General features: G+C 38.8%; 6 protein-coding genes across 10 annotated transcripts; 4 read left to right on the top strand and 2 right to left on the bottom strand.

Annotated features, from left to right (window-relative positions):
• Nucleotides 1–12,439: 12,439 nt before the first annotated feature.
• Nucleotides 12,440–14,122, bottom strand: LOC149816158 (uncharacterized). The gene has a single exon (XM_089987812.1). It carries the CDS (start codon nucleotides 14,025–14,027, stop codon nucleotides 12,762–12,764), a length of 1,266 nt encoding a protein of 421 aa, XP_089843938.1. The 5' UTR covers nucleotides 14,028–14,122; the 3' UTR covers nucleotides 12,440–12,761.
• A 4,844-nt stretch (nucleotides 14,123–18,966) lies between these two features.
• Nucleotides 18,967–26,856, bottom strand: LOC149816157 (protein DCL, chloroplastic-like). Of its 3 annotated transcripts, XM_089987358.1 has the most exons (5): nucleotides 26,789–26,856; nucleotides 26,277–26,717; nucleotides 20,836–20,950; nucleotides 19,601–19,777; nucleotides 18,967–19,326 (listed from the first exon to the last, which is right to left on the bottom strand). In XM_089987358.1, the coding sequence occupies exons 2-4, from the start codon at nucleotides 26,687–26,689 to the stop codon at nucleotides 19,601–19,603; spliced, it is 705 nt and encodes a 234-aa protein (XP_089843484.1). In that variant the 5' UTR covers nucleotides 26,690–26,717; nucleotides 26,789–26,856; the 3' UTR covers nucleotides 18,967–19,326. The 3 variants fall into 3 exon arrangements, with proteins under 3 accessions (XP_089843484.1, XP_089843485.1, XP_089843486.1); XM_089987359.1 differs by lacking the exon at nucleotides 18,967–19,326 and having other exon boundaries at nucleotides 19,597–19,731; XM_089987360.1 differs by lacking the exons at nucleotides 18,967–19,326; nucleotides 19,601–19,777 and adding an exon at nucleotides 20,399–20,643.
• An 18,037-nt stretch (nucleotides 26,857–44,893) lies between these two features.
• LOC149816156 (uncharacterized) lies at nucleotides 44,894–47,858 on the top strand. Its single transcript, XM_089986810.1, has 2 exons — nucleotides 44,894–45,700; nucleotides 47,328–47,858. The coding sequence occupies exons 1-2, from the start codon at nucleotides 45,088–45,090 to the stop codon at nucleotides 47,405–47,407; spliced, it is 693 nt and encodes a 230-aa protein (XP_089842936.1). The 5' UTR covers nucleotides 44,894–45,087; the 3' UTR covers nucleotides 47,408–47,858.
• Nucleotides 47,859–62,995: 15,137 nt separating this feature from the next.
• Nucleotides 62,996–67,751, top strand: LOC149816155 (cold-regulated protein 27-like). Of its 3 annotated transcripts, XM_089986709.1 has the most exons (6): nucleotides 62,996–63,245; nucleotides 64,266–64,466; nucleotides 64,544–64,853; nucleotides 65,711–65,737; nucleotides 66,700–66,812; nucleotides 67,343–67,751. In XM_089986709.1, exons 1-6 carry the CDS (start codon nucleotides 63,024–63,026, stop codon nucleotides 67,451–67,453), a joined length of 984 nt encoding a protein of 327 aa, XP_089842835.1. In that variant the 5' UTR covers nucleotides 62,996–63,023; the 3' UTR covers nucleotides 67,454–67,751. The 3 variants fall into 3 exon arrangements, with proteins under 3 accessions (XP_089842835.1, XP_089842836.1, XP_089842837.1); XM_089986710.1 differs by lacking the exon at nucleotides 65,711–65,737; XM_089986711.1 differs by lacking the exon at nucleotides 65,711–65,737 and having other exon boundaries at nucleotides 67,333–67,751.
• A 990-nt stretch (nucleotides 67,752–68,741) lies between these two features.
• On the top strand, nucleotides 68,742–126,984 carry LOC149816154 (uncharacterized). The gene is made up of 3 exons (XM_089988057.1): nucleotides 68,742–69,002; nucleotides 70,049–70,128; nucleotides 126,048–126,984. Exons 1-3 carry the CDS (start codon nucleotides 68,742–68,744, stop codon nucleotides 126,691–126,693), a joined length of 987 nt encoding a protein of 328 aa, XP_089844183.1. The 3' UTR covers nucleotides 126,694–126,984.
• Nucleotides 126,985–140,188: 13,204 nt separating this feature from the next.
• LOC149816153 (heat shock factor protein HSF24-like) lies at nucleotides 140,189–142,664 on the top strand. Its single transcript, XM_089987508.1, has 2 exons — nucleotides 140,189–141,308; nucleotides 141,716–142,664. The coding sequence occupies exons 1-2, from the start codon at nucleotides 141,087–141,089 to the stop codon at nucleotides 142,355–142,357; spliced, it is 864 nt and encodes a 287-aa protein (XP_089843634.1). The 5' UTR covers nucleotides 140,189–141,086; the 3' UTR covers nucleotides 142,358–142,664.
• The last annotated feature ends 1,515 nt before the right edge of the window (nucleotides 142,665–144,179 follow it).

The raw sequence follows: 144,179 nt of genomic DNA, 5'->3' as shown, positions 1-144,179 counted from the left end.
ATTAAATATGAGAGAGAGAGAGTGTGTGTGTGTGTGTGATGCTAATCATTAGTTAGAAAAGCTTACATATGCCCACAAGGGCTCTACTCATTTGGAAGGGGTGACTTGTGATGCCATCAAGTCATGAGTTCAAACCCCACAAGGGGTGTTCTTTGCCGCAAGGTGGAAACTGTCTACTGGTAGGCAGGGGGACCACAAAGGGTGTTACCAACTAAGGGTGTCAACGGGTAGAGTTTACCCGGATCTGACCTTGATTAAACCCTATAGGGTCCTCGTATGGTGATAAATAAGAAGACCCGATTAAGACCCAGGTTCAGACATTAAGGTCTGATTAATACATGAATCTGGCTATAGTTTGTGAAATTTTATACCAAACCTGAGCCCGACCCAAGTTTCTATTAAGACCTGCAATTTTTAATATAAAAATGATAAAAAATATTATTTTACCAGGTCTGGTTCATGTAGTTTTTATCGGGTCTGGTATGGTTTCTCTTTTAATGGACCCGATTAGACTTGGATCCATACCTGAAAATTAAGTCCAATTCTGGTTTCACTTGGGTCCAAACCAAACCCGACCCATTGACAATCCCTATTAAAATGGTCAGAGGTATGACTCTCAGAAAAGAAAAAAAAGTCTCTTTGGCAGGGGGTCCAGGATTAGGGATGGCAGTGGGGCGGGGCGGGGCGGGGCAGGGGACAAGGTCTCCATCCCCGCCCCGCCTCAAGATTAGAACCTCCATCCCCGCCTTCATCCCCGTTTCATGTCCTCCACCCCTGCCTTCATCCCCGGTTCAAACAGGGATGAGGTGGGGCGGGGCGGGGATGAGGCGGGGAAAAGTGGCAGGGACGGGATGAGGCAGGGAACGGGGCGGGGAGGGGAAAAAGGTACATCCATCCCCGCCTCCATCCCCGAACGGGGATGGATTTTAACCTTCGTCCCCGCCTCCATCCCCGTTACATACCCTTCATCCCCGGTCCAAACGGGGCGAGACGGGGCGGGCCTCGCTTTCCCCCAGTCCACTGTCATCCCTATCCAGGATTCATCTTTTTCATTTACTTGAGAAAATACGGTGCAAAATTTATCATTGTCTTATTAATCAATATCTTTAATTTATCCGTATGCCAAACCAGGCTCCCTCACTACATCAATTCACACTGTTTTTTTTATTACAAAACCATAAGTGCAAGCATTATCTACCCCATAGGCGTGTTAAAAAAGAAGAAGAAAAAGAAAACATTTTGAAGAATGTCTATTTAGGCATCATAATTACATGGAATTACTAAATAAGCTAAGCAAAGGTATTTGCTTAATTTAATCTGACATATGCGTTCTTTACTTAGTAAAAAACATGCTTTTAGATGAGCTAATTTTCATGTTTACATTTTTTGGAACAGTAAAAAATTAATGGCTCATGATGCACTAAAATTTGATGATGAAAAATCAAATTTTCTGATTAATTGATCCGCAGCATGGTTTCTAGTAAATAAACAATGGTAAACATATCTTTAGGTTTAAATTAAAGCAAAAAAAGCATGTAACTATGTTTTTAGAATTATTTGGGTTTAGCCTATGTAGCATGGCTAGCATCTAATATATATATATATAGAGAGAGAGAGAGAGAGTCTGCTGCCTACACTGATTGTGCCTATGGCAGTCTACAGGGCTTTTTTAAAGGTCTTTAATTTCCATGTTTTTTAACAAATCTGACCATACAAATGTATTCTACATATCTTGCATCGTCTGATTCCGATGCACGAGTAGGTTTTTATGAGGTTTGAAAATCAACCGTATAAATTTTTATAAATATCCAAGACTTCAAAAATCATATTTTTTATCGAAAAAACATAATCAAAGTATTGTTTCCTAGCAAATCGACCATGTTGAACGCATTTGCAGGGTCAGATTTGTGAAAAACAGGCAGCCCATAACCTCTCTCTCTCTCTCTCTCTCTCTCTCTCTATATATATATATATATATATATATATATATATATATAAAGGGTTAAGATTTTCTAAAGTCGATTGTACTGCAATCAACATAGCAAATGAGGTGGAACCCCCTTGTTTTTTTTTACATCTAACACCATAGATGTGATATACATGTTTTGCTTAGTGGGAACGAGCTTTTGGATTGTCGGAATCCAATCCAACCTCTATATAGGTTTTTCTGTGATCCAAAAATCAAAGGCTATAAAATCATCAATTTTTCTTGACTCATAAAAACATGTTTTTCATAAAAAAAAATGATTCAAAAGTCAATTCCTACTAATTCAAGCACGCTGAAGAGATCTATGAAGTTAGATTGCGTCAAAACAACTCACATCATAAGATTCAAACTAAATTTTTGGTACAATCCATTGTAACAAATATAAACTCTAGTATATGTAAGGTAACATTTGGTAACGGTGGCATAAGGTACAAATGCCTCACTTTTTTTTGTTTTTCATGAAACTTACCTTACAAATAGACAGGTTTTTATAAGGCTTCAAAAATATATGGCCTACAATGTCTTATATCATACTGGGTTTTCAAATCGTGTTTTTTTAATTGAAAAAACATGATGTAAAATTAAGCCGGTCCCCCACTATTTTGAGCATACTGAATCCATCCATAAGGTTCGATTGGATCCAAACAACCTGTGCCAGAGATTCAGAGGCGTTTGTACCTAATGGAACCATTGAAAAATGTTAGCCTCTCTCTCTCTCTCTCTCTCTCTACAATAAAAGTGTATTCTAACTAACTGTAACAAAAAAAAATCAAAATGAGCAACAATTTACGAAAAAACGGAAAGTGTGCGTTTGGTATCCACATTTCACCTTTGCAGAGATGACAAGAAACTAGAAACCTACACAGTAATATCTTCAGCTTTCGAACATACACAGCTCATCCTACTTAGATTTTGTTTGGAACCCAAAACGTTATCTTTGTCTTCAGCCATTGAAAATGATGGTGACCCTTGGGCTGCCAACGGTTTGGGTTCGCGGACCCAGGTATAACCAGACTTGGACCAGATTTTCAGGTATGGTATCAGGTTTGAGCTCGGATCTAATCGGGTCTAGTATAAGAGAAACTATACCCGGACCCGATAAGAACTACATAAACCATCACTACAAAGAAATAGGTCATTACCGACGATATTTATCCTCGGTTATATATGATTTACGATCGACAATAATATAAAGGATGATAAATATCGTCGCTAAATGTGTGGGCCTTTTACAGTAGTTTATATTACTATTTTTTATGACAATTATATATCATTATTTTTATAAAAAATAAATTCGATGATGGATATAGTTGGTATAAAACAATCCGTTCAAGGATGTCGTCAGTAATATTACCCTTAAAGTGAGGATAATTAAATTTGATGATAAATATCATCGACTCAATTTAACATCAATGATGATATTTATCGTTGGTTTTTTATTAAAGGCGATGATAATTATTATGGTATTGATATTGAAAAATCATATATGTTAGTTTAAAATAGCAGATGATAAATATCATCAATTATGTTAGTTTAAACCAATGACAAATATCTTAAATTATGTTGGTTTAAACCGATGACAAATATCGCCGGCTATATATGTTAGTTCAAATGACGATAAATATTGTTGGCTATATTATTTTAAGTCGACGATAAATATCATCAGTTTTTAATTAAAGGCAATGATCATTATCGTCATATTGATATATATTGAAAAATCACATATGTTCAAATAGCTAACGATAAATATTGTCGGTTATGTTAGTAATCAATGTCAAATATCATCGGTTATATTAGTTTAAATCGACATCAAATATCGTCGACTATATTAGTTTAAACCGATGATGAATATCGTCGGTTATATATTAAAGTTGACAATAATTATCTCTCACGATGATATCTTTTGGGAGGTGAGCACGTTATTTGAGGAGGGAATGTGAATGACAGACGGATTTTTCCAAGACCCTTCACTAAGCGGTGAGGCGGAGCCCTTTGGAGGTTCCGAGAGGGACGGCTTTAGCAACTCACTCGATTATTCTGTCGTTGCTCTTGCTTTTGCCTCTCGTGCGCTCTTCGTTGGGTTTATCTAAAAAATCATAAAAGTTCAAATAGCTGCCAATAAATATCGTCAGTTATATTAAAAAATCGATGATATATATCGTCGAGATTGACCATAATTTTTTTTTTACAAATACAAACTCTGGAGTTTTTTTTTTAAGAGTAATAATACAAACAAATAACACAAATCATCTTAGGAGTAAAAAACAAAAAATGACCAGAAATCACATATATGCATTTCTTCATGGTGGTATAATTAAAGAAATACTCACAGGTCTGTCAAAGGCCTGCAATTCCATCAAGCAGCAAAAAAGTGACAAACACAATAGGTAACCTCCAGGTGAAAATTGTCATCATCAGACCATTAACAAAACAGCTTAGTAGAGATTATTAGCAGTTCATCATTACAATAAATGTCTAACAAATTTACAATCTTGCCAATGAAGTTTACAGTGAAAATACAACCATGCATTCATTACAATCTTGGCAATTTCACAAATACAAGCAAAACTTGGCACATGGGTGATAAATGAACATCTAAATCAGCCATGATATGGTTTTGCTAACCTATTTTTCGTCCAAAAAAGTTAGGAGGGAATAGAGTGAGAGGAACTTGGATTGATCCATATTGTCAAATGAGTTTTCTCTTCATCAACTTCAAACATGGGGAAGTATTTCATCCAAATGTACCCCCTCTCTCTATATATATATATAGGAAAATGAAAACCTACCCAATAAGAAACATTTATCTGATTTTTGATATTTTTCAAAATTCTGACAGATGTGTTCAGTATGATTGACTTACTAGAAATAAATACTTGGATCATGCATTTTGAATGAAAAAAAATGGTATTTGAAGCCTCAAAAATTTATGAAATTATAGGCCATTGATTTTTGAAATCTTATAAAAACCATGCACCGGAATCAAATGCTCCAAGAACTAATTCCTATAAAAACAAGTGCATAGATCACATCTGTAAGGTCAGAATTTTGAAAAAACACCAAAAATTTGATAAATGTTTCCTATTGGGTAGGTTTTTATTCTCATATATATATATATATATATATATATATATATATATATATATATATGTGTGTGTGTGTGTGTGTGTGTGTGTGTGTGTCATGCATTTTGAATGAAAAAAATGGTATTTGAAGCTTAAAAAATTTATGAAATTGTAGGCGGTTGATTTTTGAAACCTTATAAAAACATATCCATGCACCAAAATCAAATGCTCCAAGAACTGATTCCTATAAAAACAAGTGCATAGATCACATCTGTAAGGTCAGAATTTCGAAAAACACCAAAAAATTGATAAATGTTTCCTATTGGGTAGGTGTTTATTCTCATACAATCGATTGTACCAACAATCTAGTTTGAATCTCATGATACCAGTTGTTTTGACACAATCTAACTTCAACAAAATTAGGTAATATTCCCTTTATCTATATCCTTTTAGACTCAACAAAGCTAGTATTCCCCTCGTAACATTGTTCCCCTCCTCTATTACTCTGCCTTGGAACCATATACATGAACAGGCTATAAAAACTATGGAAACTATAGGATTTCAAATTTACTAGAATGAATCACACAAGTTGAAATAATCGTTCCTCATATGTACCAAATAAAAAGTACATTAATCGCCCATAAATCTAAGATTTTTTACAATATGATGCCTGAATGGAATACATGGCAGCCACTTGTTTTAGATCTCGAAAGATTTTCAAATTGGAATATCCAACACAAAAAATTGCAATGATATATACATACTTTTTAAGTGTTGGAATAATTGCACCTTCTTGATCATGCTAGTCGAATCATGCCTTGTCTTGGCAGTTCCTGAGTTGGCTACATCACGATTGGGATCACACATTACACGCCCTAACCACTAAAAGACCAAGACTAAGCAAAATAAAACCCAGCAATACCGATATTGTCGACCACGAGACATATATGATTAAGATCATACAGTGCATGCTTTAAGCATTTATGGATCAGCCAAACAAAGAGAGACCAAACCCTACCTGTCTAAATTCGATCCGTCGTTCTCGGCAATGCATTTGCGGTCGCCATTGGGCCCGATCCGAACAGTGCTAACACACAAATGGATCCTCGAGCTGTATGGCACACGCTTGGTGGGTCCAGTCTTGTCGGAGATGCCCAATTAGGTATATTCACTATTTAGGTATGGTCACTATCCATACAAGGCCAGTAGTGGAGTGCCAACAAGCACATTGATTGTACATGTTGAAGGTGTCCATGGATAAGAGAACAAACAAGCACCCAATGCTCTAATAAGTGGGATGGTCCCTTCAGGATCCGCGTATTGGCTTGTATAGGCTTGATGCGTATACGCTTCACCCCTGAATTGGCTATTTTTAATAAATGTAAAAAAAAAACTTATAATTATTTTTTAATATTATTTTAATAGCTTTAATATGTGTCACATTCTGATTGATATATAATTTTTTTAAATTATTTTTGGGCCGATTCAGAACGATTCACTTGAGTACCGGTATCGATCGATTGATCACGGGACTGATTGACACATAATATTTTCTAATTATTTTTTGGCCAGATTCAGAATGATTCACTTGAGTATCCGTATCGGCGTATTCACCTTAATCATTGGCCAAACCGTAGAGGGTAGATACCGATACTGACAACAATCTAGATGTAGATGTGTTGCATGTCTCATGGTTTTATCATGATAAACATAAATATCATGAAAATAGTGCTACTGATTTTTTATTTTTTATTAGCAATTTCATCAAAAAGACTTTGATTTTGATTCTTTTGTTTAATTTGTAAATTTAATAATTTTTTATTGTTTAAGTTTTAATTTGGCAAATTTTTCTTGACAAATACAATAGCGAGAAGCAATAAGGCGACATTATTGGATGGAAATAATATAATTTTGAGTAATTTATAAAAGCCACTCAACTATCAACTATTTACAAGAAAACGACCTAACTTTCTGCTATTGCATTTAGCAGCCCGATTCCGTACGTGAGCTTTCCACGTGCGAGGGGGCGGCAGCCACGTCGGATCGTGCACCGCGCCCCGCAGCCGCTCCTCTCAAGAAAGGAAGGGAACGGAACGGAACGGAACGGCGGCACACGTGCGAGGGTTTTATAGGCAGGGATTTGGGGCACGTGCTGGAGGCGACATGTCAGACCGTTTAAGTCCCGGATCGCGTCGCTGGAGATGTTGCCACGTGTATTTATAGATGCATGCCAGCAATGCGTCGTGTTTGGGTCGGTGGATCGGATCGATGTGGAAAATCTCGTTTTATCATTTCTTGACCTCTCTCTCTCTCTTGACCGTTGACATGGACACGTGGCAACACGAGATCGACCTTCAGGACCCCGAGATGCTCGTGCGTTTTGGCAGGAATCACGTGGATCTGGACAGAGCGGTGTGGTGTACGATGGGGTCGCATCTGGTTCGGGTCAATGGTTATATTGATCCAGCTTCATTGGGGTCGTGGACTTGTATTCAATTTCCAATGGCATCGAACTTTAGAGATAAGTATTTCCTGCGGTCGACTGTACGTACTACTTCTATACATGCTGCCTGGTAGAAGCAACCTTTTTCTTTTCTTTTCTTTTCTTTTCCAACGATTTTAAAATTAAATTTTATAGATATGATCCAAGTAGTTTGCTTTTAGATCATGTAGTTGTAAGGTGTAAATAAGTTTTTTTTAGAACTTAAAAAAGAAATCCAACGGCCCACAAGATACCAAAATTTTACTATAAAATAAATCTTGCTTTTAAATCATGTTCAAATGCATTTTTCGCTCTTACATTATATGATTGAACGCATTTTTCTTAACAAACGACCATGCTGAATATGCTTATATGTTTAAATTGAGTAGTTAAAGCTTGTACCAATGATTTCCTACTAGATAGTATGGCACAGCCGATTGTATTCTGATTTAGATCCTTTCATGTTCTAATATGGGTTGGACTTTTATCTAGCTTCACACTTGGATGTGGATTTGGAGTTAAGGACCTATATGAGAGGCCCATTGATTGATCAAATTTGGTACTAATCAAATCTGACTAAATGGGCTTGTGCCCGTTGGACATCTAATCCTGCTCAGTGTGTCTTGGACCCGGTTGGCACGAATCAGACCATTTCTTACTACTATACCAATTAATGGGTGATCCGTGAGCCTTTTGGTGTTATAAAGCCCAGTTGTGGCACTATGACCCATATCCAAAGGTTATAGCCGTTTGAGTTGCAACTAGGGTTGTCAACGGGTCGGGTTTGGTTCGGACCCAGGTGGAACTAGACCTGGCCCTGTTTTTCAGGAATGGTATCGGGTCTGGACCCAAATCTAATCGGACCCACCATAATAGAAACCACACCCGGACCCACTAAGAACTGCATGAACCAGACCCAGACCATACCCAGTAAAATAAATTTTTTTTTATCATTTTACATTGAAAAATTGCCCATCTTAATTGGAACTCGGGTCGGGCCCGGATCTGGTATAAAATTTCACAAACTGCACCTGTCTCCATGTATAAATCGGACCTTCCGGTCTGGACCTGGCCTTAATTGGGTCTTCTTATTTATCACCATACCTGGACACTATAGGGTTTGGTACAGGTCTGGTCCAGGTAAACTCGACCCGTTGACACCCCCAGTTGCAACACCTGACTATGTCTGTCAGTGGGTGATACAAGTACCCATCCCAACCTGAACACAGTATTCGGATATTAGTAGAAATGCTGACCCAATGTCTTTCAGGTCCACCGGAACCAGACCTGAGTAACATGTGGATCAGGTTTGGACTATAAATTTTGTGGAATATACGACCTGACAAGATTGATTTCTTATATGTTTTTTTCCTAACTACCCTCTAAATAATGCGGGTCAGGTTTGGGTTTCTATTTTCTCAACCTACCATAACTTGAACCTAAACCCAACTGTTTGTTATTTGGGCTGGTTTGGACGCACCCTGATGGATTAACAAGTTGACAGCCCTACACCTGGCTTTGGAAATCTTTCCACAAATGCTGTTTACAATTCTCAGAATTCTCTGATCTTGGTGGTGAAAAAAAAAAAAAAAAACTTTTGGAATTGAAACGCCAAACCCACCACCTTTGCTTCCCAACATATCCAAACACAACTCTGATGAAACTGTTGATCCATCTTTAAGTTACAAATGAAAATAAGCGTGAAATATGTAGTTCTTCTTGTCAGACAAGGGATTGATTCCATAGGAAAAAAAAGGGATTGATTCCACAGGAATGACTGAGTCTGAGAATGACATTTATGGAATCTTCCAATTGATTAATAACTTTTGGATCTTCGTTAGGCTATAAATATAGCCTACGCAAATTCAGTAGGCAACATTAGTAGGTTCATAGGCCAATTGCTGATCCCTTTAACAGCGGCCATTCATGAAGGTGCCATTAAATGTTATTTACAGCTTTTCAAAGTAAGAGAAAAGGACACGTACCAATTATGAAGATGCCATGCTCCATAGCTTTTTTTTTACTAATACTAAAAGCCAAAGTCAGTATCTTCCTGTGAAATACGTTCTGCATTGTTTGTATATATTGTAAAGCCAAGTAAATCAGGCAAGCAGAAAAAGCAAAGTAATCCTTGAGCATCATGTGAAAGATGACCAAGTGGGCATGGCTTAGGTTTGTAAGCAAGGCATCAGGGAGAATTGGGGGCGTGCATTTCTGTTTGGGAAGAGGCGGATGGGGGAAAATTGGATTTGGAGCATTGAGAAATCTCTACCTAGTCTTGATCTATGTTATGGTGCTCATTGGTTGTTAACAGTGGAATCCTCTCTCAAGAAGAAGCATAATTAGCATTCCCCACAAAAAGAGAGACAAGTTGGTGTGGAGTTGTCAATTCAATCTCCTCTACAATGCCATGCCCAATACAAGATGGGATACAAAATAACAGTAGAAGGAGAGTGGTGGAAAATCGATGTAACTTTTTACTGTTTTAACGGGCAAAGTATGAAAGGGGACATGGTAAAAGGCAGGATCCTAGTTGCCTACCCTACAGGGGCTTTCTTGTCAGCCTTCCACACATTCTAGCTTCCTCAACTTTTTCACAAAAGGCCATCAATCCAGGACACTTCTGCACAATAAAACCTTTTTCCCTAGTTTAAACCTATATAGTGATTCTCTACGTATCTTCCATAGTTCCATTGCTACACATAAGGCACCAGAGTCTGGCCCACCAGGATGGTTCCCTCCTCACGGTGTCTGCCCCTCAACAGCAATGGCAAATTTTATTGGTTAGTAGTAGCATCTTATGCCCAATAATGTTATTAGTCATAAGTAGAAAGCAGCGCACGTGTGTGCGCGGTGTGGCAGGGCCTATGATGACATACACGTTGCTAACTGAAAAGCCAATTTCTTCGCTATGACATGTGGTGGTGGAGGCATGAGGCAACACAACATTGCTCGCAAGCAGCTAAGCAAACAAGCTTTAATATGTGCATCTTTTCTCAAGTACATCTCATGCTATAGGCCATGTGGGTCTTTCAAGCCACCCGCGTTCATGTGTCATGCTTTGCGAGTACTACACCTCTCGTGACTCTTCTCAACTTCAAGCACGCAAACGAGTGACATTCATATGAAATTCATATGTCACAGTCGAGTATATATTTTGCCGCACAATCATATGTGGAGAACACATTTATAAAAGAAGAACACTGAAATGAGCTACTTCATCCGAAGATGTCATGTCAATGCCTACGCAGGTCTACTCAAACTTTGAAACTACGTATCTCTATGCGCATTGAGAATTATCGAGTAAAGATCAAAATCTCATCGACACATTCATATGTGGAAAAGACTTTGGTACAAGCATTTTGGCAAAACATGAAGTCTACGATTGAAAACTCCATTAAAAATAAAATCAACTTGTTTTCAAGAGATATTAGGGTTCCTCCTATTGGTAGGGTCGGCACCCATAATACCTATATAAGAGACCTTCTTCTTGACTTGCATTGGTGCACTATCATGCGGTCTGAAGTGGATAACTCATATATCTCATGAGTAGCACATCAGAGTGCACGAAGCTGCTCACGAGTATGTCAATTTTTTATGGACATCTCAAACATGCATGGGGCCCACTCTTGTCGCCTACCTTGCCACCCAAGCTCTCATCCTTGCTAGGAGCTCGATGAGTGTATGTCGAGCGACGATGATTTCTCTTGGTTAAGAAGTTTCACTATGTCATACTAGCAACTGATTTAGGTTGAGGGTTGAAAGTTTTTTTTTCACCCATAGGTGCCGAAATACAGTATGCTCCTCGTTTGGTGTGTGTCGAGAACTCAATGTTTATTCTTATGTTTATGATGCTTATTCAAAATGTGTAGTTGACTCTACACGACCCTCGATTGCTCGTGCGATTGTCATAGGAAGGCGACGCATCCATCCCTTGTTTACTTGAATGCCCGGACGCCAAAGACTGACATCACCCTGTTCTATCTACTCATTCGACTATGTCACTTCAGATATTCTATTATGCTAAGCATGCATGAGATAGGTACCGCCTTGAATCCATTTTCATCGGGCTTGCATAGCTAAGCGCCTAAGGCAAGTCAAAAAGCCTATCAATCCCTCTCTATCTCTCTCTCTCCATGCAAGACGCAGAAAAAAAAAAGACTAACAATCTGCCATTTGTGCATTACCCGAGTAATATGGCTTAATAAGCTCATGTTTCAACTCAATGCTGATAAGGAATTAAGGGATCACCTCCACCCAATAAAATCCTGCAGACTTGACCAGTTTTTTATAATCAATCTCTTTAAAACATGTCAAGGATCCATAGTGCATGTTTCTTAATTCCAAGAGAACCTCTCTCTCTCTCTCTCTCTCTCTCTCTATATATATATATATATATATATATATATATATATATATATATAAAGAGAAATTTTTTTATTTGTTTGTTTCTTCTTGACCTTTAGCACCGGTTAGTTAATAGCCATGTGAAGTTGCAAATAGAGTCAATAGTCTATCTTTGGAACGAAGAAACAAAGATCTCCTTGTTTTTAAAGGATCCTATGCCTATCTCTTCTTCACTGAACCATGTGAAGAAATCCCTATACTCATTCTTGTCTAAATTGCTCCTCTTCAAACCCTCCAATGCAAATCTTCTACCACCATCCAAATCTATCACCACCCCCAAATAAATTCCGGATTCAATGGCGTGGAAAACGATAAAAGAAAAAAAACAATCCAATAAAAGGTGCACTTGGAATCTTTACGGCCAATGCCTTGTATTCTTGGAAGAAGGGGTGTGGGGGAGAGGTTTTCAAAAGATAACGACTCTCCTCCCATCATATCAAAATCAACCCCACCATAGGACAAGGACACCGGAACAAATAAAAACGAAAACAGAGTCAGTTTTAAGGAATACCTTTTTATATATAAAAATTCAAAACTATACTTTCACAATTTTATATACAGCTTTCCCCTGTCTTTCTTTTTCAGTTCTTACATTATTTTATTATTTTTCTTTGTTTTTGCGTTCCGACCTACAACACTTCAGTAGAACGTGCATGGAGAGCTCCCCAAGGGACGGACGCGAACACCCACCAACGCGCACGGTTCCGAGACGACGAGGGACAAAGAGTTACTTTTCCATCTCTTCACCAGTGCCTCGATCGCCGACTTGCGCCGAAGAATCCGATTCACCGCCGTCTCCCCGATACGGTTTCTCCCCCTCTCACGACATTGCGACGGACTCGGCCAAAGTCCCGATCCTCTTGATGAACTCCGGAGGGAGGTTCTTCGCCGGTTTTCTCGGTTTTGAGGTCCGGAAGTCGAAGCCCAACGCGTCGGAAACCTCCTGAGAGCTCCACCCGGCCCGCCTTAACGAGTTGGAGAGGTAATCCGCCTTCAGAAGGAGCCCCTCCAGAACCGCCTGGCTGTCGAAGAACACCTCCTCCGCCGGACCGAACCCCGCCACCCCCGGAGACGACGCCTCCTGGAACACCTCGTCGATGTCCATTTCCCCCCACCCGCCCTCCCGCAGAACCCCGGACAGCTCCTTCAGATATCCTCGGACCCACCCGGCCAGCGGCCGATACCCCGGCCGTCGGGCGATCTCCCCGTCCACCTTGGACGACGAGAACAGCCGGTCCGGCGAACCGAGTGCGGAGTTCCGCCGGGGATCCACCAGATCGCTCCAGAACTCAATCCACCTGGGCGCCCTCCCCTGGCCGGAATCCGGCAGGTTCCACGACGACCTCCGCCTCGAGTACCGCGCATCGAGGCTCCGACGGGACAATGCCCCGCCGCCGGAGCGACTCTCCTCCTCCGGCGACGCTCCTCCGCCAGCAGACTTCTGCCGCCGGAGGAGATCTTCGGGGCAGCTATAGATGGCCTCGCGGTCGAAGAAATCGGCAAGATCGACGCCGCAGTAGGAGACGGCGGCCTGGTCGACGAAGAAGACAGGGTTTCCGGCGAGGCAAGGGGCGGAGGGAATGTAGCAGTGGCCGAAGAGCGGTATCAAGATCGGCGCCTTCTTGAGGGCGAGCCGAGCCGTACGGACGGAGAGCTCGGGGTCCGCCGGCCGCGGCCCCCACGACTTGAGCCAGAACGCGCCGGCGGCGACCTGGTAGGAGATCCCGGCTACCGGAAGGCTGAGGGCCATCCGAAGCTGGCCGGCCCCCCCACCGGAGCGCCAGTCGGGGAAGCCCGGGCCCAGCGGGAGGCCACACTGCAGCACGGCGCGGAGGTCCGGAGGGAACGTGAACCCGAACTCGGCCTCGATCCGGGCGAACTCGTCGCCGGAGAGCCCCCGCTGCAGCGGCACGCAGGAACCCCGCAGGTGCCCGATCACCTTCGTAGCGAGCTCCGCGAACGACACGAGCCCCGTCCGGCCGGGCGTCGACGGGCCCGCTCCGGCGTTGTTGGCCCGGGCGGAGAGCCGCCGCAGCCCCGCCACGTGGGAGTGGGAGAGGGCCATCCTCCTGTCCACGTCAACCATCGCCGGAAAAGGATCTCCGGAGATAGTCCTCTAGGAGCTTTGGATTTAGAGTAAGCGTCTGTAATCAGGGTTAGCTTTAGGATTCTTCCTTCTTCCTTCTTCGGAAAGAGAGAGAGGGAGCGGCTTGTGAGAGAAGGTAGGAAGAGGGTGGGAGGTATTTATAGGGTAGCGGGTACCTTTGGGGTCGGTTGTGTGTTTCGGTGGGACCGCGTTGAGATTTTGCTCGGTAGCTATCGATTGGTTGATTACGAAAACACCCTCTATCTTCTTGAAAATTGACGGGGATAGAGCTCGCCCTTTGGGTTCGTTTTCCGTCAACGTCTCAACGGGGTAAGTGGGTGGGGAAGTTACCGAACTAGCCCTCGGCGCTGCTTGGGTTTTGGGTCTGGTCAGTGATCGGTTTGATCTCGAGTTCTCGACCTACGACTGTATGGTTTTGTATTTGGGCAAGTCCAGTACAGAGACACTGCAGGTCTGCTTTGGCAGGCTGGTCCGAGTCATGCGTTGAAGCTGAGTTCGAGCCGAGTTGGACTTGGCCTAGCCTAGTAGCGAGCGACTTTGGGTGGAAGCTCGAATTGTTTAGTGTGGGCTGAAGTGGTGGGACTTAATTTGACTAGGCTTGCAAGGAGACCAAGGGGGGTTGGCCTAGTAGGGTGGGGTCTTGGCTTTTTGGCGAGGAGTCAAGGTTCGATTCTTATGGGTGTTGCCCTCTCTGTGCATGCCATTGCACAACATGGAGTCAGAGGGCAGGGGTACTGTCCTAGCCTCAAAGTTTTATGCTGTTAGCAGAATGACCGTAGTAGGTACTGGGCCAACGTGCCCGAACTTTGTACTGGGTACAGTTTCTTCGGGTTATAAATCCAAAAAAATAAGTGACTTGCAGTGGAGCCTTCTGGTCTGGGTCCTGCCACACATTTTTTTAAAAATTGGGAGAGAAATAAGGGTTGGTTGGGTCCACGACCCAAGTGTCAACGTTGTGCCCTGATCCAATATCCACAATAGTTGGCAGGTGAAAAAAATGAAGTGGGGCCCCATGAACACCAACTCTCACACTAGAATGGGAACCCCGGTCCCCGTCCCACTCCAAAATTTAAGTAAATGCATGCATGGTGGTTTGTCACTTTTGGAGATACTAGAAAGTTGAAACCCACCCGGGTCTAATTGAACCACTATAAGAGAAACCATACCCAGATCAAGGATTTCATGAACCATACCCAGTAAAATAATATTTTTATCATCCTATAAGGAACTCAAGTCCCGAGTCTGGTATGAAATTTCACAAACCATACCCGACTCCATATATTAATCAGACTGTTCAGGTCCAACCCGGATTCCAATCGGACCTTCTTATTTATCACCAAACCCTGACCCTATAAAGCTTGACTGGGTCAAACCCAACCCATTGACACCCCTATTTAAAGGCTTTTATTTCAGTTTTGATACAAACTTTCAATTTACAGTTTCTTTTTCAAATGTGGATATTCACCCTTATCTAGTGTGTTATTCATTTATTTAGTAGGATTGTGTCAGTTTTGGTACAATCTACAAATTCACACCATTTTATTCAAACATTTGGTCTTACTCTTAACCCTTAGCCGTCGAGAAATTCTAACATGTCAGATGTTGAGTAAGCTTCATAGTGATTTACTACACCTTACACCATCGGATCCTGTTTACCCGGACCAAACCCTATAGGGTCCGGGGATGGTGACAAATAAGAAGACCCTATTAAGACCCGGGTCCAGATCCCAAGGTCCAATTAATATATTGACCCGGGTATAGTTTGTGAAATTTCATATTAGACCTGGGCCTGACCCAAGTTCCTATTAAGACCTGCATTTTTTCAATATAAAAATGATAAAAATTATTATTTTACAGGGTATGGTCCGGATCTGGTTCATGTAGTTCTTATCAGGTCCGGGTATAGTTTCTTATATAGTAGACTCGATTATACCCAGGTCCGGACCCGATACCATACCCGAAAATCTGGTTCAAGTATAATTCTATCTGGGTCCGAACCAAATCCAACTCGTTGACACCCCTATTTACACCTAATTTTAACATCAAGATATCAATTTCAAAGATGTAGAAAACTTTAGGGTGCGCATACCAATGTCACAGCTCTAGTTCCACCGGAAAAATTCAGTGAGGAAGATCTCATAACAAATTAAAAATTTTGTTTTGTGGAAAATGTTGGGAAAAATTACAAAATATCTTCTTATGCAAAAATTTATAAAATATAATGTAATATAAGTCATTGTAAAGAAAAATAAAAATAAAAATGTTCATAAGGGCGCAGCTCAATTAATAGGAGCAACCTATGAACATCACTAAATTGACAGGACATCACAAGTTCAAAACCGAGAGAGAGTGTTCCTGACTATCTTCATATGCAAAAATTTATAAAATATAATGTAATATAAGTCATTGTAAAGAAAAATAAAAATAAAAATGTTCATAAGGGCGCAGCTCAATTAATAGGAGCAACTTATGAACATCACTAAATTGACAGGACATCACAAGTTCAAAACCGAGAGAGAGAGTGTTCCTGACCACAAGGTCAAAGCTGGGTGAATACATTGGAAGGTAAGGCAAGGAGGATCTCAAGGGTTTTATCAACCAGAGGCCAGCCATTGTGTAGTCGATGATCGAGGTTTTCCCTTGGCCTAACCAAATATATATATATATATATATATATATATATATATATATATATATATATATATATATATATATATATATATATATATATAAAGTGTTTTTCTGTGGTAAAATCAAAATGCAATAATGTCATAGAATATACAGCATTTTTTTGAGGATTATTAGCTTTTGAAAATAGTGCAATAAATTCACTATTTTATAAATATTGCTTTAGGTGCATGCTCACGTCAAGAACATGTTTTTTTACACTTTTCGCAGCCCTTCTGAATCTGCTGATTATTTCTCATTTTTGTCTGAACATGAAAGATTGATTGTTCCTTTGAATTGAAACATGGACCTACTAGATCGTAGCCTACCTGGTGCTATCGGGTCTTTATCCTCAGCCCCACCAAGAAGGGCTAGTTTGGCATATCCATAAAACTCAGCAATAAACTTATGGTTATCATGATAATTTGATGGCTTCCTTGGTTTTAGACTAGGAAGTTGATAAGATTATGTACTTCCATAGGCACTTGATACTAAGGGCCTTGAGGCTTGAAAGATAATCTGCCGGGTTAGATCCAACAGCAGGGGAAGGGACATGGACATCATGAGAGAATGATAAATGGATGGGCTGTTACCAGAGGGGACCAAAAATCATCAACTTTTAGGTGTGCTGTCACATGTTACGTACTACGTACACACAGGTCTCGCTAGAACTAATGGGACAGAACACGTTAAATCAAAAGGAAACGGTGATAGAATGGTTCATGTGAACACGTTAAATCAAAAGGAAACGGTGACAGAATGGTTCATGTTACTCTCTCTCTCTCTCTCTCTCTCTCTCTCTCTCTCTCTCTCTCTCTCTGTTCGGCTCAGCTCGTGAAAAGCTCAGCATGGCTAGTAAAAATTGGACTCGGTGAGCTGAGTATAAGCCAGCTTGTTTAGGTATACAAGCCAAGTACGAACTGGCAAAGCTCGGCTTGGCTCATCCCATATGCGCTTGTTTTATATATCATATATAAAAATATTTTACATATTATATAGGTTTTATACATATGAAAACTCTTAAAAACATATTTTTTAAAATGAACCAGCTCTTAATGAACTCCAGCTTGGCTAAGTTAGTGACAAGCTCACCAGCCGAGCCTAAGCAGTGGTGTACCCTTAATGAGCTGAGCTCCACTTGTTTACCAGCCCTAATCTCTCTATATATATACGTATATACACACATGCACAAAGACACACTAGTGTATGAAGTGGTACCTGGCTATGATACATTAGTTTAAGGTTGTCAACTGGTCGAGTTTACCCAGACCCAACCTGTACCAAACCCTATAGGGTTCGGGTATGGTGATAAATAAAAAGATCCAATTAAGACTCGGGTCCAGACCCGAAGGTCTGATTAATACATGGACCCAGGTATAGATTATAAAATTTTTTACTAGACCCGGGCCCGACCCGAGTTCCGATTAAGACCCACAATTTTTCAATGTAAAAATGATAAAAAAATACTGTTTTACTGGGTATGGGTCTGGTTCATGTAGTTCTTATCGGGTCCTCCCAGTATGGTTTTTTTTATGAGGTTTCCAATATGACTTATAGATAGGGATACAAAGGAGTCAAAATGAAGTATCTATGTGATATAGGTCCTAGGATTAAGAAAAGCATTTGCTTACAAGTTACGAACTTACAACCACATTATTAAAATGAATTCTACTCTGCCATTTGTAGACAGATTTTTCCGTCAGAACCATAAAACTATACCAGTCCCAAGTACTGGAGAAACAACCAACCACATGAACGATGGATGAATACAACAAAAGGGTAAAGTACAAATCTAATTAGCTTGCACCTAGTATCTGGAACAAAAGGATGCACAAAATGGAAGTTTCATGTTCATTCTATTCCACAACAAAAGGGAAAATGAAATTCCGGGGACTCAAATGAAAAACATTACTTTAATTCACATTTTTATTTTTTATATATTTTTAAATTTCCTATATTTGTCATATTTGCTGAGAATTCTTATATTAAAGAAGCCAAAAACATTACAAAATTTATTTCACAAAAAAACCACAGCTGTATAATTGGTTACCATGTATGGCTCAAGCAACTTGGCTTATGTACTAGGGTTTCTAATATATTATGTGAATATACTGGCTTCCTGTCCTGAGGCCCTAGCCTACCTGCATCCTAGAATATAACATAGGCCCATTTTAGGTTTGCCAAGTTGCCGTAAGTGCCTTGGTTTCTCGTAGAGGCTTTAAAGTGCGAATCCTGACACATAACAGTGCGTCAATCTTAAAGAGTTACAGTCAATAATCAGACCAAACACACATGTCCCAGCAGGGGTTCAATCTCTACAAGACTGGAGACCAAATCAATAAACTATGGTAAGACAGTAGATTTGCTTGGAATACAACAGTTTTGGTCATGTCTCCCGCCCCCAAAGCCATTGGTCTGATAGGCTCCATAACTAGTTCATGCCTAACAAGTGCATCAATCTTACAAGGAATGGATGGTAATGAGAACACCCGGTTCATGGTTGTTTGCAGACGCAGTTCAGTCAGCCCACAAACACCGCCGTGAACCAAAGAACACGAGCGCCTGTTGGGTGCACCCGGACATTTAAGGACGCAATGACAACCACATCCAACTGCCATGAACACAGAGTATCAAACTGTGAGGTTTGGTTGTATACAGTTCCATGCTTTTGGAAAAGGGGTAGATTCAGTGCTCAATTGTAAAAGACTAATGTACTTTTTTCACAAAAAAGGTTGATGTGTGAATTGCTTTGGTGAATTCTGTATGGTACTATTGAACAACAATGGACTCTTCTCCTTTCTCTAACAATGTTGTGGCACGTAAGAAAAAAATTTAGGGTTTCATGGAAGTGATTTTACAAAACCTGAATAAAATTACACTGGTACCTAGTCGTTCCGTCTACGCCATCGGAAGTGTCTGATTATGAAGCTATCAGCATACAGCGGGTATTTCTTCATGATAAATCCTTTTACGCATTTCCAAAATGAAAAATCCACTGCCACACCATCCTTCCGCACTATGAACAAGCAACGGGAGTTCTCAAAGTCAGGATGATAGCCAATCTGTGAATCAAAATATCGTCATGAACTTGTCAAAGGTGCAGAGCTATATTCAGGAATAAGCATATGAAGTTATGAACACATTTTTAGGTCAATGTAGTAGTAAGGTTTTTTGTTTTTTTGTTTCATGTCTGAATTGCTATCGGCACCACATTTTTCACCATGAAAAGAGACGACATCTAAGGGGGAATAATTACTTTCACAATGAGGATTAGGGCAGAAGGGGTATAGTACACAAGCCCAAGGATAGAGACCATCTGCGGTTTCCAAGAGAGTACTGATTCGAGTCGTTTCTCCTCTTGCTCCTTCAAGCATCGGCTCGTAGAGAACCCACCAGACATCTATTTCGATCTGATCTCAAATTATTCATATGACCTTGCACATTTTGCTCCATAGGCTATGAAGAGTGGGGCAGGTTAGAGGACTGAACTCAAGGAGAACCAATGCCTCTAGGACAAAGCCCAGAATGTTTCTAATTGTACCAAAAGCGTGCCCATATGGACCAAAAAGAAAGTCACGAGAAAAAGAGTTGTATTTCATAATCAATAAGATAATAAACTTTACATGGCAGCTGTCACATAGGTAATATGAAGAATATGACAAAATTTTAAAAAGATGGGTACATGGGTCTGGATATATATGCATACACAAACATGCACATTAAAAAATGAACAAAGATATTATATTTTACAAAATACTCTATGCATGAAGCTAGACTGTTGAATACAAATTAAAAGTCTAAACCATATCAAAGGTAATATAGTTACAAATAATGAAAATAAAATTTACAATTAACAGTAAACACTTTTGATGTCGAGTGTAGACTATACACTGATTGGATCATAAGATTAAGTTCAAACTCAGTTAACCTGTAATCAGGAGTACCTAGTATCAGTATGGGTGTGACACAGACATGACACCGGCACTGGGCTTGGAAGAAATACCCATGTTACATAGCATGACAGTTACACATGTCAGCTTTCTGGGTTAATTGTTGTCAAAATGAGATCACTGAACAAAGTAACTGAAGGGCAAAGAAACCAAGATAACTTTATACATACTGTTATGAAATCAATTCCACAACCAATCTTTTTCTCAAGCTCTGGGTGGTTCGGAAGCAACTTTTCGATAATTTTTTTCTCATGATCTGGGCATAATCTGTCACCACTCTCATACCTGCAAGGAACATATTATTATTCACAAATGACAATCACGGTGAGTTGAAGCCAATAGCACTATTATTCACACAAAGAAACAAAATCTCAAACTAAGTACAGCAATACAAATAATGCCAGCTCAAATTGCACGCAAGAGGCATTCACTATAGTAGATCTGAAAGTATTTACTCTTAAAACGATTTGGAATCTACTGATGCGATAGAGGTGCAACAGCATCCACTTGGAAAAATATTGGTTTTTTAACATAAAGAAAACATACATCATATACTTGATCTTGATTAATTTGCTGCCAATTATCACAACGCAATTGTAATGCCCTAGATTTGGTGAAGTTGACCAGATAGCTTGGGTCCAAAAAACAGGGAAAATTTTCTAAAAATTCACAGATTACCAGAATCACAAAAGTTGCCTCAAGCATCAATCCACAGAATGGTCCCACCAGGATGGAAGGAGAACAAATCCTAAACCAGATGAGTTTCTGAAGATTTCTCTGCATCTGACAGCTGGAATAACTCTAGTGAATATCGTATAAATGAAAGGATACATCAAATGGTACTGAGTCATCATCCTTGATAATGAAGATATCATACACATCTTTCTGCATCCAAACCTACTTCACCAAACGGGTTACGATGCAATGTACCAGGAGGAGAGACTTTGACTATCAAGAACATACATGAGTTTGGTGCTTTAACATACCATTCAACATTAAACGTTTTTTCCCTTTTTTGAACAATTTAAATACCTATCCAGGTCAGACATTATACATTAAGGTTCAGATACACAAGCCATGAATACCATAATGACCAACCTCATCAACCGGACCAATAAAATAGAAGCGTGAAGGGATAGTCTTGAAGAGATGTCTTCTTGGTAGGTGCCTAGAGCATAGAGAAGTTGCTAGCATAAGAGCAAGTTAGGGTGCTTGCTCCATTTTTTGCTTGAATAATGTTAAGCAGCTAGAACCAAGTTAGCAGCGTGAGATATGGAACAATTTAGGGTCACGACTTTATGGTATTTGAATTGTAATGTAACAAGGTTTGAAAACTGGAACATTTTGCTATTATATAGGCGCATTTAAAAGGGAAATCAATTCATCATAGAGAAGTTCAAGTATGACATTGGACACATGAAGGTGGAAGCTTGGGTCACATAACATAGAATGAGGTAGCAAAGGCTGATCCACAGTTACCATGCATGGTATAATCACTGAGTCCTATGACCTTGAAAGGGTTGAGCAATGTCATTGGCTTATCTGGTAGTATGACAGTTTACCAACAACCACATTTGGAATTACAATCATTGATCCTATTCTCAAGAATACCTGCAAATGGGAAAATTGGTTTGCCATCTTTCACTGACATTTTCTGAAAATATATGATCCAGTAGATGTAGGAGTAGGTCTGCTAGTATAAGGATTAAAATGACCGATTCACTAGCTTCTGTACCTTTAAGATATAGTTGATTTGAAGTGGTCATTTTCCATGAAAATGACTGTTGGTACTGCTCATGATAATGTATCAAGTTATCAACGAAACCCAGTGGATTGATTTGATCGAGACCAATCTGCTCTGAGCCAAGACAAATCAATGTAAATCGATGATCGACTATGCTTTTAGAGATAGCAGGGAAGGACATTCAGGCTCAAGCAGGAATCTAGGAATCTGGATAAATTAAATGAAAAGGATAACTTAGTTTTTATATGAAGTCCAATATTGTCTATCTCATCAATCATGTTACAATGAGTTGTGGCAAGCTCCTTAATCACAGCCTTAGCCATCATCACAAACCTCACCTTCAAGCGCAAACTTAGTAATCTTAATCAATGTTGTAAGTATTGTACTGTATCGTACGTATCGTTACAATTTACTCTAACGGTACGCTACACACTTGTATCGTGATATGAGTGTGTAACTGTGTATCGTATCCGTATCGGATACAATTTAAAAGGGCTGAAACTTTTTTTTACTTTGGGTTTTAAAGACCTTCCTAGGGCCGATTTCTCTATTTGTGTAGAGGCCATTAGAGGAAAACCCACACACCCATAGGAGACTTGAGAGCGTTTTGGGGTTTGATTCTTGAACAAGAGGCATTTATGGTTTTCTCGCGTAAGAGTGTATTTTAACTCAAGGAAGTGAGAAAGTAAAAAATATTTGTTCTTTGCTTCATTGGTATATGATTGAAGTTGAATGAGGGTAAACTCCTTTTTTTATGTTTTTAGAAGATATCACTTTACTTTAGGTTTTTATCTTTAATCACATTTTTGTACCCTTAGAACTCAAAATTTGTCCCTAAGTGTTATTGAGCATTGTTTTACATCTTTGTGGTGATTAGATTTAGTAATTTGTGCTCTAGGAGGTCGATGGAAGTTGAAGGTTTTGAAAGATGCCTCTCAAAGGATCCTGCATTGAAATATTGTACACTAGACTTGGATATGTGTTTAAAAGGAATATTGAAGTGTAACTTTTGTGGTTTTGTAATACATGAAGGATTGTATAGATTTAATTGTTATGTTGTGGGGCATAGCAACTCCACTGTAAAGTTATGTATACATCACAATCCTTCTAATATTCATGTTGAGCATCTTACTAGTCTTATAGAAGATGCTAAAAGAAAAGCACGATTACGTACAACATTTGTGAGAGAGAAATTGCCAAAGGTAGTCCCTGATTCAGAAGATCACCCATCATCATCATCTCAAGCTACTGAACAATGCAATAAACAAAGAAACTCATTGAGCTAAAGTTTGATACTAAAAATGACTTTTATATATAGACATATGTTTCTAAACTCTATGTTTAGTTAAGTTAATAGTTAGTTAAGAGTGAACCTTCTTTGTTGCTAATGCAACATAATTCATGATATTGTTAATGAGTTTACCCACACTATATTTTGTTAAAAATTACAAATCATTTAGAGATTGACCATTTATTCCTTAAATACACTTTAGTTAAAGCATCAAACTCAAGCTCTGATATGTTATAAATTACCTGAGATGTTGCATCAAATTCCGAATTGGAAAATACAGCTCTCTCGGTTAAATAGGTTACACAGTAGGCTGAAACAGTTGCACTCGTCAAGTTGTTTAGTAGCAAGCTATGTCACAGGGACTCGCCCAACTAGGTGCCGCACCCCCGTCGATGCGATGCGACGTGGGTGCGCGTGCGGGTGCGGCACTCGGTGCGGTCAACCTGACCCTGGGTGCGTTGACCGCACCCAGGGTCATTTATGTCCAACTTTTGGACTTTAACTTTATATATGTCACAGGGACTCTTCAACTGGGTGCCGCACCCGTGTCGCATCCGCACCCAATGCGGTCAACCTGACCCTGGGTGCAGTCAATACATGCAAGGTCATTTATGTCCAACTTTTGAACTTTATATATATATATATATATATATGTATATATATATATATATAATTTTTTATATTTTTGCCGCACCCCCGCACCCGCACCCATGTGACATAGGTAGCAAAGGAATGTCTAGGCCAGTCACATTCAGCAAAGAAGCAAGAACCTCTTGAGTTGTTTCTGTTTCTGATGTAATATTTTGTTCTCTTTGCAAAATCAAACCTTTGTATATCATGAGGCATGCAAATACATGACCAACAGTTTTATATGGCTTATATAATTGTCTGTCTTAGAATAACTTGAGACTCTAAACTTTAAAATCAACTAAACTACATCAGGAATGAACCTTGCTCAGGTAATAAACTGGTGCAAGGTCATTGAGAAGTTGATGGATCTAGAACAAAAATAACAATTTTCTCACATATGATGTCAAAATATGATAGAAAAACATGGCAAGGGATGAGTGCAAAAAATATCATTTGTAGTGACGAATCGTTAAGGGTAATCATGGCTCTGGTTTTCATGATATGAAATGTATTATAAAAACCATCCGATAGAAGGATAAAGATAATGTCTCTTCTACTAATAAAAAATCAATCTGAAAAATCTCTTGAAGCCCATATCCACTTTACACAGCAAATTATAACCCAAAAGAACTAAAGGAACCACACTCCATGAGAGGATAAATACAAAGTTTTCATCTACTAATTAAAATCAATATGAAAAAGCTTCAAGTCCATTTCCCTTTTGCAAATAGGTAAATATAACCAAAAAAGGACAAAAGAAACCAACTCTAAAAATAACAAAGTGATAACCAGATTCCTTAATAACCAGCAAAACCATCCAAAATTAACCCCATATTTGCGTTGAACTTTAAAGTCACCTATTCTACTTAATGTAGTGTCAGCTTATAATGTGTCCCAATCAGTGGAACAGACTAAGTTTCTTGAATTATCTCAATACCATGTCCAGCAGATGCAGAAATAGACTAAAATCAAATACATCAGATGCCTCCTTAGCCAGTTTCAGCATTACAATGCTCGTTACTCCTGGACTATGCCAGAAGTATATGGCTAAAAGGACTTGGAACATGCCATTTTTTGTAAATTTCCATTAAAAATAATATGCAAGGAGACACAACACAGGGGTATGTTGGAGCATCCGTGTGGCATAGCTCCTTGGACTTCCCAACCGACCATCAAGACTATACGCTCAAACTTAGAACTAGTCAAGGATGTAGGTAGTAACATATTCCCAGTGAATTTACATGTATTCCGATTTACTACGGAATCAAGATTTAGAATGGCACAGCTCGTGAATGCACATATGTGATAAAACTCAGAACTTGTGGATTTGAAGAGATCTTCAAGAACTATAAGCTAAAAAGTTACACATTAACAAGCAATCTCGGTATAGGGAGTTACTACCTGTGGAAGTTTGTTTTAATCCGCGAGTTACCAGTGAGTTAAGTCATGATCCCGGCTAGTTGCAGGCATATCTCTGAGTTCATGTACCATCCACCGGCATAAGTCCACACACGTTTTCTAATTTAGTAAGGACTGTTTCAGTTCTGGCTGCATCACTACCCTATCTCAAGCAGAGCAATGTTTTCTCATCATTGCTTTTCGATCCCTACTATGTATTACTATTCAGCATAAGTTCATCGGTTAGTTCGCCTGTTTGGTTTGTGGAATCAAAAATTTATTTTGAGCCAACTGAACCAAATTCAGATTAATGTTTCCGCTTTTGTTTTTTCTCTTCTCATTGACCATGGTATCCGTGTTTCGTGCAATTTAGAGAACAATTTTCAATTCCCTCAACCGAACAAAGTATTTGGTACCACTCACTAGCTCACCAATGTCCCTAAAACTAATCCTCATCAAACAATCCCCAAAAAAGACACCGAAAATAAGAACGAGCAAAGTTTGAGAAGGAATGGAAGATGGGAGGAAAGATGTAGAACGGAACTCACTTGCCAGAGTGAAGAATCATCCTAACGAACCCGACGAGCGGCACGGTGTCCTCCAGAATCCGGTCCTCCCAATCCACCCACCTCGAATCTATGCCCCTCCGACTCTCCGGACCCTCGATCCCTTCGTCTCCGTAATCCGCAAGCCCCGAGAACCCTCCCTTGCTAACGAGCCTCTCGGCGGCGTCCGTAGAGGCGATGGAGGGCTTGCGCAGCAGCGCTGGGTCGTTGGTCTCGTCGCTGGTCTTTAGGGCGCGGAGTTGGGTCGTCCTCAGCGGCAAGATGGGGAAATTCGAAGATGGTGTTAGGAAGAAACGGGGAATCCGCAGAGAGGAGGGAGAAGAAGGCTTGGGGTTAGAAGATGAAGGAAGCATGAGGCTGTGGAACGGAGGGGCAGAGCTACAGAACGAAGCCATTCTCTCTCCTTTTTCTACACTTCGAGTCCTTCAATTTCCGAGTTGCAGAAACATCTTAGAGAGAGAGAGAGAGAGAGAGAGAGAGAGAGAGTTTATTACCTGAGCAGTTTGCAGTTTGCAGAAAACTCTCTCTCTCTCTTTGGTTGCTCGTCCTCTTCGGCTCTTTCTTTCTGATATCCAAATGCAGTTTGCAGTGGCACGTGTACTTGGATACTGTAGGGGTGTTAACGGGTCGGGTTAGTATGACCCGATGTCCATTCATACCGGATTTGATACCTTCCGGGTTTAGTAATAAACAACGATTACCAATTAAGAATTTGGGTTAGACCCATAGAGTCCATTTAATATATAGAACCGTGTATGGTTTATAAAATTTCATATGCACCATACTCGAGTCTGACCTGAGTTTTAATTAACATGGGCAACTTTTTAATATAAAACCCATAAAAATCAATATGTTACTTGTATTACCCAAAGATGTTACATTATATTCAAAAGATTGCCTGTTTTGAGGATATTACATTTTTTATGGTGATATTAATGAAGCGAGGACAGTTTCATATAGTATTTTATATGAAAATACTAAAACCAAATCTAAATCCAAGTCTAGTTCAACGTTTGTTTGACTTCGAGTCAAATTCAGATTAGCATGTGAAAATGCTATAACAGAATCCAAGTCTGATTAGTAGTCAACTAAACGGACTCGCAATCCAGGATAACCGGCATAAACCCGAAGCATTTCTTGAGAGCAAAACTAGGGCTGCACAACGAGCCGAGCAAGCTCGGGCTGGGCTCTAACTCGTCTGAGAAAATTAAATTAGTCAAGCTTGAGTATGGGTCCAGGCTCGGACAAGCAATCGAGCTTAATCAAGCTATCGTAAGCTCGATAAGTCTGATTAAGTTTGGATGAAAGAGTTATATAAATATACAATCTTCATATATATACATATATATATATAACAAAATAAAAATAAATAAAACGAAAGGTAAGGGTAAGACGTTGGCCTCTTGCACAGGAGGTGGCCAGTTCAAATCCCTTTACTTCTTTGTTGATTTCATTTTCAGTAGCCTTTTACACTGATTCGAAAAACTTTTTATCCTAACTGATGTATCCTTCTAATTTAGCATCATAATGATTTCAAAAAAAAAAAACATAGGTGCACATATTTTTTGCATAATCTCAACTTATAAGAGCATCTACCATTTCTTGTTTACCAAAAAGCATGTTTCAAATTGAATTAATTTAACAAAAAACTTTGTTGTCATAAAGTTTCACATCTAACATAAAAATATATATCTAATCTAATATATGATTCCTACTAAGGCCCTGTGTGGATGACGGGCAAATCCTGGTTTTTGAAAAACTAGGTTTTGCCTTAAAACACCAGCTTTTTTAATGCTGTTTGGGTGGCCAAAAACCTGGTTTACAGTTTTTTTATCACCAAAAAATAAAAATAAAAATTAAGCCAGCCATTTTTTGGCCAGTCGCCAGCTGGGTAATGGCTAGTTTTTTTTTTAAGAAGAACAAAATTCAGTGGCTGGCCGAAAAATGGCCAGCCATCCCAAAAACTAAAAAAAAAAATTGTTCAGAAAAATGTTAAAAAATAAAAGAAATAGAGACAGCCCACCTGCCAGAATATTGCCAACCAACCCAAAAACTAAAAATAAATAAATATGGCCAGCCATTTTCCGGCCACCTACCAACCAAAAAAGTGGTTGGTATGGATATCACCCTTGGTGGGCAAAACCATCCTGGTCATTTTCCAGCCAACGGATAGCCGAAAATGGCCAACCATCAAGAAAAAACAAAAAAGGCTTGAATTCGGTCGTTCAATGGTCGAAATAGCATTGTTCGATTACGACAATATCAGCTCGACCAGCGTCCGATTGGGTATTGGTCAGAAATAGCCTAGGGTGGTAAAACTCAGTTGAAACCCTATTTTTACCAAACCAGGTTATTTGAGTAAAACTTGGTTTGGGTGTAATCCAAAAGGTACCTAATTGGATGTAGAGGATTCATTTCTTGCTTGAAAAAAGGTTGCAGATGATAATGAATGAAATGCATATCATATTATCATAAAAGCATGCATTTATATGTGCTTTTATAGCTTAAGCACATGTTTTTATGTTGTTTTAGGTGTGAAGGAACTTTAGTTCGAATTTTATCTGAATCTGAGTTAAAACGAGAAAATTAGAGCATTTTCTAGAAAATCGGATCTGTACCGATGCGAATTGGATCCAGATCCGATCCAAAACTCTTCTCAATAGACTTTAGATCTTATCCGTATTCCATCTGAACCAAAGTCTATATATCTAATTAGAAAAATATCAGAAAAGTCCTCTTAAAAGTGCCTTGGTGTGTTTTTTAGTAAATTTAGAAAGTTTAGGTAGTATTTTGAAAATAGTTTTAATCAGGCTTATTTTGTAATTTTTATAAAATATCTTTATAAATAAAGGACGTCTAGCCTTGTTTCAGTTGCTTTGCCTAGGGTTTCATGCCACCCTCTCCAAACCCTTGCTTTCCTTTTCTTTCTATATTTCTTATTCTTCTCTCTTTTTTCTTTCTCGTCTATGATTTTTAGATTTCTTCTTTTTCATCGTATTTTGTATTTTTTTTCATTGTTTGGATTCATATTCGCTGCAAGTACCCATGGCTGGAAACTTCAACTTCGGATTTGGTGTGAATCACCATCCACCACCACATTCAATGACCAAGAAATCTCCACGTACAACCAACCGATCTGTTTCTTCCAAAATTTTGCCTTCGACAACTTGATTTTTAGGCGTGTTACAGCAGAAACGGATTACAGTAGCAAAAAGTCATTTGTGGTGTGATATTTGAGGTAATAGTTCTCTCTTTTCTATCCCTAAACTCATCGGCTTGCCCTTGAGGTGCGCCTTCCTCCCCCTCTCTACTTTTTGGTCTTTATTTTCATATTTTTTTAAGAAATCGAGTCTTGACCATTTTTCTTTCAAGTTTAGATTTGTGTTTCGGATATTTTATAGTATTTTATGTCTAGAATTAGATTCTAGGGTCTGATCATTTTCTTGATGGTGTTTTGTTCGAGTCTTGAATCATTTTGGTCAAAACCCTAGCCGAATAGGCTAATTGACTAGAGGTATTTTAAGTAAGTTGTGTTCGTGTCTTGGTCAGTTTGTTATTGTTATTTTTTTTATTGGTTAGTTTAGTTTATTGAGTCTCAGATATGATTAGTTTTAGTTTTTTGTGTTTTTAGAATCATATTTTTAAAAAATAAAAACAAATTAAATTAACCATCATCGATTTTCTTGATTTTTGTGCATAATATTCTTGATCTAGTTAAATCGGTGTATATAGTTAGATTAAATTCTCTTATTTGCGATATTTTTAATTCAATTAGGTTCAGATTAGTTAGATTAATTTAAATTAGTTCTTTGAATATTCAGTATTTGTCTAGATTTAATTAATTAAATTTCTTTATCTTAGTTGATTAGGTTTTTGTAATCTTTTTAATTCTTTTTAATTTTTGGTAGTTGGATCTGATTCTTCCTTGTTTATTTTCATTAATAAGTTAGCTTATTTCATGTTAAATCAAGTTATTATTTATGTCCAGCACATTAGTTACCATTTTTATTAACTCTATTTAGTTTTTATTCAATTAATAGTTTAGGTTAGCCTAATAGATAGAATAAATGATTAGTTATTTTAATAATTTTTAGTTCAAATGAATAAAATACTTTTGTTTGTTGTTCTTATCTAATTAGTTAATTGTTAGTTTTAATTTTAGAAGTTAATTTTAGAATTTAAATCAGAAAATAATAGTGTTAATCATTAATTATCATTTTTAATTAGATTTTTGTTTTCAGCTGAATTAGATGGTTGCGATTTTTGTTTTAATTAGTTAGTTTCTAGTCACGTCAATTCTTGTTTTTAGGTTAATTGGATCAATAGTTAGTTTACTTTCATTAGATCAATTAGATTAGTTTGTTTAAATTAGATTAGATTAAATTTGTTTTAGCCAAATTTCCTTCTTTTGCTTGATTTATTTGTTTTTAGAATAGTTAATAATTACTTTCCTTTCTTCAGAAGAATCATAATTTTTTGTATTTATTTCCAGTTTAACTCAGTTAATTAGACTTAGATTTAATTTAGTCACGTTAATTTTAGTCAATCTTAGTTTAAATCTTGTAATTAAGGTAGAATAGTTTATTAATTAAACTAGCTGATTCTTTATTCCTTTATTTGCATCAATAATTAGCTAGCTTAGATATTTTAATTCAGTTCTTTATTATTTTCATAATTCATTAGTTAGTTTAGATTTACTTTAATTCGTTAGTTTAGTTTAGCTTTAATTTTTATCTTGAAAATCAAATAGATTAGTTAAATAAGGAATAATTGATTCTTTTTTTTATTCATCAATAAATAGTTCAGATCAGATATTTTATTTAGTTAGTTATTGTTTTAGATTCGTTATAGTTAGAATTACTTTCATACAACACATTTTATTATTTGTTAGTTTAATTGCTTTCTTTATTTAATTAGTTAGCATAGTAGTAATTCAATTCTTGATTTCTTGAATTCTTGCATGTTCGGTTAGATTTTTTTATTATTTAGTTTCTTGATTAGTTTTTAAGTTAGTTAGTTCCTTTCTTTGTTCATTAAATTCACGTTAGATTAGTTATTTTAATTATTAATCATTAATTACATTAGTTAATTTTAATAGTTTAGTTATTTTTTCTCTCAGCCGAAAGATAGTTAGTTTAGATCAATTAGATAATTACATTCTTGTATTGTCGTTAATTTCAGTTATTTATTTTGATTGATTAGATTAATTAATTAATTTAATTGATATTCATTTACTTAACTGTTTAGAATAGGGTAGTTGTTTTCTTTATTTCTATTTTACAGGTCCCTATATCTGCATTAGAATAATGAGGGTGGGTTGAGGTAGTCAGAATATTCCCTTAAAGCTCTTTGGATTTTGTTCGAAGGATCCCTGAGTTTAGTTTAGGATATTTCCTTTTATTGTTTTTGTTTCATTTATTTTAATTGGCATTGTAATTAAGGAATATTGTAATTATTCTTTTCTTTTTCAGTTATTAATAAAGTAAGTTCTTTTGTGAATTGTGTTGCCTAAGTTTTGTCCTTTAGGACACGATCCGACTTACTACTCTGCAACTAGTACAAGAACTAATTTTAAAATTATTATTTGGTGTGTAGTTCTTAATTTAAAAATATTGTTTTCAAAATTGACACCATCAGACATATGACTATTAAAATTATTAGAATATCTGCGAGAGTGGTGGCAATTGCATAGTTTATCTATTAAACCTTATATATATATATATATATCAAGATCTATTAAACCTTTTAATATTGTTTACTTTTAACTGCACGGTATTTTCCAATAAAAATTAGTCATCTTTACATTAAGTGACTGTAGTTTAGTGGTTGGAATTCCATGTTATGGTCGTGGAGACCTGGGCTTGAATCCCAGCAACCACAGTTTCTTCATTTTTTTCTTCTAAGAAAAGGAAATTAGTCATTTATTCTCACATCTTTGATTTTTTGTAATCAAGCCCTACTAATATGATTTATATTGTTTGTTTAGTTGAAAACAAGTTTTAAATGCTCTTTTTGTATTATATGAGCAGATTTTTCAAGAGCTACAAAAATTAATGGTACATAATGTACCAAAGAATAATTGTATGATTTAAGTAATAAATTAATGTCACTTTAGTATTTTTAGTTTTGAAAATGAACTTGATTTTTTTACCTCAAAAAGTAACTGTATTTTTTCAAGATGGCTACCCGTTTTTAGCTATTGTGTGGTCTTTGCAACCATGAATATAAAGAGTTTAAACTTAGTTTAACAAAATATGTGTATGTGTGCATTTATGCTTCAGAGAGAAAGCCACAAATTAACATTTAGTTTTCGAATTTTAATAGTCTATTAAATGCTATTGACAAATCTTGCACATGCAACAAAATAGTTGGATTTTCACCCCATGCTTTGTGCCTTTGCGGTATTTATGTTGCATATTTTGTACTTTTTTTCGCTTTTCTTTTATGATTTTTATGTAAATAAAGATTTGCTTTTGTTTCAAATGCATGCCACTTGTGTGTTTGGGTTCAGGGAATTTGGTGGAATTGAAACTCATTTCCACTAGCCCTCTGTTTGGGAACTCGTGTTGGAGGGGTTGCAAGGGGACCGGGATAGTAGAACTACTAGAATTCACGGGAAATGGATTCAGGAGGAGTTGTAGACTCCTTTTGTTTGGAAGCATAAACAACTCCTTCAAGGATTCGAGCTTGTAACTGCTTCTGATTTCTCACTATATTTGGGAAACTGTAGCATGGTATGTGGGCTGGGCTAGGATTATAAAATAGGCCTTAGCTCAGCTTGTGTGTATATATATATATATATATATATATATATATATATATATATATATATATATATATATATATATATATATATATATATATATATATATATATATATATATATATATATATATATATATATATATATATGCATTATGTATATATATATTAAAAATGCATATATATATATATATAATATGTATGCATATATATTATGTATATTTATATATATTATATATAAATTATGTATGCATATATTATGTATATATATATTATATGTATATATATAATGTACATATAACATACAAATTTAGGATTTACTGAGGTGAAATTCTACTGTTTATTGAGGTAAAATAGGTAAGTATAAGATTTACTGAAGTAAATGGGATAAAAATTTTGAATCATGGAAAATTTAGGACGCAACAAAATCCTTGTGATTCAAGGAGTTGTAAATACCTCCATTTTTTAAGAGGAGTTCAAATGAGAGTCTATTGATTCCTACCCTAAAATGTTGACTCCCTCCAACTCCTTCTCCCAAATGGCAGTCAAATCCGTTAGATGAGTGCCACATCAGATAACCGTCTCTGATTACACTACAAATACTCTGGGAACATTCTCCCAAACAGAGCCCAAATTCTTTTTCTATTTTTTAGCCACAAAGCAGAATTTCAAGGGAATATATTTCTAATTCCACAGAATTTCCTGCAACCAATCACAACAAAGGGGTCACACGAGACATCTGGTGGAAAAGTAGGTTTATACTCACTGGTGGAGTGGGTGTGGTGGTGGCAGGGGTGTCAACGGGTCAGGTTTGATTCGGACCCAAGTTGTACCACACTTGGACCTGGTTTTCGGCTATGGTATCGTGTCTGGACTAGAGTCTAATTGGGTCCATTATAAGAAAAAGCATACTCGGACCCAATAAGAACTGCATGAAACAGACCCCGACCATACCCAATAAACCATTTTTTTTTACCATTTTTACATTGAAAAATTGTGGGTCATAATGAGTTTTATACCACAATCACATAACAGGGCCATGGTCAACACCAAGACATATTGATGAAAATTGAGGGGGCTCGATTTATGAAGTTTCTCAATATGATCAACAAAACCAGAAATAAACTTAATTGAATCAAAGAATTAACGTAAGGTGCAGGGAATTAACAATGAGAAATTAAAATAGCAAAAGGAATAGAAAATGGTTCTTTCTCTCTCTCTAAAATAATATATTTATAAGAAACCTTAGCTTTGATGGATCTTGATCTGGATCCGAGGTGGGTCTCCATGTGAAACTGCTGAATTAGTTTGATTGACCCCAAGAGACATAAACCAGGGTGACGGGCTGTGGGCGAGCCTTCGTTGTTCTCTCATACTCTGTACAGACCTTCAAAGAGTACCACCCTTTCGACCAGACTCTCAATTCGCAACCGGGTCCACTTGAGAGTTGGACCTATCATCCTCCAACTGAGTTAGTTCAAGTGTACCTGGATTTGGGTCTCTTGGGCAAAATTCTGGACCCGCTCTTCACCTGTATCATTCTCCCTTAGTTGAAAAAAATTCAACTCCCACAAATTAGATTGCTCATGATAGAGAAATAGATCAGCAATATTAAAGATAGGCGAGATTTTGCCAATCTTCAGGCAACTCAATGACATAAGCACATTATTCCCTATACACTTTAACACATGAAACAAACCACATTTTTGTGGGCTCAAACTTACCATAAATACCTGTAGAGGAACACTCAAGATGCAAGTAAAACATAACCAAATCAACCTCTACAAAACTAACATCACGATGATCTTTGTCGATTTAAGACTTATAAATGGCATAATTCTCCTTGAGGGTCTTTTTAACATGGGAATGAACTCCCTACATATAATCACCTATATCTTGAGCCTCGGGCGCGGGCTCTCCAACACGAGAAATCGATGTCAAATAAACAACCATAAACGATTTAGAAGGGAGACCTTGTAGTAAACTGGTTCACTATGTTGTTGTATGTGAACTCAGACTAGGGTAGTAAGACCAAATCCCACATTTTGATGTTGTCTCCAACCAAACTCCCCAATAAATTATCTAATGTATGATTGACAACCTCTGTTTACCATCAATTTGGGGGTGATACACACTGCTAAATTGGAGTTTGGTTTTTAACAAAGACCAAAGAGACCCGCAAAAATGATCAAGAAAACCAGTATTTCGGGCAGATGTAATAAAACGAAAAAGCCCATGAAATCGCACTACGTCTCTAAAGTAATAGGATGCAACAAGAGAAGCACCAGTAGTGCGCCTACATGGGATGGATATAGTCATCTTAGAGAATCGATCAACAACAACCAAAATAGAGTCAAAACCACGAGTTGTACGTGGTAAACCTAACACAAAATCTATAGAGACATGCTCTCATGGACAGTTTGAGATGAAAAGAGGAGTATAAAGACCTGTATTTTGCTTGTGCACCCTTCGAGACTTGACACACACGACAACCGTGAACAAACTTATCAACATCATGCTTCATCCTAGGCCAAAAATAACGTTCACTAACAAGAGCATATGTCTTATCTTGTCCTAGGTGACTTGCAAGACTCAGGGATGTCCAACCTGGTCCCATAAGTGTCCACACACTCGGTCTCACGTTCCTGACGATGCACAATCGGTCTTGGCAGCTGATCATGCTAAAACTCATCATCGTCCTCAACTTCCCAAAACGGATCTGCGTCATGCCTTTGACCTCGATATGTACATGCTGGAATATGAGCACATTGGTCCAGACGACCCCCCTCGAGGAACGGGTTGCTTAGCTACGCCACAAAATGGACCTGGGTTCTGGTTGGGTCCAAATGGGGGTTGTGGGTTAATTGGGTTAGGCCTAGGTAGGAGATTCAGGGGACAATTGGGTGGGTCCCTGTCGAATAGCTTCGTCCAACGAAAACCCGAAGAGTTGCCGGTGGGTGGCCCACTTTCATTGTTCTCTCGTACTTCTTTCAGACCTTCGAAGAGTACCACCATCTCGACCAGACTCTCGATCCACAACCGGGTCCACCTGATAGTTCGACTTACTATCCTCCAACGGAGTTGGTTCAAGTGTACTTGGATCTGGGTCTCTTGGGCGGTTCTAAAACCGCTCTGCACCTGTATCACATATGAACAATAATAGTGATTTCTCCTTGTTATTAAAAAAACATACTTTAACCAACGCGGGACTCCGCTTGTTTGGTAGGACCAGTTAGTGCACGTCACGTCACCTAACTTTCTCTATCGAAAAAAAACAAAACAAAAACAATAGGGAAGGTTAAGAGAGCACTTTTTGAGCGTCAATGATATACGTCTCCAGAATAATTTGGGGGCCCTAACCACATAGAAAAACAATCAAAGTTAAGATTTGCCTGCATGACAACATAATTCTATTTAACTTGTTGAAATTCTCATCTTGCCAACATGCCGTGTGTTGATCCTAAATGCCGTTTGTCAAACTTTTATCCTTAGGGATTCTCAGACTCATCATTGTCCTACGTTTGCTTTATTAGGCAAATGAGAGTATATCATTTTCCTGTTATAAGAACTTATAAATAACTTTATTTTGGTCAATGTTTGAGTTTTCTTATACGTGAAGCCTTTGAGAGGATAAACCACCAATAATTGTAACTCATTATTCTTAAGAAGCCACGACTACCACCCCAAGAGAAGTTGAGGCCCTTTCATTGGAGCCTCCATTGGAGTCCCTCAGCATCTGTCATGTTTCATTGGATGTGAAATATAAGTATTATATATATATATATATATATATATATATTCTTTTGAGGCCTTAGGGCGGTGGCCTCAAGTTTTAAAGAGACCAGCCGGCCCTGCTGCCCCCTTTCTCTCTATATATATATATATAATTATTTTTTTTCTTTTGCAAGCTGGGGTTAGCTAGACCTCCACATGGGATTCGAACTTGCAACGTCCCTTGTGACGTTCACTGACAGCTATACTCATTATTCTCAAGAAGTCACGTACGACTACCACCTTTCTTTATAAGAAATCACGACTGTCATTTGAAACAGGATGGGTTCCATCATACGTTCAATCCTAACCATCTAGCTGTTGATTGGATGGTTAGGATTGAATGTATGAATCCTAACATTTCTTCTCTCTCTGTTTTATCGAGTCATTTTTTAGGTCTTTAGAAACGTATATGTGATGTGTTGGGCAAAGAAATATTATAAAGCAGGTCAAATTAAGATGATAATTGACAGTCAAACTTTTGCTTTCACTTGCTTGTGCCATTTGTTCAATTTCAAACTCAAGAAGCCATCAATTTTCCATCACAAATATCGCCTATAATTACGTTTTTTTTTTTCTTACGTAGCATTTTGGTGCTATCTAAACGTTGAGCTAAGACGTCACGCCAAGTCCAAGGACTCCCCCCCTTTGATGCCCAAACCAAAATGTCATTTTGAATCAAATAATTTTTTATAATCAAGGTATCCCTTTACACTCCACAGTCAAGAAATGTTGATTTCAGTTTATGGTGGCCCAGCTTAGCTTGTCAAAGGTCTTGAGTCTCAAGCCAGGTCCAGCTCAAAGTAGGCTTTGGAGTAGGGATTGTCAATGCGTCGGGTATGACCCAATCCCAACACGTACCCGATTTGATAAGATCTGGGCTTGATAATAATGAAAGAGGTCTGATTAACTATTCGGGTTGGACCCATAGGTCCAATTAGCACATGAGATTGGGTATGGTTCTCAAAATTACATGCCATGATTTGGGTATGATCTAGATCCGAATAAGATCCATGAACCTTTTTGTTTTTTTCAAGATTATCTAAAAGACTGATGATGGGCAGTGCCTGATCAAAAGCGTGTTATAACTTTTCCTTGGTGACTTGAGCTGTGTCGCAGGTGTGGGTCTTTTTCAAATTTGTTCAAAAATTTATTATGTTAAGAAAAAAATAAGCCTCGTATCCCTCACACCTCCTTCATTAATTACCTCAAAACGGCTAGCTTAATCCTATTTTGCTAAGTCTAATGAGTTATGAAATCCCTGATTTTGAGGGATTAAAGATGGAGGGGAGGGTATTTCTTTTTTTTATAGTTTTCTTACCTAAATTAATCCGGTGCAAAAGTGTGAACTCTTTTTTGCTTTTGATAGTTTCTAGTTAAATTCAACCATCTAAAATATTTACTTTTTAATGTAAAAAACATTAAAAAATATTTTTTTTAATGATGATGAACTCTCTTTGAAACCAGGAACCTGACAGGGGTGGCAAAACCTGACAGGACCCGCCAACCCGCCTCTTAGGCGGGTTCGGGTTGGGCTTAAACTAACCCATTTAATAAACAGGTTGACCCGCCTAACCCGTTTATTAAACCGGTCGGTTCCTGTTAGGGGTATGCCAACCCGCCAACCCGGCTGACCCGTTTAATAAACGGGTTAGGCGGGTGGGTCAACCCGCAAACTCGACCCGCCAACCCGTTTACCCGACCCAACCCGTTTATTAAACGGGCTGGTGGGTCGTGTCGGGTTACCCGTTTAATAAATGAGTCGGGTTCGTGTTTGCCACAGCCAACCCGTTTAATAAATGGGTCGGGTTCGGGTTGAGGTATGCTGACCCACCAACCTGCCGGGTTGACCCGCCAACCCGACCCGATTGCCACCCCTAGCACTAGCACCTCAAAGTTGAATTCGGGTCCAGATTACATTGATCCAGTGAAGGTTTCAACTCTTTGACACCATATAATATATATTGCTATTCAGCTCATTGCAAGCCACGACCTACACCTACCTTGTCAAAGGGGTACTCAATGTTCTCTCTCTCTCTCTCTCTCTCTCTCATAGGAAACAGGGTGTTCACAACTTATTGTTTGGAGGACACGTCAAGGGACCGTTTTATATTCCCACTTGTGTGAAATTATGTTGAGATTGCACCCTATATTATTATTCATACATCATCATACAGTCACTAGAATATAAGAACTAGACTTTTTTTGCAAATCCAACCATCTGGATGTGCCTGGCACCGTGAATTTGGTAGGAATCAGCCATTAGATCATGTGTTTTTGATGAAAAAAATATGAATTTTGAATGCTTGAATATTTATAAAGATGATGAGCCATTGATTTTAAAATCTTAAAAAAATCTCGTTTATGCATCAAAATGAGATGATTCAAGAGCGAGTTCTTGTAAAACCAAGCATGTAGATCACATCCATAAGGTTAGATTCAAGAGAAATGAACAAAACATCCATAAAAATCACGGTTCACACATTAGTTCTCATATTTAGTTGTATCTCAACTCTCAAGTACAGATCGAGTGGAAGAACGCGTTTAAAATAAAAGTCCTTAATTTGGTTGAATGTGAATGTTGTCAAAATCGGTCTGAATCGGCAATGGGCCGATTCAGATCCCTCTCCGTCCAAAATCAGCCGAAACAAAATTGACCAATTTTGGCCGGAAATAGTCTGAATCGGTGGATTTTTCTTTGAATCAGTTCTGATTAAAAATTAATGTAAATATATGTAAAGTGTAGCATGCATTTTATTTAATGGGTTGTGATGCTACTGTATGAACATTCCTTTAAGATATCTTTTTTATGTTGTTTGTATTGGCATCTATTACGTTGTTAATTTTCATGTATTTTTTTATTTTTTGTATTTTCTGAAGTTTTGAATAAAAAAATTAATGTTTCGATTAAAAAAACAATTTGATTCTTTTGTTTTCTTAAGAAACCGATTCACCTATGAACTGGTAGGGGTCTGCTTAGATGGCAGTGGACCGGGGAAAATGCCCCCCCCCCTCCGTTGGACCGGGGATGGAGGACATAAAACGGGGATGGACTTACGCTTTTCCACACCTCGCCCCATCCCTGACTCCAATGCCCGCCTTGCCCCGCCCCACCCCGTCCTCAATGTTTCTTTACGAATGGCAGTGAACTGTGGGGAAACGGAGCCCCGCCTCACCTTGTTTTGACCAGGGATGGAGGACATGAAACGAGGATGAAGGCGGGGATGGAGGTTAAAATCAAAACCTGTGTGGGGATGGAGGACATGAAACGAGGATGAAGGCGGGGATGGAGGTTAAAATCAAAACCTGTGTGGGGATGGAGGGCATGATTTTAAGACGGGGGTGGGTGAAGACCTTGTCCCCTGCCCCCGTCCACTGCCATCCCTAGGTCTGCCTAACCCCAGCTTACCTATCAAAAAAAAAAACACTGATTCACCTAAACCGATTTAACAACAATGGTTGAATAATGAAAAAGGTTCCGAGAGCATCCTTTACTTCCCCACCTCTACATTTTGGTAGGCGTAAACTGTTGTTGACAATTGTGTCCCTTATTCAATTTCAACAATGATTATAATGGATGGTTTAGTTGGTGAGTTCCTGTAGTTAATTTATTAGGCATGATGCTTTCATCATAACTACAAAAAAATCTTAATATAATTGTATAAGTTCTTTTAAAACATGGATATAACTTCCTTATATTATTGGGGTTGGTGAACAATAATAATATACATCTTGTTGAAGGACATTGCTATAATTGGTTGTCATTGAGCAAATGACATGGATTATTTTGCTGTTGATATTAAGATAATACAAGTTTTTCTTTAAATTAGCAAAAGCAATGTATCCTTGCATGATATGGATTCCAAACATTCATGATCAACGAGTCAAATTACATATAGAGAAAGATTGGGCATGGAGAGAGTATCCTTGACCCAAGTCCACATCTAAATTCAAGATGGCAAGATCCAATTACGTTGGACTTAATTATACCTAGATTTGAACCAAAACCTTACCAATTTAGATCCCTAATCTCTATCTTATACCTTGAGAGGCTTAAATTCGTTTAAGAAAATGCTATAGTAAACTCTCAAAACTCACTAACTTATTTCAAATAACAAGGGCCTATGGTCGCTCACCTGGTAGGAGTGACTCATGAACATCAAGTTCACTGGATGACACGAGTTCAAAATCCACATATGCACACCCCTTACCACAAGGAAAGACTGGATGTACTCATTGGTAGGCAAGGGGCACAGCTTTTACTCTAATGAACTCAATGGGAGAAGCATATTTTTTCTAATTATTCTAAAAAAACACAAGGGCATGTGGTCATTATACCTAAACATTAGGTGCGTCATATTGTTTAAGCTCAACATCCCAAAAGGAGAGGCATTGCCTCACCACATCTAGGGGTGCCCTAGACCTTTAGGGTGTGTTTGATGGTGCGTTCAAGAAGATTGGACGGATCAGAACACATGTTTTGTCTGTTCCGTAATAATTGTACTACGTTCAATGTTTGTTTGAATTGAACAAAAAGTTGTGTTCTTTATACCTAATATTTGTCGGATAACTTCATTTTAAATCGTACTACTCGATCCGCCCAACCATATGACTGTTATAACATATTTATTATAAATTTTAGCTCTGGATATGGATCTCGGATCAGATATTAAAAAATAAAAAAAAATGTATACAATTTGGGTAATTTAAGAAAAATTAAGAATTAATATATTTTTTATATAAATGCTTTAATCAATGTCATATTGTATCTAATTATGAAATTTCATCAAAAAAATTATGAATTTTAGCTTCAAATATATATCTCAAATTGGATCCAAGTACAAAAAAATATTTAAATTTTGGGTAATTTAAGAAAAAAATAAGAATTCATATTTTTATATACAAATGTAAAAACTATAAATAAATCATAAAACCCTAAAGTACATGAAAATAAATCATAAACTACAAGAAAATTAAACCATAAAATCAAAGAAAGCATATATAAACCATAAAATTAAATATAAAAAGTCATAATTCAAACTCAAATCAAAGAAGATCAAAGAAAAACAACCCTAATCAAATACAAGAAAAGCCTTAATCAAATTAAGTATAAAAAACCTTAATTAAAGAAATCTGATTCAAAACCATACTCAAAGAAAATCATAGAAAAAATACCTAATCAAATTAAATATGAAAAGCCCTAATTAAACAATTTGATTCAAAACCCTAATCGAAAAAAGTCAAAGAAAAAAAACGCTAATCAAATTAAATATCAAAAACCTTAATTAAAGATATTTGATTCAAAACCCTAATCAAATCAAATCAAAGGAAAAGGTCCTAATCAAATCAAAGAAAAGCTCTAATAAAATTAAATAAAAAAAACCTTAATTAAAGATATTTGATTCAAATTCCTAATCAATGAAAATCAAAGAAAAAACCTTAATCAATGAAAAAAACCTAACAAAAAAAATATCAAAGTAAAAAAAAAACTTGAATCAAAGAAAAAGAAGAAGAAGAAGGAAGAAGGAAGAAGAAGGGAGAGAGAGAGAGGGCATAATGAGGGATGGTCGAGGTTAGACCCTCTCCGAGTTTGATCGCCACAACATCCCTCATGACGAATGAAACACACGATGAAAAATGGTAGAAAATATGGTAGCTTTTCCAACCGTTACAAATGAGAGAAAAAAAAGGGTTTTTTAAGTAGTTTGATTTTTGGTAAGAAAAATTTCTCAAGGGGGTAAAAGAATTTTTTCAATAAAAAATTCTTTTGAAATTAGGGCATCCGTTCACCCACAACACACTTTATTTCATGTGGTTGTCACAAGAAGAGCTTCCTCCATCATTATCTTCCTTATGTCTACCACCATTTTCAGCTTTCTCTCTCTCTCTCTCTCTCTCTCTCTCTCTCTTGAGCATAGTCAACCACCTTTCTCCCTTTCTATATAGTCGATCCACCTTTCTCTATGAACCACCCACCATCGTTTTCAGATCTCTCACTTGGGTGGGGGTGGCTTGTCCATCTGCCTCTCTAAGAACTGCACCATTTTCCTCTCTCTCTCTTGGGTGGAGATCGATCCTCTTTTTATCTCTCACATTTTCACGCATTGTTTTTCTCATGCTACACAAACAAGCGAAAACAAAATTTTCCATGAATTTTTTTTCGCTTTCAAACGAAGTAGTTTTTTCAAGGTTTAAAAATATAAAAGAAATAGCTGGAGGGGGTCCCACCAACAGACTGAGCTGGAGGTGATGTCACCGACCGACTTAGCCGACGCGTAGATGTAACGCTTTGTTAAACTACTCACGTTGACCCATGTGAAATTGACGCCCTCCCTTTTTTTGGTCTTTTTCATATATATTTTTTTAATTTCCATATTTTCATGAAGAACGTTACAAACCAACCTCTCTTTCTGCTAACCATAACACCGAAGAGTTGGTCACCACAAAGAAATTAACAAAAAACCAGAAAAAAAAAATCAGCAGAAGTTTCCATCGACATCCCATCCTTGTGAAAGAATTTTTCAAATGCCCCTTGAGCTTGAAGAATAAAAAATACCACCTATTATTATTGTTTTTTCTTTATTACTTGAATAGAAAATCTTGGCCCGCCGCCTAAATGTTAATGGTATGGACTCCGGCCGACGCCCGCGTACGGTCAACTTTCTACTGCGTTAATTGAATTGAACTTGTTGTACCACTAAATATATATATTTTGATGTGATAAAGATTTTCAAATCTAAATCTGATAAATTAGTTGGGTCTAGTTGGGGGCCCTGTTTTAGCCGACCATCTCTAAACAAAATGTAAATTAAAAAATTTAAGTCCCAATCATATAGGTATGGTTTGGCAAAAAGGCTTCTAAGCATCCTCAATTAATTTCAACTATTCGATTACCTAACTAGACTAAGTTTTGTCAAGCTTAAATTTGAACCGAACCTCATTAGGGTGATCAATTTGCATCTTGGCTAGCATTACTAGGAACATGGGGGCTGTTGTTTTATCACGGTTGGGGCACGTAAGGCTAGGTGATCATGTCCTTAACTCGGAGTTTTACCTCGCAGAGAGGTGGGCTCATTAAGTGACTCTATTCAAGACGAGGTTTCTCCATCGTCTAAATAAAAATGGATCAATTGTAGCTTGGTTCCAAGACATAGAATCCATGTCGAAGAACCACTTAACAGGGTTACTAGCATTTGAATCTCATCTTTAAAGGTTAACCATTTATGAAAGTTGAGGAGGATCCTTAAAAAAGTACCACTTTGTCATGAGTTTATATTAAATCAAATCATGAGTTTTTTTTATAGGCAAGCTAGGGTTAGGCCGAGCCCTACCCGTTATACATGGATACTATTAGGATTTGAATTTGCAACCTCCCAACACAAGATGACGTGCACTAGCTGCTCCTACCGGACAAGTCAAAGAGTAACCAGAATAAAAAAAGAAAAAAATTATATCAAATTCAAATTGGACAATTTCAAACTCACTCTTTCCCTTGCCCGGTCTCAAAATTCTATCCTCCATCCCTGCACTAGTTATTTTATTAATGGAAATCAAGGATGGGGCGGGACAAGAGAAAGTGTAAACCAATCCCCGCTTTCATCCTGCATGGTTTTTGATTGGGCAAGGGAGGGTGGAGCCCCATTTTCTCCTGATCCACTGCCATCCTTAGTTTTTGGTCTTAGGGAGGTAGGCACATTAAGTGATCCAGTTCTCAGTGAGGGTTTTCCTTCATAAAAAAATCATATCTCAAATTGTAATTTATGTATCTGTCAATGATAAGGGTGTCAACAAGTGATACCTGCATCTCCAATGATCGATTTTCAAATTTAAATTTGAGATCCAAACAACCAAACACATTTAAAATAAAAAAATAAAAAGAGAGAGAAGAGGTGTGAACTTAACAACGAAGGCACGTAGAATTTCTTGACCTAGAACAAGGGGCTTTTAAAAAATTATCTAAAAAAGCACGGCAAAGTGAAATTTTTCATAGAATTGTGAGGGAAAATACCAAATTGTAGAGAGAGAGAGAGAGGCGCCTTCACCATTTAAGGCTTCACCCTCTCAAAATGGGAAGAGGGTGCCGTAGCGAGAGAAATTTCTGTGCTCCCGGACAAGCCCCACCGGGGGCCTGGGGCTTCCTTTCTTCCTTTCTTCTTCTTCCCTTCCTACTATTCATTCTCATTCCTTCCTCACCAACAAAACCCACCCAAAAAAAAAGACCAATCTCAATCGAAAGGGGAAAACCTCAAAACCCAAATAGATGGGCTTTGCTGAAGACGGATCCACGATCGGATCGGAATTGGTGGTGATGGACGAATCGATCGTTTTCGATTCGGATGGATCGGCTCCGGTGGCAGCCGAACCAGATTGCGCAGCAATGAAGAAGGTGGAGTTCGAGCCGCTGGAGGGGGAGGCAACAACCGAGTCGGATTTCTGGGACGATTACGATTCTTTCCCGGAGTTTCCGCCCGGCGAGGTGCCGGATTTTCTGATGGAGGCCGCCGCGAGGACGGAATCCGGCGGGAGGACGAAGCCGAGCCGGCGGAGGGGCGGCGGCGGTGCGACGTTCCCCCTGTGCAAGCAGCGGTCGTGGACGAACGAATCGTACCGTGAGGAAGCGTGGCTGAGACGGAAGGAGAACAGCATGCTGAGGAGCAAGAGCGTCACCGACGAGGACCTTGACGAGCTCCGGGGTTGCATCGAGCTCGGGTTTCGGTTCGACGGCGACCAGGACCGGAGCCTCTCCGATACCCTTCCGGCTCTCGACCTCTACTACGCCGTGAACAGGCAGTACGCCGACTGCGTAACGGGATCGTCCGCGTCGGACTGCTCCGGGTCGCCCAGCGGGAGCCCCCAGAGCTTCTTCGGTCCAGGTAACGACTCTCTTCCCCATTCGATTCAGAAACCCGTTCTTTCGTTCCGATTCTTTTAGGCATATATGGAAAGACGAGAAATGAAACAGTCCGGTTCTTTCTCCATCCGACTTGAAAGTGGCAGGCCTTGGCTTGGGTGGGATTTGGTTGCCATTTTTTAAAAAGCTTTGGAACGACGATAGTCGTTGTGGGTTAATGATTAATTCATCGCTTGTTGGTTGTCGCGAGGATTGGCCTGCATCTGAATGGACACATCTCGAAATTCGATTTGAGATCCGAAGGTCAGAGGTTCATGTATTTTTTCAGGTTGATTTGACATGAAAGGATCAGAGATACCCATCTTTCCGGCTCAACACAGTATAAGATCTTGTGTTTTAGCCAAGCCCAAGATTTGGAAGAAGCCCAAGAGGTGATATAAAGATTGTAAGATTGTAAATTGATCGAAGTTGTATATATAGATAGACAAAAATAGAGAAATAAGACCCGCAGAGTCGATCCCATATAGTTGGGATAAAACTTGATGATGATGAGATCTTGTGTTTATTAACGTTTGCTCTTAACAAAAGACTCATGCCAGATTCATTACAGAGATCTGAGATCCAAGGCATTCAAATGTCGGCAACCTTGTCTCTAGCCGGATCGGCTGATTTCGAATGAAGGCCTTAGCCTTGACCGGACTAAGCTCAAGAGTAGCGTACCAGGGGAACCGAGCTTGACCAGATTACTGTTTGGCTTTGTCTTGCTTGCTAAATGCCCTTATTAAGGTACCAAGGGGGCTCCGCTTGTTTGGTAGGAGCAGCTAGTGCAGATCACCTTGTGTTGGGACGTTGCAGGTTCAAAACCCAATGGCATAGTTGTATAAGTGGTAGGGGTCTGCCTAACCCCATCTTCCTTTAAAAAAATGCCCTTATTAAGCTCTTAAGGATAGATCAATGGTTTTAGGAAGTACGGGTGCAGGAGCATCACCAACGCCTTATCTGATATTGAGGATGCACCCTGTGGAGTCGGTTACGGAGAGAGACCCCACTGCTATAACTTCCCTTGGCAGACACCACGAGGGCCATGCTACACATTTTTTTTCTTTTTTGGCCTTTTGCAGTGATGGATGGAACCATCTTGCTTGCATATGGGAAATGGCAAAATTGGATAAGCAAAGTCTTTTCATGCATTGGCTTTTATATAAAAAGATACGCCCCCTTCTGTTAAATTGGTCTATGCCATTTGAGCATTTTTACATAGATAAAGTGATGAGTCAATCATCAGGTTTATCGTTGAATCTCAAATATATACTTTCCTCTCATTAATAACCCAACAAATGTATCTCTTTCTTAGGCAACAATTACAATTTTTTAACTTTTGGTGACACCCCAACTTGCATCAATTGCAAGATTTGCAATTACTGTGTCAGCTGTCTATTATTGGTGCAATCAAAGTTGGAGTGTCCATGACAAACTTATCTAGAAATAACAGTATTGAGAATCCAAATCCTTGCAATGTTTAACCCCCTTTACCATATTAAAAAGCACTCATTTACTTTATAAGTTTATAACATATCTTAAGATTCATTTGTTTCTATTGTTTATCATACAATAATTGAATTAATTGTGAACCTCTTGTGGTTTTGTAGGGGATAGCCCACAGCTTGTGAAGGCTAGATTGAGGCAATGGGCGCAGGTGGTTGCTTGCTCTGTTCGGCATTGTCGTTGAAGCGTCTGGGATTCTGATTTCTGCCTGATTTCTGGTGGCCCAACTTCTTTATCTTGTTCCACCCCTTGAAGAACTACTATATATATTCCATGGCTATCTTTCATCGGGCCTGCCTACGGCGAGGAGATGACCAAAGACAATTAGGTGAAAGAATATGTTGGTTTCCTCGTGTAGATTTTGTAGGATTCTTGCTGTCTTTTGTCTTCCTTTTTTTGTACATCCCATTAAGATTATTTGTCCCCAAGTTTTACAACGTATTGATTTATGAATTCCCACAAGTACCATATATGCAAATCTCTTTCTTGGATTGGCAAAGCATGGGATTTCAGTAATCAATGCTCCTCATCATGTCAAGAGCCCATAAGATCATTTTCTGTTGTCATTTTCCTCTAATGAGATCATTGTGTAAAGACTTTGAGCTATTCAATTGAATTCAAATTCACAACTAAAACTGAATTTTATGGTTGGTGTTTTTTGGGGTCTTGTAAGACTTGGAATTTTTGTTTAGAATGGCTTAGATGATGGGAAAGGAATAAAAAGATTTGAGTACACGTGAGTACCAGGGGATTACGATGTGAGGGAAAATTTTTGTTGAACCTGGCTGGCCACAAAATCATAAATAAGCTCTACCAAGGATTCCCTGAAATTTGGTGCTTTCCAGTGCTGTTCCAGTTGCTCCATACACTGATACTTTTTTTTCTTTTTCTTTTGGGTTTTTTGCAAATTGGTCCCCGCTTTATTGTCAGTTGCAAATTAGCCCCCACCTTTTGCTTAACCTTTGCAAATTGGTCCATGAGATCAGCCGTCCCTTACTCCTGACAGAAACTGTTACGGGCTGGTAAGTTGATGGTTCTGCCCTCATCGAGGACTATTTTGCAAAAACCCCGCAAGGCAGTGACTGATTTGCAAAAAATGAGCAAAAATGACTGTTTTGCATCTGAACATAGATTGGGGCCAGATTTAAACAAATCGGATTTCTTTCATATTCTGATTGACTTGGATTAAAAACAATGTTTTATGTCATATTTAATTCGGATCTGTGATTTTTTTATTTTTTACATTAACTAATTTAGTCTTTATTGTTTCTTACTGAATCCAGCATTTTTTTTATGATGAGGAACCCTCGCCGAAGAGAGGAAATCCTCGGGTGGGAGTCACCTTGCTTCGGCACACAATCAAGGGACATAATGCCATTTCCCCTTATTATATGCAAGGGGCTCTGTGAGAATTGGACCCTGACCACCAATCTAGCAGCCAAGCCCCCCCCCCCCCCCTCCCACTATGCCAAACCCCTTGGAGTTACTGTATCATGATGTTTACCATTGAGTTGAGCGGAGTTGTTAGTGGTGTGTTTAAGTCACATCTGAGCCATGATTGACCCATATTTGTAGTGTGTCAATTTCTTTGATTTTGAGAGAGATCTGTCCTAGACTTAACCAGATCTGATGAGATCTACATGGCATAATCCTAACCTTTCTCAACCGAAAACTATGAAAAGATTTATTCTTTCCTTTTTTTTTCTTTATTCATGAGAATCATGACAGGGGAGGAGAGGCCCTTGTTTTGATTTATCTATGGGTCCAGCCTAATACGGTCAGCTTTTAAAAATGGGACAGCTCATATGTGACTTGGGACCCACGTTTCTAACAGAGCCTGGCAAAATAAGACAAAACAGCTGGTCTTCACCGAACACAGATGAGAATGGTGCTCATGTGCTCATTCTTTTTTTAAAAGATCCAGTATTTCTTTATGAAAGGGGAAAGCCAACTAATTTTTGAAAGTAAAGAAGACAAACATGTCAACTGGAAACAAAAAAAGAAAAGAGGAAAATGAATGGTTCTCCATGGATGCCAGAGCATATGCCACATACCACTGAAGAGGAAATCCACAAAGAAAACAAACAGAAAAGGATTAAAAAAAAAAGGCTTTTCATTATAGAATGTTTGGTGCAGATGCAGGCCATCCAATATCCTGAGTTTTGTGAAACTTTTTGTTTTGATCGGTAGGCATGCCAAAATGAAGGGATTTGTTCACCAACAGGCCTTGATTAGAAAATTATTACATTTTTATGTCATTAGTTGTGATTGGATACATCCACTTGTCTGAAAAGCTGGGTGAACTACCAACGCGGGGGCTCCGCTTGGTTGGTAGGAGTTGTCAGTGCACGTCTCCTTACGGTGGGACGTTGTAGGTTCAAAACCCAGTAGTAGGTTGAATCATAACTGGTGGGGGTCTGCCTAACCCTAGCTTGCCTTTAAAAAAAAGAAAAAAGAAAAACTGGGTGAACTAATGAATTGTGTAGTATGAGCTATGAAATTGCATTGTGGCCTACAAAGGTGGGGAGCCTTGAATCAGAGGTATGTTGCATTTTCCCCATGTGCTATGCATGCTCTCTGCTGTTTGGGAGAAGCGTGTTGACAAAACACTGTATTGGGAATAGAGTTGGCAGTTCTAACACCACATTTCAACAACATTCAAAAGAGGATACTTTTGACAACACAAGATTTTGGCCACACATGTAAATAGTGTTCCCATTTCAATGCAAGGCTCCCAATTAGAGCCTTAGCCCGCAAAGGACACCCACAATGATCCCACCTGGGTGAGTGCCCTAGCCCACAAAGGACACCTACCGGGCAACCAGTATGATCCCAAGGGGGGAATCAATCCTGGGCAAGATAGGGTTTCACCATTCTTCGAAGATGACTCTCACCACTTGGGCAACCCGGGGCGAGCTCCCCACGTTAAACACTTGAGCTGCATATTTTAGGTTGAAGACTGTAGGAATGGCCAAGACAAACAATTACTGCTTATTCAAATAGTTCAGAATGATATCAAAAGAAATAGTTCATATCCAGAAAATTGGAAAACGAGATATTGGGATGCAGGTTAGGAAAAATATTGATCCCCAACCCAATGACCAACTTTCAGTCACCAATCAACGTTGATGTGCCCAAGTACAATTAGGGATGGCAGTGGACCGGGGCGGGGGCAGGGGACAAGGTCTCCACCCCTGTCCCGTCTCAAAATCCTGCCCTCCATCCTTGGTTACATCCCCGAACGGGTTTTGATTTTAATCTCCATTCCCATTTCATGTCATTCATCCCCGGTCCAAACCCGGCGAGGTGGGGTGGGGGAAAGCATAAGTCCATCCTCACATGGATTTTGATTTTAACCTCCATCCTTGTTTCATGTCCACCATCCCCGATCCAAACATGGCAAGGCAGGACGTTCCCCCCCCCGGTTCCACTGCCATCCCTAAATATAATTTGCACGTCATATTATAAGAATTTGAAGCTTGGCCTACATCATACGCATTCCAGTTTCCAATATTTTTGAATGAAAGAAGTACAAACCTGGGTAAATCATGTGGGTTGAACTTGTTCATGAGATAGGGTGAGGAGCACCATCATCGGGTTCATGAGTTAGTAGATGTTATGTGTAGGAGAAAGATCGATATTTTATGTCTACAAAAGACCAAATGGGTAGGTGAGAAAGCAAAAGTGATAGAACCTTGGGGATATAAGATTTGGTATACAGGAATAAATAGGAATAGGAATGAAGTAGGAATTGTTATGAGTCGTGAGTTTATAGATAATGTAGTTGAGGTCCGTAGGAAGGGTGATAGAATTTTACTTATTAAATTAGTATTAGGTACGAATATTATTAATATTATTAGTGTTTATGCACCTCAAGTAGGTTTAGATGATTCTATTAAGTGTCAATTTTGGGAAGATTTAGATGAAGTAGTACAAGGGATATCTTATGGAGAAAAGCTTTTCATCGACGGTGACCTTAATGAACATGTAGGCATTAGTAGGGATGGATTTGAGAGTATCCATGGAGGCTATGGTATAGGAGAAAGAAACGAAAGTGGAGAAAGAAATTTAGATTTTGGTTTGTCCTATGATATGATCTTAGCAAACACTTGGTTTAGGAAAAGGGAGTCTCATCTAGTAACATTTAAAAGTGGGGTTAATACGAGTCAGATAGATTTTTTCCTACTTAGAAAGAGAGATAGGGTTTGTTGCATCGATTGTAAGGTTATACCGGGAGAAAGTGTAGCCACACAACATAGAGTCTTAATTTTAGATCTTAGAATTAGACAATGCCGCAAAAGTGATAGATATATGATAGATCCTAGAATTAAGTGGTGGGCACTGAAAGAAGCTAAATAAGGAATATTTATAGAGCAGGTAGTTAATGAAGCTGATTAGTGTCTCGAGGAGGATTCAGAATCAATGTGGAATAAGATAGCGGGTGGCATGAGAACGACAGCTAAAGAGGTATTGGGTGAGTCTAAAAGCGGTGCACCGATAGGTAAGGATACATCATGGTGGAACAAGGATGTCAATTTAGCTATTAAAGTTAAAAGAGAGTGTTATAGAAATCTAAGTAAGAGTCGTGATAATGAGAATTTGGAGAAGTATATGATAGCAAAGAAGGAAGCTAAAAAAGTAGTTCGAAACGCGAGGGATAAGGTATATAAGGAGGTTTATGACAAGTTGGATACCAAAGAGGGCGAGAAGAATATTTATAGGCTTGCAAAGATGAGAGATAGGAAATCAATGGATCTAGGTATGGTTAGATGTATCAAAGATGAAACACAAAGGGTTTTAGTCAAAGATGAGAAGATTAAGAAAAGATGAAAAGATTATTTTGATAAGCTATTTAATGAAAGTCATGCTCATGATCTTGGAGACTTCTCCATTCCTTTTCATGAGATGAATCGTGACTTCATGCGCAAGATTCAAAAGAAAGAAATTGCAGAGGCTTTGAAGAAAATAAAATAAAAAAGAACAGTTGGCCTAGATGGTATACCTATCGAGGCTTGGAAATACTTGGGAGAGAAAGGTTTAAAATGGTTGACAAATCTTTTTAACAAGATTTGGCCGACAAATAAGATGCCTAATGAGTGGTGGAAGAGTACTTTGGTGCCTCTATATAAGAATAAGGGTGACATACAAGATTGCACAAACTATCGTGGTATGAAACTCATGAGTCATACTATGAAACTTTGGGAGAGGGTGATTGAGTCTAGGTTGAGGAAGGTTGTCATGATATCGGAGAATCAATTTGGTTTTATGCCTGAAAGATCAACTATGGAAGCTATACATCTTCTTAGACAAGTTATTGAGAGAAATAGAGAGAGAAACAAAGATTTGCATATGGTTTTTATTGATTTGGAGAACACATACGATAGAGTACCTAGGAACGTTCTCTGGTGGACAATGATGAAGAAAGATATTTCTCTCAAGTACATTAGTATAATTAAAGATATGTATGAAGGAGTAGTAACTAATGTCCGCACTTGTGGAGGGGTGACAACCAATTTTTCTATAACGGTTGGGTTACATCTAGGATCTGCATTAAGCCCTTTCCTAATTGCTATAGTGATGGATGAGCTTACGAGATCAATTCAAGAAAATGTGTCGTGGTGTATGTTGTTTGCTGATGATATTGTTTTGATTGATAAGTCTAGAGCTGGGGTTAATGCTAAGTTAGAATTGTGAAGACAAGCATTGGAAGCAAGAGGTTTTAAGTTGAGTAAGAGTAAGACAAAATATATGGAATATCAGTTTAGTAAGCAACAAAGTAGTGATGGGAGTGTAGTGAAGCTTGGTGAGCAAGAAATACCGGTGGATGACTGTTTCAAATATTTGGGATCTATCATTCAAAAGTGTGGAGAAATTGATGGAGATGTAAATCATAGGATAAAGGTTGGCTGGATGAAATGAAAAAGTGTAATTGCAGTGTTGTGCGATCGTAGAATGCCATTGCGGTTGAAGTAAAAGTTTTATAGGACGATAATTAGGCCCGCTTTAATATATGGTACGGAATGTTGGGCTGCCAAGAGACATCATATTAAAAAAATGAGTGTAGCTGAGATGCGTATGCGTATATGGATGTGTGGAAATACAATAAAAGATAAGATTCAGAACGAGGAGATACGTAAGAAGGTAGGCGTTGCACCCATTGAAAATAAGATGAGAGAGAATCATTTACGGTGGTTTGGACATATTCGGCGAAGGCCTAATGATGCTTCAGTTAGAAGGATGGAGAAATGGGAAAATATATTAGTTAAAAGAGGTCGAGGTAGGCCTAGGAAGACATGGATGAAGATGATAGGAAAAGATATTAATGCTTTGATCCTCACCGAGGACATGGCATTGGATAAAAATGATTGGAGGAGAAGGATTCATGTGGAAGACCCAGAATGATTTTCTTTTTTGGTTCATATCACCGACCCCAATTGTTTTGGGATTAAGGCGTAGTTGTTGTTGTTGTTGTAAATAACTGGTGATGGGATAAAGGGAGGTAGGGGACTTACCGTTTGAGGCGGGTAGAATGCTGGCGGAATTACACACAAAGTCGGTCAAGTAGTGAGGTCGGGTGTGGGGTCGACTTGAGCGACATAGTGGTGGAAGAGGTGATAGAGCAGGTGCGCTATCCGGGGTGGATTTAGTTGGTGGAAAACTAAGAGATTCAAATGGTGAAGGAAAATCATCGGTTGTTTCATTAAGTATAGGAGAAGAGAGGACAAGGTTAGGAGGGATTGGTGAGGTTTCATGATTTCTGAAAGGAAGCTCATTTTCATGAAAGATGACATCTCGACTAGTGAAAGACTTATGAACATCAAAATAAAAACTTTATAACCGTGTTGACTAAACAGGTAACCGATAAATATGCAACATTTAGCTCGTGCAGAAAATTTATCTTTGTGAGGATTTGCATCATGAGCATAACAAAGACAACCAAAAATGCGTAAGTGTTCATAAGATGGAGTTTTATGAAAAAACATTTCATATGGGGTTTTTCCATGAAGAAGTGGAGTGGGAATGCGATTAATGAGGTAGGTGGCGGTGAGAATGCATTCTCCCCAAAAATGAATTGGTAAGCAAGCTTGAAAACGCAATGCTCGGGACCTCATGGAGATGCCGATGTTTGCGCTCAACACACCCATTTTGATGGGGGTATTGACACAAGTGCGTTGGTGAAAAATGCCATTGTCAGAAAAAATTATTGTGTCATGTGAGAGAGAAATTATATACCATTATCCGTATGATTTTTTTTTTATGAGCAACTGGAATTGAGTTTTGACCATTTTGCAAAATTTAACTAGGAGAGAATAAGTTTCATATTTAAATCTTATCAAATAAACCCTTGTGTAGCGGGAAAAATCATCTACTATGGTAAGGAAGTATCGTGCACCAGTGTGTGATGGTGTAGCGTAGCCACCTCAAATGTCCACATGAATGAGATCAAAAGGGAAATCACTCTTAAAATTATTATCAGAAAAAGGTAAATGTGATAGTTTTGCACGGTGGCATGCATCACAAATATGTAAAGGACAATTGGTTATAAAATTATGATCTCGAGCTAATTGAGCAAGTCGCTCCTTGGATGGGTGACTGAGTCGTTCATGCCAAATAGTATATTTATTTGGGGACGCAGCAGACATGGCTTGAGAAGAAATGGTGGGAGTGTGGAGGTGGTATAATCTGTCATGCAAACTACCTGCTCCAATTAGCGTCTTCTTGGTTGGCCCCTGAAAAATGCAAAACGTTGGGAAGAATATGGCAACACAATTAAGAGAGTCAGTGAGTTTATGGACAGAAAGAAGATTAAATTGGAAATTAGGAACATAAAGGACATTGTATAAAATGAGATTTTTCGAAATGTGACTTGTGTCATAGTGTGTAACATGTATAGTTTGGCCATTAGGTAGTCTAACTGGTTTAGAACTAGAAAAAGTATGGACATCACAAAGCAATGATAGGCCAGATGTCATGTGATTGGATGCTCCGATATCTATGATCCAAAGAGCAGAATAGGGATGATTACTAGCCATGTTAGCAGTTGCAGTGTTGGAATCCAAAGAGATAAGCGATAACAATTGCTTTATTTGTTCCTTGGTCAACGTGGATGTGGCATCAATTTGAGTATCACTTGCTGCTGTAGAGAAACATGCCTTGGGGCCGGTGATGGTGTCTAGAGGCTCCTTTGAACCGAATGACTTCGTATTGTGCTTTTCTTGTTGGAGATGTGAGGGATAACCGTGAAGTACATAACACCGTGCTTTTATGTGACCGAGCATGCCACAGTGATGGCATTTAGGTCATCCATGTCCTCGCCCTTGTCCTGTTGATCGAACTTGTATCCGATTGACACGCACATTCAGTGCGGTGGAATCGACTTGATGAACAATCAATTGAAATAAGCATTGTCTTTTTTCTTGCTGGACCATTGCATATACCTTGTTGATGCTGAGAATAGGATCAATGGCTAAGATTTGACTCCTAATGGTGTTATATGAGTCATCCAGGCCAATGATGAATTGAAATATTTTTTCCTTTTGATGATACAAACTATGTTCTCTCAATGCCCCACAAGTGGGGTTCGGTATGTCCAAATAAAACTGCAGTTCATCCCATAGGGTTTTTAACCCTGTAAAATACGTGGACAAGGAATTTTGTTCTTGCTGATAATCTGATATGAGTTTTTTTAAGTAAAAAATGTGGGTTGAATTGCCTTGAGTATCGCTCTTCAAGATCGAGCCAAATTGCTCGACCTGTATCAGCGTATATAACGTTGTTAGCAATTTCTTTTGTGACTGAATTAAGGAGCCACAAAAGAAGCATGTCATTACATCAATGCCATGCATGATAGCTTGGGGTTGATGCAGATGGAACCATCAAGAAATCTAAATTTATTTTTTGCATTGAATGCCATTTTCACGGCTCGTTTCCAAGTAGCGTAATTATTGCCATTCAAGAGATTAGAAACAAGGACAACACCTGGATTATCAGAATGATGAAGATAAAATGGCGAACCTTCAATGTAAGAGGTCTGATTTGATCGTGCTCCAAATGAATCGTTGGATGATCTTCATTTGCCATGAAAAAAATGATGAAGATCCTGTTTCACAATAGTCATGATGCAGCGGCTGAGTGATAACTAAGTTTCTGAAGGTGCAAAGGTATCTGCTCTGATACCATGTGAAGAGGTAATCTTCTGATTTTCTTTAGTACGTATAGCTGTTACATGAGGTAAAAATATATAGTTTACAACAAAGTAAAAGATTACAGTAAAGAAAAGAAAATAATCTTCATAGATATATGAACGTTATCATATCCAATCCAAAATCCCAATTGACGCTAACCAATTCCTAGATTAGCGTCAATTGGTTGATCCTCCAGTATCTTAGTTTTATCTGATTCTGCAATTCTCTCTTGACAAAACAATTGTATGTCAAGAAATCAGCCACTAGTCCCCATGAGCATGGATCATTGTTCAACTGGGATTTGTCTAATCCATATCTGAATAACAAGTTGCTACAGGTCCCGATTAAGACCCGGAGCTGCATAATTTCAGTTTTTTTTTTTTATTAAAAATACATAAGAAATACTCAGATCGGGTTGGGAAACCAGACAAAAATCATGACCTTGTATCGGGCCTCTAAAATTCTGATATGAACTTCCATGTGAGGGCATTGTAGTTATTTTTGGAATTGATGGCCACATTTCTTTCTCCTTGATTTGAAATCAATGTTGTCAGAATCGGTATCTGCCCTGTATCGTTTGGCTAATGATTCAGGTGAATTCGGCCTGATACCGATACCACCGATACTCAAGCGAATCGTTCTGAATCGGCCAAAAAATAATTAAAAAATATTATATGTCAATCAAAACGTGACATGTGTTAAATCCATTAAAATAATATTAGAAAATAATTTGAAGTATTTTTTGTATTTATTAAAAACAACTGATTCAGGGGTGAAACGTTAAGCACCCATACTGACAACATTGTTTGAAACTACATTATATAGAAAGGATTGTTTCAATTGTCATTGGGTATAATTGCTGGACTTTTGTATACAACTTGGCTTGCCAGCAAACGAGCCGAACATAGCTTGGTTCATTTTTGTGGCGAGTCTCATGAGAAGCTCAAGCTAAACGAGTTTAGTTTTAACTGGATTAGTTACCCAAAAATGATACATCGTTTTATTATTTCTACTTAACAAGTCTATGCGAGCTGAGCTGACTGTTGCTCATGATCGGCTTGCCGAGCTTGATTCACGTAGTTGAACAAACTCTTTATGAGCTAAGCATGTTTTCGTAGCCCTATTGGCTGCACTTCACAAAATTTCAAGCATATATAGACTTTTGAAGTGATGAATTTTTTCAAAAGAAATAGAAATCATAACCAAATTGGGTGAGGTTGTGTCGTGTTGGATTCTAAATGTGAGATAATCACAACAACAAAAACTTAACAAGTTAAGAGATTGAAGTGAGGCAGTTTTCAAAAGAAATAAAAATCATAACCAAATAGGGTGAGGTTGCGTAGTGATAGGTTTTAAATGTGAGATAACCATAACAAATAAAAAATAAGTAAAGTAAAGAACCTTTTCAAAGGGTTGCATTTTCAGCAAAAAGGCAGAAGATTAATATGTGAGGCAAGCTGGGGTTTGGGCTCGGCAGACCCCTAACCAGTTACAGTATCAATAAAGTAGGTAACATGTCTGGTGGCTTGACTGGGTGAAAAGATCAGGTGCCATCACATGGCATAAACTTTTGTGCCTTGAGCACCTGATCACCTTTCATCTTGGATAGGGCTTGTCACATGTGGGGCCCAAGGGCGATCAGGTGTCTAAGGCACAAAAAATGTGCCATGTGGTGTCAACGTGTCAAGTTTATCGGGACTTGACCTGAACCGAATCCTATAGAATCCGAGTATGGTGATAAATAATAAGACCAAGTTGGGATCCGAAGGTCCAATTAATATATGGACTCGGGTATAGTTTGTGAAATTTATACCAGACTCGGACCCGACCCGAGTTTCGATTAAGACCTGCAAATTTTTAATGTAAAAATAATAAAAAAATATGATTTTTATGGGGTATGGTCAGAGTCTGGTTCATGTAATTCTTATAAAGTCCGGGTATGGTTTTTCTTATAGTGGACCCGATCAGACCCGGGTCTGTAGCCAATAATCGATTTAATCGGACTACGAGTCATATTGGGTTACCTTATTCTCAGTAGGACTTGGATTCAGTTTCAAATGTCTCTTATTCAAGTCTGGATCTGAATCCAACTCTGATTAGAACATATCCCATTAGTTGGATTTGGTAATGCCCGCATCCCAATTGAATCAGACCCATTTAGACCCCTAAATTTTTCTCAAGACCTCAGATTGTGATATAAAACCAAAATGAAAACTTTTGACACAGATAATTCTTCCCCCAGCAGCTAGTTGAAAACAAATTTTGTAAATTTGGGACTTTGGCCTTAGTGCAAGCACTGGGACAAATGGTAAAAAAAAACACTAAAACAGTTTCACATTTAGAGACTGTCAGTAATTTAAGGACGCCACAGTGAAAACCTATAGAATCCATATCCAGAAGTAATTTAGTGTCCATATGCTGCTTTTTCTTAAAGGGTCCATATATCCAGAAGTAAAATGTTGGACTCAGATCAGATATCCAACCATATCCGATCCATTTGGAGATCTACTTGGCAGGTATAGGATCATACCCCCTTTGCACCATTTATCCCAACTAATCTAGGGCTACAATACTATACTAATATTTTTCAATCAAAAATAAAAAAGGAAAAAAATCCAATAATCATATACTTCTGAAAAGAACCACACCACCTCATATTCCTATAGGCTTAGTGGGATCCAATTTGATCAAACCATGGACCCTGTTCCCCATCAAAAGAAAAGGGTCCGATACGAACCTTAGTTGGCATATGCCACAAGGGGACATGGACTCGATGATAACAATGAACAAAGGATGGCAACCTTTGTACCTGGTCTACAGACATTAGGGGTGTCAACGGGCCTGGTTTACCCGGACCCAACCTGAACCAAACCCTATAGGGTCCGGGTATGGTGATAAATAAGAAGACCTGATTAAGACCCAGGTCCATAACTGAAAATCAGATTAATACATAGACTCAGGTATAGCTTGTGAAATTTTACATCAGACCCCGGACCCGACCCGAGTTCCGATTAAGACCCACAAATTTTCAATGTAAAAATGATAAAAAAATATGGTTTTACCCAGTATGGTCCTGGTTAGGTTCATGTAGTTCTTATTGGGTCTGGGTATCATTTTTCTTATAGTGAACCCGATTAGACCTGGGTACGAACCCGATACCATACCCAAAGATCTGATCCAAGTCTGGTTCCACCCGATCCTCTGACACCCTAACTGACACGACAAACACTTTCAATGCTTCCACTAGATGCAGCATGTTTAAAAATCGTACACCAACCAAAAATATCTCAAGAAAAAATCTCAACCATTAATTCATCAAATCTGCCAAAATCCCAGGTCCACAGTTAGGCGACTCGCTCAATTCAGTTCGGTTTGAGTTTGACTCAACCGTTTCTAAAACAGACTCGTTGACTCGGACTCACTTGGTCACAATGACTTTGTAGGTAAGGCTTATACGTGACGCTGGTGACTGACCCAGTTTTCGGGAATTGGCTTTGACTCAAAGGGATAAGCCCAGCTCATTTAGAACCTTGAAGGGTCAGAGCTATGAGGCTTCCAGCAACAGGAACCCGGTCGATGTATCTTCCTGGTGAGTCATCAGTCTTCCTGCATTGGTTCACCTGAGCTCGAAACTAAAGATGAACAAAGTCAAAACAATTAGTTGGTCAACCCGATTGGAATCATCGGAATCGAATCAGTGTCCAAATGGATCCTGTAGTAATCGATTCCACTGAACCGAGCAACCAAGCAATCCACTAAGTTCGATTATTCTGCTCAGCTCATTGCTAAGGACTGGTTCAGTATGTTCGAGTCAATCAAACCGAGCCATTTTGGCTCGGTTCGGAGTCAGAACTTAAACTTCGGGGCGCAAACCAACAAGCGGATCGAGAAAAAGGGAGGTATGGTGGAAAAAATGAAAGCTGCCATTTCATTACCAGCCCGAAGATTTTTATTAAAAAAAGTTTACACATTTTGGGGACATTCACAATAATGATTTATGAACAGCTTGTTATATTTGCGAGAAAGGCAAAATGTTGTAAAAAATTCATGAATCAAAATTTTGGACATTGGGTGGATTTTAGCAAATTGTGAGGCTTAGCCCACTTTTTTATTTCGAGCTAACTTTTGTGGGTAGGTGGATCACGATCCATTTCCAATAGAAGGTGGTGTTGACACATTTTGTAGATTCTTTAGAACCACAATGGATTGAATATTTAGCAGGATCAGTATTGGAACTTAATTAAAAAAGAAATGAGAAATGCATTACTTGCATAAAGACTGGAACCCATATCATATGTGATCAATCCACTTGAGGAATGTTATTATAAAAGGTACCGAGTCCCAGTCCGAGAAGCTGGCCACCTGCTGAGTAGTTCTAATGCCTACAATGATAAGTAGAATTTTGGATCAATCACCTAGCTAGATCGATCCGAAGAGCGGATTTTTTCGAAACATCTCGGGCTTGGTGGATCTGAATGCTCCAAAACCCGATCTGGACTCAAAATCACCTACGTGGCTTCATCATTCCACAAGAACCAGAATTTGGATCCGATCACCAGCTCGATTACCTATTTGATAGCCCCATCTCCCCTGACCCCAAGCATTGGTGTTTCAGAACATAGTGAGGAGGGTTTGATCTAATACCTTGGCAGTAGGGGTGCAAATGGGTCAGATTCAGGCTGGATCTTTTCAGATCCAAATATGAATCCGAAATGTAAATGGTATATCTGAATCTGAATTGGGACCCAAATCAGATGTAAAGAGATAACGTTGAATTCAAATACAAAATACATGTGGTAATACTAGATCTGAAAAAATAAGAACAAAAATAAGCTATTTACATGTAACAAATGCAATCAGATCCGATTTTAATTCAGATTAACTCCAGTTCTGACTTAACCCGATCGAACATATCCAAATCCAATCTGAATGCACATGTGGTTTTTACTTTAAGGATCCATATCCAGAAGTAAAATGTTGGACTCGGATCGGATATCCAACCATATCAGATCCGGTTGAGGATCTACTTGGCAGGTATAGGACTAGGGGTGTCAACGGGTCAGGTTTGGTTTGGACCCAGGTAGAACCAGACTTGGGCGAGATTTTGGGCATGGTATGGGGTCCGTACCCGGGTCTAATTGGGTCTACTATAAGAGAAACCATACCCGAACCCGATAAGAATTATATGAACCAGACCGAGTAAAATAATATTTTTTATTATTTTACATTGAAAATTTGTGGGTCTTAATCGAAACTCGGGTGGAGCTTGGGTCTAATATAAAATGTCACAAGCTTTACTCATATCCATGCATTAATCGGACCTTCAGGTCCTGTACCATGTCTTAATCCGGTCTTATTATTTGTCACTATACCCGTACCTTATAGGGTTTGGTCCGGGTCGGGTCTGGATAAACCAGACCCATTGACACTCCTATATAGGACCATACCCCCTTGTACCATTGATATCAACTAATCAAGGGCTACAGCACCATACTAATCTTTTTCAATAAAAAATAAAAAGGAAAAAACAAAATCACTAATCATATACTTATAAAAAGGACGTCCACCTCATATTCTATAGGCTTAGTGGGATCCAATGTGATCAAATCCTGGACCCTCTTCCCCCACCAGAAGAAAAGGGTCCGGTACGAACCTTAGCTGTTAGATCACAAACCCTTTCAAAGTTTCAACTAGAAGCAGCATGTCCAAAATATCTTCCACCACCCAAAAAATATCTAAGAAAAAATCTCCACCATTAATTGATCAATCTGCCAAAATCCCACACCCACAATTTGGTGACTCTCCCGATTCAACTCGGTTGTTTTCGAAACAGACTCGTTGGCTCGGACTCATGCGGTCACATTGACTTTGTAGGTAGGGCTTACTCCTTGCAGTCACGAATGACCCACTCTTCGGGAATTGGCTTTGACTCAAAGGGCTAAGGCGACCTCATCTAGAACCTTGAAGGGTTAGAGCTAGGGGGCTTCGAGCGACACGAACCCGGTCGATATATCTTCTTGGCGAGTCATGGGTCTTCCTGCATTGGCTCACCTGAGCTCGAAAAGAAGGATGAACAAAGTCAAAACGATTAGTTGGTCAAGTCGATCGGAGTTGCCGGAATTGAATCAGTGTTCAAATGGAGCCCATAGCAATCGATATGACCGAACCGAGAGAGCGAGCCATCCACGGGATTCGATTATTCTGCTAGGCTCATTGCTAGGTCTGGTTCAGTATGTCCGAGTCAACCGAACTGAGCCATCCGACTGGATTCGGTTCGAAGTCAGAACACACAGAACTTCAACCTTTGGGGCAAAAAGCAACAAGCTGTGGTGTGGTGGGTCCCACATAATAGACAGAACAAGGACAAAAATTGGAAAAATGAAAACTGCCACGTCATCACCGGAGCGGATATTTTTCGTGGAGGGGGCCGCGAAAATATCTGCCTTGAGTTACAGCCAGATATTATCTCTGCTGACGTGGCACTCTCTGACGATGGTGACACGTGCAAAGTGGTGCCCGCTAGAGCTATATTACGAAGCCCACCTGACCTCCTCTCCTAGAATACGAACTTCTCTCGTCTCTCTCTCTCGAGTTTCGCGGCTTTGGTGGAGAATCATGCGTCCGAGGCGAACAGGTAGCGATTTGGTCGTGCCGGTAGCGGAGGAGGATGGTGGTGTTGGTGATGCGGTCGACTGGATGGTGGAGGCGGCGGAGGGACGGCCGGTTTGCGGCGGCGACTCGGAAGGAATGTCGTCGGAAGTGACAGGCTCATCGTCGGAGGTGACGCAGGAGCTTGGCGGAGAGCCACCAGCCAGATCTGAAGATGCTCCAAACGCGGTATTTAATGGAGTTTTTTTGTTTATTTATTTTGTGCTTCAACCTCTATGAAATGAATTTGGTTTTGCTTTTTTTTTTTGTCTTTTGGTTTGCATGAAGGTCTGATGTTGGTGGCAATTTGTGAACGGTTAGATGGTTTCTTGGTTGGTGTTTGGTATTGTAGGAGATGATGGAAAATGATGACTTTGATGGTTTTTTTTTCTTATAGAAATGTTTCCCCAAGTTGGTTTTAGATTTTGATTTTTTATTTCTTTTGTTAGATTTGGAAAATAGTAATAGAACACGGTGAATCTGTGTCCTTTTTTATGCCTCTGAGTTTTATCTATGCATGCACGATATGATTCCTGTGAAAAGTCTGTTGTTGATTTCTTTTTTCCTTCCTTTTTTCTGGGTAATTTATGGAGGGCGTAAAACAACTTTGGTGGTTTCTTTTGTTTCATCTCTTTAAATGATGATTGAGTCATCCTAATTTTGAGCCTGACTTGTGGTGTTTCCTTTTTTTCGTCTGTTTAATAGTTAGAGGACAAAGGTGATAATAGTTTTGGTGGTTGAACTCAATAAATGATGATTATCAGCCCCAAAGGGTTTGATGCAGTGGGATGGGGCCTAGGCCGCTAGACGGGGGCGGTCGAGGTTCCAATCCCACGAAGCAAGGCGACTCCTTGGGGGGCCGAGGGGTGCCCCACGGTTTTACCCCACTGGACAAGCGACCGTAGGTTGGCAGCCATTGAGCAGCGCGACTAGGTCTCTTACTCCGGGTTGGTTTCTTTGTTCCTCATGGAAAAATAGAAATGATGATTATCGTGGTCGATTTATGTCTAGATTTTTGTTCTTCCTAGATTTTGTAACCCCATCTTCCCAAGAGTGGTTTTATCTTGTGTCTTCCTTTAATTTCTCTTAATCATGAACAAATTGACATGGAATCTGAAATAATAATCTCTATGATGGTCAACTTTTCCTTTCTGTATCCCTGCATTGTTTCTGTTGTTGAACCTCATCAAGAGAACCTTTGGAATACAGACAGCAGAGTCCTTGGTGACCGAGTGGACGGATGAGAAGCACATCTCATATATCAATTCCATGGAAGCTTCTTTCGTTCGACAACTGCACAACCAAGAGGGTTTTTCTTCGCACCTGCTGAATTGGCTGCCGAAGAAGAGAAAACTGCTGGACCAGAGTTCTGCGCAGTCGACAACGGGCAGCTCGCCTGTCATCAGCCAGGTTGGAAATCGAACTGTCTAATTTTTAGCCTGTTTGTTCATGTTTTGTCGCTGCTGAAATTTTGCCTGCTCTTCCAGTTCAAGCTTTTGCAAGAAGGTTGCTGGCAGCAGCTTAATTTTGATGGTACCGATGCTCAAGAGGATATTAAAAAAGAATCAGAGGAGCTCTTCACTAATCCTTCGATCCAGCATTTCACATCAGCTTCATCTAGTAAAACGCAGGGAGTAACATCATTGGAATTGTTGGGGAAGGCTTCTTCTGCGGTTGGAAAGAGTCCACTTAGTGAATGGAATGAAGGGGTGTCAAATGCACCCAAAACCAGTCTCAGACAGATTCCTAGTCATTGTCTTCGCATGCGTTTGCACAAAACCTCTGGCAACAATACAGGTACCCTGCGTGATCTTCTGAGCTAGATTAAATTATTAGTTTATGTCATTTAGATGGATGCATTTTAAGATTGTATGTCTCAATAGATTCCCTTTCAACTGATAAAGAAGTCTTGGAAACTTGCCTTTTAAGCAATAATCCTACAAGTCGTTGAATCAACATGCTGCATTTCGCATTTGTCTTTGTTACATTTTCTAGAAAGCTGATTATACCAAATAGTAGCCAATTAATCCCAGACAAGTTACAATGAAGCTTCTAGTTTTGAAACATGAAGCATGCAATATGCATATTTGATGGTTGTGAGCTTCGTGATGCAATGACTTCACTGAACCAAAGCTGGTTAAGATGGGCCTGGTACTCAATTTAGACCCAGGTATACAGAAGCATTTTTTTATTCCTGATTTGCATTATTCTCACAAAAGGATGCAGCCAGAGGCCACGTTTCTTTGGGCTTACTCAATATGTAGCATTGTAAAAAAAAAGGTCCATATGGAGCTATCCGATTTTATAGAAACTCTAGTCTCGGCTTGATTGGATTAAAGCTTTTCTAAGATGCACTCAAATTTTCTCTATAGCCTCTTCTTACCTAGTGTGCTATTATTATTATACATGTCTTCTGGATCATGATTTGTAGTGCATGTCTCTACCTTGGCTTGTGAAATGGGATTTTTGTTTTCCATTTATGGTTGTATATTTCCTTTTTTTTTCTATCAGTAAGTTTTTATTTTTAACTTCAAATGATTATAGTGTTATAAAACTAACTTTCATGGTTACGATCAGCATCCATAGTTCTGATTTTTTAATATGAAACCATCCAGAATTAAATTGGTCCTTACAGAGAAGCATGAATTTCTCAGGATCTTCAGATGAGTGTGGAGGCCACCGTAAGCTGTTTTCACTAGGAGTCGGCACTTATTTCATTTCTGACATAGGAATGGACCCCTTTCAACTATGTTTAGTGGTTTTCATTTCCTAAGGAAAGTTTTTTACACTCAAGCATGTTTTTTGCAGCAACATTTAATTTTGCTGACAACCTTGACGGCAATTTTTTGGGTTTCTGTGCACAATTAGCCAATTTTGGTATTGGATTCTAATATTGATGATTGTGGATTTCAACAAACTGATTGCATCTCAACTTCTTCCTGAAAGCTAATCTGCACTCCATGTCCAAAGCTAGAATTATTGCTTCATTTATATATATATTTCAACTAATAGTTTGGTCTTGGCTACTTTTGTGTAAGGGTGGCAATCGGGTCGGGTCGGTGGGTTGGCGGGTCAGAATACCTCAACACGAACACGACCCGTTTATTAAACGGGTCGGATGTGGCAAACATGAACACGACCCATTTATTAAACGGGTAACCCGACACGACATGGTTAACCCGTTTAATAAACGGGTCGACACGACATGATTACACGACACAGCGACCCGTTTATTAAACGGGTCGACCCGATAACATAGACATAGATAAGTATATATATATATATATATAAACGGGCTGCGGGTTGACGGGTTCGTGTAAACGGGTTGACCCGCCCGCCTAACCCGTTTATTAAACGGGTCAAACGGGTTGGCATACCCCTAACACAAACACGAACCGTTTAATAAACGGGTTAGACGGGTCGACCCGTTTATGACACGAACCTGTTTAAGCCAAACCCTAACCCGGTTAAGAAGCGGGTTGGCGGGTCGGGTCAGATTTTGCCACCCTGCTTTTGTGCACTGCATTCATGATCTTCAGATTTTCCATAATAAGAATCTGCAATTAATCACTGCAAAGGAAAAAACTTTCTTTGTCTTACATTTATATCTGATATCCATTATTTTGTGGTGATCATTGGACAGAGGTGTCGGATCAAAATTTCTCAGATGAAGAAGACAAAGGTCGGAATTTAGTTGAAGGAACTCGGATAAAAAAGCTGCGGAAAAGAAATGGTGAAGCTTTAGGTGTTGACCAGGTAATGGATACACAAACACACATAAACTTTCCAATGTTTGCATGTCATGTCTTTCATTAACATTCATTTTTGGCATGCCATCATTGTTTAAATATCCAGAAGTTTGTGTCACCAAGTTCAACGGCTCAACCATTGATCTTGCAACAGCTTTTGAGAATTATCACACACATGAGCTGCCATACATGGTAGGCTCAAAGCGCATTACCAGATTCATGGCCTAGTTATTAAGGACCGAGGATTTTGGTTCATGGTCTAAAATCTGCATGAGATTCTGCTTGCTAGTTGGAAATTTTACTTTAAATTGAAGTCTTGTGCTGAAACTGATGAGTGACTAGTCGGAGTTCATGAAACTTAATTTGTTAAAGTGTCAATCCAACGCTGTCAGTCATGGACTTGGGTCATTAGACACGAAGCTATGATGTTTGATCTTGACAGTGCTGCTAAAAAGTCCAGACAAATCCAGAGTCATGCATGTGTCCATGTTTGTAGCTATTATTCTAAGCTTGGTGTATCCATCAAGTGTTTTGCAGGTCGTTCCTTTCAGTTGGTCAGTGAATTCTGACGAGAAACTCTCATCTGTGACTGCAAAAGACGGACTCGGTGTTCAAGAATCTGGAAATCGAATCAGAAGACTTTTTTGATCAACTATGAGGAGGGTTACTAGTAGAAGATGCTATATACAGAAGAGTTTCCAAGGGACAGTTTTAGTTCATCAGTGTGAAACTGACCAGCTAGTTCTATGTCAACTCAAACATTAGAAGGGGAGAGACAAGCGCCAACTGCTATCTGTACATATACGTGCAGTTGGCCTTGATAACTGTAGCATGTGTTTGACAGCAATTTTGTTTGCAATGTTTAGTTTGCTAGTGATGTTTGAGTTTTTGGCTTGTAAACTGGTGTTTGGAGTTTAGATTCATTTTTTGACTAGTAAGTTGGATTTTTCTGTTTCTAATCAAGATCTGTTTTGCAAACCTGGAATTTGTTAGGACTTTCGTGGTTTCAATCCCCAAGCAAATAATTGGGGGATCACACGTGATAACTTAGATCTAATGGAACAGATCTGTTTAGCATATTGGTCCTTCCTAACCAGTTTAAGAGTGGACTATCTAGTTTTCAACATTCCCTAGTGTGTTTTATAAATCAAACCTTACAAATATGATCTCTATAATTTGTTTTGTAGAAAACATGCATTAATTAAACTAGAGATTCTTTTTATGTTCAGGCACTGTTTTTAAAGGAATCCAGAAAACAACTCATGTTGCATCAAAATAATACAATAAAAAACTGGGTTTTATCATCAAAATAATTAGATACGAAGTAAAACAAGCATTTGTATTTCAGATTTGGTCATTATATCCTTATGCCGAATCCGATTAGTAATTTGAATCAGTTTTCTTAAGCGAACTCGATTATCCGAATCAAGTTGGATATTGGATATATCAATTCTGTTGACATCCCTACCCAAAAGTAGGGCTGGTAAACGAGCTGAACGAGCCTGAAGTGATCAAGCTTGGCTCATTCTTGTGGTGAGCCAAGCTGAGTTTGAACTCATAATCAACCCCGGTTAAACGAGCCGAGTTCAAGCTGGCTTGTTTATGAAAAAAAGACATTGTTTTAGAGTTGGGAAAAATAAGATTACAAAAAAATTTACGTAACATGTGTCAAATATATCTAAAATACATTTCTTATTATCTAAGGAGCTTCTACGAGTTGAGCCGACCCTAATACCTAATGTTTATATTCAGCTTGCCGAGCCTATTTTACGAATTTGAACGACCCCCAACATGAGCCAAGCCACGAGCGGCTCGGCTTGTTCCTCAGCCCTACCCAAAAGCTGCCCATCCGAATCGTGTCATATGTTGTCAAGCATTCGAAGTTGCCCACTGCCATCGACTCTCAACAGAGAGATTGCAAAGCAGGGTGGGAACCATGGAGGGAAGAGAAGCGGGTGGACTCGAGGGGGTGCCAGATTCGGTGCTCTTAGAAGGCATCCTCTCTTTCCTCAGCCCCCACGATCTCGCCTTCCTCTCCTGCTGCAGCACAAGGCTCAGGTCGGTATGCGAGTCCGACTCGTTGTGGTTCCCAATCTTCGTCGGATGCGGGGAGTACCCAGAAAACGCGAGACCCCTCAGCGTCGAGAATGTCCCATACGGCTGCAAAAATTGGCACCAATTCTTCTGCTATAAGCAAGTAAAGCAACACCACCTTCGGGTTTTCCTCTCTAGTTCATGTATTTTCCTCTTTCTGAGCGATGGTTCCTTCTAGCGCGTAATCGTTGCATGATTGGCTCTTTCATACCAAAAACGGAAGATGGTGTTCGTGAAAATATGTGAATGATAGTTTTATGGTATATCTGATATATGGTGGGCTAGTTTTTCTGTGGTATTTTGCCTATGAGTGAAAAATGGTAGATCCAAATGTCATTGGATGTGTAGGAGCACTGTTCTCTAATACTTGTTGAAGGGTCAATCCTCTTTCTCCACCCATCAATCGTTCAATTGATCCCTTCTACTTTCTCCTTTTACATTCATTCATCACCTGATCGGCTAAAGCATTGCCTTCTGCCCTTTCTCTATGCTCTTCCCTCATTTATGTTATTCTGGAGACTCTTGGCCTATTGGTACTATTCCGCTGATCAGGCTTCCTTGGCCCACCGATGCTCAATTCAATCATTATATTGTCGAGTGATCCGTATATAACTAATTTTATTGTGTTTTGAATTATGATAAGAGGTCACCTGATCCGTGTATGCAAAATCAAACTGAACCATAAGAAAAACCAAAAAAACTGAAACAATATGAGAATGATGAGTTCTCCACTGTGCTTGTCAGAAAGCTACGGATTTATATGGTTGGGAAAATCTTTAGTTACTGGAACTGGAGGCCAAGTGAGAAGAAAAACTTTTATCTTTATAGTTATTTGATGGTTGCATGTAACAATTAGAAATAAACTTTTGGGTTACAAACTGTCTTTAATTGATTTTTTAATGTATACACGAAAATAGTTTTTAAGAGTTTAAGGTGAAATTGAGACAAGTAGAGGTATTAAGCCTAGGTTGGGAGGATCTTTCTACCTCTATTTGCAGTGAGTGGTTGGAGTGCAACTCTTGGTACGTTGTTTTGTATTAGCACTCACCTTCAGGGGCTTCATTTTCTGAGAATTTGGGGACACGCTGCAGTTTTCACCTTTTCTGGTTATTATGTTTGTTGACGAACTATTTCGTGTCTGATGTGCAGGGTTGCAGATGCATTGAATGCAAAAGATACACTCCTTACGTTTTCAAATTGACACCTTCTCCTGTTAGACTTTGTGAGAGGTACTTTCCTGGTCATGTGCTATTCTGAGTTCAGTAAGGCAGAAGTTTATCTTCTTAGTTTTGTCATAATGCAGAGTCCATCTCATATGTGTTGCCTCTGAAATGCATGGTCGACCTAATATATTGCATGTGGATGGTGTCTTGTGTTTCCATACATTGAATTTTGTTACTTTCTGAATTTAAATTTTAAAGTTAACTGTTGACTGCCAAAACAAATATTCTTGAAATTCATTTATCTGATTTTCATTACTAGAACTTTGTCTTTTTTTCTTATGTCATCACAGAAAATATTGTTTCTATTGTTTTAGGAGACATGATGTCTCTTATCCTTTTCTTTTTAACATAAAACATCTATCACCGTTTTTTTGTGGGAAAAAAGATACAATAGTGGGAGTCAAAAGTATTAGCTAGTTCATTATAAGTGAACTGCTGCAATAAATTTTAATCCCTGCAATACACTGACCAAAGAGAGAGAAAAGTGTATCAAAGGCCAAATGTATGTCTAGCAATGAGTTTTGCTTGAATAACATCTGTACATATCAGCTGGCAACGTATTGTGCCTCTAAAGTTTCAAGCTTTAAGCCTTAAGGCTTTTTAACTGATGTCTTTTCAGTTTAAAGAAGCAATGGATGATGGTGGTGGTGGTGGTGAATCCAGGTACTGGATCCAGTGTAGCCATAGGGTCTTACAAATGGAACCCCAAGAGCTACAAAAATGGTGGGCTCATTAAGATTAATTATGAGATTTAATATTATTTAGTGGTTGCATGTAACCCACTTTGCATGGGTTATGGATGGGGTTACAGGATTAAAGGGGCAGTTCTTTTGAAGCACTCATTTTTGAATCAGTTTAGGGCGGCGGTAATACTTTAAGTATCTTTTATCATATGGGAAATCTGGAAGGTTAGAAACCTGTCTATTTTTTATGGACCTCAGCCGAATATTAGATATGTTGTTCATATTATTTTAGCTCAGACAAGGGATGTGTATTCCATGCTTAAATTATGTATAGTATAAGAAAGAGGCTGCTCTCCGTTCATCTGGCCGTCTTCCTGCTACGACTCAAGGTTAACCAAAGTTAAAGTGAAACCATACGCGGAGTGACGTTCCATCAAGCAAGCTTTCACCCTTTTGAGAAATCAAAGAGTTGAGTGAATGATAAACATATCATATCTCCTCCTTTGCTATGATCAACGTTCATGTCGCTTATTCTGCTTTTAACCTTTTCTAAGAAATAAGTAATCCGCTTCACTTGGGTTGCTTCTTGGTTGTAACCCGGCAAAGTGCCGGTGGCATGGTTGGATTTCTCACCGAGTTGACTCGGGAATCGGCTGAGTCAACTCGGAATTGGAGCCTATTCGAGTAAAAAACGAGGGTGACTCGTTATGAACCGAAACTCATCCAGTTCATAAGTCGAACTCGGCTGACTCGGCCGAGTCACGATTCACGAGTGACTCGGCCGAGTTAAGATTTACAATTTCATTTTTGTTTTTCATTTTCGATACCCTAACCCCCCCTGTCTTTCCCAGTTTCCCTCTCTCACGAGTCACCCTTGTTAAGTTATATGTACAACTTCATATATAGTTATATATATTCAAGATATATGTAACTATAATGAATAATATAATTTGGGTTGCCCACTAGGGCCATTTTGGTCATTTTGTACAAGTTAGAAAATAGGTTTTTATTTATTCTTCTTTTTAATTTTTGTATTTTTTATTTCTTTATGTAAAGGCATTGTTGTATATGCCTCCATATAGTCATTGAGAGTACTCCTAACAGTCATAAATATGACTGTTGGGAGCCTCCCAACATCTATTTTGGAGGCTCCCTCTTGGCTTCTTTGGTCATTTTGTATACTTAAATTCATTATTTTTAAGTGTTGTCTCTCTTTTGATATTGTATGCACTCTTGTGCTTGTGTAAGCCTTAGTGCTTTTTGGATTACCCCGTAGTGGACTTGTTCATATGTACTTTGTGATTGCATTCCTCATAAGCCCTTAGTGGTTTTTGTGCTTTGGACCATTTGTGAGTGTGATTTGTGCCTCTTGAGTGAGGTGTGTGAATGTGAAAGTATCTTCAATAAGATACTAATATCAAGACCTTAATATTCTTGATATTAAACCCACCACGAAGGCACAATAAGAACACTTTAGAACACTTGTGCACAAAAAGCACAACCCACAAAATACCTCACAAATGCACAAAGGCATAAAAACAATGTAATCGATTTATTGAGAACTTGGGCTTTGACACAAAGCCATGAGAGAATACAAGGGGAGAGCCCCTATTTATAACCATTCAAAAAGGAGCCTTGGAGGGGCTCCACTCATAGACGTTGGAGCCCCTCCAACGGTCACAAATGTGACCGTTGGAGGGGCCCAACGTCTATTTGAGTGCCCCCCCCAAGGTTCCTTTAAGTACAAAAAAATAAAAATAAAAATAAAGAAAAAAGAAAAACTAAAAAGAAATTACAAACACATTCAAAAAGTGAATGTGCGTAAAATGAAGGAAAAGACGAAACTACCCCTACGACTAAATAAGAAGAAATATATATATTTTATATATATAATAAGTAGATACATATACATATATATTAATATATGTATATGTATTACCTTATATATATAAAATATATATATTACATTAGGTGATAAGGTACATAATTTAACACCCCCCCTCAAACTTAGGGCAGGATGACCGAGAGTTTGCTAAGAAGAAAGTTGAAACGCGGAGCACACAAGGCTTTGGTGAAGAAATCCGCCAATTGATATTCGGACGTGACATATGGAAGGTCAATGATTCCTTTGAGGTACGCCTCTCGAACGTAGTGACAATCCATCTCTATGTGTTTGGTCCGCTCATGAAAGGTGTGATTTTTAGCAATATAAATCGCACTTTTGTTGTCACAGCAAAGCTTGGTAGGCCCTTCAATAGTGATCCCCATGTCTTCCAACAACTGATGAATCCAAACGATTTCCATGGTAGTAGTCGCCATGGCACGATATTCTGCTTCAGTTGAGGATAGAGACACCTTTTGCTGCTTCTTACATCTCCATGAGATTAATGAGTCTCCTAAGAATACACAAAAACCAGTGGTGGAGTGACGGTTATTTGGGTCACCTCCCCAATCAGAGTCAGTATAAGCAATTAATCTCAACTCAGAAGAAGAAGACAGAAAAACTCCCTTATTAATAGTGTGCTTTAGGTATCTTACGACACGTAAGATAGCACCCATCTGAACAGAAGTTGGTGCATGCTGAAACTGACTTGCCGTATGCATCGCATGCGAGATATCTGGTCTGGTGATACTTAGATACATCAACGATCCTACTAGTTGCCTGTAGGGAGTAGGATCAAAGAGAGGAACACCATCATCAATCTTTATTTTAGCTCCTACTATAGCAGGAGTTTCACAAATTTTATCATCTGTAATGCCTGACCTGTCAACAATCTCAGATGCAAGCTTAGTTTGAGACAAAAAATATCCTCTATGAGAGTAAGCTACCTCAATACCCAAAAAGTAAGTTAGGAAGCCTAAGTCAGACATTTCAAACCTATCCTTTAAAATGGATTTTATGCTTTTAATCCCTTTAGAATCGCTCCCAGTTATAAGCATGTTGTCCACATAAAGTAGCAGAATAACAATTCCTGCATTAGATTTTCTAACAAACAAAGCAGTATCAGTAAAGCAGGATGAGAAATCATTTTCTAACATTACGGAGTTAAACCTATCATACCAAGCCTTGGGAGCTTGTTTCAAACCATAAAGTGCTTTCCGAAGACGAAGCACTTTTCCCTTAGGATACTCCATTCCAGGAGGAGCATCCATATATACTTCTTCGTTTAGATCCCCGTTTAAAAACGCATTCTTAATATCCATCTGATAGATGTTCCATTTATTAATTGAAGCAACAATTATAAGACATCGGACAGTGACCATACGAGCAACGGGGGCAAAAGTCTCCTCGTAATCAATCCCATATTTTTGACCATATCCCTTTGCAACTAAGCGAGCCTTATACCTCTCAAGAGACCCATCACTCTTAGTTTTGACTTTAAATACCCATCTACACCCTATTGCTTTCTTGTCTTTAGGAAGGTCTTGAAACTCCCAGGTCTTTGCTTTCTTAAGGGCTTCAAGTTCATTATTCATAGCGACTATCCATTCTGGACATGTTCGTGCTTCCTCGAAATCCCTTGGTTCTATGTATGAGTGAATGGCGCTTAGACAGGCTCTATATTTTGGTGAAAAGGACTCATATGAGATGAACCTAGAAGGGGGTCTTCTTGATGTTTCGGTCCTACGAAGATTTCCTTCACTTGAAGGGGTAGACTCACTATCATATCTTTCGAGAGCACTTCTAAAAGTATTCCTATCGCTTTGAGAGTAGGTTATAGGATCTCTATGTTTTTCATTGATATGTTGATCAGAATGAGTTTCATTATTATTCAAGTCATTTTGATTTGTTTCATCATCACTAGTATCATCATCTTCAGTTAATAAATCAAACAGAAAAGAATAGTCCATATTCTCGTCATTGGTTTCAAGTTTTTCGAAACCACTAACATTTTCCAAAAAGCTCACATTTCTGGAAACATATAGTTTATCACTCTTAACATCATAACAACGAAAACCTTTATGAGTTTCAGAATAACCAAGAAAGGCACAAGGAATGGCCTTAGGAGAGAGTTTATCATTTTTATTAGTAAGGACAAAACATTTACATCCAAAAACCCTTAACCTGCTATAATCAGGTTCTTTTTCATATAATTTTTCAAATGGGGAAATTTTGTTCAAGATTTTAGATGGAAGTCTATTTATGAGATAGACAGAAGTAAGAGCGGCCTCTGCCCAAAGTTTTTTTGGAATATTTTGGGAAATGAGCAAAGTTCGTGTGGTTTCAATAATATGCCTATGTTTTCGTTCAGCCAACCCATTTTGTTGGGGGGTTTTAGGACAAGACTTCTGATGAAGAATTCCATAGTTTTCAAGATAGCTTTTGAATTCATTGGAAAGGTATTCACCACCCGAATCGGTTCTAAAAATTTTTAAATTTCCATTGAATTGATTTAAAACCATCATATGAAATGTTTTAAAAGTTGAAAAAACTTCATGTTTATGTTTAAGAAAAAATATCCAACTAAACCTAGTGAAATCGTCCACAAAGATAACATAGTAAGAGAAACCTCCCTTGGATATTACCGGAGCCGGACCCCATACATCGGAGTGAACAATTTCAAAAGGTTTTGTTATAAACATGGATCTTTGAGGAAAAGGGAGACTTCTCATTTTTCCAAGAATACATTCATTACAAACAAAATTTTCATTACAAAGATGCTTAATAAAAGGCAAATAGAAGATTTTAACAATGTTGGGATGACCCAATCTCTTATGCCATACATGAATATCTTTGTTTTGAGCAACATTACAAAATTGATTCTTGGGAATTTTAAGAAAATCAACATAGTAGAGGTCTCCTCTCCTAGAGCCTTCTCCAATCAATTTCCCGGACTGACGATCCTGTATCCAACATTTATTAGAAGAGAATTTTATATAGCAACCACAGTCCGAGAGTTGAGAAACAGAAAGTAAATTTAAGTTTAGTTTTGGTATAAGATGAATTTTTGGGATAAAGAAGTCTTTTTTTTCAAAATTGCCCATTCCTTTAATTTCAAGAGGGGTTCCATCCGCCGTTGAGACAAAGGATGGAAGACCATTTTTAGAATAATCAGAAAAAAAGCAATGGCTTGGAGTCATATGAAACGAAGCACCAGAATCAAGTAGCCAAGATGTCTTACCAAGAGAGGAAGAGGATGACATAGCGGCTCCAGAAATGCCTCCTTTGAGAAGAGGTTGAAGAGCATCCACAATTTGATGAAGCGAAAGAGGTTCATTTGAAGTTGAAGGCCGTTCCTCCGATTGGGATGCTAAAGCCGCGGCAAGAAATTTCTTCCATTTGGGACAATTGGGTTTGATATGTCCCGGTTCTTTACAAAAATGGCAAGTTAATTTGCTATAATCTCTCTTGCCATATCGATCATTTTGCCCTTGATTTTTGAAATGGGGCGGTTTGTAGGTCTTCAAATTATTTCCGGGTCTTGACACGGCATTAACCACTTCATAGTCATTTTGAGAAGGTGTAGCAAGAATGCTTGGGTTATTTTTACAAATCCCCATACGTGTTTCCTCACCACTTAGCTTGGTGATGACATCTTCAAAAGATGGGGAGGTGAAAGCCGATAGAAGAGATGACCGAATTTGCTCAAATTCGGGTCTAAGACCATTTAGGAAGTTGAAAAATCGATCTTCCTCTAGTTGTTTGTGCCTTAATTCAATAGCTTCTCCGCTCCATTTTGGTTCGAGCATGGCAAGCTCGTCCCAAATAGATGACAATTCGGCAAAATATTCCCGAATAGATAAATCATTTTGTTGAAGAGTCAAGGCTTTCTTTTGGAGATAGTATTTGTGAGACAAGTCCCTTGAAGTATACATTTTTTCAAGGTATAACCAAGCTTCGGAGGCCCTTTTAAATTTAATGATGTTGGCATTGATCTTGGTTTCTACGGACGAAAAAATCCAAGACAATATTTTGAAGTTCTTCATTTCCCACTCATCATGCCTTTTGGAATATTCTTCTAAGGCCTTTTGTCTATCTTCTCCTTCAAGAATCTTAATTTTCCCTTTCTCTATAGTAGAAAGCTTGGGTTCGGGTTCCGATATGGAGCCTTGAACGTAACCCCAAAGGCCTTTCCCTTTGATATGGGCTTCCATATTGCCGGCCCAAACATGGTAGTTCGAACCGCTAAGTTTAAACCCAAGGGAGAAATGGGAGTCTTTTTCACCCATTAAAGAGAAGAGAAGATGGAAAATAATGCGTACCTTAACGTATTTTCAACCTTTTCTTGACAAAAGTTGCTTCTAAAATATTGCCCGAAGTAAATGCTTCACTCAAAAACTTCACTAGCTTGAGGGCACGATTTTCGAGGTGCTTCACAAGAGACGAGATGCACGATCCTCTTTCTTCCAATGAGGCTCTGATACCATGTGAAAGTATCTTCAATAAGATACTAATATCAAGACCTTAATATTCTTGATATTAAACCCACCACGAAGGCACAATAAGAACACTTTAGAACACTTGTGCACAAAAAGCACAACCCACAAAATACCTCACAAATGCACAAAGGCATAAAAACAATGGAATCAATTTATTGAGAACTTGGGCTTTGACACAAAGCCATGAGAGAATACAAGGGGAGAGCCCCTATTTATAACCATTCAAAAAGGAGCCTTGGAGGGGCTCCACTCATAGACGTTGGAGCCCCTCCAACGGTCACAAATATGACCGTTGGAGGGGCCCAACGTCTATTTGAGTGGGCCCCCCAAGGTTCCTTTAAGTACAAAAAAATAAAAATAAAAATAAAGAAAAAAGAAAAACTAAAAAGAAATTACAAACACATTCAAAAAGTGAATGTGCGTAAAATGAAGGAAAAGATGAAACTACCCCTATGACTAAATAAGAAGAAATATATATATTTTATATATATAATAAGTAGATACATATACATATATATTAATATATGTATATGTATTACCTTATATATATAAAATATATATATATTACATTAGGTGATAAGGTACATAATTTAACAGTGAAGACTCCTTGTTTCATTACATGGTATCAAAGCGAGGGTATTCTTGGACCTTCAAAGTGTGATCTTCACGTAATCGTGGTACTCGTGTGATCGTGGTGATTATGGTGCCCAAGAGGATGTGTTGTCTACATCTTTCTCTCTCTTATAATCTTTCAAGTTAAATGAAGCTACATGATGTGGTCTTCGGTATGTATTCTAAAATCCTTATATATATGACTATTTTTTAGTTCTCTATCTTTAAAAAGGGTATTTATATATTTTTAAAAATTTTGTTTGAAATATTATGGTTATTTCTTAATCGTGTAAAATGTGTTTTCTTTAAAAATTAAATAAAAACTGGAGTTTGTGTTTTGACATTAACTCATAAGTAGCATATTGTTGAGCTCCTTATGATAAATCCTCCATTTTTACTTTTCTACAAAAAGTATATATATATATTTTATCCTCTCGTGTATATCCATTAGTAAATTTGTGTACCTGTTCATTCAAAGTATATAATTTTATTGGAAAAATTTTAAACACTTTTATGATTATTGGTAATTTCATGCATATGTCAAGGCTGTTAAAATATGTAATCTCATATATGTAATCTCATATGCATATCTCATATGTAATCTCATAGGCGTGTACTTTTTTCTTTTCTTAGTTAGTTTTTAGTTAGCCTTAGTTACAACTTAACTAGAAATTAGGTTAGATTTCATTTTTGGACATTCATAGCCTCTACCTTTTTGACTAGTCAAAAAGGTGCTTTTTGACTATCAAAAAGGTGCTTTTTGACTATAGTCAAAAAGCACTCCTCAAGAGAGTCGTTGGACTCTCAACAACTCTAAATAGAGTCGTTGGGAGCCCAATGACTCCCTTAAAGGCTTCTCTACTTCCTCTATAAATATGGGGTCCTATTCCTCTTTATAATTATTCTTTTAGTTGGGACTTCTCCCACTTTAATGAAGTTTTTTCTCTCCTTTTTTTGTGTATACCCTTTTTTGGGTATTTTGTGTGGTTTTGTGTTTGAGCCCTCTTTGAGGAGCCTTTCAGTCCTTGTAATCTCCTTGTGAGTATTTGTTGAGAAATACTTTTATTGTGGGTTATTCTTTCTTTCAAAGGCATATTCTTTGAAATCTTGGTAATTTCATACATATTGCATTTGGTGGTGAATGATTTGTGGGTGCTTAAAGGTGTTCAACCCCTTCTTGCATTATTTCATCATCAATAGAATATTATTGTGTTAACCACCTTGCGTGGATTTGGTGTGTGAGCCCATTTTGTGGCTTATGGTGCTTTGGTGGATCTCTTTGAGTGTCCACTTTGTTGATTGGTGAACATCTTTGGAGACTTTCATTTCCTTGCATATTAATTCAAAGTTTATTTTGGGTATATTAGTGTCTTTATGATTATTTGTGCATATTCTTATAATATAGTAAAAATTATGTTCTAAATAAGTATGTGGTTTATTAAGAACTCTAATTACTATGATTATATGTTTTCTATACTTCTTCCTTTCTTGTTGAACAAATAAAATTTTCATTTTGAGCCTTTTATGGATGCCCTTTTGTGGCCTTTGCTGGTGTGCCCCTAATGGACACTAATTTTCTTGATTAACGGTTCTTGTCATTTATAAAATATTAAATATTATAATGGATTTTATGTGGCCTTAAAGTTATTAGATTATTGGATATGCATGAATTTTAATCTCTTTGCAAGTATGCATGATTGATTGTGCTTGGATATGTTCTTGGTCTTGTGTATGGTTCGTTGAGAATCTTTGTAAGTTTTGGCCCCTTTTATGTGTTAGGAAATACTCAAGCAAGAAAACAAAATAAACAAGAACAATCAAATCACAAAGAAGAGGGACACACAGATTTACGTGAAAAAACCTCCCCTCAAACTAGAGAGAGTAAAAAACCATGGCCGCCCAGAGAGAAATCTTATTGTTCTTTTCCGACTGTTACAAGAAAGAAAGAAAACAAAGTATTTATGCAAGGCAAGGGCGACAACCCTAAACCTAAACAAATCGGACCTGATCCATAAGAAACTGGGTCTCAAACATAAGCCCCCCCCCCCCAAAATTCTTCTGGGGGGCACTGCCCCCCATGACTCCCCATCAGGGGCGGACCGCACAGCGGGACCCGTGCCAGGGGGAGCTGTAACGCCCCAAAATCTTAACCCAGATTTGAGAGGATTTTTTTTTTTAATACAGCGAAAACCAGTCATACCATAAGGCCAAGCATTCCAGAACATTACTGGTGGAGCAAGACCAAAACATTCTTTTCATTTCAAGATCAATGAAAATTAAGATCAGAGTCCTCACACTATTCTTAGAACAGTAAATCCAAAATCCCGATTGAAGCCTCATCCCGCAGTCGCTCCTAACTCCAATTCTTTACCTGAAATTTATAGGAATTAGACTACAACTGTCTAAGTAGAAAATCCGTAACTTTTAATGTGGTACATCATGAATCCAGTATGTGATATGGGTGTCAAGTATGATCTTCAGTATATATACCAAAAATAAACAAAGGTCTATACTATGACAATCAACAATTTATCAGAAGCTAACTGGCAGGTAACATCAATAGCAACATTTATGTATCCCACAACCACAATATGAATCCACACAATTATTCAGAGAAATGCAATTATGACAATTCATAATTCAAGTACGCATTCATACCACAAGGTACATCCATTATGCATAAAGAAACATTAAACCATACCATGATGCACAATTTTAGTACAACAAGACATTTAACATACATTGAAAGTTAAACATCACGCATCCACCAAACATATAACAATTAAGGAAAACAGATAATGTATGCATGTTCTAGTGCATAACAGGAAAATGCATGACTTATGTGTAATACATGAATCCTCTTATTATCTTTTCTTAAGTTTCCCTTTCCATATGCATGCCTTATTAAATGCATACAATTTAAGTTCCTCTTTTTAATTACCATTGCCCGCGGATACACCAAACGGGTACAAACCTCGAGGTCAAGTAGGTTCCCAGGGTAGCTTAGCACACAATTTGTATTTTATTACTGGGTTCCAACTTAGCCCTCGACCGAATCACAACTCACAGCTGTGACCAACACACATCTCCCGGGTAAAGTGGCAGACTCTCCCTAAAATCGTGGCTAGGAGAAAGAACCTCAATATCGGGTTCAGGGGACAAAATTACAGCACACGGAGTTTTTTGTATCCTCACAGTCTCCCTAAGACCGGATATCTAAGATTCTCATACTCCAGATGAGATATCCCAGAACGTATATTACACTGTTCTTATTCATTATCTTTTTATTAAGAGCCAATTATTGAGTTTTGCAGTTCCACATGCAAAAACAAGGCAAAAGCTCGCATCAACCCCTGCGAGAACCATCACGAGACTCCAGCCCGTGGAAACACATCGAACAATGCAATATATAACAATAATATAAAGTGTGATTTTTTGCGATGCATTTAAACAATTAAAGAAAAAGCAAACCCAAGCTCAAGGCTCTTCAGGACTGTGATGATTCATTTAGACCATCGATGCATCGTATGCAAAAATCATAACTTGCAATGTATGCAATAATACCAACATGATTCCAAATGCACATTCATTCATACCATTTTAACAATGTACATGAGCTTCCAGAGTCATATGCATGTGTTCACCATCCATGTGTAAGTGCTTTCATGTAATCACTTAACACACATGCATTCATCCATAAGCACATAAGGACATTTATACCTGATTTTACATGCTAAACACACATCAATTTCGTGTATGCACATGTACTCAAAACAAATCCATAAATGCACGATGAAAAGGTTTCCTGTGCCTATATTGATGGGACACCATCAATATAGGCACAGGAAACCTTTTCATGTGTTAACATCCACACACATGAACATAACCCAGATTCAACAATTGAAACTTCAGGGCTGCACACATTCATATCATGTATGCGCCTATATCAAAACAACTTTGCCATGACATATTATTAGACATCAAATACCTCACATGTTACAAACTAAAAAGCATGCTAACATGTGCCAAATGCATGTGCACTCATGCAACCTTAACGAAATCATAAGCATGTCATATCTCAATCATATGCATCTTCACTACGTGTGTCACCTACATCACATACGGGTATTAACCAATGCATATCTCTTTTGAGTGTGGGAGTGTACATGTAAAATTTCATATCCACATCAAGCATACATGCTCAAAGAAAAATGTTAATAACTGAACCATGATCACCTTCATGATTGCATAATCAATATATTGAAAGGCTAAGATAACATTTTTCATATACATCCAACAGAAGGATGAGTTTCTGCATATGCTAGGGACGATGGTCGGCTTTACCAATCCCGAACCCGCTATCCTCCCAGCTAAACATCCAACTAAGTCCCAAAATTTTTTTGTCATATGTTATATTCATTGCTCCCCATATACTAAACATGAGTACCCATCATAGTTATCTATCTGATAAATATGACCCAGTTGCTCTTGTTAACAAAAGTATCATATAACTTAAGATTTTGTTCTAACCGATTTATTTTCAGCTAAATAGCAATTAAGCTATCCTGAAATTTGTGGTAAACTATCATTTTTGCTGACAATGTCCAATATAGAATGCAGTTAAACACAAAATTAGTTCAGAAACACACTTCGGTGAAATTTAAAAGAAATATAACATTTTATGCATAAGAGTACAATATCTAATCAAACTAATTTTAAAGAAAACAGATAACATGTTACTTCTTCAGCCAGATTCAATGATCAGTCACAACCAAAATAAGATAAGATCTGATAACAGCTCCAAATGTGCCAATATTCAGGTCATTCATGAACTGAAATAATTTCTTACATACAGCTAATGTCCACTATTAGAATTAACTGCTAATAGGGTATATAAAAAAAATAACACTGATCTTAAGGATACTCTTTCGTGTTAACATGAAATCGCCATCTCTGGCTAATCCAAAAATAATAAAAGATTCAAAACCATCATGTATAGTTTTAAAGGTGTCGGTTACAGTATCAAACATTCTGCATCCACTCAACTCATCAATCAAGAAGGTAGGCTTAATAATGTATCTTTTCGATTCTCAAACGAGATTAGATAAGCAATAAAACATATACAGATTTGCTTAAAGATTAAAATCAGATGTGGAATTTGCCCATGCAGTTCATCAAGAAACAAGGTTTGATCAAGAAAAACTAATCTGATCAAGAAACAAATATGATCAACATACAACTAATAGAATTACACCAGATAGAATGGACACCACTTGACATATACAACTACAATATAGCCCCTTGATTTTTTTTTCATGTGTATCACAACAACACGAGGTTTACATAGACACCTAACAAAATTTAATCGGATAAACTGAATATCACAAAAATTAAAACAAGAAACCAAATCAAGATTTTAACTCACTTTAACATGAAGATCTGAAACATAAAGATTTCTATAACAACTAAATTCCCAACCATACCATCTATGAACCAAGATCTCTCAGCAAATCACATCTTCAGAACCCCCCCCCCCCGCCTCCTTCCTCATTCAGTTTATCGAATCCAAAAATAGGAAAATCCCCAAATCAGACACCAAGAATCGAAAAATATCCCCCCCTTCCTCACGGCTGGCCATCCAATACCTCAGCCAAACCCCCCATCGATTTTGATTTGAGGGTTTTTCAGGTAAATAACCGTATCAGGACCTAAATCCACCCGCAAGATCTACTGAATAACAATCTACAACGTAACCATAACACAACAAACAGTTCTACTCTCCTTAAAACACCTGAAATTTTTAATCCAATAGCATAAAAAGATTTGTCTGAAAACTTCATAACGGTTCATACTGTGCGATGCACATAATACACATTATGTAACCAAACACATTCAAAATAAAGAAACCCCCAAATTTTTATTTTATTTTGATCAAAGCAGTCGAATCCCTCAATTTCTATTGATTTGGGGTTTCCGTTAACCCTCAAAACCTTCTCCCACTTCTTTATTCATGACAACCAAAACCCCCAAATCGAAGATTTGGGGTTTTCCAATGTGGGATTCACGAAAATCCCCAACTACAGATTTTCCGTGGGACCTCCCCTCAAACCCCTCACACGAAATCGAACCCATGTTCGACCTCTCACCCAAAGTCGTTAGAAGCACCATACCTTTTTTTTGAGAAATTTCCGGCGATCGGAGGTGGGAGACGCGAAGGCAAGGCCGCGGCTGACGCTCCTAGTGACGAGGCTGCTCGCTGTGGCCTTCAATGGCAGCCGGTAGCCCCCCCGTTATCCGGCGTAACGCACACCGTGAGAGAGAGATAGAGAGAGAGACCGAGTGAAGAGGGCGAGACCCCCTCTCCACTCCCCCCTTTATCGGCCCCAAGCCCCCTCCCTTTGCGAGGGGCGCGGGGTCGGTTACGCTCTGCGTAACCCCCCCTCGCCCCTTTCTGTTTTCGGCTCCAGACCTATCGGGCAACCCTTATCGGGTTGCCCCTTTTCTTTTTAAAAGGCTGCTACACAGGGCGCAGCTCGGGTCCGAACCCGAGACCCGTAACTCGGCCCCAAACGATGTGGATCCACAAGTTGGATCGAAATGGATCCAACTGTGGATCCTCGGATTAATTTTTTTAAAATTAACATTTTATTCATTTATTATTATTATTGTTATTATTAGTTTTATTTTAGATGTGGATATAAAGACCGCTTTATGGATCCTAGATCCGAAATGTGGGTCTGAGGCCCAAATTGCATGTTCCCAAACATTTCAAAAAAAATAAATGGCAAAAACTTACGGTTTTTACAGGAGCCCCCAGACCCCCCTTTCTGCAAGGGCAAAAACTCTGAATCAGGCTTCACAACTCATCATTATGTTGTATACCATTGTTGTCTCATAATATACTAGATTGAGCTCTCTCTGTATAACTTGTTTATATTGGCCATACTCATTCTTCATTGTTATTGATGTAACCTTGATTGTCTTTACTTACAAAGTTTATGAAAATTTATAAATTAATATCTTGTGTGCATATGATTGCACAAATCTTTATAAGGTTTTTTCTCAACTTTATTGGACTTGATTTGAAACTTGCTTTTTTAAATTGGATATTTGATATGAACTCACCTATTTGAAAATTGAATTGTGTGAGTATGAATTGCCTTTTGTGGCTTTTGGATTGTCCATTATAAAATTTTATATGGTGCATCATTTTCTTGGTCTTGTTATTTGTTCAGAGATGTTTGTTGCGGTAAGTTGTGGGCACCTTGTTTTATGTCAATTTAGATTCTGAACTTGTGGTTTGGCTCTCACTGACGGTTGATTGATCTTTAGATTTGTGAGTGTGTTGCATCACTCGTTTGTTGATTGGCTATTGTTATTATGAATGCTTATAATTATGTTTGTCTGGGATGGCTATCTATTTTTGAAACCATAGTATTTCGAAGGATTGTTAAAATTGATATTCTTATTGATGACATTAGTTTGTTTTCATTACAAGCTCTCTTACCTTGTGTGTCTTATCTTTTTTTATGCCTTTCATTTAAGTGTCATTTTATGTAGACAAGAGACGTTTATCAGTGTGGTGAGGTACGTGCACCCATTGAAATTGATGTTGTTTATAAGAGATTTTGGATTATCAGTGTGGTGAGTTATGTGCACCCGTTGAAACTGATGTTGTTTACAGTTTTACAATCATTTGTAAGATGAGTTATGTGCACCTCTTGTAAATTGTAATTGTTTTGTATTGTGAGGGAGCCCTGTATTGCCTGTACATGGTCACATAGATGATTATTGTTGACATTTGTAATTGATCTCTTAATTTGTATTGTTAGGGAGCCTTGTATTGTCTGTACATAGTCACAAAAATGATTGTTGCTGACATTTGTAATTATGCTTGTGTTCTAGTAGTTGATATAGTTAAATTTTGAGGTTTGGAGGTCCAGTGAGGTGATTTGCTTGTGGTGGTCAAACTAGTGTTTTGATTTGTAAAATTCATTCATTATGATGTGTGAGATTTTTCATAATTTTTCTAAACTCATTTGCTCTTTTATGAGAAATGATTGTTGAAATATTTTTATGTGTTTTGCATTATATATGCTTTAGTTTTATTAGTACTCTATGATTGGTTGTCTTGCATAATTTACATAAGTTTATACCAGAGTTACCAGAAACGCGCATGCACTAGGGGAAGCGCGCTTCTCTGAGACGCGCTTCAGAAGCGCGAAACGCGATGCTTTCGAAACGCGTGGGGAAGCGCATGCATAATATAGTCAGCGCGTCCCCCTTTAAAGGGGATGCATTTTTTTAAATGTCCAGTTTGCCCTTCTTAAAAAAGAATTTTAACACGTGAAAAACAAAACATTTAAAGATTTTTTTAAACTAAGGGCAAAATGGACATTTTAAAAAAATCGTGAAAATAAAAAAATGCAACTTAGGGTTTTTGTTTTTTTCACCCGACTCCTCTCTCTCTCTCTCTCGTTTTCGGCCACCGGCGACCTCCTCCATTGACGTTCGATGATCGACGACCTCCTCCACCGACGTTCGACAATGTCTCTATTCAGGTACGCTCTCTTTTCTCTCTATTTCGATTTTCTCTCCTCTTATCCACTGACGTCCGAGTCGTGGACCGACCGTCGGTAGGGAGCCCCCTTGCTGCCTGACGACACAAAGTGGGGTGGGTTTTGAATTTTGATCCATGGAGGGCTTTAGGCTCACCTCAGGCGTTGAGATTTTGGGTGATCGGCGTTCCAAATGTTTTGATTCGACTGATCTCGGCCGAGACTCAACCGATCTCGTTTGGGCTCATGACTTTGAGTGATCAACGTTCCAACATGCCATGTTTGGGCTCTATATCTTTGCTCATTTACCAGTGGATTGAGCTTGTAACTTTGGGTTCGTATTTGGCTGAAGCTGAGCTCAAGATCGGCTCATCCCTAGCTGAGGCGAGTCAAACACGTGCTTCTGGCTCATGTAAAAGCATCCCATTTATACATAAAATTTATATCTCTTGTATGTTATACTTAAAAAATATATATTCTGTATATATTATATATATTTTTAATTTTACTCAAAGAAACTGCCACAGGGGCAGAGACCTAAGTTCCCTAACTGCCATAGGTGAAGTAAAATATAATAATAATAATAATAATGATAATAATAAAAGAAGTTTTTTTTTATGTTAATATGTTTATCACATGACCAAGGAGGGGCTCCGCTTGTTTGGCATGAGCAGTTAGTCACCTTGTATTGGGGACGTTGCAAATTTGAATACCAATGGTATAATTGTATTACAGGTAGGGATCCAGGGAGTGGCTATGTGTCATGAATAAGTGTCATAGCCAATCAGATGACACTTATTCATGTGGGGCCCCATGCAATGTTGTCATGTGATTGGCCATGCCACTTAACCACTCCTGTGATCTCAATTCGGTTTGCCTAACCCCCAGCTTTCTCTATCCAAAAAATATATGTTTATCACATGGAAGATCTCATAAGGAAAATCTAAAACAAAGCGTAATCAATTCAACGTGAAAAAAAGAAAAGTATTTTCAATAGGAAACAAGTTTCTTCTCTTATGGTAACACAACTTCGAGTTTAATTTTTTATTTTTGGTGTTTAAGATATCTACTGATTATTTATTTTTGGTGTTTAAGATATAGAATCTTAGATATTTCACGGTTTCACCTCCTTAAATGATGTTTATTTCTTTGTTTTAGTAATTGGTAAATTATGAGAGTAATGATTTGTGTTCTTCACTCTCCATCCTTTGTTGTTAATAATAGCTTTTTTAAAGTGTTTTAGACTGATTCTTATACTTTTATGATGCAGGTATATTTATTTGCATGCTCTTTGCTACGATCATGACAATTATGATGACGATGATGATTATTTTTGCAATTTGGAGCATGAATCGTCTAGTGGTGTTGGGAATGACAATGCAAGAAAGGGCAAGAGGTCTTCTGATTGTCAATATCAGTTTGAGGACAAAAACGAAAATTGTTTTGATGAGGAAGATGAAGAAGAATATGACTTGGATGACTACTATTCTGAAGATGACCAAGATGATGAACCACCTAGCATGCATAAAACAACAGTGCTATGGCGCCATGTATTGAAACAAAAGAAGAGTGGGCAAGGAAAGCAAGTTTTTAACTGTAGGCACTGCAAAAATATTTATCATGGGTCATATACTCGAGTTTTTGCACATCTCATGGGTTCTCCAAAGGGACAAAGTGTTGGGATTGCCTTTTGTCCTGTAGTTGCAAAAAATGCAGAATTGGCAAGGAAAATTAAAAGGCAAGTTCGACGAGTGGAGGTTTCATCAAGTTCATTTGAGTTGAGAAGATCAAGAATTGATAAACCGAAGAAGTCTATTAGTATGACTATATCATCTAGTGGACGCCGAAAAACAGTTGATATTCGTAATACCTTTAAAAATGTAGAAAGAGATGATGTAGATTACAAAATTATCAGATTTTTGTGTGCAAATGACATACCTTTCAATGTGCTTCAATCACCATATTGGGAAGAGATGATATCTGCAGTTAGTAAAGTGCCTGGATATAAACCCTCATCATATGAAAAAGCGCGAACAACGTTGTTTGACAGTGAAAAAAGTGTGTTCACAGGGAGTTAAATGAATTTCAAGAAAAGTTTGAGGAGTTTGGAGTTTCCATTGTCTCTGATTGCATCAAACTGTTTTTGCTCGATGTTCTTATATGCAAGCGATTTTTCTAATGTGCAACAGTCAGTTGCAAACATTGTCGAGTTTTTGAAGACGGGATTTAAACTTATGGGGCCTTCTTGAAAAGAAGCGTGTATTTAATGGGAAGCCCAATACCACAGTCGGCTATTGAGGATTCTACAACCACTCTCACGTATTCTCCCCTCTTTGCTTATTCTTGTGTAAGAGAGCGAATTTTATCATGGTATCAAAGCTACATGAAGGATCATGATCTTCTTATGAACATCCGGTAATGCCTCTTCATCCGGTAAGGTTTCTTCATCTCCAGATCTTTTTCTTTCTTCTCCAAGATCTTCTTTCCTCTTACCTCTTTCTCCTTGAATCTGTCATGTATCATCCGGTAAGGTATCCTTCTTCTTTCTCCTACATTCTTCTTGTCTCTAGGTATCAAAATCCAACATATTTCTCTTCCAAAAGTTGGATTTGTTCACGATAGCAAATTTTTGATTTTCTGTTTGCCTAATATTCTTCTTGTCAAGGCTTAAATAACATATTGTTGATTCTCTGTTCACGTCTTCATATTGCCATATTGCTGCACGTAATTAAAAAGCTTGAATAGGATCACATTAAATTCTTTTGCACGTTAATGGCACATTAGATTATCCCAGATCTGTCTTGGTTAATATTTGAACTCATTCTTTATATCCTTTTCTGTTTTATACTGCTTATCTATATTCTCCATATTTTGAAAGAAAACATGTTATCTTCAAATAACGTGCTCCTTTGATTGAATTTTAATTCAGAACAGATCTTTACTGCATAGTTCTGGTTTTCTGCCTCGGGTTTATAAAAAAAAAAGGCAGTGGCAGCAGAAATCGCTGATTTTGAGTTTTTGTTCCGAATTTTGTTAGAATTCAATAGTAATTAAACCTTCTTATTCCTTATTTTTGGTAACTCCCCTTCTTATTTTTGGCTTTGATAAAGTATGGACTCATTTCCTCACTCTCAGTTTGGTCTTTCCTCAAACTTCCTTAGCCAACTCGTGTATGAGAAACTGAACAATTCCAATTTCCTAACTTGGAAGCGACAAATCATACCATTCATAAGAAGTCAGGACCTTTCTGGACATCTAGATGGTTCTGTCCCTGTTCCTCCAAAGTTCATACCACAAGAAGAAAAGAATGATGAGGGAGATCTATCAATTACTTATGTTAGAAATTCAGAGTACGTATCCTGGATGAAGCGAGATCAGGCACTGGTTGCCTATATCACTTCTACACTGTCACAGGAAGTACTCGTGTCAATTCCAGATGACTGCTCTGCCATGCAATTATGGCACCGATTGGTTCAGACATATTCTCAAGTTTCTCAGGCCAAAATATTGTTTTTAAAGAGAGTTTCAAATGGTGAGGTAGGACTCCATGACCATCATGGAATACTTGAACAAAATGAAGACCATTACAGATCAGTTGGCCGTCGTGGGATACGCAGTTAGTGACAGATATGGTGCAACAAACTTTGAGTGGGCTGAGATCGGATTATCATATGATGGTTACTTCCTTATTGTGTTTGTCAGATTTACCTACATTTGAAGATCTTCATGCCAAGCTTTTACAGTATGAGATGACCTTGAAGGGCTTTTCTGAAAATACTCATGTCCAAGTTGGAGCACATGATGTCCTTGCCACAGGAGTTGGCTATGGGCGAGGACGTAGTAGGTATGATTTTCGGGAAAGATGGGGTCAAGAAAGAAATGGACAAGTCGTGGAATATTACCTACACCCAGTATTCCTCCAAATGGTAAGAGACAAAGATCAATACCCACCTGTTTTCTATGCAATAAAAGGGGGCATATCAAAGCTAATTGTTGGTTTAATCCTCAAAATAGAGGCAAACAACCAGAGCCAAGAAAGGGGTCAGATAAATTGAAGAGCAGTGACGAAGTCAAGGAGTTGTTACTATTTGCTCTAGCTAAATTGAATTTAAAACAAAATGATCAGGGCACTTGGTATGTCGATTCTGGTGCAGCCACTCATGTCACTGGTGATGCTGGTAAGCTCCTAACTCTTGTTCCTTATGCTGGTAGAAATAGTATAGTCATTGGCAATGGATCTCACCATCGTATTTCTCACATTAGAGACTCTGTCATTCCTATGTCTACTTCTTCTCTTGCTCTTTCAAATGTCATTTGTGTTCTGAATATCAAGAAAAACATTGTTTCTGTCTCTAAGCTTGTAGATGACTTCAATGCTTTAGTTGAGTTTACTTCTTTTTTTGTTCGTGTCAAGGACCTTCACACGAGCAAAACGTTCGCTGAAGGAAAATGACAAGGGAATATGTACATGTTTCAAGAGAATCCTTCCACCTTAAAGCTCACACCATCATCTTCTTCAGTTTCTTCTGAGAATGTTTTTAGTCTTTCTGAGTGTAATAAGCCGAATCTTTGGCATGGTCGTCTGGGTCATTATAGTAGTCTTTTTATTGAAAAGCTTGTTTTAAGCAGTCTTATTCCCAAGTCAAGTCTAAGTTTAAATGTCAATGACAAAAAATGTTCTAGTTGTCTTCAATGTAAGAGTCATGTTCTTCCATTTCATTCTATTAATAAAAGAGCTTCAAGACCATTTGAAATTATTTGCTCTGATGTTTGGGGTTCGACTCCAATTCCCTTCATGTCTGACATCAGATATTATCTTATTTTTATTGATAGCTATTCTCGGTATACATGGATTTTCTTTATGAAATGTAAATCTGAAACATTCAAGTTATTTCAGAATTTTCATTCTTTTGTTCAAAATAAATTCTCTGGTAATATCCTTTGTTTCCAATGTGATGGAGGAGGTGAATTCTCCTCAAATGACTATTAATTTTCTCCAGACAAATGGAATACGTAGGTTGGTGTCTTGCCCTCATACACCTCAACAAAATGGGATTGCTGAACGAAAGCATCGCCATATTGTCAAGAGTGCAATGAGCATGATGCATGATAGTAACCTTTCAGTTACTTTCTGGGCAGAGGCGTTTCATTCAGCAGTTCATATCATAAACCGATTGCACATGAATATCTTGAAAAACAAATCACCTTACTTTTCTTTACATGGTGTTCATCCAAATTGTCATGATTTGCGAGTATTCGGGTGTGTATGTTATGTTTATATTGACAGATCAATGCGACACAAGTTTCAGGATAAGGCCTTGAAGTGCAGATTTGTGGGGGTATCTGATGATTATAAAGGGTACATATGTTATGATCCCGTGAACAAGCGTATCAAAATATTCAGGAATGTTGTATTTGACGAATTGAATTTTGATCACAATGCTAACACTCTTCCTGAAATTGAAGTTTATCATCCCTGTTTGAAGTCTGATATCTTTTCTAGTATTAATGATGTTTGTCATTCAGAATGTAATCGAAGAGATGAGGGAAACATGTCTGACGCTGCACACAAAGGACTCAAGAAAGTGTGATTTCCGATCCTCTCTTGCCTTTCGAACGATATAAAGGCATTGTTTACTCTCGACGTGAGAAGGGAATTCTCCCCAATTCTGATCAGGAGATGCATTATTTCGTTCCCAGAAGATCCACTTGACCTCGACATCCTATTGATAGATGGGTAAGTTATGAGAATTTCACTATGGATTTTCAACTCTTCTTAACCTCTTTAAGTAAGGAAGATCAACCTACAACATTTTATCAAGCCGCAAATTCTAAGCAATGGATTGAAGCTATGAATGAAGAAATGGAGGCTCTTCATGAATGTGGCACTTAGGAGATTGTTCCTAGACCACATGATCGAAATGTCGTTGGGTCCAAGTGGGTGTAAAAAATAAAGTATAAGCCGGACAGTACTATTGAGCGATATAAGGCTAGACTGGTTGCCAAGGGATTCACCCAGGAGCAAGGACAAGACTATGATGAGACATTCAGTCCGGTTGTGAAAATGGGTACTATTCACATCATCCTATCATTGGCTATTGAGCATCATTATTAGTCAACTGGATGTAAAAAATGCATTCCTACATGGAACTCTGAAGGATGAAGTGTACATGGAGCAACCCACAGGGTATGCACAAGGGAATTCCAAAGAATATGTGTGTCGATTAAAGAGAGCTATATATGGTTTGAAGCAAGCCTCTAGATCTTGGTTTGACAATTTTTTTCTTGAAATAGAGAAATATGGTTTTAGTCGATCTCTTCTTGATGATTCTCTTTTCATATTCAAATGTAAAGACACAGTTACCTTGTTATTGATATATGTAGATGACATAATCATTACAAGTAACTCCAATGAACATATTGAGCGGGTCAAAGAACTCCTGAACCACAGGTTCAAGATGAAGGACCTTGGTAAACTGCTATATTTTCTTGGAGTGAAAGTTGACAGAACTATTGAAGGCATGACACTTACCCAACATAAGTATACTATTGATGTTCTCAGCAAGGCAGGTATGAAAGATTGCAAGCCTTTAAGCACGCCCAGTGTACTTCATCAGAAACTCAGTTCCCAAGATGAAGATTCGTATGAGGATCCTACATAATATCGCAGGATAGTGGGGATGCTTCAATATCTCACCTTTACTCGCCCTGACATTGTTTATTCAGTCAATCAGGTATCTCAGTTCATGCATGAACCGCGTATTGGACATATGGAAGTTGTTAAACGCATTCTCCGATATTTGAAGGGAACTATTGGGGGTGGTCTTTTATACAAAAAGAGTATGAGTGAACATCACATGCATGAACTCCTTGTTTACACAGATGCAGACTGGGCGGGAGATCCAGATGAGTGTAGGTCAGTCTCAGGATACTGTGTTTTTGTTAGCCTAAATCTTGTCTCTTGGAGCAGTAGAAAACAAAGAGCTATTGCCAAGTCGAGCACAGAAGCTGAATATAGATCAATGGCAGCTGCTACAGCTGAAGTAACATGGATCAAACATCTGTTGACAGGAGTAGGAGAATCGATATCTAAATGTATTCTCTTATGCGACAATCAAAGTGCCATCAACATGTCATTCAATTCTATCTACCATAGTCGTGCCAAGCATATTGAAATTGATCAACATTTTGTAAGACAGAAAGTCGAAGAGAAGGAAATTGAACCAAAATTTGTTCGGACTACTGATCAAGTTGCTGACTTGTTTACCAAAGGGCTTATCAAGGACAGATTCTGGATGTTGAAAGGCAAGTTGTTCATGGTTCAAAACCATGTACAACTTGAGGGAGGATGAAAAGAAGCGTGTATTCACGACTGGGTTTGGATCTTATCCAAACCCAATTCAAGTTCATCTAATTGTTAAATTATGTACATTAATCATATAATGTAATATATATATTTTATATATATATGGTAATACATATACATATATTAATATATATGTATATGTATCTACTCAAATATATATATATAATATATATTTCTATTTATTTTGTCATGAGGGTAGTTTAGTCTTTTCCCTATTTTTGCGCACATTCACTTTTCGGATGTGACTGTAATTATCTTTCTTTTATTTTTATTTTTCTTTTTGTTCTTTTTATTTTCTTTTTGGATGTGTACCTAAAAGGTACCTTGGGGGGCCCACCAACATAGTCGTTGGGCCCTCTCCAACGGTCACATTTGTGACCGTTGGAGGGGCTCCAACGACTATGGGTGGAGCCCCTCCAAGGCCCCCTTTAGTGATGTTATAAATAGGGGTTCTCCCCTTTGTATTCCTCCATGGCTTTGAGCCAAAGCCCATGTTCTCAATAAATTGATTCCATTATTTTATGCCTTTGTGCATTTGTGAGTTATTTGTGGGTTGTGCTTTTTGTGCACAAGTGTTCTAAAGTGTTCTTATTGTGCTTTCGTGGTGGGTTCAATATCAAGAATATTAAGGTCTTGATATTAGTATCTTGTTGGAGATACTTTTACATGGTATCAGAGCCTCGTTGGAAGAAAGAAGATCGTGTATCTCGCCTCTTGTGAAGCACCTCGAAAATCGTGCCCTCAAGCTAGTGAAGTTTTTGAGTAAAGCACTTGCTCCGGGCAATATTTTAGAAGCAACTTTTGTCAAGAAAAGGTTGAAAATCCGTTAACGTACGCTTTATTTTTCATCTTCTCTTCTCCATAATGGGTGAAAAAGACTCCCACTTCTCCCTTGGTTTTAAACTTAGTGGTTCAAACTACCATGTTTGGGCCGGCAACATGGAAGCCCACATCAAAGGGAAAGGTCTTTGGGGTTATGTTCAAGGATCCATATCGGAACCCGAACCCAAGCTTTCTATTATAGAGAAAGGGGAAATCAAAATTCTTGAAGGAGAAGATAGACAAAAGGCCTTAGAAGAATATTCCAAAATGCATGATGAGTGGGAAATGAAGAACTTCAAAATATTGTCTTGGATTTTTTCGTCCGTTGAAACCAAGATCAATGCCAACATCATCAAATTTAAAAGGGCCTTCGAAGCTTGGTTATACCTTGAAAAAATGTATACGTCAAGAGACTTGTCTCACAAATACTACCTCCAAAAGAAAGCCTTGACTCTTCAACAAAATGATTTATCTATTCGGGAATATTTTGCCGAATTATCATCTATTTGGGACGAGCTTGCCATGCTCGAACCAAAATGGAGTGGAGAAGCTATTGAGTTAAGGCACAAACAACTTGAGGAAGATCGTTTCTTCAACTTCTTAAATGGTCTTAGACCCGAATTTGAGCAAATTCAGTCCTCCTTTCTATCGGCTTTTACCTCCCCATCTATTGAAGATGTCATCACCAAGCTAAGTGGTGAGGAAACACGTATGGGGATTAGTAAAAATAACCCAAGCATTCTTGCTACACCTTCTCAAAATGACTATGAAGTAGTCAATGCCGTGTCAAGACCCGATAATAATTTGAAGACCTACAAACCGCCCCATTTCAAAAATCAAGGGCAAAATGATCGATATGGCAAGAGAGATTATAGCAAATTAACTTGCCATTTTTGTAAAGAACCGGGACATATCAAACCCAATTGTCCTAAATGGAAGAAATTCCTCGTCGCGGCTTTAGCATCCCAATCGGAGGAACGGCCTTCAACATCGAATGAACCTCTTTCGCTTCATCAAATTATGGATGCTCTTCAACCTCTTCTCAAAGGAGACACTTTTGGAGCCACCATGTCATCTTCTTCCTCTCTTGGTAAGACATCTTGGCTACTTGATTCTGGTGCTTTGTTTCATATGACTCCAAGTCATTGTTTTCTCTCTAATTATTCTGAAAATCGCCTTCCATCTTTTGTCTCAACCGTGGATGGAACCCCTCTTGAAATTAAAGGAATGGGTAATTTTGAAAAACAAGATTTTTTTATCCCAAAAATTCGTCTTATTCCAAAACTAAACTTAAATTTACTTTCCGTTTCTCAACTCTCGGACTATGGTTGCGATATAAAGTTCTCTTCTAATAAATGTTGGATACAGGATCGCCAGTCCGGGAAATTGATTGGGGAAGGCTCTAGGAGAGGAGACCTCTACTATGTTGATTTTCTTAAAATTCCCAAGAATCAATTTTGTAATGTTGCTCAAAACAAAGATATTCATGTATGGCATAAGAGATTGGGTCATCCCAACATTGTTAAAATCTCTTATTTGCCTTTTGTTAAGCATCTTTGTAATGAAAATTTTGTTTGTAATGAATGTATTCTTGGAAAAATGAGAAGTCTTCCTTTTCCTCAAAGATCCATGTTTACAACAAAACCTTTTGAAATCGTTCACTTCGATGTATGGGGTCCAGCTCCGGTGATATCCAAGGGAGGTTTTTCGTACTATGTTATCTTTGTGGATGATTTCACTAGGTTTAGTTGGATATATTTTCTTAAACATAAATATGAAGTTTTTTCAACTTTCAAAACATTTCATATGATGCTTTTAAATCAATTCAATGGAAATTTGAAAATTTTTAGAACCGATTCGGGTGGCAAATACCTTTCCAATGAATTTAAAAGCTATCTTGAAAACTATGGAATTCTTCATCAAAAATCTTGTCTCAAAACCCTCAACAAAATGGGTTGGCTGAACGGAAACATAGGCATATTATTGAAACCTCAAGAACTTTGCTCATTTCTCAAAATATACCGAAAAAACTCTGGGCGGAGGCCGCTCTTACCTCTGTCTATCTCATAAATAGACTTCCATCTAAAAACTTGAATAAGATTTCCCCGTTTGAAAAATTATACGAAAAAGAACCTGATTATAGCAGGTTAAGGGTTTTTGGATGTAAATGTTTTGTCCTTACTGATAAAAATGACAAACTCTCCCCTAAGGCCATTCCTTGTGCCTTTCTTGGTTACTCTGAAACTCATAAAGGTTTTCGCTGTTATGATGTTAAGAGTGATAAACTTTATGTTTCCAGAAATGTAAGCTTATTGGAAAATGTTAGTGGTTTCGAAAAACTTGAAACTAATGATGAGAATATAGATTATTCTTTTCTGTTTGATTTATTAACTGAAGATGATGATACTAGCGATGATGAAACAAATCTAAATGTTGAAACTCATACTGATCAACCCATTAATGAAGAACCACATAGAGATCCTATAACCTACTCTCATAGAGATAGGAGTACTTTTAGAAGTGCCCTCGAAAGATATGATAGTGGGTCTACCCCTTCAAGTGAAGGAAATCTTCGTAGGACCGAAAGATCAAGAAAACCCCCTTCTAGGTTCATCTCATATGAGTCTTTTTCACCAAAATATAGAGCATGTCTAAGCGCCATTCACTCGTACATAGAACCTAGGGATTTTGAGGAAGCACGTAAATACCCAGAATGGATAGTTGCTATGAACAATGAACTTGAAGCCCTAAAGAAAGCAAAAACTTGAGAGTTTCAAGACTTTCCTAAAGATAAGAAAGCAATAGGGTGTAGATGGGTGTTTAAAGTCAAAACTAAGTGTGATGGGTCTCTTGAGAGATATAAGGCCCGCTTAGTTGCAAAAGGGTATGGTCAAAAATATGGGATTGATTATGAGGAGACTTTTGCCCCCATTGCTCGGATGGTCACCGTCCGATGTCTTATAACTGTTGCTTCAATAAACAAATGGAACATCTATCAGATGGATGTTAAGAATGCGTTTTTAAACGGAGATCTAAACGAAGAAGTATATATGGATGCTCCTCCTGGGATGGAGTATCCTAAAGGGAAAGTGCTTCGTCTTCGGAAAGCACTGTATGGTTTAAAACAAGCTCTCAAAGCTTGGTATGATAGGTTTAACTCTGTGATGTTAGATAATGGTTTTTCATCATGCTTTATTGATACTGCTTTGTTTGTTAGAAAGTCTAATGCAGGGATTGTTATTCTGTTGCTATATGTGGATGTCATGCTTATTACTGGGAGTGATTCTAAAGGGATTAAAAGCATAAAGTCCATATTAAAGGATAAGTTTGAAATGTCTGATTTGGGTTTCTTAACTTATTTTCTGGGTATTGAGGTTGCATACTCTCATAGAGGGTATTTTTTGTCTCAAACTAAGCTTGCATCTGAGATTATTGACAGGTCAGATATTACAGATGATAAAGTTTGTGAAACTCCTGCTATAGTAGGAGCAAAAATATGATGGTGTTCCTCTCTCCGATCCTACTCCCTACAGGCAACTAGTAGGCTCGTTGATGTATCTAAGTATCACCAGACCAGATATCTCACATGCGGTGCATACGGCAAGTCAATTTCAACATGCACCAACTTCTGTTCACATGGGTGCTATCTTGCGTGTCGTGAGATACCTAAAGCACACTATTAATAAGGGAATTTTTTTGTCTTCCTGTTCTGAGTTAAAATTAATTGCTTATACTGACTCTGATTGGGGAGGTGACCCAAATAACCGTCACTCCACCACTGGTTTTTGTGTTTTCTTAGGAGACTCATTGATCTCATGGAGATGCAAGAAGCAGCAAAAGGTATCTCTATCATCAACTGAAGCTGAATATCGTGCCATGGCAACTACTACCATGGAAATTGTTTGGATTCATCAGTTGCTGGAAGATATGGGAATCAAAATTGAAGGGCCTACCAAGCTTTGCTGTGACAACAAAAGTGCGATTTATATTGCTAAAAATCACACTTTTCATGAGCGGACTAAACATATCGAGATGGACTGTCACTATGTTCGGGAGGCGTATCTTCAAGGAATCATTGACCTTCCATATGTCACGTCCGAGTATCAGTTGGCAGACTTCTTCACTAAAGCCTTGTGTACTCCGCGCTTCAACTTCCTTCTTAGCAAACTCTCGGTCATTCTGCCCTAAGTTTGAGGGGGGGTGTTAAATTATGTACATTAATCATATAATGTAATATATATATTTTATATATATATGGTAATACATATACATATATTAATATATATGTATATGTATCTACTCAAATATATATATAAAATATATATTTCTATTTATTTTGTCATAAGGGTAGTTTAGTCTTTTCCCTATTTTTGCGCACATTCACTTTTCGGATGTGACTTTAATTATCTTTCTTTTATTTTTATTTTTCTTTTTGTTCTTTTTATTTTCTTTTTGGATGTGTACCTAAAAGGTACCTTGGGGGGCCCACCAACATAGTCGTTGGGCCCTCTCCAACGGTCACATTTGTGACCGTTGGAGGGGCTCCAACGGTCACATTTGTGACCGTTGGAGGGGCTCCAACGACTATGGGTGGAGCCCCTCCAAGGCCCCCTTTAGTGATGTTATAAATAGGGGTTCTCCCCTTTGTATTCCTCCATGGCTTTGAGCCAAAGCCCATGTTCTCAATAAATTGATTCCATTATTTTATGCCTTTGTGCATTTGTGAGTTATTTGTGGGTTGTGCTTTTTGTGCACAAGTGTTCTAAAGTGTTCTTATTGTGCTTTCGTGGTGGGTTCAATATCAAGAATATTAAGGTCTTGATATTAGTATCTTGTTGGAGATACTTTTACACTAATTACATATTTAAGCACATGTTCATTAAAGACATTAATGGCATATTGTAAATTACCTTTGTTGTGTGATGAATATTTTTGTACCCTAATAATTGTAACAACGTGTATTTAATGGGAAGCTCAATACCACATTCGACTATTGAGGATTCTGCAGCAGCTCTCACATATTCTCCCCTCTTTGCTTATTCTTGTGTATGAGAGCGAATTTTATCACTTCTAATGTAGTGCAAGTGATTACAGACAATGCAGCAAATTGCAAGTTAGCAGGTGAAGAATTAAAACAAACGTATAAGTATATTTTTTGGTCACCTTGTATTATGCACACACTTAATTTGATCTTTAAGGATTTGGCACATGAGTTTCATTGGTTGGGAGAAACATATTTGCAGAGTAAAGAAATTGTGAAGTATATCACAAATCATTCAAAAGCACTAGCAATCTTTAGAAGCAATGAAAAATTAGAGCTAATAAAGATTGCAAAAACAAGGTTTGCTTCACATTATACTATTTTGAAGCACTTGCTTGATGTAAGGGAGATCTTGAGGCTCACAATAATGTTAACGTCGACAAGGTTCCTGATTAAAAAGTAACTGAGAGAGAGAGAGAGAGAGAGAGAGAGAGAGAGAGAGAGAGTAATCGTTAGTTTCATTAGTCCCTAATCCCTACTTTAAGGAATTAGTAAAAAATAGGTTACTAAAAGAACCCATCTACTTATTACTAATTACATGAAACTACCCAAAACCAAAAAGATATTTTCTTTTAACACTCCCCCTCAAGCTAGAGCATATATATCTATCATGCTCAGCTTGTCACAACATTTAAGAAAGCTCACACTAGCAAGAGGTTTAGTAAACACATCGGCAGCTTGATCCTCTGAAGCAACGTGACAAGTAGAGATTTGACCTGTTTGAACTAGATCTCTTATGTAGTGACAATCAACTTCAATGTGTTTAGTCCTCTCATGAAACACTTGATTATTAGCAATATAAGTGGCTGCTCTGTTATCACATCTCATCACCATCGGCGTTGAGATCTGTACATGTAGATCTCTGAGAATTGATCTAACCCATATCATTTCGGCTGCAGTTTGGGCCATGGCTCTATATTCTGACTCAGCACTCGATCGAGCTACTACGGTCTGCTTTTTACTTCTCCAGCTTATTAAATTTCCGCTTGTAAACACACAAAACCCCGTAGTGGATTTTCTATCACTAATGTCTCCTGCATAGTTAGCATCAGAATAGGCAACTATATCAAGAGAGGAGCTTGATTTGTATAGTAGTCCTTTACCCGGAGAAGACTTCAAGTACCTAAGAATCATCATTGTTGCTTGCCAATGTACTTGGGTTGGTTTATCCATGAACTGGCTAATCTTGCTCACGGCTAGAGAAATATCTAGTCTTGTCACTGTAACGTACAAGAGTTTACCAACTAGAGACCGGAAACTTCTACTGTCAATAGGTTCTGCCTCATTAAACAAGTGAAGTTTAGGATCCATTGGAATGTTCGCAGGTTTGGCTCCTAACATTCCTGTTTCCTATAACAGATCAAGTACATACTTCCTCTGAGATAACACTAACCCTTCACTGCTTCGAGCTACCTCTATACCCAAGAAATATCTAAGAGAACCAAGATCTTTGGTAACGAAGTGTTTCTGCAGGTGAGCTTTGGTATATGAGATATCCTTTTTATTGCTCCCCGTAAGTATAATATCATCCACGTACACAACCATAATCACAATACCAGTGGAAGTTTTCTTAACAAATAATGAGTGGTTTGATGCTGACCTGTTAAAACCGAAAGCGGACATACTCTCAAACAACTTCTGAAACCACGCACGTGGACTTTGCTTTAGACCATATATTGCCTTCTTTAACTTGCACACCTTGTAACACTCCCCCTGAACCTCGAAACCCGGAGGTTGCTGCATATACACCGTCTCTGACAAATCACCATACAAAAATGCGTTCTTCACATCCAACTGGCATAAGCCCCAACCATTATGGACAGCCACAGATATGACTAGCCGAATAGTGCCAAAGCGTGCCACGGGAGAAAACGTTTCAAAGAAGTCTACCCCATATGTCTGTGTATACCCTTTTGCCACCAACCTGGCTTTGTACCGTTCAATAGAGCCATCTGAATTGTACTTAATGGTGTAGACCCACTTACACCCAACAATATCAGCATCCTCCGGCGGAGTAACTAACTCCCAGGTATTCCGTGAGGCTAAGGCATCCATCTCATCTTGCATAGCCACTTTTCATTTTGAGTCTAGGACAGCCTGATGATGATCTAGAGGTAGAGATTCAGCGGATAGAGCTATGATGAACTTCTTCATATGACTCCCAAGTCTCGCATCTGTAACAAACTTGGAAATGGGATGTAAGGTACATTGCCTTTTACCTTTCCTGATAGCTATTGGCAAATCATCATCCACAGATGCTTCAGTCGTGGTTGGAGGACTTGCTTCTGAGGGAGAAGGTAGTGTAGGTTCTGATTTCAGAGGTGATCTTCGAGTATATACCAGAGGTGGATCGTGATACCGTGACTGAGTGTGAGAGGTAGGAGAGCTTGAAGGAATGATATCATGACTGAGTGTGAGAGTTGGTTCCATAGGAAAAGGTGGAATAGGTAATGGCATTGCATCACCCTGATCACATAAGAACCTGGAGGCAGTATTTGAGAAGAAGGGAATGGACTCAAAGAAAGATACATCTGCACTGACATACTCCCTACGAGCGATAGGATCATAACACCTGTACCCCTTTTGATTTCTTGGATAGCCCACAGAAACACACTTTATGGATTGAGCCGACAGTTTGTCTCGATGAGGCCCTAGTTTATGAACGAAACAAATGCACCCAAACACCTTAGGAGGAATCGAGAAAAGAGGTGTATTGGGATATAGGATATTCACAAGAATTTGTTCTCCCAATGAAGATGATGGCATGCGATTGATAAGATAACAAGCTGTAAGAATGACATCTCCCTAATATGAAGGAGGCATACATGATTGTAGCATAAGGCTGCGAGCAACATCTAGAAGATGTCTATGCTTTCTTTCAGCTACCCTATTTTGTTGAGAGGTATGAGCACAAGTAGTTTGAGGTAGAATGCCATGAATCTTATAAAACCGTAGTAACTCATAGGTTTTAAATTCGAGAGCATTGTCAGTGCGAATGATCTTGACAAGAGAATCAAACTGAGTTTTTATTTCAACAATGAGAGACATAAGAATTGAAGGAACTTCTGATTTGTTTTTTTATTAAAAATACCCATGATAATCTAGAAAAATCATCAACAATGACTAAATAATGACACTGAGACCTACTGGGAACTCTACTAGGTCCCCACACATCGACGTGAAGAAGCTCAAATAATTTTTGACTCGATGGACTCTGGCTTGAAGGAAACGAACTTCTGTGATGTTTACCCAACTGACAGGCTTCACACTGGAATGAGGCAGAAGGAGAAATTTGAGGAAGGATTCTACGCAGTTTTGGCAAAGGCACATGACCAAGACGAAGGTGTCATTATTAAGAACTGGAGGATGACTCAGACGCAGTATGCACGACTCCCAGAGGTTGATGAAGATAGTAGACTCCTCCTTCATAGCCTCCACCAATCCTCTTCCCCGTCAACAAATCCTGAAACACACAACACAAAGGATAAAAAATCACTCTACAATTGTGCTCCTTTGCAATACGACTAACTGACAATAAGTTTTGAGGAAAGGAAGGAGCATGAAGCACATCTGTCAGCTGAAGTAACAGAGAGATGGAAACAGTTCCTTGTCCCACAATGGGTGAGGAACTCCCATCGGCAAGAACAACCTTGTGATGATCACACATGGGGTCTAGCTTAGAAAACGATTTTGAAGATCCACATAGGTGTCTAGAGGCACCTGAATCAATAATCCATTTTCTACCTTGGTGATTTAATCCTTCACCTGCGAAGTAAGCAACATCTGCAATGGGAGTAGCTGCGTTCGAACTAGAAGGGCGGTGAGACATCAATTCTTCATACTCTGTGCGACTTATAGTGATCGAGTCATTGGAGGAGCCAGTGGGAACCTCCATGTCAAACTTTGCAATTTGAGCCTTGGACACATTTGATATCTGAGAAGTAGGCGGTCTACCATTTTTATCCCAACACCTATCCTCAAGATGTCCCAATTTGCCACAGTAGGTGCACTGAAATCTACCTCTTCCCCCTGTACCTCTGCCTCGTCCTCTGCCACGCATATTTAGGAAATTTCCTCTTCCCCGACCAGGGGTGACTACAAGCGCCGATGTTTGAGAATCAGAATGAGTTTGCGGAAGAGTGATGGCCAATCTACTCGGGCGGTTGTAGTCTTCGGCAAGAGTTGGGACATCCAATCCTGTCAACATCTGAACCTTGGCAACCACAAATTCAGATGATAGTCCTGTCAGAAATCTCGCAACCATGGTTTGCTTCTGATGGGACTTTTGCGTGGTACAACATAGGGGGCTGTGTGCATTTAGTCGTTCAAATGCAGATTTGACAGAATCATAATATTGGGCCAGCGTCTGATCTCCTTGTTGCAGTTGATAAATCTCCTGCTCGACTTATAAGATGTGGCTTACATTAGTCTTGTGAGAGTACGTATCTCGAAGGTTGTCCCATATCTCTTTAGCAGTGGTGTAGTAAATAAGACCATCAGCGATATGAGGCAATACGTTGTTCATCATCCACGACATAACGATGTCGTTATCTTCATCCCATGTGCTGTATTTTCGAGATTTATTAGGTGGTTTCGATTCTAAAAGAATATGTTTTTTTCGATGACCAAAAACGGACATCATAAAAGTCCGAGACCACCTTGCATAGTTCGAGTCATCTAGCTTGACAAAGGACCCATACGAGAAGGGATTCACAAAGGCTTTATATTCACCACTCAGCTCCCCTTTTTTATTACCATCTTTAGACATCTTGACTTAATCTCAAACAATCACCAGACCTGTCCTAGATCTGATAAAACCAGATCTAATTTGCGACAAAAAAAAAACACGTTAGATCACTTCCGAGACTCGTCGGGTCTGATATTGGCCAAGCCCCCACCACGATAGTTCCACCACCAGATCTAACGGTAGATCTGATTCCAGATCAGCGTCTGACACACAACACTGATTCCACGACTTCTCTGCACCAGATCCCCACTCGATCTGGTCTTCTCCACGATCCACACTCCACGAGCTTCGAGGCTGCAAACCTGCTCCAACAATTACAACTTCAGCCATATTCAGACCTGGCTGCATCACCTGTCGACATGTTGCATTCAGGCCTCGACGGTGATCTCGACACAGATCTGAAATACAGATCTGTCTTCCACACGATGGTTTAGTCACAACAGACATAGCAACGACCCCAGCGATAGCAGTGGCAGAAACGACCCCAGAAGCACCGCCCCATGTCGCAGACGCAACAACAGCAGTTTCGTCAGCATCACACAACAACAACAGTGTCGCAGAAGCAACAACAACGACAACTGTCGCGGCAACGTCGACTCCTGCATACAGAGGCGACTGTGGAGGCTGTTGCAGAGACGTCTTTGCGCAGCGACGTCGAGAGGTGGAGGCTGCAGCAGCGTCGTCATCGACGATGTTAGTCACCCAGGATGGGTGGCTCTGATACCATGTTGACGTCGGCCGGGTTCCTGGCAAAACAGTAACACAGAGAGAGAGAAAGAGAGTAATTGTTATTAAGCCCTAATCCCTTCTTAAAGGAATTAGTTAATAATAAGTTACAAAAGTACTCCATCTATTTTCCACTAATTACGTACTACTACTCAAACTGAAAAGATATTCCCTTTTTCTTTTTAACACTTTCTATTATAGATGAAAATACGTTGAGATTAGAGGACATGCGTTGGAGAGATTTGGATGATAGTGCACAACAATCAAGCACTATTTTCAAATCCAAACCCAAAGATGCACAACCAAGAGCTCCATTACCTCCAATAATCATCGTACAAATGAAGTTGAAGATGATACAAATCAATCCAACAGAGCTAGTAGAACTGTAGATATACAAGAGCGACCATCAGTTTCTCAAGGTCGGATTGATCATTTCTTTAGCAGGAGACCTAGGCAAGGTACGTTAATCTTGTGTTTTGTATTTTTATTTTTATTTATATATGCATTTTTTATATTTTAAATTATAGTTTTTAAACATTTTAATTTTTAACATATTCATTATAGGAAATGAAGGAAGGAGCAGAAGGCATGGTCGTGGAGGACAAGAAGCACGTGATGATGCAGAAAGTTCTCGATCTATTGCTGACTTGAAGGGGAAGAGAAAAATGATAGATTAATGAACTATTGAATTTCTTAATTATTCTTTTGATGATGTAGTTGGAGTAGTCCAACTTAGAAACTTTTATATTACTTTTTTTGTCATAGTCTTGTAATATTTTGTTGGTTTGATATGTACTTTTATTTTGAACCTTGCATAATGAAGTAAAGTAGTGGATTATGTTGATTTTAAGTTTATAGTTTAGAACTTTATATCTTAAAAATTTAACCATATCTCTATGTAATCTTTGAGTTTATTGATTTCTCATTTTCTATGAGAGATCACAAGATTTACAACAATCACAACATCAAATAACAAGTCATTTGATTCTTTCGTTGAAAAATGTATGCTTTTTAATCAAATTTATTTATTTTTTTAATGCATTATTTAGTGCTTGCATGCATTTGTTAAATGATTACAACAAGAATGTGAATTATGATCTTCTCTTGATGTATTATTTTTTAAATGCTTGACAGTTGCAATATGATGCATTTGTTAGATAATTGCAACTTATATTATTTGTTGCCTTAGATACATGTTTTATTTTGTTAATGATGACATAAATCTTATTTTTTGATAAAATAGAAATATATAATTACATTTTCGCTTCCCTCTCAATTCTTATTCGCTTCTCACTCGAATCTTATGTCGCTTCCTTCTTCGCTTCTTAGATCGCTTCCGGTTCACTTCCTGGTTCGCTCCTAAGTCATCCCGCGCTTCCCGCTTCCTAAAATTTTTGAAGTGCCTCGCTTCTCGCTCCTGCTTCCTCGACTGACAACTCTGGTTTATATATTTTCTTAGTAAAATCTCTTATGTATATGCCCATAATGGCTAGTGTGCATCTGATTGCTCTTGAGATTGTTCTCATTGTGTATTACCTGTTGGTAAACTGGTGCTTATTCACTCCTATTGTATTTGTGTGGATTCTCATTGGGATCCCTTTTTTGTATTTCTTCTTGTTTTTAAGCATGTGCTCTTGAAAGTTTGTTTATTATTATCTCTTAAAATTGGTTCATAAGTGACTTCTTTAGTTGCATGAATGATATTGCTTCCAAAGATGTAATTGATCTTTGTGCCTTTAATTCTCTTAATTAAGTGACAAAAATCATTTCTTGTATCTTCCGCAGTGTAAAAATATTTTGGGATTTAAACTCTTTTATGGGTTATTTCTTCATGGTATTAATGATTCTTTGAAAAATTTATATTTCAGGTCTATTATGCATTAATGTGATAAATATGTGTATTGAATAATGCATATTTAAAATAATTAATAAGTTATGAGCTTATCTTTAAAATATTTTGTGCATGCATTTCTCTTTTTGATAATATGCAATTATGTTCTCTTATGAATTAAGAACTATGATTTCTTTATTTGAAGTGTCATTTATTCATGGTATTAATGTTATTCGACAAATCCTATTTCATGTTTTGCATGCATTAATGTGTTTTTTCTTGATAAATATATGTGTTGATTAACCTAAAGTTAACTTTCTTCTATTTGTTGGTTGTTTCTTGAGTTTTTCACATCTTATGCATGATTGTGAAGTTTTTCTAGTAGGTTTTACTTTCTCATTTTAAACTATTGGGGTATTATGCATATTTTCATAAATGTTTTCGTGAATGTTTAAAGTGATTAATGATTTATGAGCATGCCTTCTTCCATAATATCAATACATTTTATGATTCATTGTTTTTGTGATATATATGTTATTTTGTATAGTTGGGATATTTGGCTTGCTCTATTTACGTGTTTTAAGTATTTAAGAACTGATTAGAGCAAATGATTGACAAAAATAGTAAAGACTTTGTACACCCTTCAATAGAAGGAACTAATAAAGAAACATGATGAAGACTATGAAGACTTTTAAAGACATGGGTTCTTGTTATCTCGGACTGGAATGGAGCATGTACAGTTCGGAGCTCTACTGAATGGAAAATGCATCAAGTGTAGGAATGTGCGGTATGTGTTGGGCTGATCGGTGACGTGCGATGGTAGCATGGCATGCGATAAGCAATAATATCGTTGTTGATGTGATGATGTGTGACGGCACAGACGTAAAGCAGTTTGATTAAGCAATATGTCAGTGGATCAAAAGATGTTTTCTTTGGAGACTTGGTTACAAACCTCTTGACTTGGATGATTATCCCACACACAGCGTTGGTCGCACGGGGTGAGTGTGGGTTAGGGCTAATTCCCCCATGGATCACGTTAGGTGGTTCCAATCGAGTATGGTGACTCAGGGTTAGGTGAGTGAATGATTAGTCGTCAGTGAGCAATCTAGGTAGTGTTGCTTGATATGACGTATCACCTTCCCTTTGGTGGATGAGGTTTTGTGAGGGTGGTGCCCATAGAGTCTCTATTACACTCCATGACACACGAGTCTAAGACATCCATGTGTTTTGCCTTCGAATGGCCATATCTTTTGAACAATTACTCAGAATAGAACTCAGGAGCAGTTTGTGCATCAACAACACTTAAATGATGTGTTATGCTCTTCATGACCCGTTTCGAACGTTGGGATGTTCGTAGTGCTGCAAAGGCATGGTTTGACCCTGGTGGCAGCGTGCACTTTCTAGTGGGAGTGGCAATGCATGTTTGGCTCTTTAGTTGAAAGTGCTCGTCAGTATGGGACGGCGATGCACGTAAGTGACGATCGGTTATGCGACGACAAGGTTCAAGGATCCTTGGAAAGGAGTTTGAAAAAAGAAAGTATTTGTTGTGTGTGTTTACACGTGTTTGAGGAAACACGTATTGAGACTAGGTTCAGTTGACTAGCAAAATCATGAGAGTTTGAGGCATGCCAAGCGCAAAAAATTGTTGTTTGCCTCGGGCTATGCCCATGACAAGTTGGTATCAGACCAGACTTATGCGTCCGCGTCAAGTTGGTCGTTGAGTTTGGTTTGAGCAGAAACGTTGCGAGTGCCTAAGTTGGTTGAAATGTTGGAGTGCCTTTGGTTGGGTTTCTCTTCAGTTTGCCAAAATCGATATCTTCGAAGCATCAAAATCATAGTGCGCAGCTCCAGGGCCAAGGAGTTTGTGCAAAGGCGAGTTCACTTGTGTTGCGTTGGGCTATGTGGATGACCAACTATATAGTCAGCATAAGACAATGTTGTACATTGGTTCCTGTATGTGCAAAATTGTAGTATTGTTTCTCTACATGCCTTTAAAAGTTTGGCGAGACGTAGTGGCACATGAAATGTGCGTTAAGCGGAGGAATCCTAAGGGTCAGTGCGACACTGAAAAAGGCAGTGTTTTCTTGGTATGAGTTTCTAATCAAAATCCACCAAGAAAGTTGGTTTGTCTCGTATATGTGAATTTATATAGCTGAAGTGTTGTTAACCGAGCATAGAATTTAGTTGTTGGTAGGGTGGTATGAGACATCTTGTCGATGGTAAGCAAAAGTGCAAGGTTGTTGTTCAGTTGTTTAAGGAAACGTAGATAAGCCAAGATTCCTACCTATTGTGCGTTAAGCTCACAGGTGGAGCATGTTGTTTGCCTTGTGCACGTTAGATTTGGTTGGATGGATTTGCACCTTCGAGTATGGGAAACTCAGTTGAACTTGTATGTTCTCTCCCGAGTATCCGTGAAAGACAGTGAGATTGTGGGTTAGCAAAGTACCCACCTTTCGAACAAAAAGATGTTATTTGTTTTGGTCCCTTGTGTTTGGCAGTTCTTGAAAGTTTTCTCCAGAATCAACGATCAGGAAACTGTAGAAAAGAAAAGAGAATGGGGCTGCAACTATTCACGATTTTCCCTTATGTGAAAATTGTGATCTCTACCTTTTAATTTATAAAACAAAACCTAATACAGGTATTTACAAGTATGCCCTAATATTGGCTGGACATGTTACACAAAGGTAGTTTGGATCCGGATCTGGATCCAGATCCAAACTTAAATACAAATACAATACAAATGCACGATAGCTGCCCTGTCTAACAGTCCCCCTCAAGTTGTGCATGATTTTGAATCATGGACAACTTGCTCTTTAGGAACCAAAAACGACACTTTGTGAGTCCCTTAGTGAACAAATCAGCCACTTGGTCTTCTGTTCTAACATAATGGGGCTCAATCTCTTTTTCCTCAATCTTCTGCCTGATAAAATGCTGATCAATCTCAATGTGTTTGGTTTTGCTGTGATGAATAGGATTAAGAGATATTTGAATAGCACTTTGGTTGTCACAAAGGAGGAAGCAACTAGCAATCGGTTCATTTAATTCTGTTAACAAATGTCTAGTCCATGTTACTTCTGCCGTAGCAGCAGCCATCGCCCTGTATTCGGCTTCTGTGCTAGATCTGGCCACTGCCTTTTGTTTTCTACTACTCCAGGAAACAAGATTGGCACCAATGAAAACCTCGTATCCTGAAACTGACTTTCGATCATCAGGATCTCCGGCCCAGTCTGCATCTGAATAAGCAATGATGTCATGAGCAATACTTATGGTTCTGCTTTTAGTGTACAAAAGTCCATCACCAACAGTACTCTTCAAGTATCTCAGTCTCCTTTTTATTGCATCCATGTGTCCCGTTCTTGGCTCATGCATGAATTGAGAAACTTGATTGACTGAATGTGATATCAGGCCTGGTAAACGTGAGATATTGAAGCATTCCCACTAAACTCCGATATTTGGTGGAATCATGATACAAGTCTCTGTCTTGCGTACTTAATTTCTGGTTAAGCACACTAGGAGTAGCAAGAGGTTTGCAATCCTTCATTCCAGCCTTTTCTAACAGATCGAGAGTGTATTTATGTTGGGTTAAAGTAAGCTTATTTTCTTGATTATCCACCTCTACTCCAAGAAAGTACCGAAGATTTCCAAGGTCCTTCATTTTGAATCTTTGGCTCAGAAGATTTTTAGTCTCTTGAACATGGTTCTCACTACTTCCTGTAATAATTATATCATCGACATATATCAATAAAAAGGTAGTAGACTCCTTACTTCGATGAATAAAAAGAGAATGATCCAATTGCGATCGATAAAAACCATGTCTTTGAATTTCTAGGGAGAAACTCTCAAACCAAGATCGAGACGCTTGTTTCAAGCCATAGAGGGCTCGATTTAATCTGCATACATACTCCTTTGAATCTCTTTCTGTGTACCCTGGCGGTTGTTCCATGTATACTTCTTCCTTCAAATCCCTATGAAGAAAAGCATTCTTCACATCTAGCTGGCTTATTCTCCAACCATAATCTACAACCAATGACAGAACAATGCGAATTGTGCCCATTTTCACGACTGGACTAAAGGTTTCATCATAATCTTGTCCAAATTCTTGGGTGAATCCCTTTGCTACGAGACGAGCTTTGTATCGCTCAACACTCCCATCCGGTTTGTATTTGATCTTGTAAACCATCGCGATCCAACAATATTCTTACCTGAAGGTCGAGGGACAACTGTCCATGTTTGACATTGGTATAAAGCTTCCATCTCTTCATTCATGGCCTGAATCCATTTCTTGGAGTTAATAGCTTGATGAAAATGTCTAGGCTCGGTCTCTTTTTCAATCTGAGACAAAAATAACTGAAAATCCATGGTGAAATTCTCATAACTAACCCACCTTTCAATAGGATGCCGAGCTCTTTCTGATCGTCTGATCGGGAATGCTACGGTATTCGGAATTGGAGAAGTAGGGGGGTCATTGGGTGAATAAGACGTAAGAGCTCCTTGTTCAATATTATTTGGGGTCAAAAGGGACCTTTCTCTTCTCCTATAAACTTGCCCAACAAACTTATCAATCTCTGGAGGATTGTCTATTTCAAGTTCCTGTATTTTGTTGGTTTCATCTTGACAGGATATCCCTGGAGCATAGGAGGAAGAGCACTCATTGCTTGTTTCAGGAAAAAGCTCTGCACTAAGCCATGGATCATAGAAAAAAGCGTTCATATTGGTTTGGGCAGAAGCACATTCTCCATCTCCAAAATCATTTTCATCAAAAACTACATTTCTAGATATCTTGATTCGCCTGTTGTCAGGATCATAACATCTGTACCCTTTATGGTGATCTGCATATCCAACAAATCTGCACTTTGATGCCTTAGCCTGAAACTTATTTCGCAGAGAAGAGTCAATATGAACATAACACATGCAACAACAAAATTTTAGTTCATCATAATTAGGATGCTTCCCAAATAAAACGAAATAAGGTGATTTATTTTCTAAAATCTTCATGGGCAGACGATTAATGATGTAAACAGCAGAATGAAAACCCTCTGTCCATAATCCTATAGGAACACGACTTCTGTGCATCATGCTCATAGCACTCTCCACAATGTGACGGTGTTTCCGTTCTGCAACTCCATTTTGTTGAGGTGTATGCGGGCAAGATACTCTACGATTTATTCCACTATCTTGGAGGTAATTGATAAATTCCCTAGAGGAGTATTCCCCCCCACCATCACATTGGAAATGTAAAATATTACAAGAAAACTGAGTTTTAATAAACACATGAAAACAACGGAAAATAGAGAAGACTTCCGATTTATTCTTCATGAAGTATATCCAGGTGAAACGAGAGAAATTATCGATGAAAATAACATAGTATCTGCTGCCATAATTAGAGGAATCAGGGGCCGGTCCCCACACATCAGAACAGACGATTTCAAAAGGCCTTGAAGCTCTCTCATTTATTGAATGGAAAGGAAGAACATGACTCTTACACAATTGACAACTGAAACATATTTTATCATCTGATCTAGGAATCAAGCTAGATTCAGGAATAAGTCCATTAGATACCAGTCGTTCAACAAAGACTCGACCACAATGACCAAGACGAGAATGCCAAAAATCAGGCTTATTACATTTATTTGAAGATTGCAAACTGAACACACGAATACTCTTTGACGACATAGATTGAGGAGACTTCAAGGTAGGTCGGACACAAGTAGAAGGATCCTCCTGGAAGACATACATATTTCCCCGGCGTTCCCCTCTAGCGAACGTCTTCTTCGTTTGTAGATCCTTGACATAAACAAAGGACAGAGTAAATTCAACGGAAGAATTGGTATGATCAACAAGCTTAGAAACGGAAATTCTATTTTTCTTAATATCTGGAGCATGCAAGACATTAGAAAGATGAAGTGGGGATTTAAACAAGGGAATAGAAACATTTCCAATGTGAGTGATGGGATGGTGTGACCCATCTCCAGTGACAATATTACCTTTTCCAAGATAGGGGATTAAATTAGAGAATTTACCTGCATTACCTCTGACATGAGTAGCTGCCTCTGAATCAATGTACCACACTCCTTTATCATCACGCTTCAGATCAAGATCAGACAACGTGGCCAAGAGAAGCTCTTTCACATCCCCACCAAACTTTGAAGAGTTCTCTTTTCGTCCTGACGAGCTCTCACCCTTTTGGAACTTTCCTTTGTTCTGTGGATTGTGCTTGTTGACGACCTGAAAGCAAATGCAGAAACCGAGGCAGAGAGAGAGAGAGAGAGAGAGAGAGAGACGGCTGTAGGAAACAATAGAACTGATACTTTGATTAGGGCTCCTCTCTATGTTAAATAGAGAGAGAGGCCAAAGAAGTGAAATTACACGTAAGTCCCTCATTAGAATAAAAATTCAAATAGCCTCTAGTTTAGGAAAACTTAACCATAAAACCTCTTAATCTCAACACTCCCCCTCAAGCTGGAGCATAAATATCGATCATGCTCAGCTTGTCACAACAATGGGAGAAACTAGGCCTCGCAAGGGCCTTGGTAAAGACATCAGCAACTTGATCTTCGGAAGATACATGATCTGTGCAAATATAACCAGCCTGGATCAAGTCCCGTACATAGTGACAGTCAACTTCAATATGTTTAGTCCTTTCATGAAAAACTTGGTTGTTGGCAATATATGTAGCAGCCCTATTGTCACACACCATCACTATAGGTAGGGATACGTTCACCTGAAGTTCGGTCAAAACTGATTTTACCCACATGATCTCAGCTGCGGTCTGAGCCATAGCTCGGTATTCTGATTCGGCACTAGACCTGGCTACAACAGTTTGTTTCTTACTTCTCCAGGTAACAAGATTTCCTCCCACAAAAACACAGAATCCAGTTGTTGACTTTCTATCTTCGATAGACCCCGCATAATCTGCGTCAGTGTAAGCAACAACGTCCAAGGAAGGATTTTGTTTAAATAACAGTCCTTTACCAGGAGATGACTTTAAGTACCTGAGAACCATCATAGCTGCATCCCAGTGAGCTTTGGTAGGTTTATCCATGAATTGACTAATTTTACTCACGGCTAATGAAATGTCTGGTCTAGTAACGGTCACATATAACAACTTACCCACCAAGGATCTAAAACTGGTACTATCCACATATTCAGATTTCTCATCGAACATATGAGTTTTGGGATCCATAGGAATGTTAGCTGGCTTCGCTCCTAGCATTCCAGTCTCTTTTAATAGGTCCATCACATACTTTCTTTGTGACAAAACTAAGCCCTCTTTGTTTCTTGCAGCCTCAATACCCAAAAAATATCGAAGGGAACCAAGATCTTTAGTAACAAAATGTTCCTGAAGATGATCTTTTGTTGCGGAAATATCTTGGGCACTGCTTCCTGTTAATATGATGTCGTCGACATATACCACCATAATCACAATTCCAGAACTAATTTTCTTGATAAACAAGGAGTGGTCTGAGGCTGACCTGACAAATCCAAAATTCGACATTACCTCAAATAATTTTTGAAACCATGCCCGAGGACTCTGCTTCAAGCCATAAATAGCCTTATTCAGCTTGCACACTTTCTGACACTCCCCCTGAACCTCAAAGCCTGGGGGTTGTTGCATATAGACTGTTTCATGTAAATCTCCATACAAAAAGGCATTCTTGACATCCAACTGAGACAAGGTCCATCCATAGTGCACTGCAACAGAGAGAACGAGACGAATAGTGCCAAGACGAGCGACTGGGGAAAAAGTTTCAAAAAAGTCAACACCATAAGTCTGAGTATAGCCTTTTGCAACCAACCGGGCTTTGTACCGTTCAATTGACCCATCCGAGTTATATTTAATGGTATATACCCATTTACAACCAACAATATCTGCATCAGTTGGAGGATCAACCAAGTCCCAAGTGCCCCTAGAGCATAGGGCATCCATCTCATCCTGCATAGCCTGCATCCATTTGGGGTCGAAGAGAGCCTGACTGTGATGAAGCGGAATAGAGGAGGCAGACAAAGCCGAGATAAAATTCTTCATAGATGCCCCAAGATTAACTTCAGAAACAAACTGAGAAATGGGATGAAGGGTGCACTGTCTTTTCCCTTTTCGCAGAGCAATAGGAAGATCCTCATCAAGAGCAGAAGCTTCAGTATGCTCAGAGATACTTACCTCAGGAGAAGGAGATAATGGGGGCATGGAGGTAGGTGGTAACCTGTGAGTATACACTATAGGAGGGTTTCTATATCGAGACTCCCCAGAGGATGGAGCCACAGGCTGTGGAGTGAACGACTCTAAAGGAAAAGGAGGAATTGGCAGAGGAAAGACATCACCCTGACTCTCTTGTAACCTTGGAGTAGTACTCGTGAAATATGGGGTAGACTCAAAGAAGGAAACATCTGCACTGACATACTCTTTATGGGATATAGGATCATAACAACGATATCCTTTTTTATTCTTAGGATACCCAAGGAAAACACATTTAGTAGACTGTGAAGCAAGTTTATCTCGTTCAGGACCCAGCTTATGCACAAAGCACACACATCCAAAAACTTTAGGGGGGATAGGAAAAAGAGGAGCCTCAGGATGGAGAATTTGGATTGGGATCTGTTCTTCTACAGAACTTGAAGGCATGCGGTTTATAAGAAAACCAACAGTCAAAACTGCATCTCCCCAGTATGACACAGGCATATTGGATTGAATCATTAGGCATCGAGCGACATTTAGAATTTGTCTATGTTTTCTCTCAGCCACACCATTTTGTTGGGATGTATGAGGACATGTAAATTGAGGTTGAATCCCTTTATCAGAATAGAATTGAAGCAAGTCTTTGGATTTGAACTCAAGAGCATTATCAGTGCGAACAATTCTAACACACACGTCAAATTGAGTTTTGATTTCAACAATCAAAGATTTAAGAATGACAGGGCCTTGAGACCGATCTTTTAACAAGAACACCCACGATAACCTTGAGAAGTCATCAACAATGACCAAATAATAACGACACTGAGACCTACTAGGAATCCTACTCGGACCCCATACATCGACATGAAGGAGGTCAAACAATCTTTGACTCGATAGACTTTGACTAGAGGGAAAAGAGCTTCGGCAATGTTTTCCCAATTGACATGTTTCACACTGAAGAGAAACTGAGGGAGGTATATGAGGAATGACACGACGAAGTTTTGTCACTGGAAGGTGACCCAAACGATGATGCCACAAAAGAGGACTTGAGGATGATGTAACAGCAGAGTTGGCCGAAACCTCTGGTTGGTGTAGGTAATACATACCACCTTCCTCATAGCCACCACCAATCCTTCTCCCCGTCAGCAAGTCTTGAAAGGTGCATCCCATAGGATAAAAAATTACTCTACAATTTCACTCTTTTGTCAATCGACTGACAGATAATAAATTCTGTGGAAACGAAGGAGCATGAAGAACATGCGACAATTGAAGAGTAGGGGTAATAGACATGTTTCCTTGCCCTACAATTGGGGAAGAGCTACCATCAGCAAGACGTACCCCTTTTTGACCTGTCACAGGTTTTAAACTCACAAAGTTGCTCGAGTTTCCGCACAAGTGACCAGAGGCTCCAGAATCAATGACCCACCTACCACCTTGGCCAAGAAGGCCATCTCTTGCCGAGCCTGCAACCTCTGCACCAGAAGGCTTCGAAGCGGATGAACATAAGGCAAGGAGCTCATCATATTCAGCCCTGCTAAGAGTTACAGAGTCATTGGAATAATTTTCACCTGGTTTAGCCCCTTGAGCCATAAGATAAAATGATGGGCTTGATTAAAAAATACAACCACACGCGCACCCAGTTTGCTGAAAATCCAAATCTGATTCACAACCAGCTATACAACTGGCTATATCTAGTTTTAATTTCACAGATAAACCCTGAGATTCATGACCACCGACTGTAATATGACGACTATTCAGACCCAATATATCACATCCACCTTAACAATGAACTGCTATAGGTAGCATATCACACCACCACCAGAGATAGCACTAAAGACATGCTCCACACTCCGCAGATCAACGACAGCTGATGGCCTTCACCGAAATACCTTGAAGCTTCAGCACAACTTTCTTCCAGACTTGACGTCAAACCTAATTCCAGATCAACGTCTGCAAAAAAACTTTCAGCAATCCAGATCTCCACCTGATCTGGTTCCACGATCATTAGATTTTTCTCTCCACCTTCACGCGACTTCAACCTTCACGCTATCTCCTGGTTGGGTCTTCAAACAGTTTCCAGATCTGATTTTGAGAAATCTGACTTTGATAGAGAATATCAGATATGAAGGAATATGCAGGACCACGACTTATATAAGAATCCCTATAGTTTTTTTTTTCTTCGACAACCAGAACATTAAAGGAATGGCGATATAAGCAGATTAACATCTGTTCTCACAGCACTCCTGCTACTGCCAAAAAAAAATATCACGACACAGCCTGCTGCTCACGCCTGTTGCTTCCACGAACAGAAATCGTTATTAACATTCTGTTTTCACAGCACTAATGCTACGACAAAAAAAAACACGAACCGGCAGGGATCACGCCTGCTGATATTCATGTTCTGAAAGTGAACAACCAAATAAGATCCGAGAAGAACTCGGCACCCAGATTCACAACCAATGACAACATGTTATTTAAAAAATAATTTCAGGACTCAGCAGGGAACTTGGCAACCATATTCACGACCCACGATGACAGGCGCACACAGAAGCATAGAATCATGACATCCAGAAACTTTCAGTTGTTTTTTTTTTTAGCAACAACCAAAAACTTTTCATATCCAGATCTTAATGACACACACTCATTGTGTCAAAGATCTAGCATCAGAGGAAAAAAAAGGAGCGACACACATGTTTCCACCTCTTTCAGTTTTATTTGAATAATTTTTTTTTGTTGAGTAGGTCGATCACGCTCCTGGGATCTATCGCTCTGATACCATGTTGACGACCTGAAAGCAAATGCAGAAACCGAGAGAGAGAGAGAAAGAGAGAGAGAGAGAGAGAGAGAGAGAGAGAGAGAGAGAGAGAGAGAGAGAGAGAGAGAGAGAGAGAGAGAGACGGCTGTAGGAAACAATAGAACCGATACTTTGATTAGGGCTCCTCTCTATGTTAAATAGAGAGAGAGGCCAAAGAAGTGAAATTACACGTAAGTCCCTCATTAGAATAAAAATTCAAATAGCCTCTAGTTTAGGAAAACTTAACCATAAAACCTCTTAATCTCAACAGTGCCAACAATTGGCTTTGATGTGACCTCGCTTGTTACAGAGATAAACATGTTGGTACATTTTTTACATTATAATCTGGTGTAACATTCGGAGTAGGGAGTAACCCACGCCCCCCTGGAGTACCTCGTCCTCGTCCTCTGCCACCTCCAAAATTACTATCCCCACGTCCCTGACCAAAAGAAATTCCAGTAGCAAGAACTTGTCCACCAGTCTCATGTGACATCCCCTTCAAAGTCATCTCATATTGAAGTAGTTTTGCTTGCAAGTCCTCAAATGACGGTAAGTCGGGTAGACATAGCAATGAAGTTGAAAGAACATGAAATTCCGGTCCCAAGCCATTCAAGGTTTGCCTGACTTTGTCTTTATCTGTCACTTCATACCCTACAACGGCTAGTTGATCACTGATACTCTTAACTTTGTTCAAGTACTCCATGACGCACATGGAGCCTTTAGTCAAGAGTTGAAATTCACGCTGAAGAAAAGAAATTCTAGCCTCTGATATCTGAGAGTATGTCTTGACCAGTCTGTCCCACAATTCCTTCGCTGAACACTCGTTTGGAATTCCCACCAATACTTCTTGAGAGATAGTAGAAATAATAAAGGCAACTGCAGCTTGATCACGCTTCATCCAAATCTCGTATTGGGGATTTGGAATTTATTGTGTAGAATCAGCCTCATTTCCATTCTTAGTTTCTTGTATAACAAATTCTGGAGGAGCTGAGATTGATCCATTCAGATGTCCAGAGAGACCTTGGCTTTTAATGAATGGAAGAATTTGTCTTTTCCAAATCAAAAAATTGGAATTGGTAAGCTTTTCAGAAATGAGTTGACCGAGGAAATTGGATGAGAGAAATGAATGGGAAGAAGAATCCATGAATTTAAAGAATTTTTTTTTTGACGTGTGCAATCAGAATGTAAAATGGTCTCAGACCAAGATGCAACAAATAAGTCTCGTCCCTTTTTTTTTGGGAGAGAGCTCTAATATTCAACGTGAATGAGAAAAGTTAGGTCTCAGATCTATTTTGATTGCATCAAAGAAGTGAAGTGACCAAAATGAAGATTATATATCACGATTTTTTTTTTTGAGATTGCACACATCAATAATGAAAACAGAGGAGAACAGGTGAAATCAAGTCTACAGACTGACTCTAACCAATAGCCAGATTTAATGCATCAATCTGGGAAATACCATGAAGTGTCAGACCTATCACACAGATCCGATGAACAACGAGAATGAATTTAACGCAAAACTGAAAAGAAATATCGTGAAACTGATTTGGGTTTGTCGTGAAACTGATTTGTGTGAAAAATAACTCGACCCAAATCAGTTTGACGCAAAACTGATACCAAAGATGTTACAAAACTGATTTGGAATAGAAGGGCTGTCGTGAAACTGATTTCAAAAAGAGGGGAAAGGTCTGAACCTGATATGACGCAAACCAGATGACTGGTCTGATTTGTGTATCAGGTTTGAGAGAAAAGATTAATAAGAACGAGAATCTAGAGATCAAGAAGTACTTGGAAACAGAATATTGAAGATGAAGAATAGAATGAAAAACGTAGAACAACAAAAAAAATTAAAGGAGAGACAAAAAAGGGAATAAGATCTCTTGAGGACACACCTGCTGGAAAGAATATCAGCCTTCGGATCAGACTCGCTCTGATACCAAGAAAGTTTTCTCCAGAATCAACGATCAGGAAACTGTAGAGAAGAAAAGAGAATGGGGCTGCAACTATTCACGATTTTCCCTTATGTGAAAATCGTGATCTCTACCTTTTAATTTATAAAACAAAACCTAATACAGGTATTTACAAGTATGCCCTAATATTGGCTGGACATGTTACACAAAGTTAGTTTGGATCCGGATCCGGATCCAGATCCAAACTTAAATACAAATACAATACAAATGCACGATAGCTGCCCTGTCTAACAGTTCTTCTTTGGAGTGTGTGTATGGAAGAAACTATTGTTCATGGCTCGTTAGTTTGGCTCCTGCGGGAACGTGTTTGCTGACTCTAGAAGTGAGTTGCAGCGTGCTGGCTTTTCGCAGAGAGTTGCAACGTTGGGCCGAGAGTTGCCTTTGTTTGGACAAGTGACCAGGAAGATTGCTCTAAGGACCACTTTGGGGGTGATATGCGAGTAGGCATTCTCCCACTTGAGGACTCATTTGGACCGTTGAAAAACCACAAATGTTCTTTAAGGGAGTTTATATTCCTGCGGTACACGTTGGTGGTCGCTCTTCTCTACGATGACCATGAAGGGCTTAAAATTGCCCTTGCTGGGGTCGGAAGGCGCTCCAACCATAAGCTTGAAATACAACAGATTTGTCGTGTAGGCAAGGATGACCTACTTGAGTATGGGGCTATACTAGGGTCCCACGAGCAAAGAATGCTTGATTGCTGAGTGAGAGGAAGACCGTTGTCTAAGTGACTTGAGGTGTGTTGAGGTATGAGACTTAGTGTGTTAAAGATTATGGCGATGATAGATTGAAATCAGAACAAAGTTGGGATGTGTTGGTCCATTGTTGTTGGCAGATCCTCTATCAAAATTTGGGTTGTGGTAAAAGGTTGTTGCATTCAACACTCGGACCTAAGTGGGTTTGCAAGTTTTCCCACGTTAGACATGTGATTGGGGTAAACTGTTGTGGAAGACCATGAGGGGTAAGTTGGTGTACGCTTTTGAAGTTGTCATTCACTGAAGGAGTAGTTATGTCGTGGATCATAGAAGTGTGCCAACAGTGCCTTTGAAGGAGCAAACCTTTTGGTGCCACGTGTTGGTGGCCTCTTAACTACTGATAAAGAGGACCACGTTGGGCTAGAGTTGTTCGTCATTAGGCCAAAAGTGCCTTGGTTGGGGCCAAGATGTTGCCCTAGGGTTTGAGGATCCCCTTTGATAGGCAATGATTGCCTGTGATTGGGCTAGAAGTGCCCTTATTGAGCAAGAAGTGCTCATTCAGAGCTCTTAGGTTCGGGGCTTGTGTGCGACAAAAGGTCGCAAGGAAAGGAGAAAGTGATGGACTATTGTCGAAGTAGCTTGAAGTACGTCGTGTTTTGGGACTCAGCATGTCAAAGAGTTGTGATGGCAGCAGGTTATCACTCATGGTTGAGGGCAACGCAAGGTGAAGCTCAACTGTCACTCATAGTGTTAAGGATAATATGGAGCAGACTCTTCGGTTGTTGCTTATAGTGGAGCGCAGCACGAGAAGGATTTCCTCGGCTGTTGCTTGAGATGGCTCTTGGGGCAAACTTGAGACACCCCCAAGGTACGAAGTGTAGTCATACCCTCCATGGGTCATTGTTGAAGTAGATTTGATAGAACCAGAAGTGGGCGTCTAAAGGGACATTTGATGAGGACTCGCAGGGGAAGTCGAATTGAGAGAAACCTCTGAATTAGACTTCGTTGTAGCGACGATCAATTTGTGGGCCACATGTATGATGCGTAAGTTGTGAAGTCGGGACGAAGGAGGTGCTCAAAGTTTGAAGGGTCGTGCGCAAGGGGAGCTTACACGCAAAGAGAACTCCAGCGTAAAGTGAATTTTTTAGAGCAACGAGAAGAAAAAATAACAAGTTGAGAAAGGTAAAAAAGTAGACCAAAGTTATTTGCAAAAAGAAAATTGACAAGGTGAAGTAAAGACTGTGTTCTTACCTGCACCGACATTGTCAATAAGACAATAGTTTAGGTGGGGGAGAATGTCCCAGACTGGAACGGGGCATGTGCAGTGCAGAGCTCTAATGAGTGAAAAATGCATCTAGTGTAGGAATGTGCAGTATGCATTGGGCTGATCGGTGACGTGCGATGGTAGCATGACATGCGATAGGCAATGATATCATCGTTGATGCGATGATGTGTGACGACTCAAACGTAAAGTAGTTTGATTAAGTAGTATGCCAGCGGATCAGAGGATGTTGCCTTTGGAGACTTGGTTAAGGACCTCTCAACTTGGATGATTATCCCACACATAGCGTTGGTCGCACGAGGACTCGGGGCTAGGTGAGTGAATGTCTAGGTGTCGGTGAACAATCTGGGTAGTGTTGCTTGTTGTGACGTATTAGCTATCAATTGGTCTTCGGACTGAGGGTCGAAAGACATTTTCCTTTGGTGGGTGAAGTTCCGTGAGGACGGTGCCCATGGAGTTACTATACGCTCTATGGCACGCTAGACTAAGACATCCATGTGCGTTTTGCCTTCAGATGGCCATATCTTTGGAACAATTATACTCAGAATGGAACTTGGGAGCAGTTTGTGCATCTACAACACTTAAGTGATGCGTTATGCTCTTTATAACCCATGTCGAACGTTGGGATGTTCGTAGTGTTGCAGAGGCATGGTTTGGCCTTGGTGGCAGCGTGCACTTGTCTATGGGAGTGGCAATGCACGCTTGACTCTTTGGTTGAAAGTGCTTGTCGGTATGGGACGGCGATTCACGTAAGTGACGATCAGCTATGCAACGACAAGGTTCAAGGATCCTTGGAAAGGAGTTTGGAAAAAGAAAGTATCTATTGTGTGTGTTTTCATGTATTTTAGGAAACGCGTATTGAGGCTAGGTTCAATTGCCTAGTGGAATCACTGGAGTTCGAGGCATGCCAAGCGTGAAAAAATGTTGTTTGCCTCGGGCTATGCCCGTGACACTTGTGTATTTGCAAACTTACACTTACATCACCATAAGTTTGAGGGGGGGGGGGTGTTAAGTTATATGTATAACTTCATATATAATTATATATATTCAAGATATATGTAAATATAATGAATAATGTAGTTTAGATTGCCTGCTAGGGGCATTTTTGGTCATTTTATAAAAGTTAGAAAATAGGTTTTTATTTATTCTTCTTTTTTTTAATTTTTGTATTTTCTATTTCTTTATGTAAAGGCATTGTTGTATATGTCTCCACATAGTCTTTGGGAGTACTCCCAACGGTCATAAATATGACCATTGAAAGCCTCTCAATGTCTATTTTGGAAGCTTCCTCTTGGCCTCCTCTTGTCTATAAATAAGGGCTTGAGCCCCCCTTGTATTCTAAGTTTCTTTAAAACTCCTTGATGAATAAATTCATAATTTTTAGGTGTTGTTTCTCTTTTGATATTGTATGCACTCTTGTGCTTGTGTAAGCCTTAGTGATTTTTGGATTGTCCCATAGGTCCCTTGTGCATGTGCACTTTGTGATTACGTTCCTCATAAGCCCTTAGTGGTTTTGTACTTTGTGCCATTTGTGAGTGTGATTTGTGCTTCTTGAGTGAGGTGTGTGAAAACTCCTTATTTCATTACAATCCTCTGTGTCTCACGACCCCTCTGCCCTCTCTCCTACGGTCATCCCCCTTCGGCCTCTGCTTCGACAGTATTTTCCGGCGTCAGGCTCGTTCAAAGGCTAAATGAGGTCTCATTCCTTTCCTTTCCCAAGGTCAAAGGAGGTGGGGGTGGTTTCCTTTCCCAAGGTTGAAGGAGGTGGGGCGATTTTCTTTCTCAGCGTTAACAGAGGTGGGGTGTAGCACTATACCAATGTCGGCACCAACCTAATCCCGCCGGATATTGGCTGATGGGTGGGCTTCCCTTATTTTGTGGGGACTTTCTCTGTAGAAGAGGGCACCCATGGCAATGCCATCAAATACAGGGAAAGGAAAATGAATGGCCCCTGCTTCGGCTGGGATCAAACCGCTGGCAGTCAAATGGATGAAACTCTACCAGGAGAGGATTTGGCATTGGCAATGAACCCTAAAGAGGGGTTTCCAGTGGGTTTGTGTTGGACTTCCAGGTGATGGAGGCGGCTTTTTGATGGTGCGAGGGGTGGAGGTGATGATGGCAAGAAAAGCAGTGTTGGTAGGATGACTGCCTCTGCATGCCGGACTTTGTCATTGGCACCATTGGTAGGTCAGCCAAAACACCAAAGAGGTGAGAAGGTAACCCGACACCCTGTTTTTTATCAATTTCCCTGTACTCCGGTATCACTCAGGAAACCGTGAGGAAAAAATTCCATGCATATCTATTAATTGTGAATCCTATGTGTTTTGCTCATGTTCAAAAGTGCTCTATGAAATCTTCTGATCATTTAGATTTTATTTTTAATATAAAAAAGATTTTTCTGCCCATCTTCATTGTGTACTTGCCTCGTCTAGCTTTTATTGTAAATCTTCAACTTATGGATCTTGATTTATTTTTATTAAATTGTAATTATATGGTGAGTTTTCATTGTGTAATTTGAAACGTGCTGTCTTAATTTTTAAGTTTCGTAGAATAGAATTGCTATGAAACTTTGAATTGTGAAAAAGCTTATACTTGTCTGAACCGTTTTTACATGGAGATATAATTTGTATTTTCTTTTTCTTTTTTAAAGATTGCATTGCCTGTTTATAAGAAAGTTAATTGATTCTTTATTATGAATGCATATGCAATAAGTATATGATATTGCATTTTAGATGTTAAAATTAGCTAAGTATGAATCATGTTTAGCAAAACTTGTTTTTCCTATCTTTTATGATTGATTTAGGACCTTAGGTTATTTGATTTTTTTGGTATAAAATCATAATATATGATTTTGTTATATTTTTTAAATAAATTAAAAAAAACTTGACTCATCCGAGTCACCGAATTGCAAGCGTCTATCCGATTCCGAGTTTCGAGAAAGCCAACCATGGCTGGTGCTGCTGCTTTGGGTCTGTCGTGGTACCACAGGAATTCTTCAACCGGTCTCCTGGGCCAGATAATCTGCCGGACCGAAGGGGTGTGATGATCACGGCGGATCTTCAAGTTAATGGTGGAGTTAATCTCAATCCTCTATGGTTTGCCTATATAAAGGTCCATGACCATGGCAAGAAGAAGCGAGCAAAAGATGAGCTCTAATGGAGGATTATGAGAAAATCCCACCATGTGGAGAGGGCTAGAATGTATGGTGTATGGCAGTGTGTGGCTTCACATGGTTGGAGGTTCAACCCCTCCTAGTGCACATGCCCCTTTGATTCGGTGATCTCATCCAAACCGAGTTTAGGAACCTTGTGTTTCCAACAGATGGTGATATGCAATATTTTCTTTCATTCTTTCTATTTTCAGAATCTTTGTCATGTGTCTGTATTTAGTAGTTCACACCAGCCTGTATGTTATCGTATGCATGCTTCATCCAGAAAGGGAAGAAATGGCCTTGGGTTTGTTGAATCTTTGTTTATAAAACTTTTTTCGTCACTATTAATCAAATGAGCAAAATCAATCAATGTCAGCAACCAGTTTGAAGGTATTTCTATGATACCAAACAGTGGGAAGATCCTTTCAAGGTCTTATTTTTCTGTCGATTCTTTTTTATTTTTCTAAACATGATGAAAATGTAGCCCATTTTCTTTTTATGTTTTTTTGTTTATCAGAGTTTCCTTTTTTTCTTTTCATGAATATCTTATATCACATATCTCAGGGCTTAACTTTTCATAATTTGTTTATAATATAATTGCTTTCATGTCTTTAGTTAATTATAGTGACCAAATCAAGAAGGGACACTTTGCTGAGTACCAGTATAATGAGTTTATTATGGTTTTATTTGCTTGTTTCTTATTAATGGTGTACTCAACCAGGAATTTTATCTTAGCCACTTAAAATTATGGGAAGGACATCACAACATAGGACTAAAGTTGGTGATGGCCTACATTAACTACAGACAGACAGCCCAAGTTGGTCCAATATTCAGTTTATATGTTGGGTTCTTGGAGTTTGGGTTAACCAGATTCAAATCAAGCCAGGAGATCTGCATCAGTTGAGCTCATGTGATCATCATAATTGGTCCTTTTCTTTATATATATTTTCCTGCACTTGGATGTTGTAGTTTGATTGGGAAATATTGCATTTACCATGACAGAGTGCAGATGCAACCAATTTCGCAAAATGCTCAACCCAGCCACTGATTGCCTTCTCAACCTGATTAGCTTATCTGTTTGCTGGCATACTTGCAGATGTGAATTTATTGGCCAGAAATATGCTCTTGCAACTGAGTCAGAAGCTAAGGGCCATTATCAGCTTACTAATGCAGACCTGCAGAACCTCCCCTTTAAAGAAGTTAAGCTGAAGAAGATCTCCATATACTTTTTCCTTAGATCATCTATTGAAAAAATTGTGCAGGAAAAGTGGCGGCTTCTCCACATGGATGAAGATGAACCCATTGAGACATCCGAGATGGATGCAGCCAGCCCTCAAGATGAAAGCTGTGGAGAGAGCAATGATTCAGAAGAAAACATGAGCCATTCTTTGACAAAAGAAGAGAAGAAAGCTCTAAGGAAGGAGCATAAACGCATGGTTAAACGTGAAAAGAGGGGGAAACGTGCATCTGCAAGGGGCGAAGGACGAAACTTTATTGGGGATAGTAGTAATACAGATGAAAACCATGATATCGGTTCAGAAGGGACAAGAAGCAGATTCAAAAAGGTTTGGAAGACTAAGAGAGAGCATGTTACAGGAAACATGGGGTATCAGGGAGAAGGCTCTGTTGGCTGCTACAGTTCCCAGCTGAAGTCAAAATCACCAAGCGAATGGATCAAAGAGAGAGAGTGGATAGAGAGGGAACTAGGTACTTATGGTATTTCTGCATTGGAGTTGGCATAAATAAATGTATGCTGCAGCCTGACGCACCAACCTGCCTTTGTTTCTTCTATACATAGGGCCAAGACTGTAATAGTAATAGTAACTTCTCATAATTAGAACCCTAAGTTTTAAGGACATTGTGAGAGCCAAGGTGATAAATAAGTTCATACTACAACATGACCAAATACCAACCTGCCTCCGTTACTTGTACACATAGGGCCGGTACTGTGAAAGTAACTGTTTATAACTAGAACCCTAAGTTTTGTGGGCATTGTCAGGAGAGGCAAAATAATCTAGACTGTGAAAAAGAGGAAAAAATTGTCATGCTTTTGTGTATTTAATCTCATGGGTTGTCATCTAATATTTCTCTCTAATGGCATGCCTCATCCTTGATAAATACAGTCAGTGACTGATGCCGGCAGCTTGGATGTTCTGCCCAGCTTATATGGCTTTCCTCTGTGGATGTTGGGCATGGTTGGTGCTTGCAGTGTCTATGTTGTATTTGCTTGTTTATCATGCCTTATGAAGTGATACCGCATTATACTTGCATTGCACTCAATGTTAAGTCCCATTTTGGTGAGGGCAAATCTTGTGATATTTTGTTTTTCTTGGGAAAATCACATACAAAGTATTGCGATGTATATATGCATTAGAAAATATGTATAGAGATATGAATAGCATAGAAAATGCTATAAAAATTATTATCACGATAAAAACATGATATTTTTAAAATAGCATTTATGTCAACCTTTCAAAATGTTATAATAACATGATGACATTTTCAAAATATTGGTGATATTTGTGACGTTTTCATTCATGTTTGCTGATTTTGTGCAGGTTCACATCCAAGTTACACATCCAGCTTCTAAGAAAATTTTAAAACATAGAAACTAAATGGGTAACTTTGGTGCCAACTTTGGTTCAAGATCTACTTAGAGAGAGCGAGAGAGAGTCATTTTACTGAGGGTTTATATTTCAATATTTCAACATAGGATTGATGACGGACATGAATGGGCAAGAGCCGGTCACCAACTTGTGTGAATTGATCAATCAACTTTTCTACTTTATTGATGAATTCTTTTGCTTCCCCTCGAAAAATATATAAACGGAAATTGTTCAATCAACTGGGATAAAGGGAAAACCAGCCCTGACTGAAAAATGAATGAATTTAAACCAATCAAATCCTTGAGCCAGTCAGTGTCCGACACTCTAATATGTCTCCATCTTCTTTTACCACAGACCCTTGACTTCTTGGGGTCCTCCCTCTCTTCTCCAACAAGCTGTTAGTTTCACCTAACTAACATCCAACAGCAAGAAAAGAAAGAAATTTACCTCTCTCTCTCTCATATTAAGGGCACGTTTGAAAGAGAGAAAAACTCTCTTAAGAAAAGAAAGTCTTGCCTATGAGAGTTTTTGATATGAAAAGTTTTTCTCTTGTTTGTGTAGCATGAGAAAAACAAAGTGGAAAAATGTGAAAAAAAATGAGAGAGAGGAGGAGGGTGGTGGTGATGGTTGTAGGTGGTGGTGGTGGTGAGATGGGTTGTGAGGAGGAAGAATGTTTTCTATAAAAAAGTGTACTTTTTAAAAAAAGTCTCTCTCATTTGGAAGAGTTGAAAAATTAGATTTTCCATTTTGCATCACTTTTCCTACATCTTTCTCAATTCCAAGCGTGAAAGAAATGTAACTCTCTCCCTCATACTACGTATGAAAGGCATATGCTCATATCGGCTTGTGAATGGCATCAAATTGATGAGATGTGACAGGTTCAAAACTCATAGGTGACGTCCCTTGCTTAGTGTACCCCTGATGGGTAGGGGGACCTCAAGAGTTTTACCAACCAAAGGCCAGCCAATGTGCCGTATATGATGGGGGAGGTTTTTCTCTTGGATTATCCAAAAAACAAAAAAAAAATTACGAAAGGCATACGAAAAAAAAGTATGCAGAGTTAATTATGATTTCCCATGGCTTTAAAGTGCAAACAAGCTAAAACGTATATTAATTAGCATGGTTAAACATCAACCCTGAAAGATTTAAAACAAACACAAATCTTAATTTATTTATTTATTTTCTTTGACAGAGAAAGCTGGGGTTATGCATACCCATCGTGACAAATATAGTGAGATTTATGAAAATCTCGCTATAATATTGAGAGAAATTGCCTGAAAGTTTAAAATGGCAATTTCTTGCGAGATTTACAAAATATCATGAGATTTATGAAAAAACATAAATACCATGATTTAAACGTGATATTTACGTTTTAAACGGCTATTTATCATGAAAAATCATGTATTTTTATTTTTAAATAATTTTTATTAATATTTTATTATAAAAAATATTTTATATATTTTTTAATTAATTTTTTTATTGCCAAGATTTTGCAGAAAAAAATGTGAGATTTATGTTTTTTTTTTTTCAATTTCTCGCAAGTTTTTGAAAAATGAGAAATTGCCAATAAAAACTTTTGTAACTATGGGCAGACCCCTACCAGTTATACAGCCATACCATTTGGGGTTCGAACTTGCAACGTCCCAACATAAGGTGACAAATCTTAATTTATTGTAAACGAACATAAAACGTCTTCAATTAATTTTGTTTTCGGGGATAGTCAACGGTTAATCTACAAGGGCCTGTTTGTTTCAAGGGGTGAAATTTGGGCTCCACGTGTTCACACAGGAAAACAATTTCTCGGGTAGGGGCATGGGGAAGGGTTTTCATATGAAAACCCTATGTCCTGTAAAAAAAAGCAGGACTCATGTTATCATGGGCTTACTTTTTTCGATAAGCCAGTGCAGCACGACGGTCCTTTCTTACCGTCGCAAGCCTGTCTATATCTCTGTCACAGGCATAAAATGCTTCACAAACTCACGACGCGCCAAGATGCCCAACTTAACGGTCAAAGGTCGCGTCCTAATACCTTTCCATGTGTTGAATCATATTCATTGGCCTTGTGCACCACAGCTTCCTAGCGGAAGTTGATCAAGCGCGTTTCTAAATGTGTATTTCATGTAGTCCATGCCGCTTAGCGCATAGTCGTCTCATACCAGCTATTACTTCTGAAAGAGGCACAAACTTTGCCTTAGCCTTGCGTGCCATTAAGTGTATTGCATCTATGTGCACGACATAGCAAAACCTCGCCACTGAAGAAACAAGACATTGTGGCCCCCAGTCCGAAGACCAGTTGATGATTGAACACCATAGCGAAGAGCACCACTCAGACTCATTCGTCGGTGCCTAGGTATTCACTTGCCTAGCTCCGAGTCACCATACTCGATTGGAATCACCTAAGGTGATTCCTAGGGGAATTAGCCCTAACCCACATGCACCCTTGTGCATCCAACCGCTATGCATGGAACCACTTTGCAAGCCGAGAGGTTCTTAACCAAATCTCCAAAGGCAACATCATCTGATCTGCTGGCACTGCTTAACCGAACAACGCTCCACGTTTGTGCTGTCATACAACGATGCACTAACGACGATACTGATGCCTATCACATACCGTACTACCAATGCACGTCACCGATCAAGCGAACGCATACTGCACGTTCCTACACTCGATGCATTTTCCACTCAGTAGAGCTCCGCACTGCACATGCCCCATTCTGAAAGCTGAGACTCCTCTGACTAAAGCTTTATACTCTGCTTCTGTATTGGACTTGGCAATGGTTTGTTGCTTGGACGACTTTCAAGATAATAAATTTAAACCAAGAAAGGACAAATAACCATTTGTGAACCTCCGATCGTCTGAGCACCCGACCCACTCTGCATTAATGTATGCAGCCAACTCACTGCCTTTAGATTTGAAATTTTGAAGTCCCAAATTAATAGTACCCTTAAGATATCTCAAAATGCATTTCACCAAAGACTAGTGAACTTTAATTGAATCATGTATGAATTGGCATGCCTTGTTTACAGTATATGAGATGTCAGGTCTTGTAAACATCATATATTGAAGAGATCCTACAACACTATGATATTTAGTCAGACCCTTAAACTTTTTTCCATTATATCTGAAGGTCTAGACGTTAGCAACTACAGGAGATAGGAGAGGCTTGCAACTTTCCATTCTTGTTCTGATAAGGAGATCAAATATGTATTTCCTTTGAGTAAAAGAAATTTCAGAGTTATTCTTAACAACTTTTGTTCCAAAAAAAATATAAGGTTCTCAAATCTTTAATAGAGAATTTTGTACCAAACCTTCTAATGAGCTATTGAATTATGTTCTGCGAACTATTTGTTATTATTATGTCATCAACATAAACTAACATATATATGGTAACATCATGAGTAATCTTTATAAACAAAGATATGTCAGACTTAGAACTGACAAAACTTAACTTTTCAAGATATTGTCTGAGTCTCTTAAACCAAGCTCTTGGTGCTTGCTTTAAACCATAAAGCTTGTAAATGTAGTGAGAAACTTGTTTATTTTCATAACCAAGAGGTTGAGCCATATACACCTTTTCCTTTAAGAATCTGTGTAAAAAGACATTATTGACATCAAGTTGATGTATAACCCAATTATGACTTATAACAATAGAGATAACCATGTGCACAGTCGTGGATTTGTTTGACCATGGGACTATAGGTCTCAAAATAGTCTATCCCCTCCTGCTAACTATAACCTTTCGCCACCAAACAGGTTTTGTACCTGACTATGGTTTCTTTTGCATGTTTTTCAATTTTGTAAACCCACTTGCATCAAACTATATCAGATGTTTTCTCAGGTAAAACTAGAGTCCAGGTGTTATTTCTAATAAGAGCATCATATTCTTTCTCCATGACCTGATATCATTTTGGTTTTTTTTAAGGCTTGGTTAAAATCAATTGGTTCTTCTTCTTGAGTCAACTGACCAAGTAAGCCAAAACCAAAATAATAAGGTGACGAGTCTTTCAATGACCCATCTTGTGATCGAGTTACCATCAGATGTATTCAACCTTGCTAATCATGACTCCCAATGTGAGAATCGTCAACATTATGGCTGTCATTGACGTGATCATCATTTGTAACCATATGTTAATTTATCATCTTCTCTCTATGATCATCACCATAAAAAAAACATGTCATCATTATCATGATCACAAGGAGTCTCAACGGGTTGATCAAGAGGACCTTCATTTTGGTTAGAAAACAAGTTCATTTTGTTTAGAATGATCGATCGACTATCATGACTTGTCATTCTTTGAGAGTCATCGGCAGCTGTGGACCCTGGTTGGAACGTCAAGCTAAAACCAGGACTAGGTTGAGACCTTTTTTTTAACCGTTTTGACACTTCTTCACTCGTGACGAGTTCTTGCGTCCCAACAAACAAAAAAGTGGTTTCATCAAAAAACATATGTAGAGAAATATATTTTTTCATAAATAGGATCAAAACATAATAAGCCTTTATAAGATGAACCAACACCAATGAAAACACATGCTTTGGATTTGGGATTTAGCTTTGAGTAATTGTAAGGAACAAGATAAGGATGGCAGGCGCTCCCAAATTTATATATATATATATATATGTGTATAGGTTAACCATATTTTTATTCTATAGTGATTCAAAAAATTGTCAAAATCTTTATTGATCCTGATGAATGCTATAGGAGTGACACAAAATGAACCTCTCCACCCTGATTGGTGTTGCTCATTTTTGAGATGAACGACATCCAAGGCATATCTGATGGTATTATTGTCATAGCCACCTCTGACTTGATCTCATCTTATTTTAAATTTTATTTAATCCAAATCAACTCAATTTTGTATCGTAATCTTTTGCTGATATGATAAGAATCGGCGATTCAGGCCAATTCGCAACCATACTAACAACACGTGTACATACCATTGGATCACCAAAATGAAGAAACAAGGTAATTTTGAAATGAAAAAAAAAAAGAAACTATTTGGTACATCTTATTATGGCATTCCCTTTTAGGATATTGCATTAAATACCCATTATTAACGTGCTTAAAACCTGTCAACGAGCCAAGAAACAACATTATCGTGTTTCCCAAAAAAAATGTATTTTGCACGTCACATTATGATATTTCCTTCCAAAATATTATGTATTAAATACAGATTATTAACATACAAATTTTAATTAGATTATTAACAATTAAACAGAAATGTTAAAACGTATCAACAAGGAATATTTTTCACTGCATTAATTGTTCTTCGTCATTTCGTGGGAACCAGATCACGTCATGCTGAACATGAGCTTTTTGCTCATGCGAACATCGTGGCCGTCCGTTTTGCATTTTGGATGAATGTCACGTAGCATATAACTTTCCCGTTAACTTTTTAATTTTTCCGTCAATGGTTAAGTTTTGAATGTAAAAGAAATAAAAAAATAAAAAAACAACTTGTACCACCCAGAAAAGGCGCTCCGACCCGTAATACTCTTTCAGCATGGATTTACAGCAGGATGATGCAAGAATCTACAACCAACCCTTAACCTTTCTGATGGGTGGGATGATCTGGAGCAGAAGCTAACTATAAGGTGCAAAAAAAAAGGCTACATCAATGGTGTTGGTGGTAGCTTCTTCTTCCCACAAAGAAACATCTGATGGGTGTCTCTCTCTCTCCCCATTTTTTCTGCAACTCTAACCTGTTTATCATTTTTTGTGCTTCGCTTCCTTCTTTCCTCTACATCTAACCTTATTTGTTTATCAAATGGAATTCTGGTATTTTCCCAGTGAATATTTTGAAAGACGTGTTGCTGGAACCTCAAAAGGCACTAACTTCTTCCCCAAAGGATTGTTGCAGAAGCTGATATGTTCTATTATTTTAATATTATGGGTTAACTGAGATGCCGAGTTTGATTTTGTAAATTTTTTATTGGATTTTAGCTTCTTGTAAGCCTTGTTTCGTTTGTGAAAAATCTTTCTTTTTACAATGGCATTATTATTAGTCTAACTTTTAAATTTTTTGGTTTGTCAAAAAACTTTTTAAATTCATTAATTTTGTGGTAAAATTTGCTGAACTCATTAATTTTCTGGTCTGTAGCAAAATTTGTTAAACATTGATGTTACTCTAAGTTCATTGATGGGAGAGGTTGGTGTGTATGCGATGTATTCTTAAACAATGGTTGGATCGTGATGGTTTAGTTAATAACATTGACAAAGCTTATGGTCATGGTGCAGTTGCAACTATGATGGATTCTGCAATGATGGGGTTAAGAGGAGGGTATGGAAACTATAGTGGTGGGGGGCATTAAGTGAAGGGGGATTTCAACTACCAACCACAGTTTGCAAACATATGCAGTGAGGGAGGTTCATCAAATTATATTTTGATGCCCAAGCATCTGGTTCTTCAATAAAATTGATCACATCTTGATTGGTTCCCCACTTAGGTAGATCGGGTATGTAGTGTCAAGATTACCAATTTCTTTTATCAATTATATCTTACCCACAAGAGAGTTTGAAAAATATGTCTTTAAATTTGTTGTCATGCCTACTTGAAAAGTCTCTCCAGTATCCTCTCCCAAATATTATTCACCTTTCTTCTAATTCCATATTATGCCTGTAATTTTATATAATTGGTACATGGCATAATGGGAGCTTGACTTAACCAATTTAGGTTAGTCCCAAAGTAAGTCAGGTTATGGTACTCTAAGAATCCATAACTTGAAAGTCAAAAAACAAACAAAGATGGTCCAAGTTCCAAACCCATCTCGTCGAGAGAGAAGCAAATTGGACCCACTGAGCTTATCCAGGTATGGACTTCAACTAGGCTTTTCATAGGGGCTAAAAATTTCAAGTTAACAAAAACAGAAAGTGTCGAGTACGATGAAATTCTATTCAAATATTGGACATGAACAATGGTGTTAATGATGTTTCTAGCTAAAGCTGCTTTCATGGTTTTTTTCTTCTCTTTTACAAGAATAACTCAATATATATAACATGCACGTAATGATACTAAGGATAATTGCATCCAAATATTCATGAGTAAAAGCCACTTAGAGGTAGGTTTTGAAAACTTTCTTGATGCGTAAAGCGTGATGTGAGAGGCAAAATTTCCAACAAATGCTCACATGCACGTAGTACTGAAATATTTAAGCATAAAGGGAAGAAACAATGGTGGAATCAGCTAGAAATTTAAGACCATGATGCTTAAAAAAAAAGAATTTAAGACCCTGTTTATAAAAAAATTATTTAGCATATTGCACTTTTATAATAAAAATATACATTAATTGTAGAATTCTTTTAACATGAGAAAGTTATACAAATTCAACGGGTGGCAATGACCTACACAAGTACAAAAGCACTCCACAAACCCGATTGTAAGAGATCAAACACCAACAACATTCAAGTCATCCCAAAGAACATAAAAGCTACTCCAAATCACATGCCACAAATCAAGAACCCCATCAACAAATAAGGGATAACACCATCTTCATTTATCTGCAAATATAAAAAAAATGAATTAGAGAATAAACATATTCAAAAAATATATTCTATTTAAGTTCGTTGCATTACCATGGAACTCATAAACTGGTTGGTCATATATATGACATTTGATAAATTTTAGATTATTTTTAAATAATCAAAATTTATTTTCATAATTCAACTTTTTTGGTGTTTTCAATTAATTCAGTTCACAGTTTACAGGAATCAGATGTCGCCTATGCTAATGATTAGGAATCAGATGTCGCCTATGCTAATGCAGGGACCATCACCTAGGGTAAGCCTAGGAATTTTTCATAATGTTCTTGGTGATGATGATTTTTTTAAGAAATTGCTAACGATTATGGGTTATTTTAGCAACCAGCTAAAAACTTATAATTATCACCAAAAAAGAGAGCTGTCATAGTTGAAACTTAAATAGAAATGTACTAGTTCAAATCTTAATAATTCATCAATTTTTGCCACAATTTAGAAAAATTACTAAATCATATTTTCAAATATCATGGTATTAAAAAATTAACATTTGATGACAATGACATTAAATCCACAACAAAATCAACTTGCTCCATCATGATCCGACCATTGTTTGCAAATACATCACATAAGCAGCAACTTGCTCCATTAATGAACTCAAAGTTTCATCAATGTTTAGCAAATTTTGCCACAGACTAGAAAAATAATGAATTTAGCAAATTTTCTACAAACCCCAAAAAAAATAGATTTTTAAATATCATTAGCATCTAATGTTAATGACATCATAAAAATAAATTTTTTTACAAACAACAATATTAAAGGTATACAGAGCTTGCAAAAAGGTTAAAAACCAAGAAAATCCACAAAATTCGACCATTGTTTAAAAATACAACACAGACACAACAACCCCTTCCATCAATGAATGTAGAGTAACATCAACGTTCGAAAAAAAATTTCACAGACTAGAAAATTAATGAATTCAACAAATTTTACAACATACCGAAAAATTAATGAATTCAGAAAGTTTTTCCATAAACCAAAAAAAAAAAGACTAATGATAATGACATTGTAAAGGAAAATTTTTTTACAAACGAAACAGGGCTTGCAAAAAGCTAAAAGGCAATAAGAAATTTATAAAATCAAACTCAACATCCCAGTAAAGCCACAATATTAAAATAAAAGGAGAGAGAGACCCATCAAAGGTTTTTTTTTAGGAAGAAGAAGCCACCACCAATACCATTGATTTAGCCCTTTTTTTTCACCTTCTAGTTAGTTTATGCTCTAGACCGTCTTAATCGTCATAAACCCTTGCAAGAGAGAGAGAGAGAGAGAGAGAGAGAGAGAGAGAGAGAGAGAGAGAGTTGGTTATAGATTATTGCATCATCCTGCTGTAAATCCATGTTGAAAGAGATATGGCCATTATGAATTCGTAGTAATGTCGTTCGGACTCACGAATGCGCCAGCTGTCTTTATGGACATGATGAATCGGGTGTTCAGGCCCTATGTGGACACATTTGTCATCGTCTTCATCGATAACATTCTCGTATATTCAGAGAACAAGAAACAACACAATGAGCACTTGAGAATCGTCTTGAAAACCCTTCAGGATAATCAACTTTAGGTCAAGTTTTTAAAATATGAATTCTAGCTAGACAAAGTGATGTTCCTTAGCCATGTAATATCAAAGGATGGAATCGCAGTGGATCCTGCGAAGGTGAAAGCTCGTTGACAGAGGCAACAACTTCAACATCTGTCTGGAAATGGCAGCCAAAGCCTTGGGCCTGAAAGAAGACGAGTATGTCCCAGATCTCATAACGATCTACGATTTTGACAACCATGGGCAGACTGCCAAGGAGAAGATCTTCCTCGAGATATTCATCAACTACTCAGTACATACCGTGTTGTTCCACGTGGTCAATGTGCCGCCTACATACAATCTTTTGCTAGGGCGCACTTGGATCCACAATGCCAATGTTGTTCCCTCTACCCTCCATCAATGCATAAAATGGTCAAAGAGAAGCATGATCACCATTGTTTTGGGAGAAGATCCTGAAGAGAGACTCCCGCAGCCAATGATTCCCCATCCTACTTTCATTGTCGACATCTCTAGCATTCGAGAAGTTGTTTTTTAATTTTTTATTTCTTTTACATTCAAAACTTAACCAGTGACGAAAAAGTTAAAAAGTTAAACGGAAAAGTTATATGCTACGTGGCATTCATCCAAAATGCAGAGCAGACGACCATGATGTTTGCATGAGCAAAAAGCTCATGTTCAGCATGACCTGATCTGCTTCTCATTTAGTGTGGTGGCATTTAAGAATATTATTACTTCTTAACAGAGTCAGAAGAACGACATTTTCACATATAACGTTAAATTGTTTATTTTAATTTAAACTCATTTGGGCACCGACGCTAGCAGCAAGCTCCTCTCCTCCACCCCCAACAACAAATCTTGGTCGTTGCCTCATCGACATCTACCGCCAGCGGCACACCCTCATTCGACATGCATGATTGTGGCTCTCACACAACAAATCTGCAGTTCCCTCACGGTCAGTGAGGGTAAGGACGTGGTTTCCTCTCCAAGTTCGGGTGTTTCTATCATCGCCCCGCACGTTGTGGAGCAAAAGCGCTCACGGGGTCAACTTTTTCGACAACTGAGAAAATCTCGACAATTCTGCGATTTTCTGTCACCGTCACCATCGAATTCTGTCCAGAACCCATGGAAAACACGCCCAAGATTTCCTTCGGTGTTACGTAAAAGAGGAAAGAAAAAAGAAAGAGAAAGAATGCCCCAAAAATTCCACCCTGGTCTAGCTATCCTTTTCCTCCCATTTTTGCTTTTTCCAAATTGGATCCTTTTTCTTTCGATCTTCAACCGGGTTTCAAACCAAATCCAACCAGTACGTATCCGATTTGGGGTAAGATATTAAGCAACTATTTAGGTCCAAATCAAAATTGGATAAACATGTATGATTAGGTTTAACTAGGGGTGGAAAAATCTGATCTGACCCGACCCGCTGACCTGCCAACCCGCTTCTTAGCCGGGTTCGGGTTTGTGTCGTAAATGGGTTGACCCATCTAACCCGTTTATTAAACAGGTCGGGTTTGTGTTAGGGGTATGCCAACTCGCCAACCCGTTTAATAAACGGGTTAGGCGGGCAGGTCAACCCGTTTACACTAACCCGTCAACCCACAACCCGTTTATATTTAAAATGATTCTTTTGGATGATTAAATTTGCAACCCGTTTGTCATCCAAACTGGTAATCGTGTTGACTCATTTTAAATATATACAATACTTTTAAATATTTAAAACCTGCCCTACAGAAATGACAAGACTTGAGAGTAATAACATTAAATGTGAGAGAGAGAAAGAGGTGAAAAGTTAATCACAGAGGTGACAAGACTTGAGAACAATAACATTAAATGTTCTCATCTGAAAAAAATGTTACTTTTTTTTAACATCAAATCAAGTTAAAAGTATAACTCTTTTTAATTTCTTTTTACTTAAAATAACCCTCTCTTCTTATTTTCTGCTTGCAACATCTTTTAACGGAGAGATATAATCATGTCGAGTCGATCCGACCCGTTTATTAAATGGGTTAATCGTGTCAAATCGGGTTACTCATTTAATAAATGGGTCATGTTCGTGTTTGTCACATTCGACCTGTTTAATAAACGATTCAGGTTCGTGTTGAGGTGTTCTGACCCGCCAACCCGACATGATTGCCACCCCTAGGTTTAACCTTGCCATTGACCGAACCAAGGGTAAGATTTAAGGTAAAATAAGGCTCCAAGGTTGGCGTAGTGAGATTGGGTTTTAGCTCAAAGTCTCCATCTTTTTGAATGTGCAAGTGTAATCGCTTTACACAAGCTAGTCTCAAAGTCTGAGAGACTTCAACCAATCCACGGCCTCTCCAAAGTGGATAGGCTGGTTAGCTTAGGTTTGGGGGACAAGGTCTCTATGCTCAACCCGTCTCAAAATCTTACCTTTTATCCCAGTTCATCCCACGAAGGATGAACTTTTGGCGTCCAACCCCCACCGTAAGTTGCATATGCTCTACTCTGTATCGGGGCTCAACCGCCTTCGTTAGATGAAAGAGAGAAGAGAGAAATGGTCGTTTTAGGGTTTCTGCCACTGTTGCCTTTGTTACAAAAAGGACAAGAAAGAGAGAGGAGATAAAAGAGTCATTTTAGGGTTTCTGCTGCTGCTGCCTTCCGTCACTGTCGCCTTTGTTTGAGAAGGGAGAGAAAGGGTCGACCAATCATTTTAGGGTTAGAAACTTAAGATTTTTTATATATAAGATTTGTATATAATTTTATAAAATAATAAAAGTATTTTAGTCATTTTGTTAACAAAGATCGAAAGCGAGAATGCACAAGTTCATCCCCATCTTCACAGGTTTTGATTTTTACTTCCATCTTCAGTCCATTTCCTATTTCATGTCCTTAATTCTCGCTCCAACTGAGGGCAGATTAGGACGAATCCCTAAGTTCCTTCAAAGAGAATCTCTTTTAAGTTAAGACTCTAATCATGTCACGTCGTGCACGAATAGTAGAATCAGGGTTTCCATCCAACAGGCAGTTTCTTCGAGCAATAAATAAATAAATTTAAATAAAAAATGAAAATAACGTGTCTTACATCCCTTGCACCGTGTCCTTGTGACAAACTATCCCTGCATCTCCAGATTTTTAAGGCTCAGGAGGGATCGAGAAGCGCGCGCGTCGAGATCCTTCTCGTGTGATGGATAGAGGACCGGCGTCGATGACGTCTCAACTCTCCAACGGCCGTCTTGGCTTTTAGGGATTCGTGCTTTCGAGTCTCTGCGAGAGGGTTCGGTTCTCTCTTGTCTTTCTTCTTCTTTTTGCTTCTCTTTTTCTCTGTTGTTTTTTCAATTGCTTTATTTAGCCAGCTGCTTCTGGAAATTTCTGAAACCGGTTCGCAGAGGAGAATCTCTTTTTCGCTTTATATTTGACGAGGACGGTTGAGCTCTGACCTTTACTTGAGACTTCCCTCGTGGCTGATCCATCCCGTTTTCCCCTTTTTTTAAGCAATTTAAAAACAATCGTTTTCTTTTGTGCGAAAAATTACTAAAAGTGTCGGGATTCGTCAAATCTCCGCCATCGAATAAGGTGTAAGAGGCGTGGATCCGACGGGCGGTGAGGGTTCTCGGTAGAATTTTCGTGGATTGAGATTTCGAGGAATTGGGGGGTTCTCGAAGGAGATCGCCCGCGCGGTGATTTTTGGAGTTCCGGGACTTCTTTGTTTTCAGATCGCGTGGTTTCGGGGGAAAATTCTTGAGATTTTGTCTTTGTTGGTGGTCAGCTCGGAAAAAATGGTGGATCGTTGAGAAAGATTGGGGTTTTCCGGTGCCGTCTGGAACTGTATGTCGCGGCCAACTCCTCTTCTTCTTCCTGTTCTTTGTTGATTTTCTCTTTTCTCTCTCTCTCTCTGACCGTTGTTTGGGATCTAAGGAGGATTGGTCCTGAAGAAATTCAAGCCGTAAACAGCAGGATTATCTTCCGTATCGGAGCTCCTCTTAGGAGATTCTGTTTGTTTCTCTGTACAGAAAAGGTTTCCGTGGAACGAAGTTTCTGTGGGAATTGAAGAGAAAAGCTTGAGAATTTTCTCCAGCAGAGGGTTTCCTCTCCTTTGTGAATACGTCTTCTTCGCTTCCCGTTGTTTATTCTCGCGATCTGATCGTTTTTCAAGGTCTTCCCTTCATTGTGTAAATACTTCTTCTTCTTCTTTGGGTTTTGGTGATTCGATTGGTCTTTTGATCGATCGATTATGTGTTTGGGATCTGTTGGTTCGGGTTTCTTCTTGGAAAGGAGGGGCTTTTCTTGAATGAACGGTCTCATCTCATGAATTGCGGTAGGGTGTTTGGATTCTACTGTTGGGGTTGGGAATTCCTGACGGCTCTTCTCCTCTTCTGTTGGTCGCCTCTTCTCCTCGCCCACTAGGACTCTCTCTCTCTCTCTCTCTCTCTCTCTCTCTCTCTCTCTCTCTCTCCGTTTTTGGGGAAGAGGGAAAATAGCTCCTTCTTCCTGTAAGCAAATGGCGAAGGAGTGCGGGGAGGCGCAGAGATTGGCTCCGGTGCCCTTCCTGACGAAGACGTACCAGTTGGTCGAAGACCCGGAGACGGACGACGTCATCTCGTGGGGGGAGACCGGAAGCACCTTCGTGGTGTGGAAGCCTGCGGAGTTCGCCAGGGACCTCCTTCCCAACTACTTCAAGCACAATAATTTCTCCAGCTTCGTTCGGCAGCTCAATACTTACGTAAGCCTCTCGTTTTTCCTCATTACCCATCGTCTTCTTCTTCTGATCGGAAAGAATATAGATGCTCTTGTTTCCTTTCTAGTGTTCTTAAAGTATTTAAATTGTGCATAAAAGTCGTAGTCTTGGGGATCAGAGCGATACTGAATTTTTGGGGTTTATGGTGCCTTTTTTCTCTTGAGATTAGAGGTAGAGGGAAAAGGTAATACACAGATAGGAATTCGGAAGGAGAAAGAAAAAAACCCTCAAAGTGTTCATTTTCTTTCTTTCGTTTTTAGTGAAAGCGGAGGTGTTTTCTTTCTTTCAGTTTTAGTGAAAATGGAGGTGAGAGTCGTTCCTTTGTGTGGGCTCTCTGCAATAATAAACCATGAAAGAGATCTTATACTCCTTGGTGAGGATCCGTCGTGCAGGGTTTCCGGAAGATCGTCCCGGACAGGTGGGAGTTCTTCAACGACAATTTCCGGCGAGGGGAGAAGGCCCTTTTGTCGCAGATCCACCGGAGGAAGGCACCGTTGGTCCAGAGCCCGGCGGTCGGAAGCGGTAAGCTCGCACCGCCGCCATCTTCGCCGTCGAACTCCGGCGAGGACCAGGCCTCTTCGTCCACCTCCTCCTTGGAACCTCCCCGGAGGCAGCATTGCTCCGGTGGCGGCGGCGCCCAACTCTCTGACCTCTCGGACGAGAACGAGAAGCTGAAGAAGGAGAACCAGTTGCTGAGTTCAGAGCTCGCGCAGACGAAGAAGCAATGCGAGGAGCTCCTCACCTTCCTCTCCATCTACGTCAAGGTGTCGCCGGAGCACATCAATAGGTTGATTCAGGGTGAGGGGCCAAGCCCATCAGAGTTGCTCGGGAAGGACAAGGAGAAGGAAAAGGAGGAAGAAGGGGAGAGCGTGAAGCTCTTTGGTGTGAAGGTGAAGGTTAGCGAGGGGAACAAGAGGGTCCGGCAGGACGACACGTTGGTTCACAAGAACCAGCCGTTCAAGGAGATGAAGATGGATCTCCAGCCGCCGTGGATGAAGATCTCTTCCCCAAGAGGCAGTAAAGTCTGCAACTAAGCGGAAATAGGAAAAAGAAAGAAGAAAGACGAGGTAAACAAATAAACATACAAAAACTCTTGAATTTAAGGTTAGAAAGGAATAGATTTGCTTTTTGGTTGTTCACTTATTCTCCATATGGAGAGATAGAAAGATGAAAGTTTGGCCTTGGAATGAAATATGGTTCTTTAGGCCCCTGGATAAAACGCTCTTACTTTTTTGTATTCAATGCTGCTCTCATTAAGATACCATCTGATCTAAGCTCCCATTGTAAAGCTTCCTCTGGTGTATATTGTTTTTTATTTCTACTACTCTACTCTGCTGCTTATGATTTGTTATATTTTTTACTGTTACTGTTTGGAAACTAGTGGCATTTCAGGAAGTGGCAGCTGCCCAATCCTGGATTTGGAAGAGGTGGTATCTGTCAATTCCTTGCTGCAGTGTAGGGCCTGTTTGGAATCCGGGCGCTGGGATGGGCACTTATGCATTTGGTGTTTCCAAGGCAAAATCTTGGTTTTGGTGTTCTCGTTTGAAATCTCGGGGCTAGATGGGCGTTTATGCATTTGGGATGGGAAGTGACAAGTGAGGCCTTTTTTTCCTTTTGTATACACTAAAGGAAGGATGGATTTGGCAGCTACCACCTCCTCAAATTCATAAATTCCATTAACTCCCGTCCCAGCTAACGATCCCAAACAGCCCCGTAAATACAATGCCACTTCCCATCCCAAATGCATTAACTCCCATCCCAGCTACCATTTTCCAAACAGCCACCAGGTGGTAGTTTTAGTTTGACCAACCTTTTGCCAAATGAATCAACTCCTATCCCAGTTCCTAGATTCCAAACATGCCCTAAGAGGGGCTTGTTTGCACACATAAAACTGGGTTGTTGGATTACATTATCGAGTGCACTGCAATTTCCTAGCTTATTCTACCTTTTTTCTTGGGTCAGCTTGTTTGGATGCAATCAACTTGCCTAGATAATCGAGATAAGTTGGAATACTGCACTCTGCCTATCATGTAAATTCCCAGCATATCCTAGTTTTCTGTGTAAATATAATACTATCATGCTGCTGACTTTTAGATGGGCTCCAATATCATTGTCCCATATTTTGGTGCTTTTGAAAGCAATTGAGAAACAAAATTATCTTTAGTGAGGTAGGGTAGGGTAGGGCTGGTAAACGATCCGAGCAGCTCGTGGCTTGGCTCGAGTTTCGTGATCTGGCCCACAATATATATATATAACATGAAATGTTTATACACGAGTCAGCTCATGTTTGGCTTGTCTCATTCAAGGACAAGCTCGGCTCGGCTGAGCACAAACATGAGCCAAGCCACAAACTCAACCTACTGGTAAATGAGTTGATCCTTAACATGCCCTGTTCAGTTCGTTCGGCTCTTTTACCAGCCCTAGGGCAGGGGCGGGGCTTGCATTGATTGAATGCTGCCCGCAAGTTTGAGCATTGGAGGTAGCCGGTGCACATCATGAAGTAGTAGCGGCTAGCCTTTCGAAGCCTTGGAGGTATTTTGGCGATTCAATTGGAAAACGAGCTGAGCTTGTGCTCGTGTTCTTATTTTATTTTATGTTACCAAAAGATAAGATTCGGAACGAAGAGATACGTAAGAAGGTAGGTGTTGCACCCATTGAAAATAAGATGCGAGAGAATCGTTTACGGTGGTTTGGACATATTCGGCGAAGGCCTAATGATGCTCCAGTTAGAAGGTTGGAGAAATGGGAAAATATATTAGTTAAAAGAGGTCGGGGTAGGCCTAGGAAGACTTGGATGGAGATGATAGGAAAGGATATGAATGCTTTGAACCTCACCGAGGACATGGCGTTGGATAG

The sequence above is a fragment of the Nuphar pumila genome, chromosome 14 (genome assembly GCF_984573655.1).
Source record: "Nuphar pumila chromosome 14, dmNupPumi1.hap1.1, whole genome shotgun sequence".
In the NCBI taxonomy this organism is placed as follows: Eukaryota; Viridiplantae; Streptophyta; class Magnoliopsida; order Nymphaeales; family Nymphaeaceae; genus Nuphar; species Nuphar pumila.
This window is presented reverse-complemented; position numbering and strand designations above follow the sequence as displayed.

Excerpts from the sequence above, each read along its gene's own strand:
- LOC149816158 (XM_089987812.1), bottom strand. The coding sequence starts at position 14,027 with ATGGTTGACGTGGACAGGAGGATGGCCCTCTCCCACTCCCACGTGGCG.
- LOC149816157 (XM_089987358.1), bottom strand. The coding sequence starts at position 26,689 with ATGGCTTCGTTCTGTAGCTCTGCCCCTCCGTTCCACAGCCTCATGCTT. Across the intron at positions 20,951-26,276 it reads ATGATTCTTCACTCTGGCAA|GTATGAGAGTGGTGACAGAT; the intron begins GTGAGTTCCGTT and ends TGTTCCTTGCAG. Across the intron at positions 19,778-20,835 it reads GTGGAATTGATTTCATAACA|ATTGGCTATCATCCTGACTT; the intron begins GTATGTATAAAG and ends TTTGATTCACAG.
- LOC149816156 (XM_089986810.1), top strand. The coding sequence starts at position 45,088 with ATGGGCTTTGCTGAAGACGGATCCACGATCGGATCGGAATTGGTGGTG. Across the intron at positions 45,701-47,327 it reads CCAGAGCTTCTTCGGTCCAG|GGGATAGCCCACAGCTTGTG; the intron begins GTAACGACTCTC and ends GTGGTTTTGTAG.
- LOC149816155 (XM_089986709.1), top strand. The coding sequence starts at position 63,024 with ATGCGTCCGAGGCGAACAGGTAGCGATTTGGTCGTGCCGGTAGCGGAG. Across the intron at positions 64,467-64,543 it reads GCTCGCCTGTCATCAGCCAG|TTCAAGCTTTTGCAAGAAGG; the intron begins GTTGGAAATCGA and ends CTGCTCTTCCAG. Across the intron at positions 64,854-65,710 it reads AACCTCTGGCAACAATACAG|GATCTTCAGATGAGTGTGGA; the intron begins GTACCCTGCGTG and ends TGAATTTCTCAG.
- LOC149816154 (XM_089988057.1), top strand. The coding sequence starts at position 68,742 with ATGGAGGGAAGAGAAGCGGGTGGACTCGAGGGGGTGCCAGATTCGGTG. Across the intron at positions 69,003-70,048 it reads AATTCTTCTGCTATAAGCAA|GGTTGCAGATGCATTGAATG; the intron begins GTAAAGCAACAC and ends TCTGATGTGCAG. Across the intron at positions 70,129-126,047 it reads CCTGTTAGACTTTGTGAGAG|ATGTGAATTTATTGGCCAGA; the intron begins GTACTTTCCTGG and ends GCATACTTGCAG.
- LOC149816153 (XM_089987508.1), top strand. The coding sequence starts at position 141,087 with ATGGCGAAGGAGTGCGGGGAGGCGCAGAGATTGGCTCCGGTGCCCTTC. Across the intron at positions 141,309-141,715 it reads TTCGGCAGCTCAATACTTAC|GGTTTCCGGAAGATCGTCCC; the intron begins GTAAGCCTCTCG and ends TCCGTCGTGCAG.